General features: G+C 40.3%; 3 protein-coding genes and 6 long non-coding RNA genes across 12 annotated transcripts; 3 read left to right on the top strand and 6 right to left on the bottom strand.

The window, feature by feature from the left end:
- Positions 1-3193: 3193 nt before the first annotated feature.
- Positions 3194-6260, bottom strand: LOC143119698 (transmembrane protein 196-like). Its single transcript, XM_076281315.1, has 3 exons — positions 6096-6260; positions 4597-4653; positions 3194-3466 (listed from the first exon to the last, which is right to left on the bottom strand). Exons 1-3 carry the CDS (start codon positions 6258-6260, stop codon positions 3194-3196), a joined length of 495 nt encoding a protein of 164 aa, XP_076137430.1.
- Positions 6261-8651: 2391 nt separating this feature from the next.
- LOC143118523 (uncharacterized) lies at positions 8652-9530 on the top strand. The gene is made up of 3 exons (XR_012986174.1): positions 8652-8720; positions 8822-8946; positions 9108-9530. It is a non-coding gene; the product is annotated as an uncharacterized LOC143118523 (long non-coding RNA).
- Positions 9531-14083: 4553 nt separating this feature from the next.
- LOC143118522 (uncharacterized) lies at positions 14084-15988 on the bottom strand. The gene is made up of 3 exons (XR_012986173.1): positions 15618-15988; positions 14879-14988; positions 14084-14541 (listed from the first exon to the last, which is right to left on the bottom strand). It is a non-coding gene; the product is annotated as an uncharacterized LOC143118522 (long non-coding RNA).
- A 1639-nt stretch (positions 15989-17627) lies between these two features.
- On the bottom strand, positions 17628-23163 carry macc1 (MET transcriptional regulator MACC1). The gene is made up of 5 exons (XM_076281185.1): positions 23040-23163; positions 21494-21607; positions 19219-21263; positions 18563-18751; positions 17628-18431 (listed from the first exon to the last, which is right to left on the bottom strand). Exons 2-5 carry the CDS (start codon positions 21603-21605, stop codon positions 18228-18230), a joined length of 2550 nt encoding a protein of 849 aa, XP_076137300.1. The 5' UTR covers positions 21606-21607; positions 23040-23163; the 3' UTR covers positions 17628-18227.
- Positions 23164-34774: 11611 nt separating this feature from the next.
- Positions 34775-35484, top strand: LOC143118521 (uncharacterized). Of its 2 annotated transcripts, XR_012986172.1 has the most exons (4): positions 34775-34850; positions 34965-35052; positions 35150-35242; positions 35381-35484. It is a non-coding gene; the product is annotated as an uncharacterized LOC143118521 (long non-coding RNA). The 2 variants fall into 2 exon arrangements; XR_012986171.1 differs by having other exon boundaries at positions 34776-35052; positions 35381-35480.
- A 104-nt stretch (positions 35485-35588) lies between these two features.
- Positions 35589-36603, top strand: LOC143118520 (uncharacterized). Its single transcript, XR_012986170.1, has 2 exons — positions 35589-35782; positions 35951-36603. It is a non-coding gene; the product is annotated as an uncharacterized LOC143118520 (long non-coding RNA).
- A 4322-nt stretch (positions 36604-40925) lies between these two features.
- Positions 40926-42786, bottom strand: LOC143118519 (uncharacterized). Of its 3 annotated transcripts, XR_012986169.1 has the most exons (6): positions 42696-42786; positions 41752-41835; positions 41550-41637; positions 41351-41443; positions 41140-41222; positions 40930-41008 (listed from the first exon to the last, which is right to left on the bottom strand). It is a non-coding gene; the product is annotated as an uncharacterized LOC143118519 (long non-coding RNA). The 3 variants fall into 3 exon arrangements; XR_012986168.1 differs by lacking the exon at positions 41752-41835 and having other exon boundaries at positions 40926-41014; XR_012986167.1 differs by lacking the exon at positions 41752-41835.
- Positions 42787-47530: 4744 nt separating this feature from the next.
- LOC143118518 (uncharacterized) lies at positions 47531-49316 on the bottom strand. The gene is made up of 3 exons (XR_012986166.1): positions 49268-49316; positions 48488-48553; positions 47531-48069 (listed from the first exon to the last, which is right to left on the bottom strand). It is a non-coding gene; the product is annotated as an uncharacterized LOC143118518 (long non-coding RNA).
- Positions 49317-63654: 14338 nt separating this feature from the next.
- Positions 63655-65442, bottom strand: LOC143118517 (transcription factor Sp8). Its single transcript, XM_076279567.1, has 2 exons — positions 65422-65442; positions 63655-65007 (listed from the first exon to the last, which is right to left on the bottom strand). The coding sequence occupies exons 1-2, from the start codon at positions 65440-65442 to the stop codon at positions 63655-63657; spliced, it is 1374 nt and encodes a 457-aa protein (XP_076135682.1).
- Positions 65443-121896: the final 56454 nt, after the last annotated feature.

The raw sequence follows: 121896 nt of genomic DNA, 5'->3' as shown, positions 1-121896 counted from the left end.
CCTATAAAGCCCACCCTCTGCTGTATAAGTGGTTGTCATTGGTTCCTGGGTTTTTGGTGATTCGGAAATCGGCTTGAATGGGAAGCTCAACAGATGGACCAGTGGAGCAAATGCAAATGCTCTCAGATTTGTCTGGGCTCACCCAGGCTAGCATAACAGATTAAGGACAGCAAAATTGAGTCTTTCATGAATATTCATGATGTGAGATGTCACACACAATGATACAGATTGGTAACCAAACCAAAAACTATTTTCCACAATAAATCACATAGACATTTCTTTTTATAATTGTAAATGCAAAACTTACTGAATGCTGTTTTTAGGATCTTATCATGAAATGAACAAATAATACATAAAAATCACTGTGGCAAATGTGAAAGAACCACTTAAATTATGTCACGAAAAATGTAGGGTAAACAAGTAAAGTAACATTGCTACTGTATGTTGTAAAGGAAATATCATTATTACACAATGAAGGTAAATGCAAGGTCCAGCATCTTAATTGAAAAAAATAATTTCATTTCTGTCTCATTTAGGCTTTTTTAACCAGCTCTTTCCAAGTTATAAACAAAGCCTTTTAATCCTCTTAAAACATCTGGATTCAGGTTGTGTTTGGGTTGGTTAATGTTCCATATCATTAGTGGTATAATAATTCATCCCTACATTATTCCAAAAACAGTTTCATTATAGTATTCTTTAATACTGCTAAGTTTAAGACTGTTTTGAGTATTCCATCCTCACAAATATTGGGTTGCACTGGAGTTACTGCTCCTTCTCTGATTGGGTTTTCTATCTGTATTCCAGGGTGCAGATTCTGATGACTGGCCTTTGTTTCCTAACTATCTTCCTGAAACAAATGGTACACCCCAAGATGCAATACTTGATCCAGCACTCCATTCCATACATCGGTGACTTCTGCACCTAATGCTGGGATTATTCTAGAACCAGTTAAAAAATCATCTGCTGTGCACTGCGGCCCATTGACAAGCAAACAGCAAATACATTACCCATTTCACCCTTATTTCCTTCTCAAATTTCCAGACCTGCATTGTGAATAAGAAAAAGTTCAGAATGCCTTGGAGTTTGGATATGAGGAGTGGAAACAGCCAGTGTTGTAGTCAAGTCACTATGCCTTGAGTCCGAGTCCAGGTTCGAGTCCTCAGTGTTCAAGTCCGAGTCAAGTCCAAGTCATTGAAAAAAAATTCCAAGTTAAGTCCGAGTCGAGTCCACTACTCATCCGAGTCAAGTCCGAGTCGAGTCACTATTGATCCACGTCGAGTCCGAGTCGAGTCCCTATTGATCAAGTCGAGTCCAAGTCCAGCACTAAAGTAAGCATAGCCTACATGTCGTTCCATTTTTTTCCATTGCAGATTAAATCCTTAAAAGCAAAATGGACAATCTTCTGTCTCCAAGCAGGGGTGCCATCACTTGTGTGAAAGTAGTATTGCCAAATTTCTTGCCAAACCCAATGTGTTGTATTTATTATATCGGAGAGAATACCATACCATAGCTATACCATAGCTTATAGGCCTACTCATAATAAATGAGCAATCCACATCCCAATCACACAGGCCATTAAGTCACATTATGCTGTTACTGACTGCTGACAATTGTATAGGCAGTGTTGTAGAAGTTCATACTTCACAAGAGCTAGATGAACGTTGGAGTAGGCCTATTTTGTAAGAGGTAGTGTGGATCATAAAAGGGCATTTTTTTTAATTCTGGCTGTTAAATAGCCTACACAATTTTAGCGCAGTTTGGGAGGGACAGAAACAGAGCAGGGCCCGTCTTGGTACTGACTCCCGTGACGTGAACACTGGCTACCGGCAACTGCATAATTATGTTATCACTTCACTGACACTATGGAGACATATTTCACGTCAACAATAGAGATGAAAACTAGCTTTAGGTTAACGAAGATGTAGATCATCTGCCTAATTAATTTATTTGTGCAACAGGCCATGTTCATTTCAGCGAGATGCGTGAAATAAATGTTTTTTTAAGCTGCCATCACCATACTATTTGCTACGATATTCACCTGTTAGAAATAGAACACGTTGCTATTTCCTTTTTTTTCGTGCAGTGGATTAGGCTATCAAATCGCTCGTTTGAACAGTAGGCCTAACAGTAATCCAGTCAATTTGTGGTTTTAAATATAGTTGTTTCTGGCCTACCCATAGAGGTTCAGTTTGTCAGTTTCACTTGCGCAGACACGTAGGCCTGATTTGACACTACATTGACACTCTACTAGGCAATGTAATTATATATCTATATTTTATGACACCAAAATTAAGAAGTATGCTATATCTTGATCGGGAAAACTTTTAGTTTATTTTTCTTTCATCCGATAATAGCCTGCTGCAAATTAACAGACAGAAGCACGGCAGGGCACGCCCCGAATGAAAATGAATGAATGGAACCTAGCTTCTCGCATCAGTCAGGGAAAACACTGTTCACCAAGTCACGATGATCAGCTATCCAGCAGCAGTGTGTGTTATTTAGCCTAGGCTGAGTGTAATCTTAGGTAATGTTATGTCATGTATGAGAACTAATATTGCCTGGCAATAGCCTACTACATTGAAATAGCGGCGGCCACATCTCCAGGCATTTTGGTGTTAAAGTTAGCGTTAGTTTGCTTTGCATGTGAACATGATGTGACTTGCGATGTAGCCTAACATTCCCTTGAACTAAAATTAGTATTACGAATAATTTAGATATTAAAATCATATAGCAAATTATAGCCTAATGACATACTACAATTATAGCCTTATGATATATTACAAAAAAAAGTTGAGTCCTCGACGAGTCATCGCGAGTGCGAATGCACGAGTCCGAGTCCAAGTTCGAGTCATCAGTGCTCAAGTCCAAGTCAAGTCACGAGTCTCTAAATTTAGCTAATGACTCGGACTCGAGTTCGAGTCTCGGACTCGAGTACTACAACACTGGAAACAGCACTGACAAAATGGCTAGGCTCTGAGAAGGTTACTTTTTCTATATATTTACTAGGAACATAAAATAGGATGCAAGACATGCAAAGACTTATGCAATGAAATGTATCAAATGCCATTTTGATCCAGGGATATAGCGTGCCATAATTTTAATTGATATTTTTCTTAACTGCTTTGACATATTGTTAGACAGAAGCGCATCTTAACAGCCTCTGATGCCATTCTCCAGAGTGAAAGGATTTTCATTAGCTGCTGCATCCTGACTTGTTTTTTTCGGTCATTTCTACAGAGTGGTGGACCTCACGCTCTAGGAACATCCGCTGCTGCTCAGCGCTGGCCAGGCGGCAGGTGAGCCAGGCGCTGAGGGTGCAGACGGTCACTCCCAGACATGCCAGGCAGATGGAGGCCAGCTGCAGAGAGGACATGAAGTCAGCACGTCTTGCTGCCGCACGCACAAACTGCACATTCAGAATGCCACTTATCAGGCCACAGATACAGCAGGCGCAGAAGAGGATCATCTGCAAACACAAACAAATCACTGGAACCTCCTGTTGTCCACACACACCACAGATATTCATCCCAGATCAATGACACCAACAACACCAGACTACTAGTGCAGATTACTGATCAGAATAATTAAGCATGTGGCATATTGCAGTAATCAACAAGAAATCTATATAGTACAATATATATATATATATATATATATATATATATATATATATATATATATATATAGTGAGTAGATGAGGCAGTTCTTTAACATGCATCCTGAATTATGTCATATGCCATATATATTGCTCTCTAACCCTCTAACCCTCTCTCTCTCTCTCTCTTTCTCTCTCTCTATCTCTCTCTCCTCAACCCGGAGAATCACAAATTGCTTTACGGCAATTATGCAATAGCCTACTATTTGTATGAAATTGTGTAATATTACCTTGTCAGTTGACATGACTTTTTGGAGATTATCTTTGGTTTGTAAACAAATGTTCATGTACAGTACCATGTCCAGGGGGAAGGGTACTAGCAATGGGTGGCATTTATATATAAAAAAAAAATACTCCACAACTGTAGGGGGAGACCAGTAGCAAAAAAAAAAAAAAAAAAAAAAATGGGTTGTCTGTAGCCTGGAAAAATCCAAACTCATTCACAAAGTGAATAGAGTCTAGTGACTCTCGATTGGGAAACGTTTGCAACACTTGCATTACGACGGGCACTAACTTTGAAATCATTGGTCCAGCCTTACCAATACCATTGATCAGAGATTCCTAACATTACTTCTTACTTCGCCAAACTGGCATTAAACAGCTTCAACAGTGTATGTGGGTCTACCTTTGCTGTAAATAAATTTCTGCAATTTTCCAACTGCATTTTTTGACGTTTGCAGGTGTTGCTGCTTCTGTTTATCACAATAAGTTTCGGTTTCGACTTCCCCTCTCGTCGCTGATTGGCCTGATATTTTTCTTGTCTGAGGGAAACGGTTATGAACTATGGTGTTCCATGTCTCCCTGAAGGAAAATCTAGGTGGGCGGGGCCAGGCTAGGTTGTCTGTGCACTGATGAAAATCTAACAGTATAGGCTACTTCAGACTTTAAACAGAGATGACTTACTGTATGTCACGCAATACAATCCAATCTCAGAAACTCACCATTAGCCCTGTTCTCCTCCTTGCACAAAGCATTCCACATAGTCCACAGATGAGAAACTGTTGGGGGAAAAAGACAAAAATCAAGGATTCAAAGTGCAACACCACACACAATTACTGACTGATCTGTTTCTCTGGTTCTACGGTTGGCTATTTCTAAAGTTGCTATATCGAAAACTTGGTAGCTGTCGACAAGAAAGATAAATTATTTCACACGGATAAAACAAATCTCAAGCAGCATATCACCAGATTTGTCCACCACTAGGCCCCCCTCTCTAATGGGAATAAGTTTGGAAGAGATAATGGACTCATTAGGTCAAAGTAGACAGGCCACAACTTGTTACCATACCAACATTTGCGGGTTAGAACAATTTGTTTTTTAAAGGAACCATATGTAAGATTGTGGCCAAAACTGGTACTGCAATCACTTTCAAATTACTGTAGAGCGGTGTAACCTCCTCCTCCCCCCTGACTCGAGGTTGCCAACCCAGATGCCGAAACACTACTGACTTTGTGATTAGTAGATAGGTGGAGGGTGGTGCATCAGGCCAAAACACAACATGACATGACAAAACACAACATCAACATCAGTTGAGGGCTGCAACTTCACTTTTTAAATGACAATATCCTGGCCGGACTACTGTTGTCAGTGATATAAGTATTTGAAATTAACATGATTTCTTAATGTCTAGTGACATATCTGGGCCATTTTATGATTAATTGAAATACATTTCTTACATATGGTTCCTTTAAACATGTTACTTTTTTATTTCCATACTATACTGTAGTTTCCAAACAACAAAAAAGGAAACCGTCTGGGCATCCACCCTTCATGGTCAGTACTAAACACACACATATATCAGGTTGTAAAAGCTTTTTGTAGTCGGCTCTAGTCGTTTTTTGTTTCTATTCTTGTTTGGGGGGGTTTGTTTCAGGGATTATTCTTGACCTATCGTGCATATCAACAGATTTTTGATGATGCTTTGGTCTAGGGACTGTGAGGACCATGGCAAAACCTCTAGCTTGCACCTCTTGAGGTAGTCTGCTGTAGAGTTTGACAAGTTGATGTTCACCGAATTTAACAAAACACAGAGACATTCTCATGAACACTGTTTTTAAAAGCAGTTGTATAGAATCATCCTGATAATCTTTCTAGACCATCTCTAAGTGAAATCCTACAAGACCTGTAACACATTCAGACACCTGGACATATTTCAAATTTGATTCTGGTGTTGTCTATGCATGTTGATACTTTCAGGGGTTTATCATGCTTTTTTTTGAACAATTTAGACAAGTAAACATAAGGCTAAAACACATGACCAAGCACATGGGCTAGCCTACCTACATTATGTTTTCCTTATCATCAATTATCACACTGACTGTAAATACAATTCAGTTGAGGTTATTTGGATATTCCATACACGAAATGGAGGTAGGGTAAACAGCTAACTAATTTGAGAGTATTATCATCGAATCGGAAGTCACATGAAAGTGCAACCTACAGCCACGCCGCTCCATACAGGCGCCCCCTCCCCATGATGTGTTTTAAGCACAGCTCGGGTTCTCCTGCCCTCCAACATTCCCACCGTGATGCTGGACACGCCGAATCCCATCTCAACAAACGAGAGCACCGCAAGACTCCATGCGATGTTCTGACTACTGCACATCCTTTCTCGAACGTCATTCCTTGAGAAGTTGCAACTGAACTTCACTTCTGCATCTTTCTTAACCCGCAATCTTCTAACGGCGATACAGTCTGTTGAGTTGTTGATAGGCTATGTTGGCAAAAAGGTACGATCATGTCCCCTGTAAAATGTTGGTGTCCACAGTATTTGTTGTAGTTCAATATCGTCCGTGACAATGTCTTCAGTGAGAAAGTCCAACCGACTCTCGTGTGCACACAAACGATGTGACAATTGGTGCTCTAGGTCAATTTGCCTCGCATGACATTCTACTGAACCTTTCTATTGCTGGTTTATTCAACATAACTGTTGAGTTCTCCGTGATGTGGCAGGATGAGTCACGTGTCTCCTTTGATCCCTTGTTGCCTGAAGAACTGCTGGAAGTTGGTGGCTAATTGTGCATTTGTTTGGTGTGAAAGATTAGGTCTACTTTTATCATGTATACATTTAGCTACACAGTAAGTTTGTTTATTGTAGCTGGTTTATGGTAGTTATGTTTTGAACATCAGAGAAGGTTCCAGGGGCGTAGATTTGCGTGGGGACCGAAGGACGTGTCCCCACCAATATTCAGGTTGAAATGGGGGGAAAAAGCGCTCACATGCACTCTCAAAAATGATGTGTTAAATAATTACACATTTTTTGTGTTATCACAATTTTAACACAATTTGTGTTATTTTGTGTTGTTACTGTGTTATATTACTGGAATATACTGCCCAACACAAAATGTGTTAAATTATTGGCCAATCCCTGGTGTCCTGGATGAGCCGTTACCCTGAGAGGAGAGGTTCTTTTCTCAGCACTTCATTTTGGCGCACTGGAAGAAGTTGCAAGTGGCACATAGAGTGGAATTAAATGTCTGAATAAAAGGTAAGGTAGACCCATGTCTTCAGACGTATTTGTTATGTTTATTTTAAAGACTGTTGCAACTTGCAATATTGTAAAGGTTAAATGATAATAAAGTCCAGCATCGATTGTTAGCCAAGTAGCTCTAGCAGCTAACGTTAGGTTATTGATTAGCAATCGTTATGCTAGTCCATGTTAAGTCAATCCTGACCTTACATTAACACACTCTGAAAAACACTGGCATACATGTAGAAACTAAAATATTGTAACGTTACGTCATCTCGTATTACTATGTGGGTAAATCCGCATTTTGGGTAGCTGCTAAAGTTTTAGCTATGGACAGCTAACGTTAGCAAGGTTTGTGGGAACTGGTATGACCTTGTAGCTAGTGCTAACAAGGTATTAAATGCTAACGGTATGGCTCAGGATGTCAAAACTACAAACTACTATCTACGTTACAAATTACGATAAGTTACAACACTATCTAACTTACTATAACTACTATAAATCATGATAACCACCGTTATTTATTTAGAAGCTGATTTACTTTTACTTGCATAGATAACGGTGACCGTTTTATTCTGAACAATCGGTGGTTAACGTTACAAGCCATAATAGACATAAGGTCAGGTAACGTGAATGTAGTCGTTTTTGTTATAGGCCTATGCAGTTATATCTCTTCTGCTCCACGACATAACATTAGAACATGTTCACAAATAGTCTAGCAAGTTAACAATGATGAATGAACTTAATGCATTTAGAAGCTACCACGCTGCCAAGGGAAAACACATTTGCATTCCGAACGCGACACTAACGTTAGTGAACACGGTTTGATGAAACGATATTGCATGCAGTTAGTAGACCCAGTGTTGAACTAGCTTCTACATCTATGCACAACGTTATGATGATCTTTTATAGTTTATAGAGTGTGTAGTTTGCTTTTTTGGGGTGCAGTTTAAGCAATAATGTGACGCATTAATGAAACAGTAATCAATGCTGCCATTTTGATAATAACCTAAAGTAACATTTCGTTTCTGACCAGTTCGCTAACGTTAGTCACCCAGATTGTGTGTTCTTATTTTGGAAATGCTGAATGATTTAAAAAATAAACAGTATGGAAGTTGAAATAAGTTATGTGTTCACAATATGGTGTGAAATCAAATTTATAATAATCTATTTTGTTGCAGCTACAAGGTTGTGGATTGCTGCTAGACATCCAACGTTGGAGGTTTTTGCAGAGTTTACACGCTTTGTGGACATGCCATATATGGTGAGTGCATATTGTTTTGGGACAATGAAAATAATGAAAGTTGGATGAATTGTCTTTAATCCCTCTGATATCATTCTAATTTTTCAAATGACCTATTTGTAATAAAAATAGTAAAATAAAGATGAAAATAATGATAGTTGGATGAACTGTCTTTAACCCCTTCTGATATCATTCTAATTATTCAAATGACTGTATTTTGTCCATTTATGTACTTTGACACAGAATTTGGAAAGATGTTTCCTGGAAAAGATGCTGTTCATCCGAAAATGGGAGAGAATGTCTACAAGTGAACCTGCAGCTGCCTTGCCACCAGTTCCTGAGCATGATTGATGGTAGGAGGAATTATCTCTATTAAGCTTTTGTGCTACAGTGAATGAATGCAATTGATTTTAACAAGAAAGTAAGAGTTTACTAAATTTGTTTGTTTTTATAGTTTCATGTTACAGAGCTCTTCATAAGCTTGTCCATCTGCTGCCCCCCACTGCATCAGGCAGGGGCAAAGGGAACACCAAATGCAGTGTGAAGTCAGCTTCGGGCTACCTTTTGGATATAAAACCGGTAGGCCCCTCCTATAGTAAATGTTTCTTTTGTGTGCTTATAGTACGGAACGCCTATATCTGGTATAATGTAAAATGAGTATTGTCAATTTGTAAATGGTTTGAAACCCTGCACATGTCTAATGACTTGTTTATGTTCTTGTTCTTTCTTTAAAATAACAGACTGGAACCAGCATTTCCAGTGTGCTGAACAATCCTCCTGATAGATCAGTAGAACATCGCCAGCCCCACTTGGTGTGCATTGCAGATCCCTCCGCCTCCGCCCAATACATCATTGTTGCAGAAAACGACAAACTTGCCATTCCTCTTAAGGAAAACGGTTTGAGAAGTTATGCACATTTCACCAGAAAGTGAAAATCAAAATGTTTTTCTTAAGGATACTTGTTACAAAGTTTTTCCATAACCATTTCCATGCAATTGCTGTCCAGAGAACAGAGGACTTTAAACTAATTAGTATAAGAGATTTAATTGATTTTAGACCAATACATTTGATATTTTTTAACAATGATATTTTTGTAAACCCTCGTTATGAACTTGTGTAATGTTTATGTGTACAATATTTGTAATAAATAATACATAATTTCACATTAGGCTGTCAGGAATTCATCTTTATTGCACACACTATTTGGTTTAAATAATTTCATAATTGTCTTATCTGCTAAGATCCATAAATATACTAAAAATATAAATAAAACGGCAACATGCACTTCATTATGCTGTGATTGAATTGACATTGTTGTTTATTATTGCTATTATCCTTCTAATAGTCTGACCAACATCTTAATTTGCTCCCTGTTAAATTTAAGTATTATATTGTCTTGTATTTGTATGTGGCTTTGGACAAAAGCATAACCATAACCAAATGAAAGTAACAATAACCAAATTGACACAAATTGTGTCAACTATAACACACAGGTGTGTTAAAATATAAACACAGTAACTGTGTTAACCATTACCAAATTGTGTCAACTATAACACACAGGTGTGTTAAAATATCAACACAGTAACTGTGTTACATGGGTTTAACACAAAAAATAACACAACATGTGTTGTCCTTACCTAAACACATTGATGTGTTAAAAATGTGTTGTTTCCAACACATCCTTTTTGAGAGTGTGCGCTACACAAAGAGTTAAATCATTTCTCACTTCAGTGCTGCGGATCATCTCGTACAGATCTTGTAATGTGCAGTAGCCTATAAGGGTAAATCGCGCTGATTTGAAGTTACCTATAATAACTACCAGTGAGCCGCAGTCTCCTGCGCAGCATGGTTTCATCTTTACTTCACTACAAGCATGAAGTGCGTCCAAATTCACCCATTCTTCTCTGTTGAACTCCTCGAGAAGTAGGGTACTCATCACACATGTGTCACATGAAAGAGCCTTTTCTCAGCTTTTAAACGGTGCTAGCTAGCTACTGTTTGCTGTAATAAACAGTTCGCGAGAAAAATAACTTCAAGAGATTTAATAATTATTCTCTGCGCCCATCTCCACAACCATTCGTCTCGGTGGAATATCGTAGGCCTACACACTCTTCACGCAACACATGACAAACCATATATCAGAATAAACAGCAGACCTTACCGAACACAAAGGTGTAATGCATTCCCGTGTATAGTTAGCTGTTCCAGAGTAATCCGGTTTTTAAATAAATTATAGCAAAATTCAACATGGTCTTTCGGCTGCATTTCTTAAAACTGAGCTGTGCTTACATCGCCTAGATATCTGTAAATATTAGAATCAGAGAATATACAGGCAGCTCATGTTTGTCAATGTAGCCTTAATTATTTATTTTCACAAAATGCTAAGCATGCATGTATTTAAGTTTCTTAAAACTGAGCTGTGCTTAAATGGGCATGATTTCATAACAGACCAAATAGAAAATAAATGTTAAATATAGCCTACATATCTGTAGCCTACATATTAAAATCAGATTATGTAGGCTACACAGTGTAGTTAGATCAAGTTGGACAGTAGCACATTTTAATCATGGATAGATAGTAGTTGGACAGTAGCACATTTTAATCATTTTATTCATGGGGGGGGGGGGGGGGGTAGTGAGTAGTGTCCCCACCAAAGCTCAGACCAAACCTACGCCCTTGGAAGGTTCTATAGAAAAACTATTCAGAAAAAGTATGAGGCTTTCTATTTATAGTCACTGCTTCCTTTATTACATAGAACACTCACCCATACAAGGCCTGGGTATAGGCTACTCACAGAGTCACAGTGATCCATTCTGATTCTACAATGAACAGACACTTGCCTGCCATCCAATGCCCTGGATTCAGTGAAAGGCTCTCACAACAAAACCGGTCATATTCCATTAATCAAATTTGCCTCAGTGACTCTGGAAAGGGATTCCTTCACACTCAGTAGCCACACAAGTGCTCTTCTTCCCTCTAGCAGTTCCCCCCTCTCCTGATTTAAAATACATTGTATCTGAAAGTACACATTTCTGATTTGATTTGCAAGGCGGTTCCCCAAAAGCACCTGAATGACTCTCAGACCATGTGAAGTAAAATCATCTGGTCTGATGAAACGAAGACTGAACTATTTGGCCACAGTTCCCAACAGTGTGTGAAGAAACCAGGCACTGAGCTGAACTTATGTTTGTCCTTCTTCTCGCATCCTCTCAAAGGAACTCTGCATCTCAGTGACCATTGGTCTGACCAAGGCCCTTCGTCCCGGATTAGACTACTCAGTTTGGCTGAGCAGCCAGATCTAGGAAGACTGTTACTTTTACATTTGAGAATGATGGAGGCTACTGTGCACTTTCAATGCTGCAGAAATGTTCTTGTATTCTTCCCCAGATCTATGTCTTCACACAACCCTGTCTCGCAGGTCTACGGACAATTCTCTCGACCTCGTGGCATACACCATCAAATGTGAGACCTTATATAAAGAGATGTGTGCCTTTCCTAATAATGTCAAGGGAATTCATTTAGGCACAGGTGGACTCCAATCAAGTTGTAGAAGCATCTCAAGGACCATTGATAGAAGTAGGATGCACCAGAGCTCAATTACAAGCGTCATAACAAAGCATCTTTTATTTTTTATAAATTTACAAAACACTCCAAACACTTGATTTTTTTCTGTGGAGTGTTGGAGTATTGTGTGTAGAAAAAATGAATTGAATCCATTTTAAGATGAGTCTGAAACATAACAAAATGTGGAAAAAGCGAAGCGCTGTGAATACTTTCCGTATACACTGTACCACTTGACTAGCAGTTATTGCTGCACTAACATGTCCTTACACTGTACCTTGACTGTTCCCTTTCTATAAGTTGCTTTGGATAAAAGTGTCAGCTAAATGTAAAGGTTATCAGACCATCTTCAAGCAGCTTGATGTTCCTGTGACTATTACTGTGAATATTATTAAAACATCAGTGAATGTATCATTTGGCTGAATAAATTTGGGATTTGAGTTATACTATAGATTAGAGATTTCATGGGCCAGTTTGGCAATTTTCATGGCACCTCCTTGGCACATCCAATACTCCTGATGTATTTTGCAGATTTCAAAACTAAGATCCAAGGGTCAGAAAACCCTCGTCTCAGCCCCAAGGCTGCTCGTTTATGGACATGCGCTCTGACTATGGACATGCGCTCTGTCTCTCATTCACTGTGACTAGGTCCCATTTGCAGCATAAAACAGGAGTTCATTGTCTTCTCTTCCATCACTGTAAATGCCCCTAATTGATTTGATGGCTGAAAGGACCAAACGGATTCCTGTTTTGTGGAAAGATGCATGCCTTAACTAATGATTAGAAAAGTTGTGTTTTTTTACTTTTGAAGGAATTATAATCCACTAATATACACTGTAAAACCCGACAAGTTAATTGAACTCAAAAAAATTGGTGAAACCGATTACACAAAAAAATTTAAGTAATAGTAACTCGGTTTTGCTAAGTCAAAGAAACTTACCTTTTTTAATTAGTCTTCACTAGCAAATTTTGAGTGTGTTCAACAAGGTTTTTTTAAGTTAAAAAAACATCAACTACATGAGTTCACGGTAATTAATAAAATTAAGCTTAGATAGCTTAATTGGATTTATTTATGTCAGCCTGAAATATTTCATTTTGCTTCAACCAATTCTTTAAATTAAATTTAATTAAACTTAAAAGTTTTAATTTCCAAAAAGTTGAACAAACTTGTCCATTTTGATTAGTTTCAAAAAATTATTAAAAAGGTTGACAAAGGCCAGTGAAATTCTTCTTAATCTTTTATTTTCATGTAAACCATGGAAACAAATACAGGTTGGAGTTCAGAACAGGGCTGTAGTGGAGGCTACATTCAAATAAACACAGTTTAGATCAAGGGCATAAAGACTAGATAGATAGATAGATAGATAGATAGATAGATAGATACTATCTATCTAAATAGATAGATATATAGATACTTTATGACAAATGCCTGACCAATGCTAGGAAATTCAACAATCATTTCAATCCAAAACAACAGGAGTCTTCTTTGGGCAGAGGGATGCATTTGCACTGTTCGTGCTGATCAGAATGAGTTCAACAGTAAGGTCCTCAATATCTGGGAACTCCGATTGAGAGACCTGAAGAAATGAACAAAGAACAATTGTGTGTTAATTGAATATCTAATAGGCATTACATGTCAAGTGATACCATGTCATATTAAGTTTAACATTTTATCTTCAAACTTTTCCAGGGCAGTTGCATTATTGAAATAATTACTTGAAATAATACTAAGTAACTTCCCTGGAGTTTCTTGGTGAAAAAACAAACAGAAAAACAAAAGCTTGAAATGTAACTCCAGCGTTATTCGACACATAGCCCTGTTGTTCGAGGTCACGGCTGTTCGTAAGAATAAAATTAAAAGAATTAAAAAAATTGGTGCAACATAGACTGAGTAGTGGCCCAGCAGCTATTGATAACCTACCAGGGAATTTGGCTTTAGTTTCAGTTCAGTTCAAATGCCTTGTTAGGTTAGTTTAAAGGGGTGGTTCAGGATTTTGGACATAGGACCTCATTTCCAAGTTACCAAGTGTGATATTACATTAATACACAGGATTAGGTGTTATAATCCCTTGTGCCAAGATCCAAGATAACAACACAAGTTGGAGACCGTTTTCAACACGTTTCATCCAGTCCTTCTAGTTGCAGAGTTCGCAGGTGCTAGGCTGGCGCGAGTCAACAGTATGTGTAAGCCTGCCACTAAAAACAGTCTTACCCACTCCATAGTACACCGAGGCAAATAAATATAACGCCTGAATAGACGAGGACTGGATGAAACGTGTTAAAAACGGTCTCCACTGATAAATATCACACTTGCTAACTTGGAAATTAGGTCCTATGTCCAAAATCCTGAACCACCCATTTAAGCTGCTGGACCAGTATTTGCTTTATGTTGTACTCAATTTTCTCATTGTTTTTCATTCTAATAGCATGCGTTGACCTCGAAACAACAGGCCATGGGTCGCTTAATGCCACAGTTACGCTTTAACTGTCATGTCAATAGAAAACATACTTACTTACATCCCATGTCTTTAGAAAAGTGGCATCATCCTCATGGAGGTAGAAAGGAAGGCCACGGAGCGCCACAGCACGTCGGATATTTACATCTTAGGATCCCTGCATGAGAAAACATGGAGTCAAGCCAGTTAATAACTACAAAATGCAATTCAATAGGATTACCTTTCTTTGATAGTACAGCTTCTGAAACCAAAGCATTCTTTTTATCTTAAGTCCATGGAGGAGTTGTAATCTACAAGACCTCTGCTTTCAAAGGGGGTCAAGCACTTGAATATAAGTCAAAGTATGTGGAAACAGGGCCATTGTTAGTAGGCGGTGTGCAATTTCGAGCAAAAACTCAAAATAGGGGGGTAAGTGTAAAGATTTAAAACACATTTGGTCAGAACCACACATGAAATGAATCTATTCCAAGTATTTGTACAAAAGAAATGCTTACCTGAGATTCCAACATGATTGCAGGCCACCACCGAACCAATAGGCTTTGTCTGCGGGGAAGAACGTCTGACTCCTTCTCAATGCCAATGTTGTTTGCATCAACTTCTGAATCTGTGAATTGAAGGACGAATACACATTTGAACATACTGACAATCTCTATTAGGACAATCCACCATCTCATGATGTCGCTTTAAATGCCACTTTAAATGCATCCTTAAATGGCCGAGAACAGTTTGCACATTAAATGGTTGTTTTCACCTACACAGCTGACATGCGAATAATACACATTCTGACTGAGCATGAACTGTGTGTGACCGTGTCAAATGAATTTAGGCTACTGACTTAAATGTGCAGACAGTCAGTAACATGACAGTGGACTAACGTTAATGGAGGAAACATTGCTAACATGCTGTAAACGATAATGTTGCAGGACCTGTGCCCTGTTATCAAGCAGTGCACCACAAAGCTTGCACTTCCAAGCTATTGTGTTAAAAAGTGCAAACGGGGGTTAATTAGTTCATATTTTTAGTACTCACATTGGCAAATTGAGTTAGATCGCTGGCTGATCCAGCAAGTGCTGGCATACAGCAGCCAAATTCTTAGCCGCTAGTGCTAGCTAGTTCTAACTGGATAAAGTTACGTCACGTAGCCTAAGACAATATTTTCAAACATTCGGGTTTTTAAACAATATGATAAAGGACGTGCTTTAGGGTCAACATGCACCTCACTTTTCCACTTACGTTTAATTGCGGGTTTTCTCTCTTCTCGTCGTCTCCTCTCTCGTTTATTTTCACTGCTCTTGTTCTCGTCTCTTGTCATCTGCTGGTCGACCGTTGCCGGCGTCGCTTGTCACTCGGCGTTGGCTAGTTGGTGCTGTACACAAGGTCCACGTATGACAGAAGATCCGCCTACAAATTTGCTACAATTTGCGTGGGGAAGTTTCCCACGCTTTCTATTTTTTCAAATGACTTAAAGCAGACGAGTGCTGTCAACTTAAAAGTTCAAATTTGTTCAAGTAACACAGACGATTAGAGTACTATTAACTTTTTTTCATTTTTGAGTGTTTACAAATCAAAAACATTGTTTTACTTGTACTGTTCGGTTTTACAGTGTAAGACCCAGAATTATGTCAATTAAACAAATTCAGTGATGGCACATAACAACCCACAACTCCCAGAGGGTAGAGTTTGGCTAAGCCCTATTGCTCTTCTCTTGTTTCACTTGTTATTATGAGATGTGCTGAGGCAGAATATTACAATTATCCTCAGATTGCCTGGAGGTGATTTCTCCCTCACTGATAAACGATGTACAATAGTTTTGGTGCAGTCTTTCCCTTTTAACAATTTTGTTATAAAATATTTGTGTGCATGGTAAGTTGTAGCCTCATGCAATCATAGAACCATCTAACCTCCACAATACTACCAATAATTGTTCCTTGTTTATTTATTTATTTATTTTTACATTTTGCCTGATATGAAGTACCTGCAGATTTTTAATCATATTACTCACTATTTCCCTTTTAAAATATGCAGATATGTTAATAAATCTGTTTTTATATATTGGATAGCAAACATAATTTAAGAATTTATGTACGTTAGACTTTTTCACATGGAAGTGTGATGGCATTTGTTTCAAATAATTTTGACTCACTTTGGCTCGCTTTTTAAATACATTTAATTTTGGGTATATACATACTGCTCTAAAGCATGCCAGCTTTGCAGGTCATAAAAACTCTGACCTCAACAACCTTTGACCTTAAGGAAAATTAAAGTAGACCACACAATTAATTTGACTATTTAAACCATCAGTCACATTAATGCAAGTGACAAAGCCTGGTTGATCTCGCTTTTCACTGGCTCTGTTTAAATGAATCAAAAGATATTATAACTGAATATCATCTGTGTAATTGTGTTCCCTCCCAAATTCAATTTAATTGCTGGATGGGCCAGTTGCAATATAAAATAAAAAAGACAAATAAACAAAACAAGTTAATAAAGCAATGATGTAGTTCTTATGTGAATTTGACTGAATAAAATGGCAGTTTAGGCTGGTATATGTTGTGTAAAGAACTGAAACACAATAAGTAAGGGTCAGTCATTGTCAGGAAAATAAGTCCCGACAGGGCGAACCGGACGCGCAGTGTCTGTTAAATATGTGTAGTGTAAATAGTCCAATAGGCTTGTTTAAAAATCACTCTGTGAGCATGACCATAGTCTTTTGGGGTATGCTGGAGTAGGGACAAATTGACACAAATGAGAAGGGATAATCATTACCAATGTAACATGGGCTCTGCAAATGTGAACCGGGAACATTCACTATTAAGGTCACGATTAAGGTCACTGCAAGCTCGCTTGCTGTCCAAACAGCAAATGTGACTGAAAGGACATGACAGCCGTGTGGCCTCAGAGCGCTGCACATGCTTCCATTTTGTTAAACAAAGATAGTAGGCTTTGCAACAGTAAATGTGGTGATTAGATTCATGAGCTGCTTATTCAAACTTTCAGCAGTTACCATGTACAGGTAACTAACCCTCTTTTCATTTAAAAAAATAAAACTCAATGAAGACTATGTGCTAGCTAATGACTCACTGAGTTAAGGTTAAACACCATTTGAATTAAAGTATTCAAATAGTATTCAAGTTAAACATCCCTAGAACTAAAGTATTTTTATCTTAGTGATAATATAAAATTGCAGTAGAGAAAATAAATACAGATATTCACCTGACATAACTGATGAGAACTGTCTTTGTAGTATTAATCGTATTTATTGTGCTCTGTACTCAGAATTTTGCATAAAGTTACATCTAGATGATAACAGTAACATTAAATTCCACTGGTAACCAAAATGCATATAATAAATCACACTGTAACTGAAAGCAAAATATCCTCTTTCATAAAATAATGTAACATGTTTTTTTCAAAAGGAAATGCAGGTGAATGTTCAATAATATACTACACAAAGACAAAAAGATTAACAATGAAATAACATCTTACAAAATGCTACAAAAACATCTACATACAAAGTTAAGGACATGTGATATATATATATATATTATCAGTAAAATACATTAGCATGTTCAAATAAATTCTTAAAAAATGGTAACAGATGTGGCAGTGTAATGCAGTTTTAAGCCAAACAACTGGAACAGAATATAGAATGCCATGATGGCTATTGAAATCTCCTGAAAAGTAGTATAGTTATGCAATTCAGATATGAATTTCCCAACAAGTTTTACTCTATACAACATAGATGTTGGTGGAGCAAATGTAGGCAAGCTGATGAATTTCCTCAACTCTGCTATGACAAATACTGAAACCCATTTTCTTCCCACAATTTCTACTTCAGTCCCACTACAGCTTTTTGAAGGCGTAGGCCCTTAAAATATCCATACAGTTGACAGTGATGAGGGCACCAGTGATATGTCTCCACTGCTTGGTCACTGGACTCTTCATCTTGTCCAAAGCTAAATGGAGGTCTTGGATCATGTCTCTGTAGCCCTCCCCATATCGCAGGCTCCACAGGTGTAGGAAGTCATACGCAGGTTTCCACATAGACTAAAACACACAGAAGGTTGATTTAGAGGAGTACATTTTTGTTATAAAAGACAAACCGCTTCTAGGCCTACTTTGTCTACCTAAAAATTGATACATTCCAGGAAATGCTTCAATGAGATGTTTGGACTCACCTGAGCGCTGACCTCCCCGTCTTTGCCTCTGTGTGGTGTCTCATAGGCAGCGATCTGGGCACCAGAGAGTCGTCCAAGCCGCTCTGCAAGTTCTCTCCATCGCACTCCCAGTTCCACAGCAGTAGACAAAATCACTGTGTTCTGGATGAGGCTTGCCACCAAACCCTGGGCATCCATCTTTAGCAAACCCTGAAAAGACATCATTTCCCTGATCTACTTATTTTATTTCAATTTACAATGAACAACTCCATTCATAGGTGAGTTAAAGGTACACTATGCAAGTTTAGATATTTTTGGCGACTGTAAAGCTCCATCTAGAGTCGCGATATATTTATATTTTACTCTGCGGTTGTAAATAGCAAACTTCTCGTGATTTATCCCCCCTGTACACAATGAGGTGAAGGATTAACAACAGGCAAAAACGATCTCAAAAGAGCTATATCTACTGACAAGGTAATGTTTCACGATTCTAACGAGACTTGTCGGGCCACCATTCTTGATGTTGCATGGCTGGTTTTCTCGGTAGCGACTCGCTGCGTCTATGCTGTCAATCAATCAAATTGGCTTAGTAAAGGTGAAAATCTTGCATAGTGTACCTTTAAGACTTAGGTGTGGGCATCTCCGACAATAAACCAGGAATGCAACCTTATACTTACATTCATCAGTTCATGTTGAAATTTTAGTCGATGTTTATCTGTGTGACAATCCTCTTTCAGCTTTTCTAGCACACAGGCTACTTTCTCAGCATCGGTCTCAGCATGCCTTCGTACTATTGTCTCTAAAGTCTCTTCTGAGTAGCCCAGAGTTTCAGCAAAATGTTTCCAGCTTGTTATTTGCTCAGTGACCAGAGTCTGAATAGCAGAGTACATGTATGTCAGCTTCTTAAATGGAAGTGTCATGTTATCCAGCAAGTTCTGTGTGGTCATCTTGATCCCGGTGAAGTCAATTACCTGGTCTCTGGTGATGAGCTTCAAGTTTTTGCAGTGCACCAGTCCGATTCTGCCACGCAAAAAAACTATGTACCATTCTTTTACTTTGGATTGGCCAACAGACCTTACTCTCTCTTTTGAAAGGAGAGCTACAGTGTCACCTTTAAAATACTCCAGGAGATATTCTACCCTTGGCTGTCGCAACACTGATTTCAGTGCCACACCATACCACTGCAGATTCACTGGCCGGTGCTGAAATTTTGGGGATTCTGGAATTTCTTCTTCTGGGATAGGTACTGAACGGGTCATTTCATGATGTTTGTCCACTCTTCTTTTGGATTGCTTTTCAGTCTTTAGAGGAAGAGCTGGAGGAGAGTTCACAGTGAAGCCCATCACAGTTTCACCTTCTGAGCTCTTCACCTGGATATTGAGGATGAAAGGTTCTAGTTCACCATTGTCAGATTTCGAAAGTTCTAGAGGCAAATGGATAACTCGTCCTTGTCTAAGTTGATGTTGTGTTATTTCCTTGATTTGATCCATGGCTTTCACGGCAAACTTTGACTCAGCCACACTGGTTTTAATATGCAAGTCTTTTAACCCATCTGGACTGAATTCTTTTTCCCCCCACAAATGCAGAAGAAGAGGAGGCAAGTTTCTACTGCTCCTCTTCATGTCTGAATAGGGAAGTCTTGGTGGAACTTTGTTGTGACAGGAGATTACCATGACTACTTTGATGGATGGATGGATGTGCTTGGGTCCATAAACTGCGACTGTGACCAGACGATTCAGGTAGTCCCAAACCGAAGTAGCCGGAGGCTGGACCACAGAGGCCTCCGCAGCTGCAATGATGTAAAGATGTGGCTTCAATTCTTGCAGCTTCATCTGTAACATATTCTCATTGAAATAACAGTCACTGACCTTCTGATAGGGCCCTTCTTTCTTGGAGGCAATAAGGCCCACAAATGTGGTCATCACTTGGCTTAGTGGATCTTCCTTCACCTCCGCTGCCACCTTCATCTCAAATGAGATGCCCTCCTTTACATTGAGGTTACTAAGACTAATCTCCACAAGAGGAGACACAGTGGCCATGTAGTTGTTGTTAAGGCCTTTGGGTGGATCCAGATTGGCTTTAAGAGCAATTTCTTGAACTTCCCCAGGCCCTACATGACCCTGTGGTATGTGCACACTGACGTCAGAGTCTGGCAGCTGTACAGAACCTCCACTATGACCAATTTTACACATGACGTGTGTGTCTGCAGCCTGAGTCTGTGCCCAGCCTGGGCTTTGACTCATCATTCCGAGGTCCAAGCAGGATCGTGTAAGCTGTCTGTGACTCAGCCAGGCCATCTTATAAGCCTCACGGTCATTTTTAAGCCATTCAAAGTCAGGGTTGAGAAATGGGCCTGAAGAACCAAGTTTTCCCTCTTTCTTAGGTTGCTTCTTCTTCTCCAAGCCATCAAGAATGTCTGAAGCACTCCGCCACCTCGCAGATTGGCGGAAAGACTTCTGTATGGGATGTAAAAGATGACCAAAATTATTTTCATCTGAAGATGTACTGATGGAATCCTCATTGTCTCCGACAACAATAGCAGAGGGGTCCTCTCTCAGAATGGAGACATCATTCTTGGAGAGAACAATGTCGTCTAAGAATGGGTTTGAGTCTGAGAGTTTATTCCAGAAGGGATTGGTTGTTTGTTGCTTTGTGTGTTGGACTTCTGGCTGCAGGATGGGCCATTCGTAATGTTCAGTCATCTGATTGGAAACGTCACTACCTAGGAAAAATAAAACGTCACCTACTGTAAATGTCAATCAATGCTAAGGTTTGCAAAATGATTTGAACTACTACTTCTGTTCATTAATGAGAAGCAATGTTTGCATAGTGATAAATATTAAATGAATAACATTGTAAATGACAAAATAGGGTAAACATGAACTAGAGTGTTAGGGACTCAAATGAACATGGTCTGAATAAGTTGGGGAAATAAAACAAACTCAAGATTACCATAGAGGTTGTTGTTGTTTATGGTAACACTGTCATCCAGATCTATCAAGGTTCCCTCTGATTTACTTCGCATCAGACTCCCTGTCCGACGGAATGACTTTGCAGTCGCCATAGCTGGAACAGGCAGGTGTTATGATTTGTTATCACATACAGTTCAATTTACCAAGCTGCAAACCTGTGCCAGTCTTACACTGTGGTAAACTAAAAAAGAAAGTAGGCTTTACAATGGCTTTATCTGTCTATACACTTCACTTTGTGATACTACCTTTAATGTGTGTGAGAAAACTAAAAGTCTTCTTGAACAATGACAAATTGATATCATACGATATTTCATTGTCCTCAGATTTTAATATTGAAATAGAAGTGTTAATATAATGTAAGCTACTGACCATACTAAAACACTTTAACAAATGAATTTAGATGCAATCTAATAGACAAAATATGAAGGGAAGAGGAAGAAATAATGGTTTGAAAGAAAGGTTTAAAAAGGTTATTGCAGCTTTACTTCCTTATAAATCTCATTTTTCACATTATTGCACATCACCTATTCACCTAATGAAACTATAAACACAATAGTAGGTTGTTCTCTGTGCATATAAAATGCATTGTATAAATAAATCTGACTTGACAATCAATAAATGAATGTAAGGCCAAATCAGGGATAAGTTCTTTTTTTAACACTTACTTTACAAACATTGGTTATATCATTATCAATACAGGATTCATTTCCCATTGGAATCACGTTTTTATATAGGCCTAGCCTATATAAAATCAAGTCACTCAAACAACATTATTGCAAGGCATTTCCAACAGCCAGTAAAATGTACCTTCACTGAATTCAAATCCAGCAAGACACTAGCCTACTAAATGTAAGTGACTAGGTGAGCGTAGGCCTACTTGTAAAGCACTCCATGCAGAGACCTAATGTTTGACATGGAAAAGACCAACAACCAAAATGTTATGAGATATGGCTGGGACTAGACTAGTGCGTTAGCTTGTAACAAAGCAATTGCCACTGTTTTACCTACACCAAACAGGTTAGTCTGGTATAGCATTCAACAAGTGTCTGTGAAGGCCACCCCTCCTAAATGTTACTGCTGAGCGATAGCCTAGCCTACTATTCAAATCTCCTTTCATACGCAACAACTGTATCAAGTCTGAGCACCTGTTCATATAGGAAATAAAAGACACAGTGTAACGCCTACGCTAAACAAGAGTCATTTACACTTTCCTGGTAGTTTAAAACAATTAAATTAAATGAATCTCCTTATTTTAAAGGGCTTTCATAACCATAATTCCTAAGAAACTGAAGCAAATAGCCCAGGCTTCATAAACGAACCCCATCGACAATAACGTTAAAGAATTAGTCCTACCAGACACAGAAATTTCAAACAGTCTCGTTTTAAACATTCATATACAATTAGAGGAAACTTTTCAAGCTCTACAAAAGTTTCAGCGACCTAGTCTAAAGCCTACTGGCTGCCAATGAGTCCAGAATATTTCCCGGTATTTGACGGTCTACGACTGATATGGCTTTGCCACTTACCTCAAGGCGCAAATTAGAAATGTTTCCAAACCAGATTTTTTGGGGACATAGTTAAAAAGAGATGTCCTGATGATTCGCACTCACGTTATGATTAGGGAGTGTCAAACGGTACACTTCACGAGTCGAGACTGCCTTCGTTCACACAGCTCAGCCAGGCATTGTGGGTTTGGTAGTTCAACAGTGCAGGCCAATTGTATTTGCTACCTCTAGCCCCCTCCTTCACCGAAACGTCAATACCCATAACTCTAGAAGGTATTTACTTAGAGAGAGTTGCAACACCTGAAACCTCGACAGGTAGTTTCGGTGAACAAAAAACATGGTGAATCAGTCTGCTTTGACAGGTGTATTTTGTAGCCTCCATAAAAATGATTTGATGATCACATGTTATATGTCTATATATCCTCCTGAGAACCAAGAAAAAAAGTCCTCCAATTTCTTTTTTGTTGTGATTTCATATCTATTTAGGATAATAAAAAAATATATTTTTTTAATTTTATATCATGTCCACTGTGGTGGACAAAAGGAATATGAAAAGCTAACCACAACATAGACAAAAAGTAGGCTAGTGGTATTAAATTAAGGGTAAACTTAACCAAAGGCTTAGGAAAAGGCTATTTATTCTTCTAGATTATTTTATTTGTCTTTTTAGGCAGTTTTATTTCTTTTTTTCTGGATTGTTCATTTCATTTTCATGTTTTTCTTTCATCTGCGATAATAGCTCCAAATTCACAAAGACGTTCATAAAGGCATTATTATTTCAATATGTAAATAACTTCACTTCTTTCAAAATTAATGATATGATTCCTGACATTTTCATTAACAAGCACATATATCAGCATCATAATAAATGCATAATAAATACACAATAGGTTATGGCAGGTCCAGAATGGCTCTGGGCAGATCCAATAGTCTTAAACTTCAACAGAGTTCTCACCTTCAAGGAAATTAACGCTTATGGAAAGTGTCCAGACTCTCTGTACATTATGAAATGTACGAGAGTCTGGTAGGACCAGGCTATGTGCCTGCTACTGATCCTCAAAATGACCAGTAATTTCTCATTGTTTGTGAAAATAAATCCTCAAGAGTTTTCATAAAGTAGCCTTTACCCATAAGATGATTGGGACGTCTGGGAATCGTTCATGACTACAGCCCAACACATGCATGCATAAACACACTCATGCATACACACATGCAGTGACTCACAAACAGTATTACAACCAAAGTAGTTATTGACAGAACTATTGTGGCCTTTATATGAAAACAGCTCTAAATTTAGGCCAGAGTTGAGAGTCTTTGACATATTTGTTTGAGAGAGTTGTGCCTTGAGCAGTGAAACAAGCCAACTCTGTGGAATGCGCTAAGCCCTGTTGAGGAGATTATGGGTCATATCCATCTTACATGGGAAAGGATGGACACACATTTCTCCTGTAACTATTTCAATTGTCAATATACAGCACATCAAAATTTAAATTTAAATTTAATATCACATAGAGCGCCAAAACATTGCACATGTCTCATGGTGCTTTACAGAGTGTTAAACAATCAGAGAGAGCCAATGAGTAACAGGGGCGAGGACAAACTCCCTAGAATTGGAGATACATGTAGGAAGAAACCTCGAGCAGATCCTCGACTCAAGGGCCTGGCCCATCTGCCTAGGGTTAGTACAGAACAGTAAGGTCTGTTTACATGATAAATGAATAAGTTAGTTAAGTGTAGAGAATAGAACATGGTGTTTAAAGCCACCTGAGGTGTATGTTACAAAGAGGTGGGATGGTTACATATCCAGTATGATAATGCATGAATCCTATTTAGTGTCAGAAAATTCAAATAATCCAGTGTAGGAAATGAAATGTCCAGGGGGATTAGGAGTTGTCTCTAGGCTGCGCGGGCCAGGAATCCGGGCAGGAGGACAGCGATGATAGGGCAGTCGGATGGGACTTCAGTTGAGATGAGTGAGATGAGGGCCACAAGGATGGCTGATGACTAGTAATGGTTTACCTCACAAGTGAGGTAAGAGGGAAGAGAGAAAGAGATATAGAGTGGGTTAGTATTACTATAAATCAAAAAGTATAGTAGTATATAAATTTGGTCTCTGCATTTATCCCAATCCGTGAATTAGTGAAACACACTCAGCACACACACAGTGAGGTGAAGCACACACTAATCCCGGCGCAGTGAGCTGCCTGCTACAACAGCGGCGCTCGGGGAGCAGTGAGGGGTTAGGTGCCTTGCTCAAGGGCACTTCAGCCGTGCCTACTGGTCGAGGTTCGAACCGGCAACCCTCCGGTTACAAATCCGAAGTGCTAACCAGTAGGCCACGGCTGCCCCTCAAATGGTTAATATTAATAACTATATCACTATATAGTGTTATACCATAGTGAGAACAGGCAGAGTGAGAGTTGAGAGAGAGGGAAGGGGAGAGAGGGGAGAGGAGGAGTTGTACGGCGTAACACATGAAAAGTCCATGATGGCACTATGCTATAACAGCATAACTAAGGCATGGTGAAGGGTAGTCAACACCAGCGCAGGTATGGTCAGTGACCACCGTCGCACGCATGACGGGTGCCAGTCACACGAGGACACAAAATGAGTCTGTATAATTCCAGAGTTAACTCACTCAAAACAGTATCTGCATATTGAAGGTGGCTGCAGGGGAGGATATGATTAGGTGAGCTGCTACAGCATGCTTCATTTAGGTATGGAGTGCCCTCTGCAGGCTTATCTAGGGTAGAGACAATAAGATATCAGCTAATTTAATAAAATGTTTAAAATAATGTAATGATGACATATGCATTGTTAACACTGGTTAAAGTGGGGTTTGGCATGTGGGGGAACCCTAAAATCCAGTGTCGGTGCAACGGGGAAAAATGACTCACCGTTGGACAACACAGTATCGTGGTGTAGCAATACTTTTTGGACAAGAATTGCTAGCTTCTTGGTCACCTCTATGTACATTAAAAATTAACTCTTAAATTTATTTTAACAATATCATCGCGCTATATTGTTGGTATGAAAGAATATATTTATTATTCATTTATCTGAGGTGGCGGAACTGCGTTCCCCCCCCCCCCCCCCGCCCCCACTTTAACCCCTGATTGGTAATAGAATAATTGTCATATTCTTCTATTTTTGTTTAGGTTGATTTGTGTCACCTTATTCTGATAAAAAAATATATTTTGTGGATGACAAAAACATGTATATTTAAGTCCATATAAGTAGATAAAGAAAAAGCCCCCCAATATTCAGTTATGCTGAAAATGCAGTTGTTGATGGGACATTTAATGTTGTAACACCATACCAATACTAATACTTCAAGATAGCGATCTCAAGTTTTGAACTCAGCTTGGAGTGAAATTTTTGGTGGGGGGGGTAAAATGCATTCTTGTGTGTGTGTGTGTGTGTGTGTGTGTGTGTGTGTGTGTGTGTGTGTGTGTGTGTGTGTGTGCGTGTGTGTGTGTGTATGTGTGGTGGTCAGCGGTGGGAATAAATATTCAGAGGTAGCGCTGCTGACAGGAAAGGTCAAGCAGTCCGCTACAGTGTGTGTGTGTGTGTGTGTGTGTGTGTGAGGGAAAGGGAGACTGTGTGTGTGTGTCTGAGAGGGAAAGGGAGAGACAGAGAAAAACAGTTAGAGAGAAGAGGTGCAGACTAACACACATTAGAAAGAGCCGATGGATATATGATCTACAAATGTGCGGGATCCCCTAAGGATCTACTACCTGGCTCACAACTTCATTGTCTCTTACTTTGGAAGACCCAAAACCGAACCAAAACATGCAGCTTTTTTGACCTCTTATGAAGGCCCTTCTCTCGTCTCCTTGCATTATAAAACTACATGTTTCTTTCTCTTTCTGGTCTTGGCTGTTGAATTTTTAAATGATAAATCTGAATAATCAGTCCACTGCTTGTTATTTGATAATAGAGCTATTTTAGGTCATGTTCATGGAAAATGGTAATCCATCCATTATTAGCTAGTCTCTCACATGAACATGCAAAACTAAGGGGAAGGGGTAAGACAGAGAAATTAGCCTAGAAATCTAGACGCACCCTAGCGGCGGCAAATTAATTTGCTCAGCCTGTACGTCTAGTATCGAACCATAGGAATTTCTATTGGCTTAACACCGTGGATGTTCTCCAATCACAGCGCTCTATTTCGTTAGAGAGTCTTAAGGTGGGCTTAACAGGATAACGACATCCTGCGACGGTGAACAACAAGGAAGGGGGCTATGGCGAACGAAGAGCGGTTGTTTGAATCGGCGTTGGCGTCAACTTTGGAGGAGTTGGACTTGTGCTTTTCTTTGAAAGTAGAGCAACACAATGCACTTAAGTCATTCCTTTCGAAGAAGGATTTATTTGCCGTTTTGCCGACCGGATACGGATATGGTCGTAGCGCTGGCCTATTGCATGATTGAATGATTCGATTCCAGACTATACATTTCAACAGGGGCGCAGGAGGCACGGGGGACGTGGGGGATGTGTCCCACGCAGTGCTGACGAGACAGCCGTCGTCCCCCTCACTTTTGATAAGGAAAAAAAGCCTTATATACGCTAAATAAATAATAACCTATAGGGTTTGCGCTAACTATGTAAAACTCCCCATTAACAGCATCACATCACTAACCACAGCCATCTACAGTACTGTAAGACTGCACAATCTCATATTCGCTCTGTTGGATATCTGAAGTAGGGCTGGGACAACGCGTCGACGTAATCGATGACGTCGACGCAAAAAATAATTTGACGCAAAATATGAGCGTCGATTCGTCAAGCATAACGTGTGCTGCTAAATATTTTTAATTTTACACCTTCAGTGTTTTTCATACGTTGACTAATCTGTGGCTGGGCACCACGAAATCAAAACCGGCCACCACACATTGATGTTCTATGTTGTAGGCCTGCTATTTAAATGAAAGATAAGATCAAATAATTTCATTGAGCTGCACTTGCCACTTACTCACACAGCCTTTCCTCGCCCCGCCTGCTCTCTCTCGTAACGAGCCCGCCGCTCCTCCTCTGCATGTGCATTTAACAAAATATTCACGATTGTTAAAGGATTGTTGTTGCCACATAGAAGCACTGCATAGAACACAGTGGGCTACATTGCTATTAAATCCGCTTAGCATCGTGACCATGCTGCGCAAATTTGTTCAAAACCGCTGCATTAAAGTTAAAGTAAACTCTGCTAAGGTCTTATCACAACATAGTACATTAAGAAGACTAAACGAAGTTAAGTTACAGTATGCAATCAAGCAGTAACCTTATCTCAAAGTTAACGTTAGAATACTGTTTGGATGTCAAGATCTCACCAAACGGCGTAGAATGACACGCCAATTTCTTATGTCATTTAGCGTGTTATTCATACGCCGTTTTGCGTTTTCGCGTGTCATTTCACGCCTTTTAGTCCCAATTGATTTGTGCCAGCAGAAAGGTAGCGTGTAATCTTACGCGCAATGGGGATTTTTTCCGGGCTTTTCCGGCAAAAACGAAGACCTACGAAGGTTGGTTGCTCTCAGAGCGCTGTTTTGATCAATGGAATTTGACAAAAGGGGGTCACACAGAAAACTGCTTTGCCACCTTTTAAAACAAATTGTAAAACAAATATAACTGAAATACTGCCAATTCTACTCCATTAACACCTGTAGAAAATGAATCAAACAGGTGAATAGCGTGTGATAGGCCTATAAACTTTCGTTTGCATTAAAGTTTAGTCCATCAGATTAATTTAGCTAGAATAGAATAAATGAGTAGCCTTACACTGACTGAAGTCGTTAGTGTGAGCCTATACAATCAATGATGTGATCGATTATACATGTCTTGTGTACAGTAGGCTACAATTCGCGCGGGAATGCCGTCATTGAGTGCAACAATTTTCATTCCGTTTGATCCGTCATCCCGGTAAGTCGCATTTATTTAGCCTACTCTTAGTCCAGTGTAAGCATGGGAAATATGACAAATTAGCATGACTAATGGCATATAATAAACTTCTAACCTTAATCGTAAATGTTATTAATGCTATGGACTGACAGTCTACATTTCTTTGTCTATGTCAGGCCGCTTTTTGTTATGAAACCGACTTCGATCTGTTTTATTATCCTCTTTGTAGAATAGGCTACTTATTTGACTTAGGCCTACTTATTTTCTTACAATAGCCTAGGCTACTAATATACTGTAATGACATTGCATTGTCAGTTTTAAGAGGAGAAGTGTTTGATCAGGTGTGCCCAATTTTGCCGCTGGAATTTTTGTCCTGGCGGCTTTTTAGTGGTTACAGTTCATCATCTGACCACAGTTTTAGGGCAATTGGGATTAGGCGCTGTGGAGGCTCATACAACGTTATATGAGATGGCATGGCATAAAATAGGAGGTATGTCTGGTAAACCAGTATGTACATATACTGGTTTTACAACTAATAATGGTAGAATTCATGGCAATGAACATAAAAAAGTATAATTATAGGATACATAACAAAGAAAGAACTCAGGATTTATGGGCAATTGTTTTTAGCAGGTTACGAAATATCCCTATTTGACTAAAACTCCCATTTTAAGAGAGAATAAGAATGTTTTTACAGTTTTGGAGGGCTATCATTTTATCTTTGTTATCCCCCTTTGTTCTCTTTTAGTTCTCTTACACGTGTTGGATATTTTGGTCTTTTTAAGAAAAAAAAATGCTGGTGGGAGTTATAAGACTAAGTCTGTCTAAGGTGTTTATAGGGAATCAAAATCTGACAAGGATATTTTGCTTTCTGGACATGGCAATTGCATCAAATTTCATGGGCATCTTCCTTGCCATCCAAACATGTGCCACATGTGTTCAAGAGATATAGCTATTTGATGTGTGTGTTAGAGGTTAGATGAAATCCCTATTTGGCTACTTTTTAACGCCCTAGCAACCATCTTAATTACCCTAGCAACCACTTGTATAATGTCAAGCTAGCAACCACCATAGCAACCAACATAGCAACCGTGTTATTTTGCATAGCAACCACCATATCTACCCTAGCAACACCATAGCAACCATTCAAATTACCCCATCAACAACCTAGCAACCACCACAATATGACCATAGTAACTACCATAGCAACCAAGGTATTTAGCATAGTAAACGCCATATGTACCCTAGCAACGCTATATATTTACTGACCTGACCAACATATGTGTGTTTTTTGGGTGTCTCAGAGATCCCACCTTTGGAACAGTTGTCAGGGGCCTCAAGTCGGTGCCGTGTGTCTTGGTCCCATCCCTCTAGCACCTAGCGTTACCACGCCAGAAGAGGGAAACCTTGTACGTTTTGAACCGTTTATCTCCTTCCGGGAATAATCCACCGACTCCAAACTGAGCCTGGCTTGTTTGTGATGTCCCGTTGTTCAACATATTCTGATTTCATACTGATCGGACCAACATAAGTGAGTTTTTTGGCTAAAAATGTAAAAATGGCTAAACGTTAGCAATTCTACTGCTTTGTTGTTTTGCATAGCAACCACCATATGTACCCTAGCAACACCCAAGCAACCACCTTAATTACCCTAGCAACGCCCTAGCAACCATCTTAATTACCCTAGCAACCATCTTAATTACCCTAGCAACCACTTGTATAATGTCAAGCTAGCAACCACCATAGCAACCAACATGCTTACTCAGACAACCACCATAGCAACCGTGTTATTTTGCATAGCAACCACCATATCTACCCTAGAAACACCATAGCAACCATTCAAATTACCCTAGCAACAACCACAATATGACCATAGTAACCACGACAGCAACCACGGTATTTAGCATAGTAAACGCCATATGTACCCTAGCAACGCTATATACATTTACTGACCTGACCAACATATGTGTGTTTTTTGGCTAAAAATGTAAAAATGACTAAATATTAAATCGCCAATAAAGTAGTTTTTGCCAGCACATTGCTTTGCATTACAGCTAGAGGGATGAAACTTTGCATGCTCCATGTGGGTCATGTGCAGAAGGTCTGACTTGAATTTCAGCCTCGTAGCTCCATGCTACCACCCACAACTCCACCTCTGAATGGGAGTGGTCAACTTTTTTTATGTTTTTCCTTCACAGTTTTTTGTGTGGGTGTCTCAGAGATCCCACCTTTAGAACAGTTGTCAGGGGCCTCAAGGCGGTGCTGTTCATCTTGGTCCCATCCCTCTAGCACCTAGCGTTACCGCGCCAGAAGAGAGAAACCTTGTACGTTTCGAACAGTTTATCTCCTTCCGGGAATAATCCACCGACTCCAAATTGAGCCTGGCTTGTTTGTGATGTCCCGTTGTTCAACATATTCTGATTTCATACTGATCGGACCAACATAAGTGAGTTTTTTGGCTAAAAATGTAAAAATTGCTAAACGTTAGCAATTCTACTGCTTTGTTATTTTGCATAGCAACCACCATATGTACCCTAGCAACACCCAAGCAACCACCTTAATTACCCTAGCAACGCCCTAGCAACCATCTTAATTACCCTAGCAACCATCTTAATTACCCTAGCAACCACTTGTATAATGTCAAGCTAGCAACCACCATAGAAACCAACATGCTTACCCTGACAACCACCATAGCAACCGTGTTATTTTGCATAGCAACCACCATATCTACCTTAGCAACACCATAGCAACCATTCAAATTACCCTAGCAACAACCTAGCAACCACCACAATATGACCATAGTAACCACCATAGCAACCACGGTATTTAGCATAGTAAACGCCATATGTACCCTAGCAACGCTATATATTTACGGACCTGACCAACATATGTGTGTTTTCTGGCTAAAAATTGAAAAATGGCTAAATGTTAAATAGTCAAAAGTATTTTTTGCAGACACAATGCTTTGCGTTACAGCTAGAGGGATGAAACTTTGCACGCTCCATGTGGGTCATGTGCAGAAGGTCTGACTTGAATTTCAGCCTTGTAGTTCCATGCTACCACCCACAACTCCACATCTGAAGTGGGAGTGGTCAACTTTTTTTATGTTTTTCCTTCACAATTCTTTTTGTGGGTGTCTCAGAGATCCCACCTTTGGAAGACTTATCAGGGGCCTCAAGGCTGTGCCATGTGTCTTGGTCCCATCCCTCTAGCACCTAGCGTTACCACGCCAGAAGAGGGAAACCTTGTACGTTTCGAACCGTTTATCTCCTTCCGGGAATAATCCACCGACACCAAACTGAGCCTGGCTTGTTTGTGATGTCCCGTTGTTCAACATATTCTGATTTCATACTGATCGGACCAACATAAGTGAGTTTTTTGGCTATAAATGTAAAAATAGCTAAACGTTAGCAATTCCACTGCTTTGTTATTTTGCATAGCAACCACCATATGTACCCTAGCAACACCCAAGCAACCACCTTAATTACCCTAGCAACGCCCTAGCAACCATCTTAATTACCCTAGCAACCATCTTAATTACCCTAGCAACCACTTGTATAATGTCAAGCTAGCAACCACCACAGCAACCAACATGCTTACCCTAACAACCACCATAGCAACCGTGTTATTTTGCATAGCAACCACCATATCTACCCTAGCAACACCATAGCAACCATTCAAATTACCCTAGCAACAACCTAGCAACCACCACAATATGACCATAGTTGCCACCATAGCAACCACGGTATTTAGCATAGTAAACGCCATATGTACCCTAGCAACGCTATATATTTACTGACCTGACTAACATATGTGTATTTTTTGGCTAAAAATGGAAAAATGGCTAAAAGTTTAATAGTCAAAAAAGTATTTTTTGCAGACACAATGCTTTGCGTTACAGCTAGAGGGGTGAAACTTAGCACGCTCCATGTGGGTCATGTGCAGAAGGTCTGACTTGAATTTCAGCCTTGTAGCTCCATGCTACCACCCACAACTCCACATCTGAAGTGGGAGTGGTCAACTTTTTTAATGTTTTTCCTTCACAATTTTTTTTGTGGGTGTCTCAGAGATCCCATTTTTGGAAGACTTGTCAGGGGCCTCAAGTCGGTGCCGTGTGTCTTGGTCACATCCCTCTAGCACCTAGCGTTACCGCGCCAGAAGAGGGAAACCGTGTACGTTTCGAACCGTTTATCTCCTTCCGGGAATAATCCACCGACTCCAAACTGAGTCTGGCTTGTTTGTGATGTCCCGTTGTTCAACATGTTCTGATTTCATACTGATCGGATCAACATAAGTGTGTTTTTTGGCTAAATGTGTAAAAATGGCTAAATGTTAAATCGCCAAAAAAGTAGTTTTTGCTGGCACAATGCTTTGCGTTACAGCTAGAGAGATGACACTTTGCATGCTCCATGCGGGTCATGTTATGATATGGACCACCCTTGCCATTGTGGACTCCACTATTAAGGGACAGGTAATTCAACCACCTAAAGCATATATTTTCTAACAGTTTTGCCTTTACATCCTGCAGAAGTTCAAGAGGGATCTCTTGTATGCAGTGCTGCTCCTTTGCCTCATCAAGGTGAGACATGTGTAACCTACAGTATATTCCACCCTTATGTTTGCTTAATCTCATCCTGGCATATGGTTTTATTAAGCACTAAAAACTACCTGCACTCGTCACGTCACTCTGAACAGTGATGTCATCCTGGCATATGGTTTTATTAATCACACAGAAGGGAGGAATATAACTTATTATACTGTAGCTTAGATCACATCTCCACACTACAGGCGTTCAAAAAATATATCATTTAGGCTATATACGGTAGGTATGGTTATGGTAGGTATGGTTATGGATATGGTTTGCATGGCTGAAACTGCTTTGCCTTTGAGTTGGAGCTCAAAACGTATCATATGTGTACCTTGTTCGTCAATATACAAAATAGTGCCATGTATAGATTTATGTCCTCCAATGGTTGCAGGAAAGTGGGATATGTCCTATTGTATGTTAAATCATACCTACAACTGACCAGCTTTCAGAAAATATATGGTTTGCATGGCTGAAACTGCTTTGCCTTTGAGTTGGAGCTCAAAACGTATCATATGTGTACCTCGTTCGCAAATATGCAAAATAGAGCCATGTATAGATTTATGTCCTCCAAAGTTTGCAGCATGGTGACACATGTCCTATTGTATGTTAAATCACACCTACAACTGATCGTATGATATGCAAAAGTCTGCAGGAAAGTAGGTCAGGCTTTCAGAATATATACAGTGGGACATGTCTCAATTCATGTTAAATGTTCATCATTTTCTTCATAATTAAAGGTTTGAAGAGACAGAGGACGGTGGTGCAAAAGAGAAGGAGGGCCAGCCGGGCCTCGTGGAGTTCAATCAGTGGCAGGTTTTTTTTTAGCCTGACAGTGTAGCTGTAATGTTAAAGTTGGTGACTTTGGAGAGCTAGATGTAAAGATGTGCACCTGCTAATATTGGGTGCAGTGAAGAAAGAAAGGGAAGGAGGCTGCTTTTAAAAGAGAGGGAAAGTATAATCTTTTTTATATTGTTTTCAGATGAAGAATTGGTGCAGTGGTGAGGCTGGAGCACCCCTGGCTTTTGCCGTATGGGTTGATTTCAGCAGTGAGTCACCCACCTTAAATTTCACAGGTATATGTAATATTTATTCAACAACATTTCAATGATGAGATCGATCTATCGAAGATGACATTCAATGGAAGAACAATTATTTTAGTATGGTCACAATCTGGCCCTGAGTTTTGATAAAAATTATATTGACATGGCACCACAAACCTAATTGATAATGGATTTTAAGGGGGGGGGTTTCGGTTACGGTTCATTTAGGGACAAAGTATCTTGAGGCCTTTTGGACCAATGACAGGAAGGCTGAGCTGCTGAACATGTACACTAATAGGGGTGTGTCAAGTGGTATGTATAAATGAAAGTGGTGTTAAGGTTTGTTTCTGTGTCAATCCTTTCTTGAAGTTCAGAAAAGGAACCTTAACATTTGTTTTTAATGACACTGAGCATACTGTCTTACAGATGCTTTGGGGGGAGAGGCCATACGTTGACCCTGATATCAGTGGCACACATTGCCGGATGGCAATTGGCCGTCTGATAAAAGAACATGGTATGACTGGCATTCTATGTTTTCAATTTCCTTATTTAAAGATCAAAATTATGCAGACAACTGAATCTGATTACACTTTAACACCCTTCTATCTCAGCACTGAGTCAAGGTTTGTCTGGGCCTGAATATCTGCCACAACACAGGCCGCCTTGGTGGCCTGAGGAGTTGCCCTTTGCCTCAGTCAGTGACGGTACGTTAATATTGAATAACCAACTATTACTGTTTCAACTGCATTCACACAGCTGTTGCAACATGATTTGACTTTAACTTTGTTCCTCACTATGGTCATTTTGATACACTTTGATGCATTGTTTGCCATTTTTTAAAGGAAAAGGTGAAGGGCGTAAAGCTTTCACTGCTGAAAAGCTGAGGCAGGTGGTACGCTCATACAATGCGTATTACAATCTCCAGGTATATATACAATTGTATGAACCTGTCTAAAACCTTTTGCATACCAGTGTGTTTTACAGACTAAAACAAATTTGTACATACATATCCCCCCTCAACCCCCACCCCACCCCATGAGGTAAAGACGCTGGGGCACAGCGCCTCTCACCCCCCCACCAGCCACCCCTCTCCCCCATGAGGCAAGGACACCCGGGCACAGCGCCCCTCACCCCCTCCCCCACAACCCACCCCCATGAGGCAAGGACGCTGGGCACCAGCAGCAGCCTCACTACCAGCAGCAGCATCACCACTACCAGCCTTTAATGCAGATTTCAATCTCCAGGTATATATGTACAATTGTATCAAGCTGTCTAAATTGCTGTAGTTTTGCTTCATTCCTTAAAAACACAGAAAATACTTAAAAAGAGAAGGATGAATGATTTCAAGTGCAACCATTGTGTTTAAAGACATTTGTACATACATATCTAACAACGATGCGCTTTTCCCTTAGTCAGAGAATGTGCAGCAGTTTGTTGAGGCACCACCAGCAACAGTAGCAGTACCAGCTGTGTCAGTGGCAGGAGCAGCACCAACAGCAGCACAAACACCATCAGCACCAGCAGCAGCGGCAGATTATAAAGAAGGATCACAATGAATATTATGTCATTTTCTTTAATGTGTCAACATCTTTTGGAAAAGTAAAGCATATCATCCTAAAGCAATCTCACTTTTCTTTGTTTGTTGATAAGCTACGTGTTTTTCATCGTAATTGATTCAATATCCAAGTGTGACAGTTTTGGTGTATCGTAAACAGAACAGGACAATTGGAAATAGTTAGCCACCTATGTTACAGAGTCTAAAAGAAGGATCACAATGAATATTATGTCATTTTCTTTAATGTGTCAACATCTTTTGGAAAAGTAAAGCATATCATCCTAAAGCAATCTCACTTTTCTTTGTTTGTTGATAAGCTACGTGTTTTTCATCGTAATTGATTCAAAATCTAAGTGTGACAGTTTTGTTGTACCGTAAACAGAACAGGACAATTGGAAATAGTTAGCCACCTATGTTACAGAGTCTAAAAACAAGCAGATTAGCACTAGCAGATTAGAACTAGCCTACTTCTTTCCCAATGCAATAACAATAAAGGCATTCATTCATTTACTCATTAGTCATTTTAGTTTGTATTACTACACTCATTATTATTGTTGTAATCTCACATGTACTATGACTACCATAATTAAAATTAGATAGATACATAGATAATGTGTCCTAATAGGCCTACAGTGAAAATACATAAATATAGCCAACTGTTCCAGCAAGGAGGAAGATGGGGTAGGCCTATGGATATCGGGCATGCATATCCACTCCTAGGCCTATTCTCCTACACTCCCCCTGTAGTAGCCAGCATTACATTTACATCTCTCACTTTGGCCTATAGGACACTGACTGGATCTGCTCCTTGTTATTTTAATTCAGTGATCAAGATGTACTTCCCCAGCCGCTCACTGCTGTCTTCTGATTACCATTTGTTCTGTCGACTAGGCCTACTCATGAACGCTAAATTCAAGACTCTTCCTCAGTGGTTCCATGTGGGTGCAATAAGTTGCACAGAACTCTGTTCCTGTGATAGTTTACAGTGTTTTTAAAAGGCGTCTAAAGGCACATTTGTTCAACATGCACTTAGTCCATTATGCAGTAAAGCACTATAACTTGTTATTATATAATTGATTGAATGGGCATTTGTTTATTAGCCTATTGCTATTGTCCTTATTACAGTCTGACCAACATCTTCATTTGTTCCCTGTTCAATTTAAGTGTTATATTGTTATCTATTTATATGTTGCTTTGAACAGCAAAGATAGGATAACGAGCCTCCTTATTCTTCAGTCAAGGAAGTAGCCTACGGGGCGTTGCCTAGCAACAAGGGTCAGAAGTAGGCTAGCCAACACGTTTTTCGATATTTTGTGGAATTATACTTATTTTCATTGAATTCCAATGTCGTGAGTCATGTACTAACTTGCTTTAACTATTTCTCTACATATACCCAGCAAAAGTCGTCTGTGCCAGTGTTTTGCATCTTAACAATAATTTGTTTATGTTTTAAACCGTTTTAATGAACTACAAATTCGGCGCCATTGTTATAAAGCAGCGTTGAAATGAACGCTACACGTCATGGGGCATGTAGTCTAATTACAGAAATAGCTATAATTTCAAAATTACAAAAATATTTTTATACATAACATGAGAAACATGCTTGAATTATTAAGATGTATCACCTGCTTGACTATAAAGTCAAAAGCTTGCAACATTTGTAATATTTTAAAATAAATGTAATTTTCCCATTTTTGCACATGAGGTACACAAATGACAGAAACATTATTTATAACACATATCTTAAGTAATAAGCATACCAAATTTCAGACAAATCTGACCAGTGGTTCCACAATTCAGGAAACTCAAAATATTACATTTTTACACCTTTGAGGGGCGCTACTGAGGTAACCGGGGTACCTGGGGCATTAAAAATTCTTGAGATGCTTCCTTGCATCCGGATGAACAACATATGCTATTTTATTTCACCCTCTGAATATTTACATTTTTCCTCAACTGGGCATAATGACCATGCGTAGCCTACATTTGGATGAGCATGACATGATTAACGTAAAGCAATAGTTTCAACTTTGTCTAAAAACATTTGACATGGACTTAAAGGGATAGAGGAAGCTTTTGAGGGTTTGGGATGGCATCATCAACCCAACTTGGTTTGATCCATGAACTTGTGCATCCAAAACTGTCAGAAAATGCAGCCGAATGGCTGCGTGGATGGTACTTTGCAGGACTGTCGCGTAGGTCAAAACTGACCAGCAGGGTGATGTCATGCAAATCATGTTTATTTCATATCAAAACACTTGTATATATCAGATAAAAGCACAATATCGATGTTATGAGGTGCTAGGTTTGATCCATGAACTTGATGTGCATCCAAAACTGTCAGAAAATTTGTAAAAAAGCTGCATTTTGTGACAGTTTTGGATGCACACAAGTGAAATAAACATGATTTGCATGACATCATCCTGCTGGTCAGTTTTGACCTACGCGACAGCCCTGCAAAGTACCATCCACACAGCCATTCGGCTGCATTTTCTGACAGTTTTGGATGGACACAAGTTCATGGATCAAACCAAGTTCGGTTGATGATGCCATCCCAAACCCTCAAAAGCTTCCTCTATGCCTTTAAGTCCATGTCAAATGTTTTTTTGCCAAAGTTGAAACTATTGCTTTACGTTCTCATCATGTCATGCTCATCCAAATGTACGCATGGTCATATTTTGCCCAGTTGAGGAAAAATGAAAATATTCAGAGGGTGAAATAAAATAGCATATGTTGTTCATCCGGATGCAAGGAAGCATCTCCAAGAATTTTTAATGCCCCAGGTACCCCGGTTACCTCAGTAGCGCCCCTCAAAGGTGTAAAAATTTAATATTTTGAGTTTCCTGAATTGTGGAACCACTGGTCAGATTTGTCTGAAATTTGGTATGCTTATTACTTAAGATATGTGTTATAAATAATGTTTCTGTCATTTGTGTACCTCATGTGCAAAAATGGGAAAATTACATTTATTTTAAAATATTACAAATGTTGCAAGCTTTTGACTTTATAGTCAAGCAGGTGATACATCTTAATAATTCAAGCATGTTTCTCATGTTATGTATAAAAATATTTTTGTAATTTTGAAATTATAGCTATTTCTGTAATTAGACTACATGCCCCATGACGTGTAGCGTTCATTTCAACGCTGCTTTATAACAATGGCGCCGAATTTGTAGTTCACTAAAACGGTTTAGTATTAAAACATAAACAAAATTGTTAGGATGCAAAACACTGGCACAGACGACTTTTGCTGTCTATAATATGTATAGAAATAGTTAAAGCAAGTTGGTACATGACTCACAACATTGGCATTCAATGAAAATAAGTATAATTCCACAAAATATCGAAAAACGTGTACTTCTGACCCTTGTTGCTAGGCAACGCCCCGTAGGGCTACCTGCTTGGCTGAAGAATAGGCTCTCCTAATTTTTGCTGTTCAAAGCAACATAAATAGATAACAAATATAACACTTAAATTGAACAGGTAATGAAGATGTTGGTCAGACTGTAATAAGGACAATAGCAATAGGCTAATAAACAAATGCCCATTCAATCAATCAATGATATAATAAGTTATAGCTTTACTGCTTAATGGACTAAGTGCACTTAAATTGAACAGGTAACAAATGAAGATGTTGGTCAGACTGTAATAAGGACAATAGCAATAGGCTAATAAACAAATGCCCATTCAATCAATGATATAATAACAAGTTATAGTGCTTTACTGCATAATGGACTAAGTGCATGTTGAACAAATGTGCCTTTAGACGCCTTTTAAAAACACTGTAAACTATCACAGGAACAGAGTTCTGTGCAACTTATTGCACCCACATGGAACCACTGAGGAAGAGTCTTGAATTTAGCGTTCATGAGTAGGCCTAGTCGACAGAACAAATGGTAATCAGAAGACAGCAGTGGGCGGTTGGGGAAGTACATCTTGATCATTGAATTGAAATAACAAGGAGCAGATTCAGTCAGTGTCCCATATAGGCCAAAGTGAGAGATTTAAATGTAATGCTGGCTACTAGGCTACAGGGGGAGTGTAGGAGAATAGGCCTAGGAGTGGATATGCATGCCCAATATCCATACCCCATCTTCCTCCTTGCTGGAACAGTTGGCTATATAATGTATTTTCACTGTAGGCCTATTAAGACACATTATCTATGTATCTATCTAATTTTAATTATGGTAGCCATAGTAGGCTACATGTGAGATTACAACAATAATAATGAATGTAGTAATACAAACTAAAATGACTAATGAGTAAATGAATGAATGCCTTTATTGTTATTGCATTGGGAAAGAAGTAGGCTAGTTCTAATCTGCTAGTGCTAATCTGCTTGTTTTTAGACTCTGTAACATAGGTGGCTAACTATTTCCAATTGTCCTGTTCTGTTTACGGTACAACAAAACTGTCACACTTAGATCACAACAAACTGCTGCACATTCTCTGACTAAGGGAAAAGCGCATCGTTGTTAGATATGTATGTACAAATGTCTTTAAACACAATGGTTGCACTTGAAATCATTCATCCTTCGCTTTTTAAGTATTTTCTGTGTTTTTAAGGAATGAAGCAAAACTACAGCAATCTAGACAGCTTGATACAATTGTACATATATACCTGGAGATTGAAATCTGCATTAAAGGCTGGTAGTGGTGATGCTGCTGCTGGTAGTGATGCTGCTGCTGGTGCCCAGCGTCCTTGCCTCATGGGGGTGGGTTGTGGTGGGGGGGCTGTGCCCGGGCGTCCTTGCCTCATGGGGGAGAGGGGTGGCTGGTGGGGGGGTGAGAAGCGCTGTGCCCCAGCCTCCTTACCTCATGGGGTGGGGGTTGGAGGGGTGAGAGGCACAGCAGGTGTTTCTGCTGCTGCTGGTGTTGCTGGTGATGGGGGTGATGGTGGTGCTTCAACAGACTGCTGCAGCTCAACAGATTAAAGTAAAAGCGCATTATTGTTAGATATGTATGTACAAATCTGTTTTAGTCTGTAAAACACACTGGTATGCAAAAGGTTTTAGACAGGTTCATACAATTGTACTGTATATATACCTGGAGATTGTAATACGCATTGTATGAGCGTACCACCTGCCTCAGCTTTTCAGCAGTGAAAGCTTTACGCCCTTCACCTTTTCCTTTAAAAAATGCATCAAAGTGTATCAAAATGACCATAGTGAGGAACAAAGTTAAAGTCAAATCATGTTGCAACAGCTGTGTGCATGCAGTTGAAACAGTAACAGCTGGTTATTCAATATTAACGTACCGTCACTGACTGAGGCAAAGGGCAACTCCTCAGGCCACCAAGGCGGCCTGTGTTGTGACAGATATTCAGGCCGAGACAAACCCTGACTCAGTGCTGAGATAGAAGGGTGTTAAAGTGTACTGTAATCAGATTCAATAGTCTGCATCATTTTGATCGATCTTTAAATAAGGAAATTGAAAACATAGAATGCCAGTCATACCATGTTCTTTTATCAGACGGCCAATTGCCATCCGGCAATGTGTGCCACTGATATCAGGGTCAACGTATGGCCTCTCCCCCCAAAGCATCTGTAAGACAGTACGCTCAGTGTCATTAAAAACAAATGTTAAGGTTCCTTTTCTGAACTTCAAGAAAGGATTGACACAAAAACAAACCTTAACACCACTTTCATTTATACATACCACTTGACACACCCCTATTAGTGAACATGTTCAGCAGCTCAGCCTTCCTGTCATTGGTCCAAAAGGCCTCAAGATACTTTGGCCCTAAATGAACCGTAACCGAAACCCCCCCCCTTGAAATCCATTATCAATTAGGTTTGTGTTGCCATGTCAATATAATTTTTATCAAAACTCAGGGCCAGATTGTGACCATACTAAAAGAATTGTTCTTCCATTGAATGTCATCTTCGATAGATATAATCTAGAGGCGATTGCTCTAAGACTACAGGGGAAGCACAGCCTCCTCTAAAATATCACGGGAAATCACATCAAATAACACTATTACATTAGCTTCTAGCCTACTATATTCCAACTAGAATATGCTGAAAAATTGTTCATCTTCATGGCTAGTTTGTTCAGCAGTAAGGTTTTGCCGGTCATTTATCGTGATTTCGCACCCGTAATACATTGCTGTGACGACACGATCCATCAAAAAACCATGCAAAAAACCCATAGACACTCGGCTTCACTGGACTTTCAATGGCACTACAGAGTGGGCTGATCTCAGTGCAGAAAAGCTACACGTTTATTGGACAAGCGCCACAAAATCGTCATTTCCAGGGAAGCCCGGCTTCTCTGGGAGTGAATGGGACAGTGGGATGGCCCGGACGCCGAGCTTCTGTATGATGATTGGAGGAACCGTCATAGAGGCTGGACACCATTAGTTGGCGTGCTATGTAACGGTGTAGGCTACATTATGCCATATCTGCCATGCCAACTCTAGCCTACTGTTTGGCCTATTCTGGGTTTTGGGATAATTTTTGCCCTCAAAGAACAATATAGCACCTTATTAATAATATTAATTTAATAATTGACCATTTTTATCAGAGCTTCCCCTGTTCCAAAGAGCAGCAATCGCCACTGATCTAATCATTGAGATGTTGTTGAATAAATATTACATATACCTGTGAAATTGAAGGTGGGTGACTCACTGCTGAAGTCAACCCATACGGCAAAAGCCAGGGGTGCTCCAGCCTCACCACCGCACCAATTCTTCATCTGAAAACAATATAAAAAAGATTATACTTTCCCTCTCTTTTAAAAGCAGCCTCCCTCCCTTTCTTTCTTCACTGTACCCAATATTAGCGGGTGCACATCTTTACATCTAGCTCTCCAAAGTCACCAACTTTAACATTACAGCTACACTGTCAGGCTAAAAAATACCCTGCCACTGATTGAACTCCACGAGGCCCGGCTGGCCCTCCTTCTCTTTTGCACCACCGTCCTCTGTCTCTTCAAACCTTTAATGAAAAATGAAAATGATGAACATTTAACATGAATTGAGACATGTCCCACTGTATATATTCTGAAAGCCTGACCTACTTTCCTGCAGACATTGCATATCATACGATCAGTTGTAGGTGTGATTTAACATACAATAGGACATGTCCCACTGTCCTGCAAACTTTGGAAGACATAAATCTATACATGGCTCTATTTTGCATATTGGCGAACGAGGTACACGATACGTTTTGAGCTCCAACTCAAAGGCAAAGCAGTTTCAGCCATGCAAACCATATCCATAACCATACCTACCATAACCATACCTACCGTAGATAGCCTAAATGATATATTTTTTGAACGTCTGTAGTGTGGAGATGTGATTTAAGCTATAATAAGTTATTGCTTGGGTGTTGCTAGGGTACATATGGTGGTTGCTATGGAAAATAACAAAGCAGTGAAATCGCAAACGTTTAGCCATTTTTACATTTTTAGCCAAAAAACTCACTTATGTTGGTCCGATCAGTATGAAATCAGAATATGTTGAACAACGGGACATCACAAACAAGCCAGGCTCAGTTTGGAGTCGGTGGATTATTCCCGGAAGGAGATAAACTGTTCGAAACGTACAAAGTTTCTCTCTTCTGGCGCGGTAACGCTAGGTGCTAGAGGGATGGGACTAAGATGAACGGCACCGCCTTGAGGCCCCTGACAACTGTTCCAAAGGTGGGATCTCTGAGACACCCACAAAAAGAATTGTGAAGGAAAAACATAAAAAAAGTTGACCACTCCCACTTCAGATGTGGAGTTGTGGGTGGTAGCATGGAGCTACAAGGCTGAAATTCAAGTCAGACCTTCTGCACATGACCCACATGGAGCGTGCAAAGTTTCATCCCTCTAGCTGTAACGCAAAGCATTGTGTCTGCAAAAAATACTTTTTTGACTATTTAACATTTAGCCATTTTTCAATTTTTAGCCAGAAAACACACATATGTTGGTCAGGTCCGTAAATATATAGCGTTGCTAGGGTACATATGGCGTTTACTATGCTAAATACCGTGGTTGCTATGGTGGTTACTATGGTCATATTGTGGTGGTTGCTAGGTTGTTGCTAGGGTAATTTGAATGGTTGCTATGGTGTTGCTAAGGTAGATATGGTGGTTGCTATGCAAAATAACACGGTTGCTATGGTGGTTGTCAGGGTAAGCATGTTGGTTGCTATGGTGGTTGCTAGCTTGACATTATACAAGTGGTTGCTAGGGTAATTAAGATGATTGCTAGGGTAATTAAGATGGTTGCTAGGGCGTTGCTAGGGTAATTAAGGTGGTTGCTTGGGTGTTGCTAGGGTACATATGGTGGTTGCTATGCAATATAACAAAGCAGTAGAATTGCTAACGTTTAGCCATTTTTACATTTTTAGCCAAAAAACTCACTTATGTTGGTCCGATCAGTATGAAATCAGAATATGTTGAACAACGGGACATCACAAACAAGCCAGGCTCAGTTTGGAGTCGGTGGATTATTCCCGGAAGGAGATAAACTGTTCGAAACGTACAAGGTTTCTCTCTTCTGGCGCGGTAACGCTAGGTGCTAGAGGGATGGGACCAAGATGAACAGCACCGCCTTGAGGCCCCTGACAACTGTTCTAAAGGTGGGATCTCTGAGACACCCACAAAAAAAACTGTGAAGGAAAAACATAAAAAAAGTTGACCACTCCCACTTCAGAGGTGGAGTTGTGGGTGGTAGCATGGAGCTACGAGGCTGAAATTCAAGTCAGACCTTCTGCACATGACCCACATGGAGCATGCAAAGTTTCATCCCTTTAGCTGTAATGCAAAGCAATGTGCTGGCAAAAACTACTTTTTTGGCGATTTAACATTTAGGCATTTTTACATTTTTAGCCAAAAAACACACATATGTTGGTCAGGTCAGTAAATGTATATAGCGTTGCTAGGGTACATATGGCGTTTACTATGCTAAATACCGTGGTTGCTGTGTTGGTTACTATGGTCATATTGTGGTTGTTGCTAGGGTAATTTGAATGGTTGCTATGGTGTTGCTAGGGTAGATATGGTGGATGCTATGCAAAATAACACGGTTGCTATGGTGGTTGTTAGGGTAAGCATGTTGGTTGCTATGGTGGTTGCTAGCTTGACATTAAACAAGTGGTTGCTAGGGTAATTAAGATGGTTGCTAGGGTGTTGCTATGGTAATTAAGGTGGTTGCTTGGGTGTTGCTAGGGTACATATGGTGGTTGCTATGCAAAATAACAAAGCAGTGGATTTGCTAACGTTTAGCAATTTTTTACCTTGAAATGTCCCTCCAAGCTGGATGGAAGCTGGGTTGATATCTTTTTACTAGTTCGTCAAATGACACGCCGTAACAGGCTGTCATTGATCCACAATGGGCGTGAAAAGACACGCTAAAAGACTGAAAGGCGTTACATGACAAGCTAAATTGCTTTAAGTGGCGTGCTATTTTACGCCATCTCGTGAGATCACGTTGCAAGTTTAGCATGCTTACTTGCAGCTGCTTGTATTACTCATGCAGGGCTCATTTTATTGACTCTGTTTGCAAAATCCAGATGGAAATGGAAAAGTGTTTTCCAAGACTCAAAAGTGCTTGTCCAAAGGAGAAGTACAAACTGTATTTGAACTACGTTATGAATTGCATCCACACATGATTCCCACAAGAACGTCTTAAAATGACTAACTGAAACTTTATTGAATGCTACCTCTGACTAAGAATACATTACTTTGCACTTGTAGTTACTTGCACTTCAGTCTTTTATTTTGGAATCTTAAGAGCAATAAACATATATTGCAATGTTAAATAATTCATGTTTTTTCATTCAGATATGTAAATAAACATGTATAAGTTGCTATTAGTGAATTAATGGGGAGATAATCGAGAATCGAATCGAAATCGAATCGGACTGAAAAAATGAATCGTTAGATTAATCGATGCATCGAAAAAATAATCGCTAGATTAATCGTTTAAAAAATAATCCCAGCCCTAATCTGAAGCCAGTTTGTCTACTAACAACCATCATTAAAGATGCTTTTCGTTTGGAGCGGCATACTGGTAGGCCATCAAAAGCATAACATTTTCGGTTTGGTTTGGGATCTAATTTACTTTTGGACTGTTTGATTATATTGCTAAATGTTGGGACTGATGGGCACTGAACTCTGGGAGATATTTGATGGTTCACTGTTATGTTTCATGCAGTTGAAAAAGTGTCGGGATTTCCACCGCTGTTTATTGCGAGACAAGGCAGCCATTCATTGAATAGGGGTTGTGCTGTAATAGAAACCTTTTTGCGTAGCCAAGTAGCCTAAATTGAGTTATTGTTTAATTATGCATGATTTAGTAGGCTACTTTTTATTAAATTCGTAGGCTGGAATGCCTTGAGTCACGCAACAATTAAATGTAGTAGAATTCAGCCTCTGGCAATTAGCTCGAAAGGGGCGGCAAGACAATGAGCTTGAGAACGTGTGTTGGAGACCCATGGTAGGAAAACGACTTTATTAATCCAACCAACAATATAATAAAATATTAAGAAGAGGTGTTATTTCATTGACTTAAATCGAAGCAATGTCTTCTAGTGCTGATGGACTGATGGCAATTGCTGGTATGGTATAGGCAAATATGGGAACCTGCCTTTATTTGTCCGGCCAGGGCTCGAATTACGTGGGAGCCAGAGGGAGCCGAGCTCCCATGAAAGCAACAAAGTCAAAAACCTGAGGGGGTCTCTCATATCTGAAGGTGTCTGGCATTGTAATTTAATCTTAAACAACCGCTCATTATCCATCCCTGTGATCTCTTACCATTAAAGACGTTAAATTAAAATACTATAGGTACTATAAGACTACTATAGAAAAACTATAGCGGTTACAGGATATTAGTAGTACTAGTAGTTATTAGTAGTACTTCTACAGTATGTCCCAATTATTCCTATAAGATTACTATAATATTTTGTCCCAAATACTATAAGATTCCTATACTACTTTTTCGTAAGGAGATTGCTCATGTGGTTAGAAAAATGGGCAACACCAGTACCCCTGTTGTCTGTATGACCCTGTACCCAGGATTAGAACCAGTCTGCCTTAGCATAATATACTCCCTTCAAAATGCACTAAACATTTGACTATGACGACTATGGCCCTCTGTGAGACAGAAGATATGAAAGGTAAGATAAACCTTTAGCTTAAAAGGGACAAAAACTGATGAAACTCCTAAAACAAATATACAAAACAGGTCAATTTTCAATAAATAACTTTATTATATTTACATACAGCAGTGGTACTCAAAGTGTGGTCCGCAAGCTATCTCCAGTGTTCCACAAGTAGATGTGGTAAAATATAATAGATGAGTTGTTTGCAATATTGAACCAACTTGTATGTAAATCCAAACAGTTCTGCAACAATGATGTAACCTATGCCAGTTTAAATCATATGAATCCTCTGACACCATAAGCAAGGTGCAAAGACAATAAGCAAGGTGGTTCAGTGAGAAGGCCTATTTTGTAATATACTGTTGAAGTAGGTCTACTGTTTTTTTCTTTTTGCTAGGTGGTCTGTGAAACACTGACAAATAGTAATATTGCAGTCTATTAAAATAATGCAAACACAAAACAAGAACATCCAAACTATGCACAGAATTAACAATGTCCTCTTTTTGCCAGACGATGCAGACATCTGGCCTACAGATCCTTTGTAAGATGGTGCTGGGATTATTTAGGGGAAAAGGTCTGAGTTGTTGTTTCGGCTTGTATTGTCCTGGGGATCCGAAGGGACAACACACAAAACACATTTATTGGCTGTGATGATTCTATTACATTGCTCTTTGATTGCGCTGGGCCATAGGTGGAGCCATCAGGTGTTATTGTGGAGATGTCGCTTTCATCCTCCTCCTCATCTTGATCAACCCGAGGTCTTCTAGCTGGCCTTGGATGAACAGGCTTGATGGCAATAGAGGTAGCAGGCCCCCATGCCCATGGTGTATCCGAAGTGCTTGTATCAATACTCATACTTTTCATGAAGTATTCTGTTTGGGTACCTAAAGTAAATAAATGTGTATTACTGTCAAGTTACAAGATACTAATAGTACACAGGACATTCACTCTCTCACACAAAACTGTACTGGCACAATGGAAACAAAAATATTTTAATGATTGCGGTAAGGTGTATGATGTACTAAGTAGCACACCCACAAAAAGACATTCGGTAATATCAATTCTATCTGTTATGCAATTCATGGGTTTCATCAGGTCCATTTACACAGGTGTATTAATCAAGCACCATGCAGTCTGCATTCATAATCGAGGTGCTTGATTTTATACACCTGTGGAAAGTGACCTGAAGAAACCCATAAATTGACTTTCCCAAACATTGATGAGCACATGAACCTGTATTAGCCTACTAGAAAAAGACTTCTAGAAACTAACTAGCACAACAAAAAAAGTTAGATCACAAACCTTTGCTTCTAACGTGATGACCTAATGTAGGCTAGAAAGCTGTGTAGCCTGACATGAGGATGTGCTCTGGAAGACATACAAAACACTAAGTAAACAGTAAGTAATCAAACAAAACATCATTGTAGGCCTACAAAGGTCAATGTAATAATGGCAAGAAGACATAAATTAGACTTAAGTGTAAATACCTGAGCTCTAGTGATAGCAACTTAGCCTAATAGTGCACGGGTATTGTGTTTTTGATTTTCCCTGTTTAGACTAGAACAATATCTGTACTTAGTTGAGCATAAGATATTGTTGCTAATATTATTATTTGTGGTTTAACGCTTAGGTTAGAAGATTATAGGTTCAACAAGCTAAATCTCTGGGTAGTGTGGTCAGTTTCTTATGAGTGTAACGTTAGCTACACTAGGCACATAACTGAAGCATTCCGTTCGCGTTATGTAGGCTACTGCAACAATAGCTTCCAATAGGCCTAATCAATGGAAGTGGCTACACCTGGCGTGTTAGTGGCCTGTAGGCTACGTTCGGGAAAATAGACCATTCCTCTAATGGATTTTACCAGAGCCCTTCCTATTAGACATTCTCTGATTTTACACGTCAACAGAACACTTCAGTTACGTGCCTGGTGTAGCTTCCTGTAATATAGGCTAGCCTAAGCCTAGCTTGTACCAGAGAATGTAGACGGGCTCTGCTTGTACCCTTTTCATGCATGCTAACGTGAAGAATATGAACATGCTATTTTGTAACGGACGTTAGGTGGAAAAGTTTGTTTGTACTTACAGCCTGTGAGCTGGTGGTCGATCGTCATGACAGTACAGAACCAGGTTTTTAGAACATCGATGCAAAACCACTTTCTAACTGTAGGCAGTGAGTTTGGTCGAAATGATTGGAACACAGAACTAATGTTGCACTACTTCGGTGGTGGTGTTCCAACGATAAATCCGAACCATTTCTTCCTCAACTCTTGTTTCTAAGGCAAGACATGCAACATTGATGTGTTATTGCCACAAATAACACAGGCACGATTTTTTTCCGCCATGTTAGCAACTTGCTGTAAGCTCCTACTAGCTGCAGAGACAATCCCCAAAATCTTCCAGTCTTCCTGTAGGCGGTCACAAGCCAAGGTGGGCGAGGCCATGAATAATCAGTTTCCCTTCGGAGTCATTGGGAAGGGCTCTTTCTGATTCGCTTGTTTTTTCATGCATTTTCTTTCATTGGCTAATGCGGGCAATGGGGGTAGAAGATCATTTTCACGTGCAGCATGCATATGCAACTTGGAGTGAGCTATAGTATTTAGAAAGTAACAAGTATTAAACGGTTTCTCAGTGAATGAGACCTTTAAGCTACTGTGTAGTGGGTCCCATTTAGTGTTGTCACGATACCAAAATTATGACTTCGATACGATACCTGCCATAAATATCACGATGCTCGATACTAAAACGATACTACGGCGAAATCCTAAGATATCTGGAGAAGAAAGGACTCATACCTCCTCCAAGTGTATTGAGTCATTTGTGTTGAATTTGGTGCACTTTTGTAGTGTGTAGGTCAATTCTGGGTTCTAAACTTCCTACATAATTATTATTTTTTTATAGTCAGTAAAATAGTAGGCCTACTTTGTGTGATTAAGTCCTTTATTGTTTGTTATAGTTCATTTACATTGTGTTGTGGCAATTAAGTAGCTTTAAATAGCCAAACTAGGTTAGATCAAGGTCAGTGTTAAAATTACTGCATGCAAATCACTGAATGCTATGCAGAGGGGCCTAATCTTTAGGCCATCTGATGTACAGTATAGGCTACCCTAGGCCTTCCCGTGTTCATGGGATTTCTTTGACAGTTGCAAAGGGGAAAATGTGAGGATAGTCTTCTTTGTGCCCAGTGTACAAGTACGACGTTCCAACCACTCAGGTCTTCGTCAGATAGGCCTACACCATTACCTGTTGCAATATATCTGTGTGCATTCCTACATTACGTCTATTTCTTTGATAACATGATTTGCTACCACGTACTGTAACAATAAGCCGCTATTATTATTAGGACTCAACACGCTTGGTGGTGTTATGCTGTGGGCATTAATTAGCGCATTTCGGGTAGCCTATCCTACATCTGGGCAATAATTATTGAACAAATTGCAGTCTACATGCCATGACAAATATTACCAGTAGTAGGCTGCTACTGACCGAACAATGGTAATGTTATTCTGGCGTGAACATTGCGCTTTCATCGCGTTAGCACCCTTGATTACAGCTCGTTATGTCTCGTCAAAATGATTACAGCTCTGTCTCGTCAAAATTCATTGATGAAGGAAGGTTCGCTTTATCCCAGAGAACCATACTCGTTTCACTTAGGCTAGACTAAAACATAAGAGAAGAACTTGGCACTAACCATGTAGTCGTGTTTTCTATAGCATATTCGTTAACCTGTCGTTCTTTGAACTCTTTAAAAATGTTGGCATATGAGTCAATATCACCATAAGGTGCCTTTGAGACTTCCCCATCCCCCCCAAAAAAGCTGAGATTTTCCATTGAACTTCATATTCATTGTATTAAGTATATGTTATGCTGTTAGAAATACATATTGGTCAAGCTCCCACACTTTTTATAAATTAACTGCAAGCAGACAATTTACATGCAAACAGAAAAATATGTCCACCCTGTCATGGACAATTTCAAAACAGAGTAAATACATTGTAATTACATAGTGATTATAAAATGTACATTTTCAGAAAACTATTTAGTCCCTTTCTCAACAATACATTTTAGTTAATGGGAAAAGTATTGGGATAATAATGAAATTATGGCAAACTATTTGTTTCTCTATAAAATCTGCGAGAGTTGCACTTTCTTTTCTAAATAAAATCTAACAACAAAGATATCTGGTCAAATTTTCAAACAATACTATTTGGCCCTCATTTGCTTATAAAGGAATCACACAAAATATTTTGCTAACTTGTGGAAATAATTTGTTTATTTTCATAGAACATGAAAATAACAGGGTGGACAGAGACATGACAGGGTGGACCCTGGGCATGACAGGGTGGACATGTTGTGGAATGTCATTGAATGGCCCCATAAATGCAAGGAACAATGCAGTTTTACTTTTCTCTTTTTTGAGCTGTGCCTCTAATATTTCAATCTGTTTTTTCAGTTTTCTCTTCGCACTCCTTAGAATGCTTTCCCCTTGACGCCGTTGCCTGAAACACAAAATATTTGTAAGGATTTTTTTTATACGATTTTAGCAAGTTAGTTATCAATATGAAGAGTTCAGATGCAAAAACCCTCTAAATCCATCTGACCACTTTTCTTTTAAATGAGCATTTAAAATCAGGCTCCTATAGGTTTTTGCCTATAAATCAATATGTCAGACCAGGAAAGAGTGGTATTTAGTGGGTTTTGAAGTTAAATTATTTGAACTGACAACATGAACTGTGTGTGTGTGTGTGTGAGTGAGTGAGAGAGTGGGTGTAAATGTGTATGTGTGTGTGTGTGTGTGTGTGGGTGTGAGTGTTTCCGTGTGTGTACATGCATGTGTGTGCAAACATTGGTGGTTTTCCTGCACATGTGGCAACATGACAATATGAACTGACAACAGGAACTGTGTGTGTGTGTGTGAGTGTGTGTACATGTGTGTGTGTGTGTGTCTGTTTGTGTGTGTGTTGGTGGGTGTGTTTCTGTATGTGTGTGAGTGCCTATGTGTGCGAACATTGGTGGTTCACACGTACATGTGGCAACATGACAACATGAACTGACAACATGTACTGTGTGAGTGTGTGTGTCTGTGAGTGGGTGTACGTGTGTGTACTGTATGTGTGTCTGTTTGTGTGTGTGTGTGTGTGCATGCATGCATGTGTGTGGGAACATTGGTGGTAAGTTGTAGGAGTGTGTGTAAGGAGATGTCTTTTATCTCCTGGATGAAAATTATACTCTTTCCCATTCATTTCCTATGGCGCTCATTTTTGACCGTAAACAAAAAAAGTGTTTCTACGTTGAATAAATCACTCAAAATTCAAAGAAAGTAGTCAAAATAAATTCTATGCGTTCAAAAGCCTTTTGTGAAGGATATCATAAGATCTTGAGGCAGTCTGATGAAAAATGCCATATTTATGGTACAGGGAATGGTTAAATCGGTCATTTTTGACCGGAACAGTGTTAGAAGGTTAACGTATACTATGTGTGGAGAGCATCCATTCACCATCTTTATCTCATTTTTGACGTAGGTGGCATTTAAAGGCTTTTGCATCTGAACCCTTCATATGTCATTTTATGGGGACATAAACAGTTGATAATTGTCCTTCAAATACATCTAAACTTTCTAATAAGTCTCATCAGCTAAACTTCCAATGATCTAACCTGGAGGGCCCTGGCTCACGCTGATTTTCAGGAGTTTCAGCAGGGGAGGGGTGGCTGTGACTGTAGCAAAGCACTGGCCCTGTTTCTGGCTCTGGCTTGACTTTTTGCCTCTCCATTTCTTTCTTTTTGCCCTCTTCTCTCTCTCACTGAGCTCATTGACACCTTTCTTCTTTCCAGTCTCTCTGTCTTTTTTCCATTTGACCCTTTCTTTCTCAAGGTACTTTCTTCTTCTGTCTGGGTCAACATCACGACGTTCCCGATATCTCCTTGCTATCTCAGCTCCTTTTGATCTCATTCCTTGAAAAAGACGATTCAAAATGTTCCCTTACACATTTTAATTGGCAGTCTGTAAATTAGGCTTGCCTTTTCAAACTAGGCTTGCTGATACCGATATCGCCAAAAAAATTGTCCAAATTGTCCAATTTTCCAAATTTACTATGTATAGCATGTACTGTTATAAAATGTGTGTAATAGCTGTTGTAATATGTGTAACATTATCAGCATGTGGCCTAAACTATGCACATGTCCACCCTGTCATGGAAGGCTTGCTGACAGGGTGGACAATGACAGGGTGGACATTTTTGGCTAATGTTAGCATTTAATGAGCACATGGTGGACCTTCACTTAGCAACATGCTACAGTCAGCAAGCTGACTATGTACTGTTTTACAAATATATTTCAAAGTTCTGATAGGTTTTTCTATCAATTGATATTTCACTATGACAGAGTGGACATGTTAAGCTTGACAACATCCAACTACACACATAATATGATGAAAATTATGAAACATAAGTGGAAATACTTACTCTGCAACTCGCCACTGCTTCAGTCTCCATTGAAGAAAGAAAAAATGCTCGTAGTGATTTCACTGAAAACATCAGTGGGTTTCTTAAAGGGACAGTTACCCCATAATGACAGGGTGGACCGCAATTTCAGGGACACATGCAAAATGTTCAATATGATTATGAAAATACAATATACATGATCGATCAAAATGACTTGTTTTATCAAATAACTTATTGTGGACAATAAAACCATGTTAACATTTTTTTGATTTAGTATCATTTAACCACTTATTACACACACTGTAGTTAGCCGAGCAGTGTGTGGGACATGCCAAAATCACGTACATCCAATGAAAAGAAATTGATAAAATGAAGGAAACACATTTTAAGAGACTTATCATTGTACTGATATGTGTGCAAGTGTTTGGCCACTTATAATAAGACCTCAGACTTTCATTATTCTGCTACATTTTCATGATGACTGAGTGAGTCTGATGAGGACACCAAAGGCACTTCATAGTGATATTGACTCATATATCTGCGAGGTGTTAGCCAAGTTCCATGCGTAGCCTACTGCTTTTAAATGACTTTGTGTACCTGATGGCTTGCCTTCACGCTATGTATCCGAAATAGAAATAGCACACCTTTTGTTTTATCCACAAGGCCTAGAACTGTCGGCAAAGAACTATGTTGACGTTGGCTGCGCACTCACTCACTCAGAGCTGCCTGCTTGACACGCCCACTTGCCTAGATGCGTGCAAGGAGCAGTGGGAGCAGCAGTTGACACAGACACAGAACGTTATTATTTTAATAAAGTATCGATTCTAAAAACGTCTGAAATCGTATCGTTTTTTGCGTGAAGGCATCGCGATACCTTTTTAGTATCGATACACCGTGCAACACTAGTCCCATTTAGAAGTGGCTACTTCATTCGCGCTTTCCTTAACTCATGGAGCTGCATGAATTTTATTACAACTTTTCGCCACAATATGGCAGTTTAAGTCCGCTTGATACTGTAAGGTGTAAGGCGTAATCTTTCCAAAGGAGATTTTATTTGTGTCGCCAGCATAGCCTATTGACAAATTATGTTGTAAATAGGCCTACCTTATAAGCCTACCTGTAGCTTAGGGAAGCTAACAGCTTTCTATTAGGATCTAGTTTGTTAGTTACAGTTTTGTCATAACTCCCTGATGCATTTTTGCATTTAGAATAGCCAGAGCGTGGATATCTCAATCAGAAAAATATCGGGTGCCATGGACTAGGCTGGGTGAACCCAGCCTGATCTGCCCGCTATTTATTTTTTGATTTCTTAAAAGATTGAGCTTGGTCTGGTGAAAGCCAGACTAGCCATGGACCTCAGTTACACAATGCAAGGGAACATGAATCAGCCCAGGGCCGTAGTCACCATAGACATTGAGGGGGACGTGTCCCCCCCACTATTCAAATATGACCAAAATGTCCCCCCCAATATTCGGACATAGAAAAATAAAGAAAGAATAAAGCGCTATACTAGGCCTACAGGAAACCAACACGTATCTGAAATGTAATCAAACGTAAATAACGCACAAATTAGTGACAGAGTAGCCTACACACCTGAGTGGTTTGTCCTGGTGATTTTCCGTTTTTCGTTAGTGGCGTGTGCGCTATCAAAAAAAGCTTCCATTTACTGCACCCTACTGCGGTGAGGTAGGGCTGTCAACAATATCGCAAAAGCTACCGGTACAATTTCCACAAAACTTCTTGGAAAGGTGTAGCACAGGCTGAGGAAATCCCATACATGTCTGGAGCCGATCAGACTGAAAGGGAACATTTTCCATATTGTTGCCTATTCTCGCAATGATAGAGAAAGTGAAACGTTTTATTTTAAATTATGAATTTGTGGAAGCCTGTGTCATTTCTTTCACGTCTTTCAACATAAATAATGCATTCATATGCTAGTAGTAATGCCAGAAATTACCGTTTATAGGCCTCTTAGAAATTATTGTTGCATCTTGCATATTATTGAGATGCGCACTCAATCGCGCATCCATGCAGGCAAAACGTGATCAAATGTGGCGACGTTTACAATACGTGATAGCCTACAGTTAATGTGAATCGCGAACAATAACCAAAGAAAGGAATTTGCACCTCCATTCACCAATTAAAGGCTGTAGTAGGCCTAGTGTTTCTACATGTTGGCACAAAACGTAATTTCTGTCAGAAGCCAGTCTATAATGCATACAGGGGTAACATGAGGTGAGTCAGACAGAAGAGGGGCCTGTCTTAGTAGCCTATTCCTGAATCCTGTCCCTTTCAAACTACGTTAAAATTGTGTGATTAGCCGCCAGCATAATACAATCTAAATTAAAAGACACAATCTTATTAGGCTCCAAACCTATGAGTCTAAGCCTTAGTTTAAAAAAATCTTCAGCTGTAAGTAATAAGTCAAAGAACCACTTGGAGTCACAGGTCCAGGGATGGACCAGTGAAGTTGCTTCTTCTCCACCCTTCTCTTTTCACAAAACTCACCAGAGGGGGGGGGGGGTGCATCTGTGTCCAGGGGTTCATAATCCATCCATGCCATGCCTATGTCCGTCAAAAGTTTGGAATAACCTCATTGACTGACCTAACTAACGACTTGTTTGTGATTTTTAATAATATTTTTTCATGTTAGGAAATGTATTGAGATTCTGTTTGGGGGTCCCTCAGACCCCACCACAGATTTGGTCCCCCCCAATGTTGACATCATGACTACGGCCTTGAATCAGCCTATATTTGCACGAACAATAACGGACAACAGTTCTTCAACTTTGGCCCGTTAAAATGTGTATGAACAGTCTAGCGACGCATTTCATCAAGGCCCATTTGGACATGTCAGTTATTTGCACCACTGGTTACATGTAAAACAGCATTTCGTTTCAGACTACTGTTACTTAATTTTTGCATTAACAATAACGTTTCAGACTACTGTTACTTAATTTGTGCATTGACAATGAAGTATTACATGAACTAAACATGACTAAAATCTTATGTAGAAGAAGAAACATTCACAAAAAATCCATCCATCCAAAAATGACCTTTGTTTTTGATAGCTGTTGAAAACGGCATGGAACTGACAGAGATGTTTTTGTTCATAAACAAACAAACAAACAAACAAACAAATAAATACATAAATAACATTATGCTGATACCTTTTGCTTTTCCCAAATACAATGTAGCCTACAGGTGTAAATGACCTTTCATCAATCAGTTGCAATGGATGAACTGTGATGAACTGCCCTACTTGTGATTGTTTAGAGATTTTAAAGGTTTTATAACAATGCTACATCTTCTTTGGCTATTCTACAATCTATTCAACTTTTCAGCACCAGTAGGCTGCGCCCCTGCATTTCAATGAAGGTTCTGGGAGGGTGTTTGGCTCGGGGTCATGGTGCAAAGGACCCTAGGGTGAAATTACTCCGAACCATCGCTTTAACTGAAGACACATAGTGGAGAGTTGATTTGGTTTATACCAGACAATTTAGGTACTGTAGGCCTAACTAGGCTATTTGATCATGTAGTCTATGTTTGGATCATAGGCATGATGATTCATTCATGGCTTCATAAAATATCAACATCATGTTGCTTTTAGAGTATTCTACCATTGGCCCAAGTAGTGTAAAATAAATCTAAAAAAAATAGTAGAATTGCACATAGCACATAGCAAGAAGCTGGTCTGAGGGCAGATCTGGCATTGTGCTCATCTCACAGTTTTGACAATTTTAATCAAACAATATTTTGAAAACAATCAATGGTATTATCTTAATATTCTGGCAAGTTTAAAATATGATGGTCGAAAGTGGGCCAGAGGTGGCGATCCGATATCTGGAAATCCACTATGGGTTTGTGTTCACAATTTGGTCCCCCTCACTTTCAAAATATCTCCTGCGCCCCTGCATTTCAATGATATAGGATGGCCCGCCAGGCTACAGAGAAATGGGATTCAGCCTAAATTAATTTAGTTAGGTTATTCTTTGACAAATAAAATATTCCACGTCATGAACAAATTTGAAGTTGTGCGCTCATTTTGATGCAGAACATTGTTGCATCTTGAAGCACTTCACATATTGTAGGTTACGTGCATGTGTAAACTGCAAACTACCTTATTTATAAAGTCTATACCTATGAACATGTTTTTTTTTTAAATAATCAAATTATAACATTACATTGGAGGAGGCATGTGTGGTGTGAGGTCTGTCAATTGTGTGTGTCTCACCATCAATGTGTGAGAGAGCCCTGTTTATTTATACAGTCTATGCAAACTACATGAGGAAGCAAGAACCTTAACATGAGCAAATGTGTGTGTGAGGTGAGGTTGTGTGAAGTCAATTCTATGTGTCTCACAATCAATTGGTGAGACTTGAGAGCTTTGTAATAAGTTCACTTCAGCAAGGAACAACATGCAAGGTTGTAAAACTGTGGTAAAACAGGCATGGTTCTTCTCAGAAACTCTGTGGCTTGAATGGGATGAAACAATTTGTCATAACTAACCCAAACACACACATTTACAGTTGGCATTTCAGAAGAAGATCACACAAAATCTTGTAAACTTCCGTGTTCTGAATGCATTCCTCTGCCTTTTGTCTGTGAGGATGACACAGGCACAAGCTGTCTTATCAGTTAGTCACTGGCTCATCATGTTTGTCATGACAATGAGTCTGTCATAGTCTAGAAACTTATATTGCTACTGAGATCACAGATGACAGACAGGCAAAACTGTCAGTGGTGGTGTGTAGGTCTAATTGAGTGCCGCGTGAGCTAACGGGATAGTAGGAGGAACTTTCTCCAGATGTTTGCGTTACTTATTACATGGAACTCTCTCAAGATGTAAAAGTTTGCCAATCAGTTGTGTAGCTTATTTAGGAAATTATTTTTTGCTGTGTGGCACAAAGCTGCAGGTTAAAAGCTGTGTGTGTGTTAGGAGAAAAGACACATAGGCTATGGGAAGCACCAACTGTAATTCTTAAAAGTAGCCTGTATCCAGGATAGTCTAGCAACTCTCCTTTGGCTTGCGAGCTGGAAAAATGAAACATCTATCAGGCCAATCATATTGTGTATAGAGTCGGCAACGGTTCAGCTTTTTTTTAATTGGCAAAAGTTTGATCAACTAGTCAACTAGCTCCGCTGGTGGGAAAATCAAATGCATGGGACTCATGAGTTGTATCGCTATCCTATTGCGTGCAGAGGAAATTTGAAAGACAACCGTTTATTCCGCCTCTCGGATTGAGCAGCACCAATGGATAGTTCCCAGACCCTACATCTTGATGTGGGTATGGCTCATCAGGCTAGTGATGCGCCGCATCATCAGTAATTAATGTCTCTTAAATGTGATGCGTGAGCAGGACATCTCATTTCTCATATCTCCCTCTCCCTCATTCCTCCATCCTCCTATCATTCCTTCCTCGTTTCCTTCACAACATTAATAAGAAGGAGGCGCTAGGACAGAAGGGAGGAAGGAAGGAAAGAAGGGAGGAAGGGAGGGAGGGAGGGAGGATGGACAAATAGAGAAATTATCTGCACCCCATGTATTGGTTCTACCTAGGTGCTTAACACATGTGATTTCACTGATTAACTAATCTATTTGGCTGAGGAGTTGTACTCATTAAATCAACTGATTTAGTGAATGGTTTGAGCAAATATGTGGCAGGACTTTTACTTTCTTTCATGTAAAGAAATGGTATTAAAAAGGTTTGTGCAGTCAGTGCATTTTGCTCTTCCTCCAGTCAGCGTCATCTTGTGTGGAAAAAGTCTGAACAAGTCGATGGCTGTCATGGCTTCCGTAGTGTTGGGACTATTTGCATGTGTTGTGTGAATTTGCAACAGACAGGTTGTCAAATGTAATAGTTGTGCTGTAAGCACTTATTTGTCATGTATTGTCGAATTGATGCAACTGTCTGCCTTTCTGCATTTGCAGTCTTAATCTAGAACTGTTGTGACCTTTTCAGGCCACCGTAGACAAGAAGTGGTGTAGGCCTACTTTCAGGCCACCACACATAAGAACAAGACCTATTTAATCTATTCCATATTGTGCCCTTATATACTGTTTGGATATTCATTGCATGAACATAAACTAAGCAGCAGTCCTTTAAACACAGAAAAGTATAAAATATGTAAGGGATAATGGACGACACAGTGTTTGCATAACAGAAGATGATTTTACGTTTGAGGTGGTCATGTGTCCATGATGCAAAGCAGAGTGGCCATTACGCCAGGTTCTTCTTTGACACTTCATATGTGATTGAAGAAAAGGCCCCATCGGCGCAGGACACCTTAGAGTAAGTTTGAGTGTATGGTCTGGTGAAAAGCCAAAGGTTGCATTGACAAATCTGTATTGTTACCTCAGATGTGTGTTCTTATGTATATGTAGTTCTTTATGGAAATCTTACAGTAAAATGGTCTGATTATTAGAAAGGCATTTTCAACACTTTTAGTTGGAAACTATTGGACACTATTGTGTGCACTGTTACTTTGGCATTCTGATTGTTATATGTTGCATTTATGATAATTCCTCTACCTTAGTTTTACACAGTCAATGCGAATTAAGCTATTTTTAAGGAGATAAACTACTTTGCTAAGTAATTTTTTCAATGAATGTTGTTCCACTGCATATGTAAACATTCCCATCTCTTTCCAATTAGATTGTTCAACATTCATGTGATGATGCCTGACAAGGCCGGACCTCCACTGTCATTGCCCACTGTTTGTCCACCATCCAGAATGCTGCCATCATTGCTGTCATTCAGAATGGCAGGGTGTTTGAAAAAGGCCTTTGTGAATGCACAGGTCTCAATTGAAACAAATTATGTTTTGTTTGCATGTGTGTTTGCATGTATTTGGGTTATGTCTGTTTTTAATAACTTTAGTGTGTGTGATTTTTATATTTTCTGTATGCTGTCTATCTATATTTGTCATTGTCACTGACCCTGACCATACCTGAACAGCAACTTTAGGCACCGGCTGCCTTCACAACTTAAAATCTCATTATAATTATCCAAGTGTGCGTGTGCGTGTGCGTGTGCGAGTGTTAAGTCTTCCTCAAAATGAATGAATGTACTCTTGTCTTCATACAGTATAATACGTAACTCTTCAAATCATGTCACAGTAGGCTACTATAGTACAGTACAGTATCACAGTATTACTTTTATTATTATAAACGAATCTCCTAAAACATTCGACATATTGATCAAATTCAGCAAAAGATGAATGAAACACCCCGTCATGTGTCCACTGTAGAATTATAACAGACTTTGTCTGCGACTCAAAATGCTGAGCTGCTACATGTTAGGGCAGTCATGCAAAGGTGAGGGCTGAAACTTGACACAATAAAAGTTCAGCTTGATAGCCTACCCCAAACTCCTCAGTTCAGATTTACAGGCAAGACTATAAAACGCCTGCTACAGATTACGGATGAAATGTTTATTTTATCATCTTTTTTGGTGTTTTGTTTGTTTTGTGAAAAAATGTGTAGCTATAGATTTACTTAGTAACAGCATTTTCTAAAACCACAGAATGGAATATTGCTAAAGAATTTAAATGTACAGGAAATCAAGATTAAAATATTTGCTAAATATTCTTTGTCAAAATCATATCATATCATTCTTTTCTACTGGACTCTATTCCTCTTAAAACCATTATTGAAGTGAAATTCAAATATGTTATTGACTTTTATGTGACTTAAGAATGTGCTAATAGGCTATTATAAAATGCAAAAGAATTTGCGTATTATTTTAAAAAGTTGCTCTAAAGTTTTAAAACAACTGGACTTTAGGGAACGTCTGAGCTTCTTTTCGTGATTGAAATTTACCTAATCAAAACCAACTCTCCTGAAAACCCCATGCACTTTTATATGTTCAACACACGAGGGGGCAGTTCGTCAATCAGCCTTGATGTGTTTCTATATGGTTCTGGATGAACTTGCCCCGAGGGACAGGAGCGGCACTGCAGTGTTTTTTTTGGTCGTAAATGTTTAAAGTTGTGTGCTCTAGGGTAGCCTATATTTCAAATGAAATGCAATTTCGCCATACCCTTGCGCGTCAGATGTTGCCAGTTCCAGGTTGTGTGTAAACTAATCGATGACCATGACATTCAATTTGAAATTTGTAAGAAAATGCAAAATTCGTCTTCATTCAAGCTCAAATGAGCCTACGTAGCTTATTTTTCATTGCAAGTGAGAATACAAGCACATAGCCTATTATATAAACGAAATGCACGCATTAATAAAATATAAAGCGCCAGAGTAACAGAATCCCATAGAAAAGGGTTTGCAAGCGATTGTTGTTTACTGAAGAGAAACTTTATAGCCTGTAGGCCTATTTGTCTTTATGTTTACCTCTCTTCTTTCCTCATTTTAAATGATCGCAAAATCATAAGTTTAGAACGCATTCGCGGCTGTAGGTAGCATTTAATGGGTAGTCTGTTTATCTTAGGCCTATTTGTTTAGCCTAATAGGCCTGGTTTTATTCAATTTAGTTTGTCCACAGTGATTTAACGAAAATGTATTGGAAAAAATGAATGCGATTACTGGTCAATGAATTTCTGTCCTTCTGAAAATCTCCTCTATTTTCAGTCTGATTTTAGACATTGAACTGTTTAGTGAGAACCATGTGGAGCTGAATTGACAAAAAAGGAAACATTTCGCCCCTTTATTTTCCCAAAGTCTAGGCCATCACCTGTAGCCTGTGTCCTCCTAAACCCAATTAAATTTCTGCCCAATTAAACTGTTATATTTCTGTACACTGAAAGGAAATGCAAACCGATTTATAGAATCTAAAATCGGACATATAAAATAGGATTTTTTGTTGTTGTTATCAGTGTTAATTTGGAAAACTGTAACGCTCTAAATGCTCCTTGTTGCCTAGTGTAGGTTATGTCCCGGACATTTTTGCATCGCACAAATAAGTAACCAACTGTTGATCAGACATGAATCAGTAATAAATAAAGTGCGTTGACCAAGTTTAATCAAATCCATAGAGTTCAGATTTTGAGTCCATTCTCACTTTATTGAACGGCTGATTTTGAGCCCCAATCTAGGAATGTGTCAATGGAATTAATGCTCACTTTACAAATATGTACATGCTTAAATATAAACGCCATGAATCACTAAACATGTTTATTTCTAAAATATACCAAATAAATTCAAAGTGCGTCTCTGACACACATCAGAAAACGAGCCTGCCTCTTCGATAAATATTACGACTCCAGCTGACGTGTAGGCAAATATGGCAATCACGGATGAAAAACAAAAGCAAATTTCACTCCGACAGAGTTTTAGATATTTACTAGAATAAATTTACATCTAAAATTTTACTATACAAAAAGGGTTTCCTGGACAAATATGTCACATATACCTGCATGTAATAACTTGCTAAGCTATTGCATTATATACACTGCAATATATCTCATACAAACTTGATCAAGCTCTCTGGTAGAATAAAGACCAATTTGTGATATATGTTTTTGTCTCTCAAATATTAAACAAAAGAGAGTAGATGACGAAATAAAAACTACAAAACACAACATACAAGTTCTTACAAATTGCCCATGAAAAGGCACACGTACGTCACGCAGGGTTCCAGTATAAAGTGCCACAGTTTGGATTTAAGAAAACATGTTCTCATTAACTCGGCAGGCCACTGCAGGCCATAAACACTTACAGGTTATTAGTATTTTGACTCTTCATTTAATATCAGAGCAGAGTAACAAAAACAGACTTGCCCTGCATATAACCACTGTGCGTTCAAATGCAGGCCATACATTAGGCTATTGGTAATGTTAATTTGTGCCTGTATTTTTTTGTTTTACTTTAAAGTAATTTAGTCTTTATAAGGTATACTTTAAGGGCATATAGTGCCCGTTGTCTTTGTCGTCGATACAAGTGTGATTCATAGTCCTTTCCTCATAAACCCAATCAAATGAGATCAGACCGGATCAATTTACCTAACCGAGTGCATCCGAATAGTTTATGGAAAATGTAATGTCCATATGCCACCAAAGAGTAGGCTACGTAAAATCTAACTCAGTCCAAAGAGTTACTGAGACCATTTATGCCTGCTGTTTGAGTGGAATCAGGAGGTGGCAGCAGGTCGGGAGAATGACAGGGAGGACTACCAGGGGTGCTATGTTCGCTGTCGGTGTCACTTCCCCGTTTGCCCCCGCTACCACCTGATCCTGATCCCACGGAGCCTCCTGCACTATGCGTTTTGACGTGTTTGCTGAGATGGTCGCTCCGCATGAAGCGCTTGTTGCAGACGGGGCAAGCAAAGCGTTTCTCGCCGGTGTGTGTGCGCAAGTGTCTCTGAAGTTCATCTGACCTCGTGAACCTCTTTCCACAAAACAGCCAATTACAAACAAACGGTCTCTCCCCTGTATGCCAGCGTAAATGAGCCTTCAGGTGAGACGTTTTACCATATACTTTCCCGCAACCTGGGATATGACAGCTGTGAAGTCCTTTGCGCCGCAGACTCGCCCCTGCAGGTCCCAGTCTCTCTGCCTCCTGACAGTTAGGGCAATCACAAGTGGCTCTGCCTGAGTAACGTCGCGCTGAGGAACGCGGGGACCCCGCCAGTGATGCCGCTGGCCCTCCAGTCAACATGGTGCCACCTGCACCACCAAGAGGAGATGGGCTTGAATCGGGGTATGAAGAGAGGACTGGTTTGAAGCCGTCCATCAGATGCTGACTAGTGGTCAACAAATGAGGAGATGCACTTGTGCTAAAAGCTGAGTGACTTAAACTGGAGTAGTCCGAATTGTAGCCCCCCAGAGGCGAATGCAATGATGTCTGAAGTCCCCCCGAATGCAAGGAAGACTGTAGGGTGGTCCCGTTTGGATTCTGGACATCAATCCATCCTGCTCCGACATCCCACCATGCGGAAGCACCCGTAGTGCCCACGTCTCCAGTCGGAATGCCAGGGTGGGATGACTTGAACCAAGACTCGTAAGGATGTGTTACACTCATTCTCGGATAAATACCTTGCAGACTGTCCACTGAAGTATGCACTTTGGAAATAAACACCGGCTGGTGCCCCCCCTCCTGCGAACTGTTTGAAACTGATGCCTGAAAAACAGAGTAGTCGTTTCCAAAGTGCGCATTGGTGGAGGTTCCAGGTGTTAATGAAAAAGCACTGGATCCACTGGAACTGTTGCTTCCGAATGAGTCCGAGAGTCCTGAGCCACTGCGGGTCACCCCAAACGTGGATAAGCCTGAGCCCAAACTGCAGCTGCTCGCAGAAGCTCTTTTCCATGGATGAAAACCTTTTCCAAAGGCAGCGGAGTTATCTGATATCGAAGAGGGCGACGGACTTGGAGTTCCAATCTTGTTACAAGTTGCAGCCAACATGGCTAAGGGAGTCGATCCTAATCTCGGCTCCTCCTAAAAGGGAAGCATGAATTACTATTAGCCTCAGAAAAATTCAGAATTTTAAAAACTTTTTATTTTACATGTTCAACTGGTAAACGCGTACCATCCTGTAACGGGTATAGTGCATGACAATTCCTACCTGCAGATCGAATGCAAATTTAAAGTAGCAACAGATGCAACACGCACAACTCAATGTGAAGAAGTTAAAGGAAAACCTGAGTTTGTTTTCGCCCCAAATAGTTCGACGGAAACTTTTTAGTGCGTTATTGGACTAATGTGTTTTTCGGTTTGCGTTCTCTTGACCCTCTACCTTAAAACATAATCCACCAACTGCCCCTCTCCCTTACACTCCCCAGGGTAATTTTAATCCCCCGAGTGGACAATAAAGGAACTAATTAAACCCAGCAAGAAACTCCTTAGACTCACCCCTAGAAGTGAAGTTGCCATCACAAAAACTGCCCTCCGCAGAGGATCTTTTTATATTTATCAATCAGAGCAGTGTTTTTTTAAGAGGTATGCAATACAATGATGAGATCCGCCCATTTCAGCACAATTGTAGGTCCTCTCTGGCTTTGAAGAACCGCTGCTACACAGGCAACCAATCACAGACACCGGCGCTCCTCCTCCCGACTTTGAAGTATGTCTGCCACATTGAGGACCAATCAAGACTTCGGAAGCGCAAACTGGCCGCAACGTAAGGTCATCAGTGGAGCTCGCAAGCCGTTCTCCTCCCCTGCCTCCCCCTTCCATGGGATAGAAAGAGCGCAGGAAGGTAAATCAGATTGAAAGTGAATACTCCGGGAGTTTTCTTCTTAATTTGTCCGGAAGCAAAATTCCATTCTAACCACTGACTTAACACTTAAAATAGGCCTAAATGCGATTGGTGCAAAAAAATATGATTTTTGTTAATACAAATAAGTCCGCTCTATCAACTTAATTGGAGTAGGCTATGTCCATCATGTCTTAAAGATCTCGCATACAAATTACAGGCACTACTCTAAGGGCTCATCATAATAACTGCTCAGTAAATTACCGGACTATTCGAGTAACCAACTTGTTGGAATTTTGGACAGGAAACTCTATAGCGAAAGCAAAACTATAAGTTCCGTAACTTAACAATTACGTGTATTTGTGGATGGATTTCAACATGTCCCCGACTGCCCTATCTTGACGAAATAAAACAATCCACGAAATAAGAATCAGCACATCAGCTGGTCTCTGTGTTCCCTTTAGATGGATTAACAGATGATTGTGTGAGTGTTTCTGTGTGCGCGCCGGAAATCTTTTCTCAATCACCTCCTATTTGCAGACATTATAGCCTATCGCCAGCATTTTCTTTTGAATTTTAAACGTAACGAGGAATGTGGTTTAATCAGGAAAGTTGTATTTGTTTGATAGCATTCTCAATTGACTGCAGCTGGTGACACAGGGTGGCAATTGCATGGCTGCGAAAAGTTGATTGCAGTGCCATGCACATCACATAAGGTGCCTATAACCACGACACCTTTATTATATCGCGTGATAGACATAGTTTCAAATTAATCTCTCTATTTCTTCGATGTGGACATATATTCGTTTAAAAAAAAAACTACAGGAAAAAAAACGTTTGCCCAACAGTTGCAGGTGTTTTGCGAATGAAAATGAGTGAACGATCAGTGGGCTATAAGACATTCCCGTTATTGAAACGGAAAGAACAAACAGTGCGACTAAATTAATAACGACCCAGGATCTTTGTTGATCAGTTTAGAAACAGGTGACATAGGTTAATATGTAACTTTATGACATTTAATTGATGTGTTAGGAATTTCCAAACTTTTAATCTTAGTCTCATCGTGTACTTTTTACCCACTCAAAATGTATGTATAAATAATTGTACATAATTTTAGTCGACTGAACAGTGGTAATGTGAAGAAATTGACCTGATGCATGATCCTGTAAACTTAGAAAATATAAAATACACACAGGGTATCTAAAATAGACTACAATTGGCATCTCGTATAGTCTAGCCTACATGTCCAAACAACGTAACTTTTCCAGTAAATCGTCATTTGAAAAAATGTTTTGATAAAGCAAATTAAACAAATGGGCAGAGCTTACCGTTAGTCTTAATTTCTCCAGGCACCGTGTCCCTGGCCAAGCTCCCTGACCCTGCTATCTCCTCGAGACGGTGCGCCGATGCAGCTGGAGCGCACAGAAGATGAATGTTACCAAGGGAATTCAGTTTAATTACGCGAGGCGCCGCGGGCCGCTGGTGATCTAATCATTAGCCTACACGAGGTATCAGCATCTGACACAGCTACAAGAGGTTTGAGGCGCTCTCTGCGAACAAGTGTTTTCCATGTAGCCACTCGCTTTAAGAGGCTAATGCAATAGGATAGCCTACTTGTAATCGTTGAAAACTTAACAGGAATTGTCTAAGTGGTTTACGAATGAAGTGGTATGATTACATTATAGTGTAGGCTAAAGATAAATATTTTTTGCTGACTTGTCGATGTTTATTTTCAATGAGGCCTGGTAAAATGCAAGATTTAAATTGGGAGAGCTGTTGGATGTCGATATGTAGCCTACTTGCGGTTAGAATGGCGTTGCGCAGGCCTACCCAACATCTAAAGTGATGTTGCTCACATAGCTACCCCAGGGTTTCCCTCTTCTCTCCGGTGGCATAGGCTATTATCATATTACCACAATCAAATCTGATCCTCATATCGTCTACATCGTGAACTTTTTTTTTCCTTTTGAACTACCAAACATTTCAGAAATTAAATTATACATAACATATCGGCCATTGTTTCGATTGACCGAAAAACATGTTTTGGATAAAGGTCGGAGATTCTATCACCATTTGTGTAGGCCTACAGTTATTTACAGGAATGCCCAACAGCTTACATTAATCACAATTAGTGTGTTTGAAGACGAATTAGATATCGAGACAACATTACTTTTTTTTTACACCCTTTGTTGGGGTCTTGTCCTGGATATTGTTGGGGCTTTAATGTTTTTCATTTTAATTAAAACATGTCAAACATACTTATAGATTTGACTTGGAAAAGAGAGGTCCTTAAATACAAGATAAACATTTGACTCTGAGGCCTATTTAGTACTGCCGACATCACAATTTAACTAAGCACTCTGCTCTTGTGCATGATAAGGGACGCAGAACAGCAAGGTTGTCCCATGGTAGGAGTCAGGTGGACTCTGAGTTTGTGGAGCAGGAGGCTTGTGCGATAGAGCAGATGTCCGTCTGCTCCATGAGCTGCCAAGTGTGTCCGGAGGAGAGCATCCACAGACACAAGGGTCCAAATGGTGTGACAAAGGATGTGCAGGAAGCCTCTCTCCGGCTGGGTGAGCCTCAGAGAGGGTCTTGACACTGCCAGCTCTCTCTCTCTCTCTCTCTCTCTCTCTCTCTCTGTCTCTCTCTGTCTCTCTCTCTCTCACTCACTCACCCCCACACACACACACACACACACACACAGACACACACACACACACACACACACACACACACACACACACACACAATTGTACACACAGAATTAGTATCTGTATCAATATATCAAATAATAAATAAAATGGATTGTTTACCTGGCCTATGCTTTTATCAGTTAGTGACCCAGATTTGAGTACATACACATTTAGATAAACACTGCAACTTATGAATAAGATGCTCATTTATTCATCCTTCTCCCAGTAGTGGTTTTGATTTAATAATTGCTGTTTTTCACTAATTTCTCCTGATGCAGAATGGTCACAGACAGGGATGTAGTGGTAAAATAAGAGGTGGGTAAACTATGAATTCTGTGAGGTGGACTGGGCCATGCGGTATCTAATTTTTAAAAAGACATTCCGAACATGTTTGATGATGGTGAAGGTTATTGTCCAATGTTTATAACAATATCGGTGGTATTAAATGGTCCCTAGATTGTACATATTGTGAATCTGGATAATACAGTGTGGTTTTTGAATGTTAAAAGTTGCAGTTGGTGAACAAACTCTTTTGAGAGGTGGATAAACTCTAATAAGAGGTGGATAAACTCTATTTCTGAAATTTCAGAGGTGGATAAACTGTGTTTATTTGCGTTTAGTCTCCACTACATCCCTGGTCACAAAGGGGTGATGTTTAAACGTCCTTCGAAAGCATCAGGAGATGTGTTGATGTGGAGTCTGCCATGACCAAACATGCTTCCTTTAGGTCCCCCAGCCATTCATCTTCATTTAATCAATGGAAGGTTGGTATCGTAGTTCGAGAAGGTATCCCTGGTAGCTAAGCAGTGTACCTAAGTACCTGTAAAGACAACATAATGGTAACAGACACACATCTCATTAATGGTTGCATGATTAAACAAAGGCAGTGGTAATAGTCCAGCCAAGTTTACAGGCTTTACAAGCCATATGGCCTAATAGAGATTAAACAGGTGCTGAATATTTAGGTTTCTCAGGTTTCTAGGTTGTGTTGCATGATGTCTTACATTTAAGTTGAATGGTTATACATACATGCATTATACATGTAAAGGATTACATCTTATTAGATACATTAGTCATCATCATTGCTTGTTTTAACAAGTGTTTTGATCATATTGATGTTTACATATCACTTGGTGTATCAGGAGACCATCCACCATTACCCAAGAAGCCTCTTCACTTAATTGTTGGTTATTACTTTAACTGCAGTATGGTTAGTGGGATGTACAATCCAAATCACTTGTGTTTCTTCACTGATGCATAAAATGCACATGTCAAACATGATACATTTCCTGAGTGATGGGACAGACCATGCGATGAGGCATTGGGTCAGTAGATTCAGGGATCCCGTGAGTTGGATGCAGGTCAGAGCCGACACTGGGGGTGGTTTGGGAGGGGGACACAGGTGTGCAGCAGGCTCGGGCTGAAGGAGATCACTGGAGCAGAAAGAATGATATAAATGTCTGAGAGATAAAATGGCTAGTTAACAGTCTTTTGACTAGCCTAACCTCTGAGCTTTTGTCGGAGATCGATCAGCCAGCTGCTTTAGGGGCATTGTCAGGCTGGTGGGAGCCTCTTTGGCATACTACTGAATGGGGCCGGCTCTCCTCTCCAGCTTTTCTCTCTGTTTGAAATTTCCACTCCCAAAAGTATGATACACAGACTGTTTTGTTTTTTTCCTTTAAAACATATTATAAATATTTGTCAAAGAATTTTTGTTTTGTGTATCTTAATTCCTTAGTAAATCTGTGTAATAGGCTGCTGTAGACTTTGGTGTAATGTAGGTTTATGTATATGTGTATATGGTTTACAGAGCCACCACTTTACCAAAATGTCCTCATTATTTTAGGAGGTAGGGATCAATGTTTTGAATATGGTGTAGCGTGTGCTTAAGAGACATTACTATTCTAAATGTCTTGCATTACTTTTAAATATTGCTTGAGCCCCTGTGTTTAACTTTGGGCTTGAGAAGAGTGGGGCTGTTAAAAGAGTGGTGGAAACACAATAATAAGGGTCTGATAAACAGGTACAGTGGTACTGCAATTGTTATTTTACATTCTTTGGCCGTTGCAGGCATACTTATTCATCTAATTACATTTACTTAATTACCAAACACCAGTGAACACCACAAATAATTTGGCATAGTCTTTTTTCACGTATAATGTTTTGTTATTAAGTTGATTTACTCTCAGTACACATTAATTGTTGACTAGAATTATTAGACTTTAGGACTATACAGGAATGTCAGTGTTGCATACCCAAATATTTGTCAGTTGTTTTATCCAGTAGTGATTTCATTATTCATTCAAATCATATTTTTCTCAATTAAATCATCAATATGAAGATTACTTGTTTTATTAGCAACCTGATATTTTGCAGAAAATAACTGGGCCTTTCACAGACAACATAGAAAGCCTAGCTAAATTATGTTTGAGGATAGAGATTGCAGTGTTACAGACTGGATCTTTTTTTGTTATAAGTAGTTCTCTCAATGCTGGGCTGGAAGCAGTCCTGAAAAGTAGCAGCATCGCAAGTAGTGCTTAGCTAACCGCGCTAACAACACTTTCTAGAAATCCTTATACTTACAGATGACTATATGTATTATGTTTGTTCATTATGACAGCTTCTGTTTGTCAGGTTTTGTGTGTCACAGTCTTCTTTTGTGGGTAGTGAGTCGTACAAATGGCATATGTGTGGCGGTTGTGATGGTGGTGGTGGTGGTGGTGCTGTGTGTGTGTGTGTGTGTGTGTGTGTGTGTGTGTGTGTGTGTGTGTGTGTGTGTGTGTGTGTGTGTGTGTGTGTGTGTGTAAGTACATGTGTGTGGGTGTGTGTGTGTGTGTGTGTGTGTCTGTGTCTGTGTGTGTGTCTGTGTGTGTGTGTGTGTGTGTGCGCGTGCGTGTGTGTGTGTGTCTGTGTGTCTGAGTGTGTGCATGGGAGGAGGACATGACGGGGTGGGGGGACGGGCTAAAGGCAAGGAAGCTGGGAAAGTCTTCTCACCCTGCAATTTAATCACTGTATACTCAGGGCTGTATTGACAGTTGTCCTGTGGAAGCTATTAAAGTTGCTGTCCAAGGTTAAATGAAATTGCAGTTTATCACGGAAGCATTGAGAAAATAAGCAAATCTACTTGTGGGCTTCTGATTAATGTGCAGTGTGATCAACACAAGGGCTTCATTAAGCTATACATCACCAGATTAATTTAACATGTCATCTTGGTGTGGGCGTGCCTGCATGTGTGCACTAAATGTGTGTGTATGTTGCTTCTGTATGAGCATGCGTATGTGTATGTGCACGTGTGCATGCACGTAACACTTCTGGTTGTTCATATGAACTGACACAGGTGTTGGAGTGGTCATTTCAGCATGGCCCGGACATGGTGTACAACTGGATGTGCTCTAACTGATGCATCTATCTCTAGTGTCAGCTTCCAGTCAGCAGGGAGAGAGCAAGATATCTCTGCTGTAGTCAAGGTTCAATGTCATATTCATGCATACGACACAACACTACATGCATACTTCCACTACCCTTCATACTTATATCTTCCATTATTCATGTTGCCGGCATGCTTACAGAGTATTCAGAACAATTCACCTTTTCACATTTCATTTTCACAAATCCACAATTTCTTTCTCTTATCAATCTACACAGGATAAACTATAATGAAAAAGTGAAAAGAAGGATTTCAGGCATTTGTGCAAATTCATAAAAAAAAAAAAAAAAAAAAATCATATTTACACTTGAAATTTAGCTCAGGTGTTTCCCATTTTGATTGGATATGGTTTGGAAAGACATTCTCCTGTCTATAGGATGTCACAGCTGACAATACCAAACCAAAACCAAGCCTATCTAAACAGTCTCCTCAGTTTAGAGACAGCTGAGGTTCCCATGAAGGTTCTCAAGACCACAATTCTTGCATGTAAAAAGTTCTGAAAACGAGGACTCTTCACAGAGCTTTCTACAGACTCACTCTGTGTGTCAATGGGTGAATGTGAGTTATGACATTATGCCTTTGAGTGCTCATAGGAGTCGAAAAGCGTTATATAAATGCAGTCCATTTACCATTAGTAAACTATATGTTCACATGTAGTGCTCCTACAAGTTTGCAACGTTCACCCCTTAAAAACAATGTATAATGATGAACTAAAAATTGTGCTAGAAGTATATAACTAGTATCTTCACTAGTTTACTTACAGTATAGTTCTCAGTACAGTTTCAGTACAAAATAATGTATACTTAGCTACGAGTTTAGCTATATTATGAAGGGGTTCCCTTTGTAAAGATGGGGTAGAAGACTGTAGACTGACGGAAATGTAGGCTACAAAACGTCAAGTCTTATTCAAGCACAAGGTAACTAAGCCTTTAAGGAAATTCACTGAAGAAAAAACCAGAAGAAAAAAACTCTGACTAAACCTACAGTATATGACCGCTGCTTCGCTAATGTGGCGGTCATAATAAGGTCGACCACAATCTAGGTCATTTAGCTCTTTACACATACAGTCATTTGTTGGTGCTGCTAACAAGTGAGCATTGAATACCTAGTTTAAATATATTGAATAATTTGAAATGATACATTGAATTCTAGCAGAAACTCTTCTTTCATAATTGCTTGTATACTTGAATATGGAGATCATGTGCTCCATGACTACCTCTGATCAGTCGGAGTGATAGCCAGTGTGGCCTAAATTTGTGTAAATTTCAGTGATCCATGACACTTCGTTAAAAAATATGCATATTTAAGGGTAATGCAAGGATTTTATATTTAATTAGGTGTGCCCAACTGATTTGAAGGCCGCTTTAATATGCCAGGGCCGATTTTTTTGGTCCCAGTCCGTCCCTGAGACACAGTACCTAATTTTTGTTTTTGTCTAATTTCTGTAACCTTATTGTCAAACACTGGCCAGAATGCTGTTCTGATCACAGGTGGGATTCATTTCTTTGGTTGCAGTGAGTGAGTAGCCTAAATCTATGGCAACACTGTGGAGCTCCAGGAGGAGCTCATCATCAGGGTATGTTTATGGTGGGTAATTGATGGTGCCTGGGGGACAGCAGAGAGTCAGGCATGAATCATGGCTACCCGGGTGACTGATAAGGAGCTGAAAGTTGACCGTAATGAAGCAGGGCACTAGAGACTAATTGTTTGCCCAGAGATTTTACTGTGGCTAATTGACACTAATTGTTTAATTTGATGTTAACCTCTATAAGACACACTACTAAAGCACCACTGGCCTTGTTGAAGTATGAAGGTTTTAATTGTGTGTGCATGTGTGTGTTTGTGTGTGTAGACCCCTTTCCGATAGTATTGGGATAGGATAATGTAATTTTGAGGGATTGAGTTCAGCTTGTTCTTGATGGACCCACTTATTTGTATCTCCTTGCACACAGCTGAAGGGAGACAATGGCTTTAGCCCTCATCCTTATATCTTAAGCATGACTTGCTCAGCATTACTGTCTCTGAAGAAGAATGAATTTCATGCTGTATAGCTGAGACCTCTGTCGGCCCCCATTGATGTAACCCAGGTTTCCACCAACAAGCAGTTGACATAGGATGTGTGGCTATTTCAGGCACTAGTGCATTCAACCTCCCCTTTCTTGGTCTTTGCTTGAAGTATATTGCATAGTATCTCCCAGGTTGACTGGTCCAACCCTATCAATGTAATACTGGGAATGTGCTTTGTTAGAGACTTGATCTATGAATGGTTCAGAGGGCCCATAAATTAAAACAGTAATCAGTAAAACAGTAAATGTTGATGATGAATACCCACCCACATCCACACACACAGACACACACACACACACACACACAGACACACACACACATACACACACACACACACACACACACACACACACACACACACACACACACACACACACACACTGCACTGTCTGTCACGTAATGACACAATATAAGATAAATGCATCAGTCAAGCGTTAATTATGAATAAAATTATAACTAATTGAAGTTTCATGTGGTCCTTAGCATTGCAAGAGGGCATGCTATGTCATTCAAAGTATTTATCACTAATTCATATTTAAATACACTGGTGAGATCATCAGATTTCAGTTGATCCATAGCCTTTGCAACTGTAAAATCTTTACTTGTCCCCACAATATATCCCTCCTGATGTTTAAGCATTCTGGCTCTACTGAGGCATGACAGTATTAAATGTATTTATGGACTATTGACCTCTTTGAAGAAAGTAAGGGATGTATGTTGTTGCCTCTTTGTAAGTGACAGTGTGCGTCTGCATGCACATGTGTGCCCTCTCTCTAAATTTAAATTCTTGTGTGAGACGCAGAGCGGTCAGTGTGTGGCTTGCTGAGTGGGATCTTTATGAGTCTTGGGAATGAGAGTAACGAGAGTAATGATAGTGGCGCTGCGATCAGCGGCAGCCATCTTTGTGTAGGCTGAATCAGCTCCAACTCCACTCCAACTCCCGCTGTCATGTGGCTCCATCAGAGACATCAGAGAGCACACAAGTTTGCATTGTACAGGTATTCACAATAAGTTTTTTCCAAGTATTAGGCCTACTTGGTATGTATACTGTTATGTATTGTTATGAACACTTGTTATCAAGTATTACTTGTTATGTTTTGGTATGGGCAAAGCTTTTTCTGGAGTTTCATTTACCTCTCAGTCAATTTTTTTGATTTTCTTAGATAGAAGTACACCATATACATTTGTCGTATGGTTAGAAGCTTACCGTATACTCCTTCCCTCTTCCACCCATTCTTTTCTTTCTGTTACTCTTCCTTACCTGCACACAGCCATAAACATACACTCGCTATCTCCGTTTCCAGTGAGCTTCTATCTGATTCTTAACAGACTGCCTTCATTGGAGATTGTTTTAGTGCTGTATGGAGCATTATTTGCATTTCAATTAGCATTTATCTTGTATGTGTCTGTTCTCAATGAACACTTCTGATTTATTGGAAAAGGCTACCTTTACTTTGTGCTAATAATTGGATGCTATTGAAAGGATGAGTTTCATTGATTTTGAGGATGACTGCAGACATTACTGGCACAAACCATAGATTGTCAGCAGACCATGTGTTGTGCCAGGATCGATGTCTGTGAATCTTCCCTCTGCTTTTTATTTACCTCAGGTTCCATTGATTGAAACATGCAATAGTTCAGGGTATTATTGTCACACTGTGGTTAAGTTTGAGCAAATCTCTCTGCTCATTCTTCTGTCTGTTACATGAAGGACATAAATGTAATCAAAGATAATGAATTCAAATGAACTATATCATGGAACATTTCTAAGAACCAAACAAAAAAAACATGTGCATTTTCATGTGGTCATAGGGTTTTGTGAATATAAAAAGCTTTGTGGAAAAGTTAACAACAATAACAACCAAATCCAGGCTTTTTGTGTATTCAGCCAACCACTTCCTGGGGCAATCTGGTGTTTTTGATTCATGAATCAAATCTCCATTCCCTCCTTCAGTTTTGGCGTGCTACTTGTTTCTTGAAATAAATATCCTGGAGGATCCAGCTCGCTGATGCCTGTGTGCATTACGTTTATCATATAACACTGTCAGAACTGAGGTGCCATGTTTTAGCTAGTGTTTGCATCTGATTGCCTGCCTGGCAGGGAGAAAGGTCACTCATCTGATCAACTGGGACTCTTCTGTTTGAATGCAATCAGTGTATATTTGTTATTCTGGGTGGGGGAGCCGTTTCTTTATGTGCTGGCTGAAGAGTTAATTTCCCCTGTGACCTTTTTGTAATAAAATAGAATTATCTCTTGTACTGGGACAGAGTGGAGGGGTTAATTAGCTTTCTCTGTAATGTTTAGTGACAAAAGTAAGCAGTTATACATTGCTGTCTTTATGTAGATTAAGAGGCTGGGGGTGAAGTCAAAGGTGTGTTTTTGTGTTTTCATGTAGTCTCTACATACTCCCTCTCACTCTCTTCTGTATGTGTGTGTGTGTGTGTGTGTGTGTGTGTAGGGATGGGCAATATTTCTGATCCATGTATGTAAAATGTATTTCCAATACAAAATAGTATTAAGTAAATTTTATCATATTAGGTGGAAGAAAATGGCTTTGTATTTTGCACCAAACTGTGTATTGGTGTGTATTCTAGTATTTTAAAAAATACTGCAAAATACTTTCTGTGAGACGTCTATGCAATGACATCATAACCGCAAAAGGATGCATGTAGCCTCTGATTGGTGCTGACTGTCCAAGCAGACACTGATGATGATTTTGCCCTGATTTTAGCCCAGAATCAGACGGATACAACATTTTGAATCCGGTCCGTCCGATATATCATGTAGTTTGAGCAGGCTCAAGATGCATGTTAAAATCAATGTTTCAGATCCAGTCCGATCCGATTGGATATTTGGTAGACTATGTCAGAATTTTTTGTTGGCTGTCTTCCAGTGTGAGCTGTGGAATGCAGGCCTACACTTTGAGCACATCAATCGCCATCCAATTGAAAGGTGCAGTGTGAGTTGTGATGCCGTATGTGCATGGTTTGCCTGGCTTGGTTGGGGCTTGGTGTCCTTGGAACAGGAACTGGGTGGATCAACAGGCTTCATCAACGCCATCTAAATGGCAGACTTTTAAAATAAATTGGTTGTCCTCAAAGGCATCAAGCTTAAGAGACCCCTGCAATTCAGGCCAAAGGGCATACACACACACACACACACACACACACACACACACACACACACACACACACACACACACACACACACATTCATTACACTCCCTCTCTCACATCCTCACACTCATTCAATCCCAGTTACTCACTCACCCACATAACCCACCCCATAAGTTTGCCTGGTTATGGTAGAATGTTTTAATTGTTTTGTCATGGACGGTTTGCAAGCGGTTGAAAGTGATTTCTTGCTTCCTCGAAAAAAATATTTTCATTATACAAAGATAACATATTTTATTTTGATGCATGGCATGGCTACTGCACTTTGTAGTTTATTTTGATACATTTAAAATTAGGGTATTGTATAATTTGTTTTGAAGAGCATTTTTTTATATATTTTGTCCATCCCACGGTGTGTGTGTGTGTGTGTGTGTGTGTGTGTGTGTGTGTGTGTGTGTGTGTGTGTGTGTGTGTTGTATGAGTGAGTTTAGTAGTATAGTGAAACAACACTAATAAAATGTAACAATTTGATCGATTAATTTATTATTAATGCATCTCTATGCAGAATCATATGATATAAAGTAAACATTACACTGATGTCTATCCATGTTTTCAATGTCCAGATACTAATTTAGGGACTAACAGTTAAAGCTGGTATTAAGACTGTTTTGTACACGGCACCACAATGTGCCAGACTCCCTCCCCTCATCACCCCATTATAAAAGTATGTCACCTGTTCCCTCCATTCTGCTCTGAGGCCCCTTAATCCATTTCCCTTCCTCAACCCAACTCAGTGCATGTGTTGTTAATCTGGATCCTCGCTAATTTGCCAACAGATCATTTTTGTGCTGTACACATATGTTTTCTTTTGTCCCCCAATTGAAATTATTTCATCTGATTTCCTGGACATTCCACCTGCTGCTTCTATTTTAAAATGTCAGTTTGGACAAATGTTAGAGGTCTCATCATACTCGTCTAAACCCTTCCTGCCTTCACTCTCAGATGGACAATCCATCTGTAAGCACCACAAAACGGAACGAAAAGATATGAGAATAAGAGGGGTAGGGAAAGAGAGAGAGAGAGAGAGGAAGAGAGAGAGAGGAAGAGAGAGGGTGCAGTTTGGAGGGAAATGTGAGGTGAATGAAATGCTTTACTGACCCAAGGAATCTCCTTTATGATCTCCTCTTTGTGCCAGTGGCTCCTCTCTCCGGCCCTGTAGCCCCCATTCATGCTCAGTCACAGGCAACTGCATTATCTCTTGCCTGGCTGGAACATTCATGCCTCTTTATCCCATTGTGTAGCCCCCACTCCTCCAGGCCCAGTGCAGGCTGGGAGAGAGGCAGTGCCGCCATTGTGTGGCTCCCGGCGGCCTTCACACGCCCTGCGGGAGACTTCCTTTCTCATGTCAGCGAAACCCGTGTGCTGTAATCCACTGCTCCAGCCCCGCAGGGTGGGATGCTTATTAAAATGGCCCTAATGGCTTGTTAATAAATACCTTCCATTTTACGCCTAGTCTTTTTCATTTGCGCGGTGCGAGAGAGAGAAACCAGGCTGACGATAAGACCTTGCAGAGTGAACCCTCTGACTGGCATACAGAAGCCACTCGGTTGATAGAGAGAAAGAGAACAGTAGCTCCATTAGAGACCTTAACCAACCACACTTGCCCTCTGATATCAGACAGGGGGTGAGAATAAAGAGATGTATTCCTCTGCTTGTGAGATGGCTGGTAGAGAGAACATGTGAGTAATAAGAGTGGAGTCTCTGAGCAAGTGGAGAAGACCAGTTTAGATGGACAGGATGTTTCTGCTCAGTAGCCTTCCTGTGAGGTGCAGAGGAGCAGCCTCTTTGGGGAAGTGGTGAGGGAGGCCTGAGGCCTGCTGGGTAATCTCATTAAGCATGACACCTTCGGTCCTGTCACCCAGCAAGGGGGGGTGACAGAGGTCGGCCTCACAAGCAGCCCCCCCCCCAACACACACACACACACACACACACACACACACACACACACACACACACACACACACACACTCACCAAGTGGCTCTCAGATATTCACCCTGAGAAGCAGTTCTGAGTAAAGTTTTCCATCTAATGGCAGGGTCATAACCTTGTCAGTTTTCTTTTATGTTGGGATGTGCCAGTAGTCATTTTGAAGTAATAATTTAAATGTGCCTCATTTGATTATGAAACTATATGTATTTCTTTGATAATGTTAGTTGTGGGAATTATTTTAGTTTAGACAAAAGAAAATATTTGAATTGTTTATGTGAAAAGTCTTTTGCATCCCATGTACACAGCAGCAGTAAGTGGCTCCCAGTGTTCATTTCTTATGGTGGTTGTTTTCACAGCTGAAAGGCAGGCTGGGTCCATTTCCACGGAGGACTGTTATCAATGAACATGTGCTGATATGGGCTCTATTTTGTGAAATGTGCTAAAAGACTATCCAGTCCACTCATGTGCCTTCACATAATATTTTTTATTTGGTTTGCAAAGCAAATTTGCCTGTACATCCAGTTCATTCGCAACCACTCAAAATGATATGGGCTTTGAGGTCCAAGCAGAATGTATCACTCCACCATAGACGCAAATGTGCCAAAGAGTGCATTTACACTATGCCTACCCTAAGCAATCTGAGTTGAACTCTTTGTCAGTCACTCAATGAGGGTCTTTATCTGAGAGAGGCTTAGATTGGGCTGTTACAGCAAACACAAAGCTATCAGTGATTTTGAATGGAGGTAAATGACTGCAGGAGGTCAAACGTCAAAAGCTCTGGCTAACAGTGTGCCACTGTTATCTGTAATAAGTGGAGTGAGAAGTTAAAGAGGCTTTTCGGTGCTAAAGAAAGCATTATTAAAGTAAGCATATTACTTTATGGAGGTGATGCATCTAATGTCCATGGAGCCATGGCTAAGAGAAATGCTATGACATTTGACAATGTCCTCCTACTTCTCTTTGGTATCCCCCTCAATACAGGCTCTCATCAGACTCATCATGTGTGATATTGAACCTACAGTGGAGCTACACTGACGCATTAAAATCTCTGACTGTCCTATGGTGTACATATTATACATGTGGTATATACAGCTCTGGAAAAAAATGAGAGACTACTGCAGTGGTCTCTGAATTTGACCGTCAACTCATTTGAATGTCACTCAGCAACTGTAGGATGAGATCAGAAAAATGTAGTGGTCTCTTCATTTTTTCTAGCTAATTTCAATTCTAGTCCCTATCACTGCCAACGAAAAAGAAACAAATCTATAGAATATTGTTATATTTGCTATGGAACTATTAATCTTTAGGCGATATAGTTTTAAGGGTTTAAGTTTTAAGTTTAAGCAATTTTAACAGATCAATTTTCATTTTGTGACCGGGGATCATTTTCTTAAGTTCACTATAGAATGCATCACAGCACAAAATATTCTTAATTGTGGACGGCACCATTTACCAGTCTTTTGGCACAGATTTTATTGTGGCATGCACACTGCAGATGGCAATGTCTAAACTAAAGTATAGATTTCTGTCCTGTGACATTACTTAAATTGAACACTTAAAAAAATGTTGGTCTCAGTAACTGCATGTGGTTACAGATAACAACAACTAATTCATGAGTTTGAATCCATACTTACACATTTTGTTGTAAAGTGCATTATTTGTATTAACACACTACAAGTATTGTAATAAATGATAAATGGATGTAATGTAATGTAAGGATATGAAGTATAAAATAATAGCAATATTCTGGGTAAATATAATACATTCTGTATATAGAATGATAAAAAGTGTTATATTTAATTAATGTATTTTAACCACCAGAGTTAGTGAAGAATGGGAGCACATTGCTGTTACCTGCTGGTCTCACAGAGAGGAAAAGTGAGATTTTTTTCAGCACTGAAATACAGAGAGAGTGCAAGAGAAACATTTGAGAAAAAGAAAAGGTCTTGAGCTTTGCCGATTCTCAGTGGACTTTTCCGAAGTCATTCCACCTGGAAATCTTCTTTGCCAAGTGTGGCACACTTCATCAAAGGTGAGGACACCCTAGCTATCAGTGGTAAATCTGCTCATCTGATAAAGGCCTGCTGGCCCCTGGGCAGCGCTCCCTGGGCAGGCGTAGCCTATCATAAATAAAAGCAGAGGGAAAAGGAAAGCCTTTGTCACTGTTTATCTGTCCGGCTTTTCTACCGTGCCCTTGATTTCCTCTTCAGAAAATTGATGCACCCTTAAATTGAAGCCGAGGACTTGACAGGTAATGGTTAGCGTGATAACTGCCTCAGATTTCATCAGTGTATCCCCCTCCCTGTCTCTCCTGTGTGTGTATTTCCCTTGCTATCTCTCTCTCTCATCTGTCTGTGAGTGTAATTGTTGAAACTTTCAGCTAGATGACCTGTCATGTTTACCAAATAAGTAACAGGGCAGTGGTGACAGACATATTGTCTGTGTGTAACACACATTTAACTGACCCTACCACACCTCTATGTCATCCATAGCAGATGTAGAGCATGTATGAGTAGGCTACATTTTGACATCATAACTGCGTTCTACAGGTTGTTCCTCTGTGATACATCATATGGACTAAACAGAGACTTAGGTAGAGATAGATAGATTGGTGGATAGATAGATGGATAGATATTTTATTGCCACACAACAATGTTGGTGGTATTTTTTGTTACATCAAGATTTAGCTCAATCCAGTGAAGCAGAAAAGAAAGAAATACAAAATAAAAGAAATATAAAAAGGCTATGGTTCAGGGCCGTGCAGAGACCTTTTGAGGGGCAGGGGCTCAAATTCAAAAAAGGGCACATGGAACAAGATTTGTTAACTACAGAACCCTAGAGGGGTCATTGCAAGATATTTTATATATCCAGAAAACATGCACTCGTTAAATTACTTCATTTACACTTTTTCTTTTTGTTATACTTAATCCTTTTTTTATTAGGAATTTGGTTTTATCAACTAGATTTCAATCTAGGCATTCAAAACAGCATTAATTCCAACTGCCAGGAGGCCATATGTGGACAGGAGATCCGTAGGGCAAGGGAAATGAGTAAAATAATAATTTTGGCTCATTTGTGATAAAGTTGAAGTACGGCTACATGTTACAACGTAAATAGTAGGGGTGTAACGGTTCATGTATTCGTATTGAACCGAAACGGTACGGGCGTCACGGTTCGGTGTATGAATTTACACGGAGAATACACGGTATAAAAATACATAAAACTCGTGTGCGGATTAATTAATGTCATGCGCAATTACTGTTAAGTAGCGAGAGTTACGGGAGTTCTTTAGCGACACCTAACGCTAATCTGTAGCCTCGCCTTAGCTCTGAAGCTCTGATTGGCGCCTATGTTTTTTTTTGTCAGGTCGTCGGTCGAGTCCGTCAGTCATTAGCAGCACTAAGGTTAGACCTACAAGAGTTAGAGGATCCGCTGGTCTCTTTAAGATCGCAAGTTTGAGAACTTCAGTTACAGTAACGTTAGTACAGGCGAAAGAGTGGTGGATAAGATGAAATTGTGTGTCGGCGTTGTTCAGCATTGGGTATGTGAGTGGAAAAAATGCTACACATATTCGAAGCCATCACCCAGATGATGTAGGCTACCAATCACTGAAACGAGGGGAAAGAAACTTCCCGTGCGCTTCAGCAGCCTTTGGATACACATACAAATAGGGCCAAAACCTATGGCTTAAATTAAATGATTTCGTAATGACAGAAAGCTATGTAAATCGGGTGGTAATTACCTTTATGTTGGGGTAACTTGTAACTTCTCACATGAGGAGCTGGTAGTGTTAAGTGCATAGACAGTAAAATAAAGTGACAACGCTAACCAGGCTAATAAACAAACCATGCTACGGTGAGTTAACGTCAAAGGGCAAAGTCACGTGACTTCTAGTTGTAGTCTGTTTATGAAATGAAAGGAGCAATTTCGTTTTTTAAAAAAAGGCAAAATAGTGTGATATTTTCACAGTTAGTAGGCTAGATTATTACTTTACACACAATGAAAAATATTGAGGCAAATTGTAGACCCTTCCATATACAACTAAACACAGATGTTGAAGGTCTTGCTTAAGTGGATTTTTAAAAATCATTTTCTATGTAATTTGCACTTTCAGAAATAAGAGATGCTGTAGGCCTATTTTCAGTTTTATCGCTGATTGTCTTATTTTGTTTACAAGTTACAGATTGAGTCTGGGCACTTATTGTACTGTTTAGCCTACATCTTACACACTTCAGGCTGTTGCAGATAGCTCAGGGAAGAGACTGTATGACACTAGGTGGTACAGCCTGAGACATGTACAAAAAAAAATGCTTTCTGCATTTTTGTTTTGCTTTTCCCTCCATTGTACCGAACTCATACCGAACCGTGATGTCCGAACCGAGGTATGAACCGAACCGTGACTTCTGTGTACCGTTACACCCCTAGTAAATAGAAATTGTATTTTAGAAATATCTGTAAAATTCGGAAATACTATAAATAATCTATTCTAGAACTTGTTATTGTAAGTCTGGGTATTAAAATATTGTTAGGTGATGGCAATCATCATGGCAATACAGAAGCCTCTTTCTGTCATAAAATATGATGTGTTTTTGACAGTGAGATTTTTTTTCTTTGACAAGTGAAACAGCTGTGCTGCCCTTACAATGCATCAAGTCATTCATCCCTTTTAGATAGTTCAATTGTGCGTGAAATGTTGCTGGCACGTAGGCCTCGCAGGCTGGGATGATTAGGCAACATCTGTTACACTGGGAGAAATCGGTGTCTTTGCTAATTAGCTGTCAGCAGAATCCCAGTGTGCCTGATGGTACTTCGGAGCTGCCACAGGTTCACTTCCTCGTCCTGTCACCTGCCTGCACTCTGTTACTCCTCTGTGCTTTCTGCCTCAGTCTTTCTCTCCCACACCCCACCACACTTCAAAGGGGTATAAGAAATGTCCCAGCATACACCAGCAAAATGATTGCACAAGCAAAAAGAGATCCATAAATGTCAGTGTTGTGGTTTAACTTGCAATAAGTTATTGGATGGCCAGTCTGGAAAAGGAAACCAGTTCATAAACAATCTTACAAAAATAACTAATGTCAAAACAGTTTTTTGATTGTCAAAACTTCAGTTTTTGAGTTTTTTCTTGCAGTTCATGCACTGCAGCCACAATATACTGCACTTTACTGCAGAAATGCAAACAAAGCTCACCTCACAGGTTATGGTACAAACACGTAAATGACAACGCAACTTCTGTCAGTAAAATAATAAGAAAAAGGCCAAAGTTGTGCTCATCTATAAGACACCCACCCTATTCTCAGCACTGTTTCTTACACTCCTACGCAGTGTGCTTCCAGTTACGTACTTTTCAGTTACACACATTCTCCTATTCCCGACTCCAGAGACTTTCTAATGAGGAGACACAGCACTCAAAAAATCCTCCATAGAAATGCATGGGGTTAGTTTGTAACGCCAATATGGCCGTTGTCTACACATATCCCACCCCTTCCTCGGCAAAACGTCGACATGTGAATACATTGAGCCAATCATATGGTATGTTGTGAAGACATCTGCCAATCATGTGTTGTGAACTCGCCGCTGGAGCAAGATTGGTGTCGTAAAGCCTTGCGCACGCGCATTTCTGCCGAATAGGATGTCCGACGAGTGCCCAAAAAGCGTTGCAATATGGTCGCCGAGTGGAGGGACTTGCCTAAAAGGACTTTGCCGACTCTGTCACACCCACAGAGTGCAAGTTCGAAATCAAGGAGGCCTTATGAAAGAGGCGTGATATATTTAAAATAGAACCGGACTGATCCATCACCTCGTAATAAAGAATTGACTGAAGGTAATGTCACTTTTGGTCTGAGGTTTGTTTATGACCTCAAGACATGCTTGAGTTGAGGTGTTTAGATTCATAATTTAAAATGCGCTGTTGAAAAGGAACGTTTCAATGATCACTGTGTCGTCTACTATTACATTTTCCATAATAGCAAACACATGGCCATTGTGGACTGAAAATGACGTTAGCTTTGAGCATTATTTCTGCTGCAAGGGAGTAAGACGTCAGATTAAGTAGAAACATGAAATCCACCATTAGAAATGAACAGCAGAATATGAGAGGAGAATATGAGCGATTATTGCTGCTCGACAGTGCAGGCATCTGCACAAGTGTATGGATGATTTTGGTGAAGTTAGAAAGAAATGGACCGATTCAAACAAAGTAAACTATTGGATGATGACTTCACGTCAAGTTGAAACTAAAGGTGCACAGTCAGTAAGCGCCAGTATCCAAACGAGGTGATTATAACGGATTTCCCCTATTTAACATTTTAGCCTCATTCATAAAGTAACGTTGGGAAATATGCCACCCTGTGTAACTGTAATGGGAAAAAACATAAAGCCATATCAGCATATTAAGCACCGAATTTGATACTGTAATGTTAATTCATAACGTTCTGTGTAACCTATATAGATACAGCCCTCAGAAGTGCTTAGCTGGAAAAGCACGTAAATCAGTGGCAGAATGCGCGCAAGAGTTGTTTACAAAAGAAACGCCCGGATTTGGAGTAGCTCCTCCCAAAGCAACTGCCACCATGGCGCATAACTAACAGACTTAAGTCAAGGGCAGAATGCACGCAGGGCGGGCTGAGAAGCGCTTAGTTGCGCGCTTTTCTTTACTTATGCACCCTTACGCACATGGGAGAATTTGCCTCTGCATTATAGAAATGATTATAGTCCATAATATCCATCATAGTCATTAGTAGTAGTCAGTATTTACCTCTGTCATATTAGCAAATATGCCTAAAAGTCTTCCCAAAGTGTTCTCTACCTCTAGCAGTAGCACAACTGTGATGTTTGTCACAGGGCCTCTTTTCATCCTCTTGCCCTCCTGTACTGTCGTGAAGTCAAGAGAACCCCTCATGAAAAGATACACACCCATGCACACACACACACACACACAGAGAGAGAGAGAGAGAGAGAGAGAGATGCATGAATAAACACACACACACACACACACACACACACAAACACACACACACCCTTCTGTTTGTCTGTGAGGAGCCAGGGCCCCTCTGCATCTGTGATCACAGTGCCTCAATGTTCAGGCATAATTACAGCAGGGTCATCACAGCCACTGCAAGCTGCTGTGGCACAAGTGCTCTGACCTTGTGGTGGATCTGCCTGCCATCTCAATAAAGGATGCAGACACAAAAAGGCCTGCTGTTCCAGCCAACCCCCAGCCCTTATGTCTGTCTACAGTGTAGAGCAAACACACACACACACACACACACACACACACATATACACGCACGCACACACACACACACACACACACACACACACACACACAAACACACACAGAGAGAGAGAGAGAGAGAGAGAGAGAGAGAGGCTGGGGGTGGGGGTGGAGAGTGGGTGGTTTGGGTTGGAACATGGTTGAACAGAAGAAAGGCCTCCTGCTGCTTACATACAGTATATTCAGCCATAATTTGTTAATGGTGCTTACAAGAACTAAAACAGTAAAAGTGCAACTTACTGATACTTGCTATCTCAAATTGTGTAAGCTTTTTTGAAATTAAACTGGATGAATCTGAAATGTTCCTGTGCAATGAGGGGATTGGGTAAATAGCAAGAAATGCTAACATTGCTCACATCAGCTTTGTAATATACAGCCGTTCATATTTTTTGTCTGATGAGAAGCGATGTTTTTTAATTTTCTAACTTTGCTAACTAATATTGTTGTGTGTAGGACCATTAATAATGTGTCAAGAATGAATCCTCCTACATTCCATGAAAACTCAAATGAGGATATACAAAGGTTACATTACTGTAAGAAAATATGTACTTCCCTGCACTGCAAAAGTGGTTAAAAAGTATTGATACAAAGAATAATGACAACACCACCTGTCAGTCAGACTGGCAGAATGGACAAACATATGCCTTTGGAGTAAATATAAGGATCTTATCACTACGTGGAGACAAAATCAAGGCAGAGAAATATACCGGGTTGAAGAATGACAGGCCTACGACTCTGAGAATGTCACAGCAATTGCGGAGCCATCATAGCAGCGTCCGCTGAGTGATTGCTCCATGTTTGTGCTGGGAGTGGGACCACAGGGACACGACTCACCCTTTGCTCATCTCTGGCCAAACCTCCGCTGCTGACATTTAAAGTGTTGATTTTTGAGCACTTATGCTAATTGTTGTAATTTTCCTGATGAGGCGCCATTCGGATACCTTGATACAGCACAGATAGTTTTCCATTTTCCATCATGCTTCCTCTTTTTTCCATTTTGTCCATGCGGTGTCAGCTTGGAGTGCTACTGAAAGCCCACGAAAATTGCGAGCAAATTGCATCAGATTGCCAACATTGTGAAAAGGTAAATTGCTTGCAAATCTATTTAAACCACTGGCCTATTTTCATCAGCTATGGTACTTGGTATTCATGATTGCTTAATTGGCGACCTTTTCTATTGTGTAGTGCTTTCTGGTGTGAGGGAAAACGATCTTTACCAAACCAATTACCCCTTTCTCCCTCTGCTCGCCGCCACATTAGAGCGGTGATTGCGACAGCGAGTCCTTTTGTAAATGAACTTTCAGATTTAAATTTTTTATATAACTGATGGAGAACAAAGTGTCATTTGTTTGTCCATGGTGTTGTGTTTGAAAGCTCTTTGTGAAGAGGTTTGTCAAAGCAAATGGAGTCAAAGAGTCACTGCCCTACCTGTCTGTGAATAGTCATTAACGTGCAGACGTGCTCTCCCTAGCCAATTATACATTTTTGGTGTTTCAGTCATTTTTATCATAAATAAATGCTTTGGAATTTTATGCATTAACTTTCTACTTGCAAACATAAGTTAAAGATGTGTGGGCCACATGCACGCAATTATGCTCTCTCACACAACACACACACACACACACACACACACACACACACACACCTAGGCCTAAACGCCTAAGGTTCCACACATTTACAGTTCTGATATTAACAATATTAGGAATGGATTAGTGATTTAAATGGTGGTTAATTTGGTAAAATTGTACTAATAGCATTTTCCATAAATTCCCCTGCTCCACCTACCTCAGGCTTCCAGTGAAGAGAGCCCCCTCCCCATCTTGTATGGAAACCTTCCCAGGCCTGCCTAGCTCACAGGGGTGTCTATTCCAACAAGGTTAGTTGACCTTTACAGTGACATGATATTATTGACATGACATGCAATGAGCAGTGGAAAACTGATTGCACAATATCACCATTCAGACTTTTTGTGCGATCGCTGTCAAGATACCATAGCGAGATCTGCCACTGCTTTTACCTGTATCTGACACATCTCCTCACCTCCTTTCCCACTCATGTTTGTGCTAGTGGTGGTGTGCCCAGCTGGCCCTGCTGTGGGGCAGACCATAAATTCAGTCAGGCGAACACTGATTGATTTCTAAGTGTGAAATCGATAGGAACAGATGAACTGGATAGGGAAAATACATGAAGACTCCACAGATGCCCATGACCACAGCCTGAGTGAGCAGTATTTAGCCCCTAGCCAGCCGCCTCTGGGTCTGCAGAACATGGAGAGCTGCGGATCGGGCAGCCGTAGAGGCCGCAGTGCAGAGAATAACAGAGACATCGTGGGGCTGTAGGAGTGTACAGAGGAAGAGACGATCAAATGCAGCTGCAGGACCAGGACCACGGTCAGCATCAGTAGCATGCTGGACCAGAGAGATAACAGGAGCAGGAGCAGGACATGGGTCAGGGGATCACTGGTTCATTGAGGACATATTACAGATATTGGGCAGAGTTTCCATGACATGATTGTCAGCGCTTACAGTTTGTGCCCATTGCTTACACACTAAACACAAATGCTTAGACCAAAGCCTCAGTACCTAAAGTTTTTGTAGCATACCTTAAACACTGTGTAACAATAGCTTAAACACATGTTCTGCATGCTCTGCACATTGTTTGCAATTCTGCAACGCACTTATTGGGAAAACTTATTGGGAAAACACTTCCAAAACACAATTCTGCAACGCACTTATTGGGAAAACACTTCAAAATAGTACATCTGGTAATTGATAATACTCACATACCTAAAAACATTTACAGAGAAAACTGAACACAAATCAATCTGAGGCTTAGCACTACAAATAGACTTCAAGTAAGTTATTGTGAACCTGTTCAAGTGTGTGCTTTTATGTTGAGTACCCGTGTACAGTTCTGTATTTGCCCCTTTACTCCCCATTTCTAAAACCTATCGAAGAATTATTGTCAGTGTGCCAATGAAAAGTATATGCCATGTCTCTGCATGCCTCTTTAGCAAGCAATGGCAGGGGCATGCAGAGGCATGGAGGTGGGGTCAGTTCAAGTGTGAATATGGCACACAAGGTGATATTTCTCCGTTGCCTAGCACGAAAGGTCATCGCCTGATGTAGACGAGGACTTGTGGCCAGATCTGAACAGAAGGCAGGATCCATAATCCCCCCCACCCCTTTACTTTTGTGTTGTTGCTACATTTTGGATTTGTTTAGAGGGTAACGCTTTAGAATGTGCTTATTAGGTATTAACAGTGCATAATAAGCAGTTAACAATTCATTACTAACAGTTAGTTAACTGTTGTTATCCTTTAATAACATTAACTAACTGTTAACATGCAGCTTGTAAGTGTTAACAAGCAGCTTGTTAACGCTTGTTAATGGTGTATAAGACAAAGAGGTGGATAACTAATACGCTTATAAGACCTTTCTTACCTATTTGTAGTAAATTTTGCAGCCCCCCATTCTAAAGCGAGGACCATGTAGCCTATAGTTCCACAAGCCCAACCTTCTATCTCTCTATCTAGCTTGGTTTAGCTGTGAGAAATGCACCTTCAAAATTGTTGCAGTGAACAGGAATCAAACCCCGGTCTCCTGCATCAAAGAGTTCATCGCTACTTATTGAGCTACACTACTTTTCTTGTACAGCTGATGAAATTGTTTATTTTGATTCTATATTCCGAAGTGCTATATCACACTAGCTATGCTTTTTACAAATATGTTTCTGATGGAAAAGTGGTGTTTAATTAATGCAGAAACAGACCACGAATGTTCGCCTCTGTTCAAGGCAGACTGAAACATGTTTCAAATCGATCACGAACGTTCGCCTATGTTTGCAACTTTAAACCAGAGCTTTGAACGCACCCACAACATCGGAATATTTTCCATCAGCCAATTAGGAACAGTAGTGTAGCTCAACAAGTAGCAATGCACTCTTTGACGCAGGAGACCGGGGTTTGATTCCTGCTCACTGCAACAATTTTGAAGGTGTATTTCTTACAGCTAAACCAAGCTAGATAGAGAGATACAGTATAGAGAGATAGAAGGTTGGGCTTGTGGAACTTTAGGCTACATGGTCCTCGCTTTAGATTGGGGGGCTGCAAAATTTACTACAAATAGGTAAGAAAGGTCTTATAATCGTATTAGTTATCCACCTCTTTGTCTTATACACCATTAACAAGCATTAACAAGCTGCTTGTTAACACTTACAACTGTTAACAAATATGCTTGTAAGTAACTTAAAAGGCTGCTTATTATCACTTACAAGCTGCATGTTAACAGTTAGTTAATGTTATTAAAGGATAACAACAGTTAACTAATTGTTAGTAATGAATTGTTAACTGCTTATTATGCACTGTTAATACCTAATAAGCACATGTTATTCTAAAGCGTTACCCATCAGTGTGTCGCTGTTGTTTTGAAAGAGTAATGGTGCATGTGTGCATGTTTTTGTTGCAATAATTACATTTTTTAAAAAGGATTGTTGAATTTTTATTTTTGCATAGATGTGAGTTGTTTATCTCTAAGTGCTATGTCTCATTTGGCTGTGTGTAGAGTTTTGACATTATGAGCAAAATTCTGCAAAAAATGTGTAAGCAATAGGCAAAAACTGTAATAAAATGTATCCATGACTGACCAAAACTGTGGGTCATCCATGCCATTTAATCCACGTCATTTGCAGTGTTTTCTGAAATGTAGGGAACTTAAATTACTGGCAAAACTAGCTGAATTAACTGAATAATGGGTAGTGGGTTTCTGCTGAGTTGATGAAATGTGTAAAGCACAAGTGGACAGGAGGGACCGTCAAGACTACAGACAAGAGCTCAGAGTAACTTGTGGGAGATGCTTTGGAAAGAGCCAGTGGTCCCAGAGTGTAGAGGAGATTTCATCTGCTTCATTACCCCATGTGAAACACATGAGTTGTCCTCCTTCCCCCCTTTGTGTGTTGATCTCTGATTAATTCATTTGATTATTCTCTCAAATACATCACACCAGGGTTTGATTAAATAAAAAATGGAGAGCTATTGTCTTTCATGCATATGCTTTATCAGAGCTAATGTGTAGACCGGGCTCATCTGTCATGGTTGTTAGGAGAAATAAAGACTGTTACACTTATCTGCCCTCCAAAGGGTAGAGAGGGAAGATTAGTTTGCTGTCCCTCGTCTTCCCTGTTCATCTGCTTTGCCCCCTTCCCTGTTGCACATGTCTGTTAGCATATTTATGTGCTTTAATATGGTTTCATGTTCTTGTTCCTGGTTAACCTTGATCATCTAATCTATTACATGACTACTCTTCCCAGCAAAGAGACTGTAGTCATTAGGCCTGTGCTTGATTGATGGTGGTGTAATCTCATGTGCCATTTGTCACCATCTGCCTGTGTTTCCCTTAATGAGGGCCTATATGATGGGCACACTGATCAGAGGATGCACCCGTGTGTGTGTGTGTGTGTGTGTGTGTGTGTGTGTGTGTGTGTGTGTGTGTGTGTGTGAGTGTGTGTGTGTGTGTGTGTGTGTGTGTTTGTCTGTATGTAGTTGTGTAGGGGGGTATGTTGTGTGTGTGTCTGTATGTAGTTGTGTAGGGGGGTATGTTGTGCGTGTGCATGTGTGTATACGCCTGTGCTTATGTGCATGTGTAAGATACTTCCCTATCAATCTACACCCATGGTACTCTCCACATCACCATGGTGACTGGTGAATAAGAGTGTATTTACATATGTATGGGCAAATCATGATATTAGACTGCTAGAGACAGTCTGGCACTAGCCCTCTCCAATCTCCAAACAGAATATAGCCCTCCCCAGCTCTTTCCACTCTTCCTCACTTTTTTAAGTATATTTTGGGGCTTTTGCTTTTGCTTTTTATTTGGGCAGGACAGTGAAGACTGACAGTAAGTAGTAGGAGAGAGAGAGATGGGGTGGGATCGGAATATGACCGCAGGTGGGATTCAAACCTGGGTCCCCATGGGCTCTGGTGGCACTGCTGGGCAGTACATGATATGGGCGCTGTAGCCTGTTGGGCCAAAGCGCCCACCCACCCCCTTACACTCTCACTCACTTGATACTTTCATTTTTAAGCTCTTTAATAACCTCATCAATCCTCTTTTAACATTATACAAACATGTCTAAAGTCACAAAACTGATCTAGAGACATACCACCCAGCATTAGAAAATATGCTGCATTAGAAAGATGCAACTGTTCTGCATTGGAATATAACCTCATCAGTGAAAGCATCTCAGCAAAGCATTTCACCTTCATCACACCCTACACACTATATACTCCGTGGGAGAGAGGCAGTGGGGTTGGGTTTTGGGCTAACCCAGATGGAATGGGGGGGGGGGGGGGTGCAGCAGAGCATCATGGGCCATGTGGAGGACTCCTGCAGGTGGCCGTCTCATTGCTCTCATTGCCTGATACTTCCCTCAGTGGCATAACATTGTTTTCATTGCATTCACACATCTCATCACACTCACAAGGGCCACGGAGGAGAGCACGCCCCAATGCAACAGCTGAGGGGAGAAGCCAAAGAAGAGAGAGGGAGAACAGGAAAAGAAGATGAAGAAAAGGGAGAAGGTGAAGTTGAAATAAGGGATAAGGAAAGGATAAACAACAATCCCAAATACATTCACTTAGTGTAGGCATGTGTAGAAGTGGTGTGTGTGTGTGTGTGTGTGTTTGTGTGTGTGTGTGTGTGTGTGTGTGTGTGTGTGTGTGTGTGTGTGTGTGTGTGTGTGTGTAAAAGTGTTCCAAGGCTCCCACGACTAGCTGGGGGATGGGAGGAGAGCAATAGAGGGAGAGAGAGAGAGAGAGAGAGAGAGAGAGAGAGAGAGAGAGAGAGAGAGAGAGAGAGAGAGAGAGAGAGAGAGGAAGTTTCCAGCTGACTGCTGTTCCCATGGTTTAGCCTGCAGGAGTGGAAGCAGGTCTGAGCAATAAACTCAGGCTTTGTCAGGCAGTAAAGCCCAGTCAGGTCCCCCATTTGGATTCAAGGGTGTCTCTTTCACCTCTCCCTGCACTGCACTAATCACAGCCTCGCTCGTTTTAATTGCAGCGATTTGGGGAATGTGCACCAGAAGTCATCCTTATCCCTGCCCTGGTTTCACCTCCTTTATCCATCTGAAACACCTCCCCTCTCTCTCCCTCCCTCTCTCACTCTCTCTCTCACACTCTTTCTCTCTCTCATTCAACTGCATATTCATTCTGTCTTCATAAATAGATAGATAGATAGATAGATACTTTATTGATCCCCAGGGGAAATTCATAGAAGAGAAGAGACCTGAGCACAGAAACAGAAACATGGAACCAGCAAATATGCTCACTGTGCATGCTGTGTCTTATATGGTGGTCCAGCTGGGAGCATAATGTATTTGATGTATACACTAGTGCAGATGGGAGTATAATGTATTTGATGTATACACTAGTGCAGATGGGAGTATAATGTATTTGATGTATACACTAGTGCAGATGGGAGTATAATGTATTTGATGTATACACTAGTGCAGATGGGAGTATAATGTATTTGGTGTATACACTGATATAGTGTGTGTCTGTAGTGAGTCAATGCTTTGTTTGACATGCACACAGGATATGTATAGTATGCATTGTGCATATGTTCTGTGTAAGATGTTTATTGTTTGTTGTGTGAATTTGTGTTATATTTAATGGACCAGCAGACAATGGCCTAATAACTCTCTTCAAAGTGCCTATCAGCCCCATAATGGAGATAAACTCATGAATCGCAGCCCCTCAAATGGAAGATTTGGAATGTCCGGCTGCGTTCCTTTTTGGTGGACTTTAGGGTCAGTACCCCAGTGAGAGGGGTGAGGGGAGATTTATTAAGCAGCTTCTCGTCTCTAAAAGATGAATAAAAGAGTGACCTATGAGGAGTCATCCCAGTCTCCTAACCCTAAACCTAATCCGCTTTTAAAACCAAAAGCGCTCCTGCATTCACCACGTCTGGGGACTGCCTACTCTGTTCCACACTTGCCATTTCCCTGCTTTCACTGCCTTGCCACTATTCTCTCTCGCCCTGCCTTTCTCTAGTTTCTCCTTTTCACCTTTATTCTTTTCTGTCCACTCTTTCCCTCCGCGTCTTTTCTTTGACTCTCTCTCTCCTACTCCCTATCAGCAAAGGAAGGATAGAAAAAAATATTCACTCAGCTGCACAATAAAACAGATGAGAGGTACACACACACACACACACACACACACACAAACAAACAAACATCATTCATTTTTTTTATTATTCTGCTTCATGTTTGTGTCTGGTTTGTGACATACCACTGTGACACATAAATGACTCTGTTTCTGTTTGTGCATGTTTGTGTGTGTGCGTTGTGAGTGTGTACGGCTAACTGTTTGCTGCGAGTGTGTCCAGAAGCATGTGCCTGTGTTGCATATGCATAAGCATGTTGGTGTCCTGGCCCTTGGGAGCCGTGAGAGGGATCAGCACAGCGTGAGTTTGCCTCCGACAGGGCCCGGGGCAAGAGGAGAGCTGCTCAAATCCCCCACCAGTAAATGACTCCCGCTGTGACCCAGAGCAAGTCACTTAACCCCACTCCTGTTTGCTCAACGCTAGCTCACGCTCCACGCTTACGGCTCCACCCGGACCAAACCATTTAGCTGTGACTGACAAACCTGCTGCCACTCCGCCAGCCGCCTGCGCTAGTGCCGCTGACTTGATAGAGCCCTCGACAGAGTGAGAAGCATTACGTGTGAAGCATTACGTGTAAATGCTTTGAGTGCTCAATTGAGTAGAAAAGTGCTGTATAAATGCTGACAATTTAATACTCACTCTCTCCATTTCAAAAGTCAATGAATGTCTCTTCAGGTGCGTATACTCAGTCTGCCATGTCTCAGATTTGACCAGATTCAGATCAGCTTGATATGATCAAGAAAAAGTAGGCTTATAAAATGTCTACAGTTAAAGGTTAGATATTTGAAAAACAGAAAATATTACAATGTTTTTATTTTGATAATTGAAGATGCAATACATTGTGTTGAGCCTATATTATATTGACACTTAGCTGTGTTTGCCTGTGTTGATGGGGCAATATTTCACATGTTGACAGCAGGAGAAGAGCGCAGCTCAACTGCTATTTATGGGTGTCTTTTCTGAGAGCTGCTTGGGAGGCTGCATTGTGTGAGATCTTCTCCCTTCAAAGAGCAAAGAGGGCAACATGGACACTGTAGCAAAGCTTCCCCCCATACTCCCACCCACAGTAGGACTGTTTAAAGGGCTTGCTTTATTATTGGTCCATGGGCTCAAGTCTTCTGTCAGCCAAACAGAGAGAGGGGGGGGGGGTGGCAGAGAGAGAGAGAGAGAGAGAGAGAGAGAGAGAGAGAGAGAGAGAGAGAGAGAGAGAGAGAGAGAGAGAGAGAGAGAGAGAGAGTACTTTACTAGACAGCTGTTCAGGACTAGCCTTACTTTTCATATGGATATGTATGTTAATAGCAGCCAATGGAGTTGATATGAAGAGGCTGCAGCGCTAGCCCCCGTCTTCAGCCGCTCCTCAGCGCCCCTCTCCTCCAGCACGCCTCTAAAGAGCCCCACAAAAGGAGCAGTAGAGGGGGCAGCACCGGCCCAACTCAGCTTTTTGTGCCCTGAATTAGTTCTGCAAGCAATGAAAGTGATCTTTTCTCTTCTTTTCTGCGTGACAGGGGAAGTCTGCCGATGACTTGCAGAGCTCATTAGCACAAGAAGTCTGGGGACAGATAATTGACTGATCCAAATCCTTACACACACATATGAACACACACATAGTCTAACCTAGCTAAACTGTGTAACTGTATTTTTCGAATATAATATTAGAATGAGTAAACATTACTAATATTACATAACTTTATATCACTGAGTTGAATTCATATAGTCCACAGCCAGGCAGCTCTTTCTAATTAAATGTTTTCACTTAGACAATCAACTCACCATGTTTGAAATGAGTATGATGCTATGATGAGTATATCAAACATATCTATATTTATTAACACATACTGTGCAAGATTATAATTGAATGGCTGTAAACATAGCACATGGAAATAAATTGAAATTGTAGAATGCAATCTGCTCTCATAATAAGCTGGTGTTTCTTTTCAGCATGAGCATTTCATGAAACTGGTATGGTGTACAGGATGCTCCTTTGCTGGTGTTGCGGGGAAACCCAGAGTCTGTATAGCACACATGCACCCAGCACCAGACGCCTGCTATCTACATAATGGCTGCCTAACTGCCATTGTTAAATCGAGTGGAAAATGCTGTTTTAATTTTCATGTTAATTGTAATGGACAAATTGTTAATATATTCTGGACACAGAGTGGAACCATTAAATGGGATTTGGGTCTAAAACATGTATAAATTGTTTGGTGAAAAACTGACAAAGCAAGTTATGTTTGAAATATTCATTTGTTCATGAGTGAATTGAATGGGTTGTGTTTTAAGTCCATGATACATTTCTGAAACACAGTCTTTCAAAATAGCAAGGGATAAAAACTAACGAGACAGTGTTACATGTTTTCTTCTTATAGATCATTGTTTAGTGTGAATTTCCAGAGTTTAATTCACTTAACGGTAATTCCATTAAAAATGAGAATGAGAAGTTAGTATGTGTGCGTGTGTGTGTGTGCGGGGGACTTCTCACCCAACCACAATCTATTTTATCAGCAAAAGAATTTTGTCAAGCAGCTAAACAGGCTATTCTCCATGGTCCCTTCCCTCACTGGCCTGAACTATAGAAATTAGCCCTACGTCTCCCAGCTCTCACACATGGATACACACGCTTGCATGGACACAAGAAAAATTTCTTTTCTTCTGTCAGCATTCCTGGCCAACAATGGCTAGATTAGTGGACGCGAGGGCCCCTGGTGGGGCAGCCATTGAGAGGCAGAAAGAGGCCCGGCAGGAACAGCTGGTAGGGGTTAATGGCGCCTGAACCTCTCTCCTGGAGCTCTTTCTCTATTGTGTGTTCCACTCATGGGAAGGAGGGAGGCTGCTGACAGCTTCTGGGGTGTGAGGCAGCCTCGGAACAGCACCGGGTCACCCCCCAAATGTGTGTGTGTGTGTGTGTGTGTGTGTGTGTCGGGAGGGCGGGGGTTGAATGAGGGTGGCAGGATGGGGGCTATAGAGGAACCCCAAAAGCTCCACAGACTCCATTAGCATCTGTGGATCCTCACCGTGTAACAGTGATGCTGGGTGAACAGAGGAAGAGCACTGTATATGCACCTTGTGTGTGTGTGTGTGTGTGTGTGTGTGTGTGTGTGTGTGTGTGTGTGTGTGTGTGTGTGTGTGTGTGTGTGTGTGTGTGACAGAACGAACGCGTGAGAAGAAATTAAGAGAGAAAAGGAGATGTTGGATAAAGTCAGTTAGGATGTTTAATATTTCTCCCCTAAATCACATACTCTATCATGACATTGTTATCCAGGGGCACTTATATGCACTTACACAATCTTTTCATTCTGATTATGGTAATTTAACCTGCTTGTACATGTCATTTTATTTTACATTAATTCAGAATTGAATGCAATATTTGATAAAGGTTCATGAATGAATCAAAACATTAATGAACAAACAGACATATAAAAATTCTACTTTGCATAATGCATACATAATGAGAAGCAAAGGTAAATATAGCCAGGAAATGTTGTCATTATCCTGTTTTGCATATGTTTATATCCTATCTCTCTCTCTCTCCCTCTGTGTGTGTGTGTGTGTGTTTATGCCTGCCGCTGACCTGTTGCTTCTATGTGTGACTTGTTGCTCCTATTGCCTGTGTGTGTGTGTGTGTGTGTGTGTGTGTGTGTGTGTGTTCGAGAGAGAGAGAGAGAGGAGAGAGGATGCGTGTGTGAGAGTGTGTCTGTGAGCATATAATCCCCCAGCGCACGGTGCGCTCATTAGTGCTCTGATTATGATGGTGCTGCTGCGGTGTAATGTTTAATGGAAGCTGACACCTGATTCACCCCGCTCCCAAATCCCCTCAGGCAGATTGAGATGTTGGTGTGCTCTGATATGAAGAGATGGACGATGAAAGCACAGAAGCAGTGGGGGCTGCAGCCCTCTGCCATGCTCCATGACTGCAGTGGGGGCTCCATGACTGTAGTGGTCCAAACACATTTCTCCTCCTGATTTATTACATTTAAAACAATGTTCCGCGTCTGCCATTTTCTTTGTTGCAGCTCTTCTCTCCATTCATCTCTTTTAAGTCATTTCTTTTCCTATTCACAGACATCACGCTTTATTTACGTACCTGTCCTCTGCTGCTCACCACTGGCTCACAAGCTCTTTGACTCCTGCCCTCTTGTTGTGCCTGCTCTGTTCAAAGCCCTTGCTTCCCTTCTCATAAGACTTTACCTTCATTAATTCTTCATTTCAGAAGAGAAATTGATAAACTAATTGATTTGTAGATAGAGATAGATAGATAGATATATACTTTATTGATCCCCAGGGGAAATTCAAGGTCTCAGTAGCATACAGACAATACACACACATTCACTAACAGCAGAAAAAGTAATTAAAGTATATAATATAAAAACACAACTAGGACAGTAGAAGATAAAGAATATACTAAATATACTAAAATACAAATTATACTAACTAACACTTAATCTAAATCAATTCTAAAAAACAGTATCCACATAGTGGTAATTAATCAATCAAGAGGCACTTGCAATGACTGAGGCAGGGACTGAGCCTGTGATTCTCTGTGCATAGTAAGGTAAGGTAAGGTATGTATGGCTTGCTCTGTCAGTCACTCACTTTTTCAAATGACATTTTCGAGTTCCCCATGTTCCAGTGGGAGAGATGACTCAGGAAGTACCCCTCCATCTTCCTTACTCAATCAGAAACTATCGCCGCGTTGACACTCCCCCTGCAAAACACACACACACACACACACTTTAAAAAAAGTCCTGAACCCTCAATTGGTCCTCTTCTTACACTATACACAAACCCTTCTCTCAGCGATAAGAGGCGTATTGTGGTGTCGTCACCAACCCCCCCCCACCACCACCACCACCCCACCAGCACCCCCCCCTCCCCCGCCCACCCCATCCTAGTAAACATTTCATTTCCTCACACTGTCAGCGCTCTCTTTGTTCACCACTTGTTGGCAGGGCTCTAATCTGAAACACAAACTCTTTGCGCAGATTAAGCATCTCATCTTTCCTCCACAAGCATGTCCTCCTGCTTCTCCCCATTGGCCCTCTCAGCACCCTCCTCTGCTCCTGTCACTCGGCCTCTGTCCCCACTGTTTACCAAAGTCATTTCCTTTCACTGCAGCCTTTAACCTACAGCTCAGGCTAAGGGCCCATGTGTGTAATCTACATGGAAGTAGGCACTGAGATCAGGTTATGAGGTAAATCAGGTCATTATTTTGTCAGTTCAGTTAGTGTGGTTAATTATTTCATGATGATAAAATCATTGATGTCATTTGAGAAGCATACATTTTTGAGTTATGAGTCAAGTAATTTTGAGGCTGAGGACCAATGAGCCCAAACTGTTCTCTAAGTCTCTTCATGACGGTGGTTGCTTGTTCTGACGAGTTCATAAATGACTGTGGCACCTGTGATATGATATATATACGTCAGGCAAAATAACATCTGTAAAGAGGTGATGACCACAGCAGGTTGGTCCCACTGAATCATCCAAGACACTGGTGCCAGCAGTACATCTCCTTTCACTCTCCCTTTAAAGTGATATGTTGAACACATGTTTTCACATGTTGTAAGGGATCACATTGTCCCCAGAGCAACTTGGGGTTAAGTGCCTTGCTCAAGGGCACAACGGTGGAAGCCGGGAATTGAACCGACAACTTTCAGACTACTGCACGCTAGCCCAGCTCCTTAACCACTACACTACCACCACCCCCTATATATATATATTTGTCAATCAGAGCATTTTCATATTTGCGCTATCCTTCTAATCTTTGCAGCATTTCTCTTTTAGTGTGTGGAGGACTAAGTCTTAACCACAAAATATAAACGTTACTATTTTCCCAAACAGTGTGGGCATAGTGTGAAGTTATAGATTAGTTGTCATGCTTGGCGCTCTTATTGATGGCAGAAGAATGTGAAAGTAGCTGGTGACCTGGATGTAAAGATCACAATTTATTGCACAGAATCAGTTGAACAATTTTATCAAAAGCCCATTCCGTGCTGACATTTTTTCCCTCATAAATCAGGCGGCAGAGAGCTATCAGCGGGAGCTAGTGGGAGATAGATGAGCAGGGGGAGAGGTCAGCACTGATTTTTCACTGGACAGGCCCGTCACTGGCCCAGGACCTTTCTTGCTTTTATGAATTGGTCTTTTACTCGCTCACCAGTGTTTTTAATTTGTTTCACTCAGTTCAATAAAAAAGAATAAGGAATTTAGAAGCTGCTCTTTAACCCCTAGAGTAGAGTTTAACGTTGAGATTGCTCAGAAAGAAATTTACACAGTATAGCGTCACTTTTTAGGATATTATACCAGGGTTAGTTACAAATTGGGTCATGTTTTATACGGTCACGAACCATGTTTTAATGTATATGCACATACAAAATTAAATTGTGTCAAAAGTAGTCCTGAAAGCAATAGTGCATTTATGGATATCTATAAGATTACAACATTTTGGTTATCATTTCTTTATCCAAATGTCCTTGAGTGCTGCATTGTCTGTTAGCTTTTCTCTCTTGAGAATATGAACAGGATTCATTCATTGAATCTTTTTTATTAGAAGGTCTGAATCTTGAGCCTCTTGCCTTGCTGTATGCATCATTGATTTATTAATTCATTTGTCATCGCTGTCAGCCCTGTGTGGGCACACACCGCCATCCTCTCTGGGCTGATTGAAGGCCTTCATTTGCTATGCACTCATGTAAAGCACTGGCCCTGAGAGCGCCACAGTGACCTTGGCTTTCCTGGTGCACTCATTTCCCCCACACGTCACAAGCAGTTACACCGTGGCATCTGTCACCTCTGATGGTATCACTGTATTGCTGCACCAGTTCAACTGGCCATCACGAGGTTTGCAAGACGAAATGTGACATCCCTATTTAGACCCCGTTTACACGAGCATGTGTATTTTTATAAACGAAGACATTTCCCTACGTTTGAGCCTTTCATTTAGACGCAAACGGAGAATTCGCCCCGTAAAACGGTTATCCAAAAAAACTCCGGCCAAAGTGTTTTTTTTTGGAAAACTTCGTTTATGTAAAGGAGTTTTGGGCAGCCAACGTCACAGTATGCGACAGAAGTACACCAAATGTGCGACCAATGTTTACATTTACATGTTCTCACGTGCGACTTTTCAGGGTTCTGATTGGTTAATGTGAGCTTGAGCTTATCGTTAGACTGCTACTGTGGTTTGGCGTGCTCATGACAGCATGTATGTACACGGGTTCGTGTAAACACATTTTTTTTAAAAACGGTCTCGTGTAAATGCAGTTTTATTTGCAAACGTAGATGGCCAGATATTTGTTTAAATACCCTGCTTCGTGTAAACATAGTCTTAGACAGCGAGTTTAAAAAAAAGCACAAGATTCCCTAGTGTTATTCTGGAACTTCTCAGGAAGAGCACCCTTGAATACCTCGTCTTAGTGAAAATGCATGTAAACTTCCCAAGATCAGCTGGCCCAAGTTTTTGTACTTTGACCACTGAATTGTCAGGAAAAACACACCGGCTCAGCTGTTCCTGACACGACACAGAGGAGAGAGATTTCATCAGGGCAAGCGTAAACTGAACTTTACTGGATGCTTTGAGGCAGTGATGCAAGTGGAGAGATTTGTGTGTGTGTTCCACGACAGAGACATCATCCTCTCCATGTGCTGGCTCTGTGAGGGGGCATGACACGGCAGGCACTCCTGTTTCCTCAGCCTGAGGGGGAGAGGGGCGTCTGAAGACTGATTTACTGTCCAGTGCTTTTTTTAAAGGGGATAGAAGTGCAGACTCCTGCGATCACGTCCAAAATTGCAGCACAGGTGAGGCCCCTCTCCAAATCACTACATACCACCTTTAGGAAATGAAAATTGACCTCTTTCTACCACCTTTCCGTCTCTCTCTCTGACTTTCATAAATCAATATAATATATCTTACAAATACAAAGAGAACTCCATCAAGTATATTTTCATCTTCCTACTTTGCTATCAGTGATAAACGTACCTACTCAGACTACTCAGTCTGGTATGCCAACCGGTTTCTGCCAGATTTGGGAGACAGTGATCACACAAGACAGGACATGCTGACAAGTCCCTTTCCTGTAATGCTTCATGCTTGCTAACTACCATTTAATTATGTGTACATTTCCGTAACATCTTAAGAACCATGGAGGATCTGCTTCCATTTGTCTTCCTCTGAATTACACCTTTCATTGGTCCAATTTCAGTGATTTTAGATTTGCAAGACCTGACATAGATAATTGTCCTACTTGCACATTTTCTGGAATTCCATTGGACTGAAGTCAGTAATTCTTGGCTATTTTTAAGAATGCATCAAACAAAATGACATTACATTTTTAGAATTTTTTCCCCACATTCAGGAAAGTCCCTTAATAAATGTTGTTTCCACCATCCTTTAAAAATCTCTACACTTTCCTCTATCAATTTGTTGTGCTTAGGAGCAAATATGTGTGAAAATATTATGCTTTTATATGTGTATTATGGTTAGCTGTTACCACAGAGTCATCATATTCTAAAATAGAATAGCTGTTTTTAATGTTAAGCTACTGGCAATAAGATTGTATTACATGATGGTAGAGTCATACACAATGTTAAAGATGAGATGACGGTAAAAACATTCGATAGGCTAACAGCCATTGTTATCTGAATTGATCTTAAACTTAATCAGAATTTCTTTTAGATATAACTTGTAATGTAATGACACCAAATTCTAATGGTAAAGGCATAACATTGCTGTGACAGTGTGCAGACATTAAACATGTGAATGGAGCCTCTTGGCTTTTGATATTGTTAAGTCATCTGGTAGGTACGGACCTGCAGCGGCTTGTTAGTGCATTCACATTGATCTGCATTTCTTAATTGTTATTTGCACATTTCTTTGGCCCTATACATTCCTTTAAGAGTTCAGACAAACAGTGACAGCAGTGCTCTGCTCTGTTGTTGGTTAGTCCTGTTGAGGTTGGTAAGCCAATTTTGCGATGAAATAAACACCCAATCAAATCAATCACAGGTTAACAACTGTGTCCTGACAGCCATGTGTGGGCACAGCCCTGTTGATTTGAGTCAATCAAGCAGAAGCCAGCGAGCCCTCTCCTTCAGCCAGCTTCACACGCTCTCCCCTTGGGATGACAGTTAATGGACTAAATGAATTTTCATAAGATACAAGGAAAGGCAGTGATTGCAGACAGCACATCCTCCCTTTTTGCCGCAGCAAGTAGCCTCTGCCAGTGTCATGAAAGCCAAACAGCACAAAGTAATCATGTGGCTGTGACCTCAGGTTGTGCAGCAACATCAGACCATCAAGGAAGAAAGAATGGTAGGCCCACATACATGCCGTGAATACCACAAAAATACATTTTTGTTATTATTTAACCTTACTCTTCCAGTAAGAAAAAAGAAAACAATTAAATGTAAATACATATCTCTTAGAAACGGGTTCCTAGGGATGCATAAAAGCCATAGGCTAACACGATCAGATGATTCTGTTGTATCTGCCATGACATGTTCACAGCCATGACATGTTCACAGCTTGTAAATAGTGATACAAAAACATCTAAACAGAACAAGCTACATTTTGTACCTTCTTAACCATAATTGAGTAGACTTGCTTACTTACTTCATGGCGTTTTTCTAAAAAAAAAAAAACAGATTGAAAACACCATAATTAATCTGATCCTTCATTTGACAATGTTACTTGCAAAACGGAAATGCGTATTCATGCATGCAAGGTCTCTAATCCCAAGACTGTTCAGGTACTGTTGCATGTTTGAATAAAATCAAGTCAAGAACTTCTATTACCATGTTTGACAGCAAGACCAAACAAGACAAGAGGTATAATAAATAATGTAGACAAAATACATTGTACAGATTCTTTGTGCATATACACCCTCTCTGTACACCCACTCTTTGGTATAAAGCGAGATTTGTTTGATAACAGCCTGATAGCCTCATTATATTCCATAGTGGACTTGTTCAGTTCCCCTGTGACATGTGAATTTGCTGAGAGGCATAATAATCACTTCAAAGCTCTTGATTTGAAAGCAGACAGATGGACATGAGAATGCAGCAATGGTCTGATTGCATAGATCCCTGATCCTTGATTGTGATTTTGTGTGACCACAAAGTGTTAAATTACGCCCATCCTCCATTTAAGGCGCCAGACCTTTTGATACATGTTGCTTAGCAACAACAAATTTAAGCTTCCTTTGTATTATGAAGTATTTTTTTCTTTTGTAAAATTGTGTTGTACATCTGCATCCCTGGTGATTACTGTGTGCTGGCTGCCAGGAGGTTGGGGTGAGAGGGGGAAGGAGGCCATCATTAGGTTGTGTGGGGCTGGGCAGCACAGGGAAGCAGTCACCAGATCAGAGATGAAAGGGGGTGAGGGATGAATATGCTCCTTAAGAACCGCAGGAAACATCCACTTCTACAGTAAACCACACAACAATACGATTTTTTTTTCAAACCCCCTCTAACAAAACCGCAAGCATAAAAAATGACTTACCTAAGACTATTGCAATGCCATTATAGATGAACATAAAACATTCAAACAAACAAAATCTGTATTTGTTTTACTCATGTATCATACAGTTCAGTTTGCAGTTTATTCCTGAAGAATGGAGTAACCCTCAAGCTAAATGAGCTCTCTGCCCTGTACTTCCTTTCACCTTAAACAACGTCAACACAACCTTAGTTAATAAATTAACGCTGCATACATACTCAATTAAGAACGTTTGAGCACACACAGAGAACAATGAAATCCATTTGTGGGAAATGGACAAAAAACGCTCATTTTGATTGACAGGAGAATGGAGCTGTTCATCTTGGTTGGTGAGTTGCTATGCTTGATATCAGGATATTACCAGATCAGTATCTACTATATACAGTGCTCGGGTGTGTGTGTGTGTGTGTGCGTGCATGTGCGTGTGTGTGCGCTTGGGTGTATGTGTGTAATAAAAGTATATTTTTAAGCAGGCTTTGACATGCCATCCCTTTTTAAATGTTGACACCAGTGGCTGCGGCAGGATTTTTGCATTGCTGTAGTAGCTAAGCTGTTGCTGTATTGCAGCCCGGTGTTGCTGGTCATTACTGAATAAACCAACCAAAATCGGGCCGTTAAAAATGACTTTGAAATTATGAGTGAAAGGTAGGCCTAGGCCTATACAACTGCAAGCGGGGACATTTAAAAAGGCATTATGCACCCGACAAGATTAATACAACCACAAACGTAATAAACATAACCGGATCCTTCACTTCATATTAAGATTTCAGGACACCCATCACAAACTGCAGCCAGCCCGTTATTTCCAATCAGACATGAAGTTTAGCTAACATAGCCTATAGGCTAGCCTACACCGCCTATGGGCCTAGGACATGTTCATTTTAGAATATTATGTAAAGACGATAGCAACCCACCCATGAACAAGTCAATCCAGCCAGCCAGCCTCAACATCTGGGATACACACACCCATTGACCAGTGCACATATGGAAATTGCAAATGCAAACACCAACAAACAGCTAATGTACGGTAGGCTACCAACAAGTGATGCAAAATTGCTCAGTTCCCATTGCAAAATAAAAGCAGCAAGTGAATGTCTTACAGTGCACAGGACAGCACCCTGAAGTTCAAGTGACATGCGACTCATTGCCTCACTCGACTGACTCCTTGATGATTCTATCTTACGTTCATTGACTATCAGATAACGGTTACATATTATTCTCAGGCTGTATACAATCACACACGTATGGTGATGTAATTCCTAAAGTTTTATTTCCTTTAATTCATTCTTCTAAACTTTGTGCATTCATCAACAGGAGTGAAGTTCGATTTGTGCCGGTAGCGCAACCACATTTAGAAAGCGATGATAATAATTGCATGCAGATGAGATGAATAAGACTTTGGCACAGTGTCATATTCAAATACAAATACAATTATCCCAACACTATCATTATAACATTGTATCACACACTTTTCATTCTTTCATTTCATTCTTTCTTTCAATCTAAAAAAAAAACCTCTGATAGCCTTGGTATTGCTTAGGTGTTGCTAAGCCAAATCTTGGTGTTGCTATAGCAACAGCAAGCAACACCCTAGCGCTGCCCCTGGTTGACCTTTTGGAATGAAATACAGCTCGATGGTGTTTTATGCCTCCAGCATTGGTCTTCCAGGCAGCGCTGCCACCGTCGACTTAAAGGCACCTTATCCTAAACCTAACCCTAACATTAACCCAAAATGAAATAGCAACATGGCACTGTTGATTCCAGCTGCTGTGCAATTATTTGATGTGCATTCAAGAAAATCTCTTTTTCTAAATGTGTCTCTTTCAACCAATTTCAGATTGTGGGTTCAAGTGGCATTTTCAGCAGTTTGAAGAAATCAACAGGCATGGGCCATGACCTCTCCTCCAGAAAATATGAGATAATGTGAGAGAATACCATCATTGCAGCAAGAATTCCCCAGTAAAAATATTTATATGAGCAGATTTCAAACAGCAATCTAACTTGTGATCGCTAACTTCTCATATCAGAGGTCTTTGAGTGAAACAACAAAGGGCCAAAGGGGCATTTGTCTGTTGTCCCCTCCTTTGGCAGAGCTGTCATTCACAGGGCATGAAAGAAGTTGGTGGATCTATGAAATAAACATCCCGACAGTGACTTGGCATAGGAAAAAGACAGATAAGAGACTTTTAAGCACCTCAGAACTGTATAATTAGTCATTGCTTTCTTAGCATCTGAATGGGCACTTAAACTTTGAAAGCTCTTATTGTCTCAAGTCTCCGCTCTCCTCCTCTGCTCTACGCATCCGTTAAGCCCTACCATTGAGCTGGGAATCAAAGGTCCAACATTAAAATTAAGGATAAGAGGCCCTTGCTTTGCAAATCAGCTCTTTTTGTTTCTCCATCACTGCTTTGTTATTTTAATGGCCACTTAAAAGAACAGCACAGATGAGATGACACTAAGCTGGCATCATAAATGGCATCACAGGCCTCTCATATCTGCAACTGATCTCTGCCCCATCCATTACTTATCAATGGATGTCAACAGCAGTATCATAAAAACAGTCTTCCCCTAAATAGAAATAGTGAAAGGAGGTTTATATCAAGTGGCTGGAAGTCAGCTCTTGAGTGCATTTAATGCCCTATCACATTCTATCTATCACATAAGAGTGAGTGAACAAGTTGCAGTCATATACATTTAATTTCTGTATCTTATTAGAGAGAGAAAATTTTTATTAAGTATTCAATTTATGTCTGAAATTTGTAACATATCTTTACACATAGCAAAATTAAGCTTTGCAGATATTTTTCACAGATGTACGACAAAAACTTAAGAACAGCCCAGGTAACTTATTAGTCTATAAAATCTGTTCTGAGGAAACTGCTGTCATCAGAAGCTCCTGTGCTGGTGATGGTTTAGTTAATCATCTGTGAAAAATCCACCATGTCTAGGGAGCAATGCTGTTAGGCTTTATTGCGTTACTGCTTCACGACTTCAATAGGCCCTAATAACACCTCAAAATAAGAGTAAAACATGTGCACATCATGGGGAGGGAGGAGAGCTTTGTCACATCCAACAGAAGGGTGTATAATGACCTCACATTCCCTTACTTCATATGTGTAATGGATCATAATGGGATGGACACTCAACACCACTAACCAAGTACTTTTTCTGGCTCATGGGGAATCTTCAATTCAGAAACTGACTTTTAGCTACAAGAAGAGAAGAGAAGGGATGCCATGACTATGGTTTAAAGACTTACAACAAAATTCCCACACATTGTTTGTGTAGAAATAAATACTAACTACTGAGAATGATATTAATAATAGAAAACTATTGCTTGGTATAAAATGCAATACAAGTTACATATGGACAGTATGTTTTTGGTTTAATAGCCTGCAACATTATGGAGTTAGGTGCTATGTTCTTCATCATGACTTCAGTTTTATCTTATTTATGTTATGGCTAGATATGATCAGTTTCATGAACAATATCTGTATATTATTACATCAAATTAAAGAGTATATTAACATATGTACATTAAGACAATCTATAATTCAGCAAAATCCAGTCAGTCTGGATTGTCCAATTTTACATGTACATTTTACAGAAAAAGATCTCAATCTCACTGTATGTCACATCTATGTTCACAATATGGTGAATAAATAAATAATAATAAAACTATTTTACTTTTATCACTATCAGCACATAACCTGACCCTAGCCAGATGAATTTCGTTCCGCTTAGCTCCGCCTAGCTTCACTCACATCCATCTGGGACCTCTTCCATTGAGAGTGATTTCTGCAACCGACTTTATGGTTCAGCCAATCAGGACGCAGGGCGGGAGTTTCATAGATGTGACGTAGTGGAGAAACGACCGCGAGACTGTTATCAGCGTCACGGGTTGGCATCGATGTGAGTGGTTGAAGTAGCACGTCAATAGATGACGGACAAGTGGCTTATTCAATCATATGCAAGCATTTTTTGATTAGGCCCAGCCTTCTGAAACACCATTCCAATGGATCGGTTCCAGATGGATGAGTGGAGCTAGGCGGAGCGAAATTCATCTAGCTAGGGTCAGGTTAATCAGCACATTCAGCTCATCCTAATTCCTTACCCTCAACAGATTAACATGGGGGCAAACATGGAATGAAAACGCTATCATTTGAAGGGTTAAAATTTTTAAAAATGAGATAGACTTCTAAATAGTCTTCTGCTCACCCTCTTCCTCAACAGCTAATGTTAGAGTCATCTGCAGTTCTACTCTGAGGACATAGAGGAGCTTCCTTTAAGAAAAACACCTGGGAGTCCACAGGTATTATCCTGCAAGTAAATTGTTCAATTGACAAGCACTATCAAAGCCGTCAGATAATAGTGGAGGCAGTGGGGGGTTGGGCTGCTCCACCTGGGAACAGAGTAACGCTGCCTTCAAGGCTGTAATCTGAAGGGTGGGGGAAGGATATGTGAGGCTTTTACCCCCTCAGTGGACGGCATTGTGACCGCTGGCTGTTTGATCTTAAAATAATTTCCTTAATGATCTCACGGCGGGAGCAATTGGTGCTGCTCGATTAGACAGTGTGGTCTAATGGACATGGAGACATGGGAACGCTAGCGCTATGGCCAGAGAGTGGGGAATGTGTGTGTGTGTGTGGGGGGGCTGTATGGGACAAATGTTCTAGCCACGCAACAAGCAGCATAGGTTTGAGGCCTAGAAGAAGTGTTGGATAATATTTTTTAGTTCTTCCTTCCCTTAAGAATATACACAAAAAATTACAGCAGACTTTATGTTTGTTGCTAGGTAATACATTTATGGATTTGTTTTCACATGCACCTGCTTTAGTACAGCGGCTAAGGCCAGATTTTTACCTGAATCGTTCAGTTTTTGCAGAAAGCACGAAACTTGGTACAGGTATAGTACTAATTACTAATTGAAATGGACCCCAACACATAGCGCCCCCTAGTGGCCCCTATCTTGACTTCAAATATGGCCACCAAAATATGCCCTTTTATGCCCTTGTATTTCCTACATTTATAATGCTATGCTGCTTTTAACACATAATATGTGTCTATAGCCATCTTTCAGCATTATGAAATGCATAATGAGACAATCATGCATAATTAAAATGGCAGACATGTTGGATTTTAAGGAAGTAGCCATACATTCTGACACTGAGTCAAAAACTGCGGTGCGTTTAGGCTATGTGTGAAGTTTCAACTGTGTGACTAAACTTTGCACTTGCCTGGGCTCAATCCTTCTAATTTGCTCCCTAGAGGCTGGCGTGCTAGCAAGGAGGCTAAAACCCATGGATGCTAGTTTAGCTAGCAGAGTTTAGCTCCCTCCTGACACATTAGGGCTCATGCTAGTCAGTGAACCAGCACTTTTAGGACATTGGCAAGTGTGTTCAGCACCCAGTCCTTGGGTGTGCTTTGTGGTGGAAACACCAGAAGCTCAAGACAGGTAAAGTTGACTATCGTCCGCATAGCAGTGATAATCAAATTCATGGGAGCGAATGGTCCCAGGAATGTGTAAATTGAGAAAAAAAGTAGGGACCCTAATACTGATCCCTGAGAATGTCATGGTTAACAGTATTGAAGGCTGCAGATAAGTCTAGTAGAATGAATACTAATGACTTAGCAACTTAGATGAGGACTTAACTACTCTCAATGCTTCAGTCACAGACAGAAAAGCAGTTTCAGTAGAATGACTCTTGAAAACAGACTGCATAGGGACTAGCAGGTTGTTCTGATATAGTTAAGTCCAAGATTTGCTTGAAGACCACTATCTCCAAAAACTTTGACAAGAAAGGAAGAAGAGAGATAGGTCTGTAAAAACAAGAATGGTTTTAGAGGTGGTGGAAAATGATTCATTTTCCATCTTTATCCTCCTTGACTGATTTTTCACTAGTTTCACATTTGGCTAGGGTCACTACTGGTAGCATAAGCCAGTACCTGGAGCCTACAAACATTGCACAGGTAGTCCAACTCCTCCAGAATGGCAACCAATACGTTCCATTGCTAGAAGGATTGCTGTGTCTCCCAGCACAGTCTCAAGAGCATGTTGGAGATTCCAGCAGACAGTTGCTCTAGGAGAGCTGGGCAGGATGGTAGAGGGTCCTTAACCCAGCAGCAGGACCAGTATCTGCTCCTTTGTGCAACAACAAACAGTAGGAGCCCTGCCAGAGCCCTACAAAATGACCTCCTCCAGGCCGCTGGTGTGAATGTCTCTGACCACACTGTCAGATTTCATGAAGGTGGCCTGAGGGCCCGATGGCCTCTGGAAGGACCTATGCTCACTACCAAGGCCGTAGTCATGATGTCAACATTGGGGGGGACCAAATCTGTGGTGGGGTCTGAGGGACCCCCAAACAGAATTTCAATACATTTCATACCATGCAAAAATATTATTAAAAATCACAAACAAGTCGTTAGTTAGGTCAGTCAATTAGGTTATTCCAAACTTTTGACGGACATAGGCATGGCATGGATGGATTATGAACCCCTGGACACATGCCCCCCACTACCCCCTCTGGTGAGTTTTGTGAAAAGAGAAGGGTGAAGAAGAAGCAACTTCACACAGAGGCTTGGGCTTCAGGGCCCCCTGAGCTCTTGGGCCCAGTAAGCCCATTCAGTAATCCATCCCTGGACCCGTGACTCCATTTGTGTTCAAAACTTTAAAAGAAATTACAAACTATAGTATCTTATGATAACCTCTATATTACACAGAATGTGGTTCTTTGACTTATTCCTTACGCCTTTAAACTAAGGCTTAGACTCATAGGTTTGGAGCCTAATAAGATTTTGTCTTTTAATTTAGATTTTATTATGCTGGCGGCTAATCACACAATTTTAACATAGTTTAAAAGGGACAGGATTCAGGAATAGGCTACTAAGACAGGCCCCTCTTCTGTCTGACTCACCTCATGTTACCCCCTGTATGCATTATAGACTGGCTTCTGACAGAAATGACGTTTTGTGCCAACATGTAGAAACACTAGGCCTACTACAGCCTTTAATTAGTGAATGGAGGTGCAAATTCCTTTCTTTGGTTATTGTCCGCGAGATGAAACAATCATTTCTAAGAGACCTATAAACGGTAATTTCTGGCATTACTACTAGCATATGAATGCATTATTTATGTTGAAAGACGTGAAAGAAATGACACAGGCTTGCACAAATTCATCATTTAAAATAAAACGTTTCACTTTCGCTATCATTGCGAGAATAGGCTACAATATGGAAAATGTTCCCTTTCAGTCTGATCGGCTCCAAACATGTATGAGATTTCCTTAGCCTGTGCTACACCTTTCCGTTTTGTGAAAATTGTACCGGTAGCTTTTGCGATATTGTTGACAGCCCTACCTCACCGCAGTAGGGTGCAGTAAATGGAAGCTTTTGATAGCGCACGCCACTAACGAAAAACGGAAAATCACCAGGCCAACCACTCAGGGGTGTAGGCTACTCTGGAACCATAGGTCACTAATTTGTGCGTTATTTACGTTTGATTACATTTCAGATGCGTGTTGGTTTCCTGTAGGCCTAGTATAGTATAGTGCTTTATTCTTTCTTTATTTTTCTATGTCCGTATATTGGGGCGGACATTTTGGTCATATTTGAATATTGGGGGGGGGGGACACGTCCCCCTCAATGTCTATGGTGACTACGGCCCTGCTCACTACCCAGGACCGTGCAGCTCAATTGGCATTTGCCTTAGAATACAAAATTGGTAGGTTCGCCATTGACGCCCTGTGCTTTTCACAAATGAGACCAGGTTCATCCTGAGCACATGTGACGTCTGAAGATGTCTTGGAGAATGTAATGCTGCCTGCAACATCATTCAGCATGACTGGTTTGGTGGGGGGCCAGTGATGGTCTAGGGAGGGATATCCTTGGAAGGACGCACACACCTCTACGGGCAAGACAACTGCACCCTCACTGATCTTAGGCATCAGAATGAAAACTTCTGACCCTGTATTGGTGCAGTGTGTTCCTCCTGGTGCACAACAATGGCTGGACACATGTAGCGAGAATGTGCTGGCAGTTCCTGGAGGATGAGGGCATTGATACCATTGACTGTCCCCCCACATTCCCCTGACTTAAATCCGATTGAACACCTCTGGGGCATTATATTTTGGTCCATCCAACACCGCCAGGTTGCACCACGGACTGTCAAGGAGCTCAGTGATGGCCATGTCCACATCTGGGAGCAGATCCGCCAGGACACCATCCGCCGTTTCATTAGGAGCATGCCCCGATACCATCAAGCATGTCGGGGCCATACGAACTACTGAGTATGATCATGAGTTGCTGCGCTGAAATTCAAGCAAAATGGACTAGCTTGCCGTGCATTTTTTCCACTTTTTCGGGGGTCTTTGAATTCAGTCCTCTGTGGATTGATAATTTTCATTCCCAAATAACGAAGTGGCATCCTTTTGTTCCTAACATATTACCCAGTTAATATCAGTTTGAATCCTACCTCACAGGATGCTTGTTTAACGTATCATGGCTTGGACAGCTGTCAGACAGATTATCCATTGCACAGCTTCTCATACCACTCCTATGAAGATGACACACAGCTTTATCTGTTCTTTCCACCTATTGACCCCTTGGTCCCGGCACGGATCTCGGATTGCCTCTCAGACATATCTACATGGATGAAGGCACATCACCTCCAGCTAAACCTCTCAAAAACCAAACTGCTGGTCCTCCCAGCTAAACCTACTGCTGCCACCTACTCGAATGGCCTCATACAGGCATATATGCAACCCCCGACCGTTGCGCTCTTCAGACAAAAATCGTCTAGCTCTGCCACCGGTACGCTCAGGTCAATCCAAACTTTTTTCATCTGTTGTTCCTCGTTGGTAGAATGCGCTACCAGTTCCTACTAGAGAGAATATCTCCTCTCGTAGCACTACCTTAAGAGTTAAGGTTGGCTCAGAAAGAGAAGAAGATAGAATAAGAATTTATGATGATGTACAGTAGGTAGGTATTGATGGTGTAGGTTATTTCAATTTACCAAAGTATAGAATAATTGGCTTATTTTCTTACACGTAGTGGCCATATTGGAATCTTACCAGATTATACTTGATGCCTCGTATATTATTGAGGTTGTCGTGATAAAATGACTGTTCAATCTTTGAAATTGTTCATACTATTATGAATAACAATAGAGATGGTCTATATTTTCACATTTGGTATCCGTCACATTGGATTTCAAAATGGCCAACATCAAGTTTGTTTGGAAATCATGTCAATAGCTTCCTTGACCCTAAAATTGAGTGTTAGAACTTAAAAGACTTTTTTTTATCTTGTTTAATTTTGAAGTTGTATCAACAATTCTATTAACTCATTGAATGCCAAGCTGTTTTCGGAAGCTTTGTCCTAGAGTGCCAGCAATCTAGACCATTGTTGATGATTTTTGTACAGCCACAGCATATTCTGTGTTAAAGCTATGAACACAATACAATGGCTCGTGAGGTGAGACTTTAAGCTCTCAGTGGGTGCAACCCGTGTATTTCTACACGCCTCTGTTCCTGAGAAATCCCAAGCTAAACAGTGGCTAGTTTTCATCAAAATCGCTGTTTTTTTCTAGAAATGGAGATATAACCTCTTTCATGAAATATTAAGTGTTGCCTGTAAACTTTCCGGGAAGTGATCAGCAAGACCTGGCGAGACTGCCACCTAGTGATAGACCCACGAAAATGGCCTGGTTTTGAGATGACGTGCATGTGTCACTGATTCGACCCAAAGCGTCAACCGAGTTATATTAAAATGTCCAGATAAAATGTCCAGATTGTGCGTTTTCATGGGTTTTCGATCGTCATATATTTCATTTCCATTCATCACAGAGTTCCCAAAATCACATATAAGGTGTGTTAGAGTGTCTAGTTTCGTAATTAAAGCTAAAAACGTAATATTACGTTTTTGGCACTCAACGCATGGGAAGGAAAAACGTAATATTACGTTTTTGGCACTCAATGAGTTAAGAATGGTAGCCATATTTGAATTCAAGATGGCGGCCACTAGGGGGTGCTATGTGTTGGGGTCCGTTTAAATTTTTGATCACTAAGGGTAGTAGTATAACTGTGCCAAGTTTCATGCTGGTGCTTAGCCGCTGTACTACTTCTCAAATCATATAATCGTATAAATTGTTGTCATGTTTCCAAGTCATGTCACAAGTATTTCATGTTGTTTCAGCTTGTGTGTTTGTGTGTGTGTGTGTTGACAGAGCTGGCTCTTCCCAGGTCTTGTTTTAGGTCTGAAAATGCTCCACAGCTCATGCGTCATTCTCACACATTAGTATCAGTCATGTTTGAGGAGGTTGAACTGAAGAAACAAACGTGTGGAGACACAGACAGAGAAAAGAAAGCTTGTCCTCTCTGAGGTGTAAGGCAAATCATGTGTGCGAAGGGAGCCCTGCGCCTGGCCGTCTCCCCCTGCCTCGGTGTGTAATGATGGGGCAAGGCTGGCACAGCTGCTCCCCCGTCATTAACAAGACCTGGATTTATGAGCAGGAATTCCCCCAACAATTCTCCCTTTTCTAGATGTGAATGAACACCAAGTAAATCTAATGGGTAAAGTAGTGCTGTACATGATGCAGTGTGTGGTGTGTTATGGCAAGGCTTCTCTGTCTGTGTATTTACAATGTTCAATGTCAGAATCACCAGTTTGCATTTACAGCACACATTTAATTATGGGATTTAAAATCTGTTCCATGGGGTATCTGCTCTTCAACAAAACCCCACAATACTAAGAAATTGTTTCAAAGAGGGATCTAATTGGAAATAAGTTTAATCACTAATCACGTTGACTCCAACCCTCCGTCATGACACTAAAGGTAGAAGGGCCCTAGGATTTTATTAGGGAATAAACTGGGAATGTGTAAAGGGATGCCTTGAAAGAGAAGATCATCATGAGGTTTTACAGGTCAAAAGTCCAAAAGGCCATTAGACTAAAACCTTACACTCCAATAATTACAGACAGCAAACCGAAAAGTCAGCAGGACAAAATAGAGCCCTTTGACCTTTATCGTGGGGGAGGAGTGGGGCCATCACAAGCTAGACAGGCTCAGGTGATTTGCCATTTGCACATGTACAGAAAATAAAGAAAAAAGGGGTGACAAGTAAAGGAGGATAGCTGGCAGGGGTAGGGGAGGGGAAAGTTCAGATATCACTGTGTTTCAATCACTGTGGGAGGTGAAATAAAAGTGTTTCTGTTGTTTTCACAGTAAGTGTGAAAGAATATTAGTTGCTTATTATACTTGGTACACATCCTGTTCCATACATATTATTATTTATATTTAAAAGAACCAATTGGACAACATTTCTTTTTTCAAAAGAGGAAAGAATAACAACTGTTTTGCATGCTCATCTAGTAGGTACATTTCTCCTGTTCTTTAAACAAAAGGCTAAACAAAGAGCATAAGGGTTTATTCATTATATTTTAGGGTGAGCTTTTTGTTCTCCTATTGTGTGTCTAAATTTGTCAAACACACTACCAACAGTCAGCTTAAATGTGCAGATTTACAATCTCAATAAAACAACAAACCAGTACCTTAGAATCTGTCTGGAAAGTTTTGATATGACAACCACTGACGATTTGGAAAATCAATCTTACCTGTGGAGTGTAGCTGATTTCACATGGATCATACGTAATCATATGCATTCTCATCTCAGCTTGTCTTATGTGTGTGAATTATTGCCCTTACAGAGACAGAACAGTGGTAAATAATTCATGGTATATTTACAGAGAGATGTATTCTAATTGTAAAGTCATCATTAGAATTAAATGAAATTAAATTAAATTATCAGGCTGTTGTTTTTGTGTTTTTCTCAAATTATTAAATGTTGCTATTCATTGCATTTGAAATATTATCTAAACTTTTGGGTGAGTTTTGGAAAAGAAAATGGAAGTGAAAATGAATCATGCTGTAATATATTTACACGATACATTTTACACGGTAATTTAAAATAAAATCAAATCTTTTTATTGTGTTTTCATTTAAATTCACACACATATAAATATATATTTGAATAGCAACACATGCCTCATCTATTGTACTGGGTGTTTAGGCAGTACTTCTTGGAGATATTTCAGGTACTGGGGTTCCTGTTTGCATCTTAAGTGCATATTGACCTATCCCCCCGCAGGCCTGAGCTGTAATCGTACTGCCTCCCAAACAGGGTGTGCATATTAAAACTTTTGCCAGGCCGTTCTGGCCCCTGCACTTCTCCCCAGTTCAAATCCCGGTGCCATGGTCACATAAATCACCGTCTGTGAGCAGAATATTTCATCACGCTGCGGCATTCCTCGGCTGCAGGGAGAAAATCAAAAGGGCACACGCTCTGACAAATGCCCCACACGGCCAAAAAGCAGCGGGTCCCGGGGCCCGTCAGGCCACCCGACTGCACTCTGTCATGTGTAATGGGAGGACCTGACACGGACCCCGGGGCCAGCGGCACACACAACTCACGATCTGTGCCCATGCCATCTGAGTACAAACTGGTTAAGTCTCATGCTGTGGTGCCAAAGATAAATGTACAAACTGTGACTGTTGCTCTGTACACCTGTGTTTAGAACTGTATTCAAGAATTTATTCCTAAATCCCTCTATAGGCCAAGATCATGCCTAAATCCTAAAGGAATAATCATAAATCCTAAAAAACTTTGTCCAAAAACAAATTGTTTTTGTAATTTCAAATGGCATACCTAAAGGCCAGGGTCACATATCGTTACATGGGAAGCGTGTTGCAGTGCAGACAAACTCAATGTTAAATTATGTGTCTGTCAATTTCAGGTAATTTCCTTGTGTTCAATGTCTTTCCAGTAGGCTGACAGTTATCGTTTGGATACAGATCTCAAGACAATATCTCTAAGGAAGCTATGAACTGATAACCTGCAGTAGTCTAAGGGTGTTCCCTGATTAAACTGCTGAGCAGGAGAGCAGTTCTCATTGAGTTAACAACCCCTTCAAAACCACTAAGCCCATGTGAGTAGGCTACTATTATTGTCCAGCAGTAAATATTATTTAGAAGTAGCTTAGAATTTTAAATAATAATATAAATAGGCTAATATTTTAGTGCTGCACAAGAGTGGTAGCTAGACTGCTATTAGAGTTTTTATGTTAGCTTAAAATCATTTGCTCAGGCTATGTGTTAGCCTACTATATCTTATCTAACTTTCCAACCAAATTAAAGAAAAATATCCTAATAATCATTCTATAGGCTTTTTCTAATCGCATGGTGCACTGGTCATTATTCACTGAAGAGCATACACACAGGTTACTGAAGACTTGATTCGGATAATGAATCATGCTTCAAGGCTTTAAGCTAGTAGCCTAAGTTTAGTTATAAATGTCATTCAAATCAAACTTTTTTTTTTTGGGGGGGGGGGGGGAGAGAGAGACAACGATTGTAAATCTAAACTGTTACCTTGAGGTGAAGAAATTGAAGGTAGGCCTACCAGCTGTTGAATATAGGCTAACCTACTAACTTCCTCCGGACTTGGAGGGATCCATCATCCGTTGCCACCGGGTGTCGGATAACATTTTTTTTCTTTCTTTGAGGCTTACGTAACACCGCGGGAACCTCATAAGTAATCGGCATGAGACCGGATTTCGCATTTTGTTCAGTGCACAGGAAATTCCCTCGCGGTTTCCTCAATATTGCCTTGTGGGGGAAACAATTAGACCTATTCTTTTTATTAAGCCGTGGCCCATTTGTCCCAAAGAGCAGTTCCATGCATCATTTTATTCAAAGACTAGGCTATTTTGTTTCAATTAAATGGTAGCCTTCGTTTCTATAAATTGTAGGCCTATTTGGATCTAAAATTCATTTAGACCTAGTCTTTTTACCGAGCTATTGTCAGCAATAAGCAATATTGTAGCGTAGCCTATTGGCCTAGTCTACATTTTAGATTTCTACCAGGCACGTTTTGCACGCAAAGGGTTATTAGTCCGTTAAGACTGAGACGGATCAAGACTTGTGAATAAATTACTAGCCTACTAATATATATATATATATATATATATATATATATATATATATATTTCAAAATCTTTTTCTAAAATCCTGTAGATAGACTGACCATTAGTTTCAACAGCTCCTTGCACATTTCCCCCCAACTTTTTAAAACGTTTGAAACAGACCCAAGGGCGTCCTCTTCAGGAAATAAATGGTAAACAACTTCACAATCAATTATTGCAATGTTGATTACATTCATTTTGTATTTCAAAACGCTTTAGTTGTAGGCTAATATCCCTTTCCCGGAGATCTAAGTGTAGTGTGAGGAAGTCCCAGAAGGCCTAGGCCCATTCTTTTCTTTAGCACATCGGTTGTGGTTATTTCATAGCAACGTGTTGCGGAGCCTGAAGGTGAGAAGTTGGCCTCTAGTCCTCTAGAGGGCACGAGTGTAACGACATTAATTACAATCCGTGTTGTGTTGTAGGCAATTTTTTTTGTCACATGCCCTAAAACTTGAGGTCTATCTTGAGTTTGAGGGTCTATATTTTGTAGGAGCCCATGTTCAGCAGAGAGATATCCTTGAAGCCGAGGTAAAAATCATGATGGCTTAACTCTTCTCTTCTCTGGTGTTGTCAGTTTGTTTGGGGTATGTTCATGTATGGTTTTATTGCTAATAACTTTGGGCCATTGATAGCATACAGCATCAAGATTTGAGGGAGATCACTGTAGATTTTTTTGTGATGTTGACCTGTCCTTTAGGTATCTGAGTGGATGCATGGACTGGTCATGATTCTGTTCAAGTAGGCTATTTTGATCTATGACTACCACTATCACTTAACATTGTCTTGAGACATTTGAGAAACAGCACACTGTCAATAGTGACAAGAGAAATATGTAATAGAAGAAAAACCTCACTGGGTAAACCCAAGTCAAACATAGGGACCCATTTAAAGGCATTGTAATAATAATTTCAAGAAGGCGGGGAAAAGGCACAGGAAAGAGTAAAAGGAAAAAGGAAAAGTAGGCCTACAAGAAATATAGACGTTCATTCGTTTACTACCCGAGTCTTCCAACATAAATGCATCTGTAAGCAAGCTGGAAAATGATGTAAAAAATGGTTCAGAATAATGGATTACACAGTTCGACGATTGAATGATTTGGCCATTGTGAAGGTCTTTGGCAGACTAAACATTTAGCAGAGATAATACATGTTGAGCAAACACCTGTGTGCAAATGATAGGGTTTGAGTGAAGGCCATCTTCAAAAATACATTGCACTGTGCATATCAGTCACCCAATGCAACACCCAAGCTCCATTATGGTGTTGTTTCATGTGTGTGTTTGCTTTGTTTGGTGTGTGCACCTCGCAAAAAGGCCTCTGGTAGTAAGCATAGATTAGCAAGACACTTGAGACGAGGATATTTAGACCAGCTTTAATTGCTAATCAATATCCTCTGTTAATTGATTGATTTGTTAATTATTTAACCAATAGGACAGTCCCTACAACGTTCTGATACTGATATTCTGAGAGACAATAGACTCTACGTTTTTATAGATCTCTATCTATCTATCTATCTATCTATCTATCTATCTATATGTTATGTATATATGTTATGTATAAAAAAGGTACATGTGTACATGTAAGATGCAGGTCACTTTCAGCATTGATGAGACAGAAGTATATGAGTAGGTATGTGTGCATGTAAGAGAGGAATGAAGAGCTAAGATACAGATGCAGTTATATGGTTGATATGGTTGCTGATCAGTGTTAGACTTCAGGAAGCTGTCTGTCTTGGAGGTGCTAGGCTACAGTTGTCTGTTCTCTGCTCCAGCAGGCGTTGTTCATCACTGTCACATTTAGCCCTCAAGACAACTCTGCTGAATAATGCACAGATATGGTTTTTTGAGAAGCTGTGCTAGACAAACGGCTCTAACAGTCCTGCAAAAGGCAGAACACTTCTGTTTTGTTTGTAAAATAGTAGCCTACTGCTGATGCGTGTTTGAGGAAAATAACAAAATCTGCACACCCCTCATAATTTCAGCATAATTGTGATCTGAAATCTGAAAATAAGTTAAGTATACAGAAGTACAGATTCCATCAAAATGTCTATCATGTTTCACCATCACCATGAACAGTTATCTTAACAAAATAAGGTCAAACATTATCAGTTTAGATGACAGTGTGCTTAAATGAATGAACACTCAATGCTTTGACAACGAAGCTGTAAAACCGTTATCAATCACCAAACCTAATGCAGATACAGGAGAACATATTTCAGTCAAACACCTGAGAATGGTGCCTTCAATCATCCTTCAGTAAGGCAAGGATAAATCCAATATGGCTTTGATTAATTAACACAGATCAAGGTTTCTTTTAGACAACATTTCCCTGATCAATACCTCTTTGGCTCTCTGCAGAATATTGATCTAATTTAGCCTTGTTCACCCCTCTACTGACTCTGGCAGGAATAATTGTCAGATCCTATTAAAGAAACTAGGAAAATATTTCAATATCATACCAATGAGAGCGATACTATCATCACATTCATCAACCTTTGTGGATCAAAGCACATCTTCAACTCTTTAAAGCATTGATCTCTGTAGGCTTTGTATGGAAGTTTGTGCAGTGTGAACATTGCCTTTCATCATCACATTGATTGAAGATGATTTTTAGTTTACCACATCCCAGAACATTGTTACTGTAAGGCCATCTCTGTAGTTAAACTGTATTTTGTACCAATTGGCATATGGGAGAGAGAGATAGAGAGAGAGATTATACACCATCATGGCGTATGGGTGGTGGTTGATGTGGTTTATATCGCCACCTGATGAGAGCACATAGGACCTTGTAATCACCAGTGACCTGCTGGCTTCAGGTCAGAACCCTGGGGCATGCAGTCAAGGCAGAGGATGGGTGGGGCATTGCTTATTGTCTGACTGCTTGAGAAATGAGGGGCATATGTAAATAGG

This window comes from Alosa pseudoharengus, unplaced genomic scaffold (assembly GCF_046254945.1).
Source record: "Alosa pseudoharengus isolate Yale_2024_CS ecotype anadromous, Long Island Sound unplaced genomic scaffold, YU_APseudo_1.1 YU_APseudo_1.1_scf_12, whole genome shotgun sequence".
Classification (NCBI taxonomy): domain Eukaryota; kingdom Metazoa; phylum Chordata; class Actinopteri; order Clupeiformes; family Clupeidae; genus Alosa; species Alosa pseudoharengus.
This window is presented reverse-complemented; position numbering and strand designations above follow the sequence as displayed.

Bases quoted from the DNA above. Each gene is read 5' to 3' on its own strand.
- macc1 (XM_076281185.1), bottom strand. From the start codon at position 21,605: ATGGCGACTGCAAAGTCATTCCGTCGGACAGGGAGTCTGATGCGAAGT. The intron at 18,752-19,218 runs GTAAGTATAAGG...ATGTCTTTTCAG, and splicing joins TTCAACATGAACTGATGAAT to GGTTTGCTAAAGATGGATGC. The intron at 18,432-18,562 runs GTGAGTCCAAAC...TGTGTGTTTTAG, and splicing joins ACGGGGAGGTCAGCGCTCAG to TCTATGTGGAAACCTGCGTA.
- LOC143119698 (XM_076281315.1), bottom strand. From the start codon at position 6,260: ATGTGCAGTAGTCAGAACATCGCATGGAGTCTTGCGGTGCTCTCGTTT. The intron at 4,654-6,095 runs GTAGGTTGCACT...TTCCCCCAACAG, and splicing joins CTGTATGGAGCGGCGTGGCT to TTTCTCATCTGTGGACTATG. The intron at 3,467-4,596 runs GTGAGTTTCTGA...TTGTGTTTGCAG, and splicing joins GGAGGAGAACAGGGCTAATG to ATGATCCTCTTCTGCGCCTG.
- LOC143118517 (XM_076279567.1), bottom strand. From the start codon at position 65,442: ATGGCAACTTCACTTCTAGGG. The intron at 65,008-65,421 runs GTGAGTCTAAGG...CTTCCCTTTTAG, and splicing joins TGGCAACTTCACTTCTAGGG to GAGGAGCCGAGATTAGGATC.